At 27.8% G+C, this 124,177-nt stretch overlaps 2 protein-coding genes across 3 annotated transcripts; one reads left to right on the plus strand and one right to left on the minus strand.

Moving 5' to 3' along the window:
• Window positions 1-13,291: 13,291 nt before the first annotated feature.
• LOC112685161 lies at window positions 13,292-81,589 on the plus strand. 2 transcript variants are annotated; one of them, XM_025556950.1, is made up of 13 exons: window positions 13,292-13,460; window positions 24,933-25,063; window positions 57,298-57,338; window positions 62,425-62,473; window positions 62,547-62,645; window positions 63,897-64,105; window positions 64,589-64,726; window positions 77,206-77,313; window positions 78,988-79,150; window positions 79,240-79,404; window positions 80,234-80,335; window positions 80,724-80,828; window positions 81,387-81,589. In XM_025556950.1, exons 2-13 carry the CDS (start codon window positions 24,955-24,957, stop codon window positions 81,560-81,562), a joined length of 1,464 nt encoding a protein of 487 aa, XP_025412735.1. In that variant the 5' UTR covers window positions 13,292-13,460; window positions 24,933-24,954; the 3' UTR covers window positions 81,563-81,589. The 2 variants fall into 2 exon arrangements, with proteins under 2 accessions (XP_025412735.1, XP_025412736.1); XM_025556951.1 differs by lacking the exons at window positions 13,292-13,460; window positions 24,933-25,063 and adding an exon at window positions 56,919-56,964.
• On the minus strand, window positions 53,932-55,351 carry LOC112685162 (endocuticle structural glycoprotein SgAbd-4-like). Its single transcript, XM_025556952.1, has 3 exons — window positions 55,240-55,351; window positions 54,978-55,108; window positions 53,932-54,463 (listed from the first exon to the last, which is right to left on the minus strand). The coding sequence occupies exons 1-3, from the start codon at window positions 55,243-55,245 to the stop codon at window positions 54,196-54,198; spliced, it is 405 nt and encodes a 134-aa protein (XP_025412737.1). The 5' UTR covers window positions 55,246-55,351; the 3' UTR covers window positions 53,932-54,195.
• Window positions 81,590-124,177: the final 42,588 nt, after the last annotated feature.

The raw sequence follows: 124,177 nt of genomic DNA on the forward strand, positions 1-124,177 counted from the left end.
TGTACTATTATCATTTACTTATTATTTGTTTGTTAATTTTATTTTTTTAATCACTAAATGTAAATAATCTTTAAGCGTGTTCCTATTATAAGATCACGGCCTCTAGTTGTGCAAATAGCTGCTGCCGCTCGATGTATTAGTGTAAATAATCAATATCACAGAAATATGTACAGTAAGCATAAATATAGTGCAGTATATAATAAACCTACATACTTCTATATACGATTTTTAATATTATTGTCATTACTATTATAACTATATCGATGTAACAATATTATATTATTATTACTATGAACGTCATGAAATTGTGTATTAACAAAAGTTATCTACAACTACTATTCCACCGATATATACATTTTTTATTATATAGGAGGTAATCTTATGCACTTTCAGATCAGATATTATAACTATTATTAATATCATTATAATTATTATTACTATTATTATATTGTATACTGATATGATACATGCCCTTCATATTATGCATTTCTTTTTCGATATCGATACTTAAAATGCTTTTGAATTTGTATAAGAACATTTATTATTTTTTTTTACGTAACACAAACTCCCTCATAAATTACATTGTATTTATTTTATTTCTGAAAAATTATAGAACAGTTGTTTTACATATATTTATAAATTTTAATTATTATTATTTTTTTTTCAATTCATTTTACAAAAAAAAAAAAAAAATAGTATTGCAACATATACATGTTACAAATTTAACAAACTGAACAATTTCAAATAAAATCATCAGTGATAATAGTGCTCGACAATCATTATATATTTTTATAATACGTTTCGTTATCATAAATATGTATTTATATTTTTTGATTTTTTACAGAAATAATAAAATGTTTGTTTGTATGAATTATTATTGTTATTTTATGTTCAAACTATTAATTTCCTTTCTTCAAAACTTTTATGGATATAGTCATGTAAAAGGTACTTTTGTTTTGAAGGTTTTCAAAATTTAAACACCGACGGAAGAATCCACCAAAACATTTTATTTTAAGGAGTAATGCTTAGATAACAACCTACGCTTTGACGCGTTTAATTCCATATTTTATAATTCGTTTTAGGAGTGGTGTGGAAAAAAAAGAACGAATTCCACAGCGTTTAGTTATTTTATAAGTTTCTACATTAATGTGGAAAACATTTTCGCGTCACGAATGATTTTATTTCGTGTCCTATAAGATTTCTACGCGTGGAGGAAAAAAAACAGTGACATAGCTAAGTGTGTGAGATGAAAGATATACTCTCCTTAGTATACATATTCATTCGAGTTGAAAAAAAAAATGTTGCCACCATTCTAAAAATTTGACTCGACCAAGACTACGTGTACCTTAGACTAACGAAAACAGCTTAAAATGTGATTTTTATTCGATAGAGGGGAAAAAACCGCGTTACGAAATTCGGAGCCGATCAGCTCAAAAGGAGGGGAAACAACGTGAAATTACCGGTTGTTGTCGAGTAAACCATACGCGTAAGCCGTCGGTCACTCGGGTCCGATAAGGCATTTGCTACGCGTTCACGTGACGCGATAGTGAAATATTCTTAATGATACGACGTCAACGGTTATCGTCCGCACGTTATTTGTTATTGTTTAAACGTGTGCAACCAGTCACCGGTTCGGTACGCAGGTACGTGCACGATTCACTGCGATCGATTAGAATTATTCTTTGAAATTTAAGGAGATCAATTCAGCCCCTCATCAGAGCGCCCCAAGGCAAAGTTAGGCAAGGTCTGCGAAGTGTAAGAAGTTTGAAGTAAGGTGTGAGAACGTGTCCGGGGGCGATGATCCGACCGCAGTGCACCAACGAGGAATGCAATCGATTTCCCGAACCGAGAACACATGTTTCGCGATCAGGACGGATTACTCAGAAGATTGTAATACGCTTGTAATTGCGGTACGCTACGTTGCGACGATTCAATCGTAATCGCTTTCCGACGTATTTATGTTCGTCAACGATTCGTTGGCGCACGTGTGTTGCAACAATAACGCTGAGCCGAGTTGTGCAACAGAGATACGACAACCTGTGTGCGCAAAATAAGTGATAAAACCATAGCGACCGTTAGAACTCATTTCAATTATTATTTTATTTCGTTGCTTGATACATTAACGTAGAATGTTCGCAGTAAAAATTGTGTATCGTCCGCGGAAAGAACGACGTCAAATTATGGACGCATATGATCATCGGATATGCTCCTTATCAGTGTTGTTGCTCGAATGAAAAAAAAATATCTAGATAAAGATAAGATAAATAAAAGTAGTTTTTATCTAAATAAAAATCAGATAGATTTCTGAATTTTTATGTATAATAACAAAGAATTTAAACTGAACATTTATAAACATTATTCCTTTAAGAAGTCTATAATAAGTACTAAGGAGTAATTCAATTTTATTAGCACCTTAGATAAATATAAAATAATATAACTGATATATATTATTATTTCGTACTCTAAATACTATAAATATTTTTAAGGCTGAAGGAAGTACAACATATTTTGAAAGGATTGATTATTTATTTATTTATTTCATGTTTTATTTACAAAATTCTAAAATTGATCAAATTTTGAAGTCAAATGGTTTAATAACATGGAACAAATTATTTGTAACGGACTGTAACGTTTATTTATTTCTTAATCATAGAATCATATTTAAATTATTAATCTTCAATTTTTATTATCTATAAATTTAATTATTATACAACACTGCTCCATATATATTGTTTCATCGGTACGTACAAGAGCTCTTTTTGCACGTGTCACATGAAATACGTGTTTATCAAAAATATATACAAGTTTTTAAAATGATAAAATGTAGTTATTTTGTGTTTAATTACATGTAGTTTTAATATAATATTATTTGTACAAAATTAAGATAATGTATACGTTTTTATTCTGTATGAACACGTATTTCACGTGACACGTGAAATGAGAGCACCACTACATATCGTTTTATGACATACGCACGTGCCGTTTGCGCCCGGGCATCCCCCAAAATATTGTAAATGCGGCCCTACAATTTAAGTTATAAGAGTTATATAAGTTATAAGCTATCAAGGGTAAGTGGCCTGTGTTTTAACTGATATTGCTCAAATTAAATGTAATTTATTTTAAAATATGTAAAAGAGTAATAGATAAAAATAAATGATGTTTCGTAATAGAAAAAAATTAATTACATTTTCTAAATTTCCGTGCAAAAGCTTATTATGACCTATATGAGAATACTATTGGAGATCAAGGAAAGCATATTAATTGATACTAATATATCACAATTTACAGCAAATAAAGTGATATTTATTTAATTATTTATTTATTTATTTTAATTTGTTAAATATACCTACACGTTTTGTTAAGATAAAGCCCAAAAGTATTGTAGGCACCCTCTGAAATACAAATCTTCGCACGCCTATATTCTATAATATTATCTATTCCAAGACGAATTACTAAATTACTGAATACATAGTATTTTAAATTAATGTATAATATATAATATATTAATATATATATATACTATGTAAATATAAAAATGTTTTTATTATTTAGTTATATTGATAAATGTTCAACAATTTTTTTTTTTGATCTTAAAAAGCTCTATTTTTACTAATTTTTAAAACATTTATTTCGTTAATAAGTTTATAAAAATTGATTTGTATTTTCATAATTAAAACGTGAGTAAATATGAATATATTGGAATGAGATTTTGTGAATTTAGGATTTAATTTACAGTGAAATGATTCATAACTATAGGTGGTGCGCTCTGGTGTAACTATTCGTGAAATCCATAAATGAGAATTCAATTTTGCTTCAAAATTGATTCAATTTTTAACTAAATAATCGCAGAACTTTAATATTCTTTCTTCATTAGAAAGACAAAACTGACATAAGACTTCATTCGGATTCAGTTATGGTAAACCAAATACCCATTTTAACCACTTATTAATTTCGCGTAATTTATCTTGATATTCTTTAGACAAACCTAGTGAAATAAAGTATAAATTAACATATGTATTTAAAAATACTATTCACAAAGGCGATGAAACGTTTACAAAATGTGTATAATATTAGTTATTAATTTATTCTATTTATTTAATCATTAATATGAATTTAACAATCAAAAATTCGATGGCCATCGTCATGAATATGAATATATAATTAAAATATTATTTATAAGATTTTTTTTACGATGACTTTGAATGTATCTGTACCAGCTTTGGGTCAAATGATATCTGCATCCTACGATCTATATATCTGGCCATAATTTTTTAGCGTCAATATTTAAGCATATTTAAAAATTAATTTAACTAACTTGATACGAAATTGACTTATCTAATTTTTACCCCATTATAAATTACATTTTTTTTTATTTCTGTGAAAAATGAATTGTATTATTTTCATAAAATTAAGTATTTGAAGTAACTCGCGTTGGGTCATTAATATTTTAATTTCCATATAGGTTTGATTTTTAAGAAAAGTAATCGGCGGAGTCGATGGGTGGTTTTTATTGAAGTCAGCGTAATCAATAAATTCCCAAGAGTAGGATACCGTTCCTAAATTCTGCGAATTTTGAGTCCGTGAAAGCGTTTCAATAGAACTCATACGGCGGGTCATTAATCGAAAGACCGATGTCATTACTCGGTTTTTAATTGAAATTAATCGCACTCAACATTACTGCTTGTGCCGCCACCGTACCGTCCATCGAATACGTGAATAATTGTCGCGTAAAAAAACCTATTTGGATAAAAGCGTTATTTTAATATAATAATATGTCGTACTGGTACGCGGCTACTGGTGTATAATAAATAGTTTAAAAAAAAATATGACCTACAAAATTCTATTTGTATTATCCTGTTCGTTATTTCACCTAAGACGAAACTGGTTCACGTAATTTTTTTCTCTTCACGATGTTGGCGCAGATTAACGCGAGTATGCGTCCGCATTTTGAACGAACGCATCACAAACGAATATGTATAAAAAAAAAAAAAAAAATCACATATGTGTGTAAACAATTTACGCTAATCTTTTAACTAATGGGTATTTTTAAATTATTGATTTTAATTTGTCAATCGAAACCCCCTCCCCCCCGTACCATACTTAGTAAAAATGTCGATTAAAAATTATTATATCTGTTCCAACCCGTAAATAAGATACTATTATAAAGGCGTTATTAAGATACGATTAAACGAATCCAATTGAAATTATTCTTACGGTTTATTTTCCACCAACTTTCCAACGATTTTGTTATTACGTTATATTATTTGGTATTTTGGCAACGGTGAAAAATATAACACATGATGGCAACGCGCTGTTTGAGATAAACAACTTCTGACGATCTATTTTACTCCGAAAAAAAACGAATTAAACGCATACGCGTAAAACCGTATTGGTGCGCCGGGGAAAATAATAAAACGAATCCAACTGCGATCGATTTGCTAAATAAAGGCTTATGACAAATCGAATATGAGTTGGTGGTTTCATCGTGATTTATGACCACTGGGATGATCTTGTTTAGTTTATATTTTGACGTTGAGCGCGTTCTTAGTTTTTTTTATTGATATTAAGTTCGTTTAGAAATGCGATATACACTCAAATACGATATATATTCTCAAACTTATAAACGTTGTTTAATCTCTGTAAAAATGTTTAAAATTGTTTTAGAAAACGGTAAGCGCTGACATTTCTATTGTGTTCGTTAAAATAGGTAAATAAATAAATAAACAAATAAAAGCTTACCTCAAAGTATTAATATATTTGTAAAGTACGACAAAATATGCTACGAATTGATAAAAAATCGATTAGATTTTTTAAAAATGTTATAACTAATTTAATATTATTATTTTCATTCCCAAAGCCGGCAATAATAATACTACGTGATTAACTGATCAAAATTTGCTGATTTCGATTTTGCATTGTTCACTTATGATTCATACAAATTGTACAATTAGAATTTAAATTATTTTTTTTTGTATTATTATATTTATTATATTTATTTGTATTAACAATGACAGTATAAAAAAAAAAAAAATAAATAAATAAATAAATAATATGATAACACGAAATTTATCGCATTAGATTGGTTTTACGAGTAAATAATTATGTCAAAAACCGTAGCTGTACATTTTGCTGTATTTTTATAACTTTTCGACAGATTTTCGAAATTATTAAAAAAACTATTGGAGAATTTGTGAAATGATTCCTGTTAATGTACTTATTTATATAACTAATCAATTTTTTAACTTATTTTTTATTTGGTGATAATCGGAGAACTTCTTTTAACAAAATTGTAAATAAAATATTGTATAAAATAAATACTCTCACATGGTGTAACTAAAACATTCTATGTTTCACATAGAATCTAAAAGAAAATTCCAATTTATTAGTATCAATTATAACTTTAATATAATATTGATTATATCTCATGACTTAATAATACTAAATAAACTAGTTTAACCTAAAATCATGAAATTTAAAAACCTAGGCTAACCTAGCCTAACCTAGGCCATCGTTTTGATTTACTGTTTCAGGTATATATATATTTACATACAGTAGAACTTCAATTACCCAAACGTCAATTATCGAGAAATCCAATTAACTGGGCTAGAAAAAAAAGTTTGTTCTTTAATAACTTGTAAATCGCACCAATGTTTCATGTTAGTTAAATCATGGATAAGCGTACAAAATTTGACTTTAAAAAAGTCATGGAATAAGTTACTGAAGTAATCTGAAGATACCCATAACGTGGAATTAAATATTGAAATATGTGAAATACAGGAGTATATAGCTAAATTCACGTACTTGATGATTGTGATGAATAGAATATAAATGAGTGGTTAATTATGGATATTAATTATCTTAGTTATCAAATACCTTCAGATGATGAAATAGTTCCAAGATTATTTGAAGTTGATATTGTAGGAGAGGAAAATAAAACTGACTATTTGACTAACGGTGAAAATGAGCCGCCTCATTCTGAAGCTTTTGGTGCGTTAGATTTAGCGTTTAAAGGTTTGAGAGGAAAGAAGAATCAAACACAACTCAATCATTGCAGTTAAGTTGATCGAGAGACAAAGCTACTCTAAAAAGAAAGTCCACTATGAAGTAAACTAAGATATCGTAATTTTTCAAAATGAAATAAAGAACGCTCCAAATTAGCTTTTTGTTTTAAAATATGTTATTGTATTTAAAGCTTATTATTTTTCAATTAAATATTAGGTATAATAAAATTATTTGTTTACCATTCAAAATTTCAAATTATACAAATAAATAATAATTACATCCATATAATTATGTGACTTTTGATGTGTCTAATAATCTGGATATTTGCTTATCCGGACCACCCTTGACATTAATTAGTCCAAATAATCGGAGTTCTACTGTATATATTTCAAGCTAACTCAATAGCAGATGTAAGTTCTTTGCGCATTTGGCATATTTTTTACTTGGTTAGTATCTGTTACCGACTAGTTTAATTTAAACACAAAAGTCTTACTGTATAAAATAGCTATGACATTTTGTTTAAATGATTATTGAATGAAATAAATTGACATTGCACTATCATTAAATAATCAGTAAAACGGCATTCAACAATATAATCATTATTGAATCTATATATTAAATTTAAGTAGTACTCACTGACTGACTGAACAGCGTACAACTAAACTACCATAAAGATAAATTTGAAATTATGAAGGAATGACATTTTACTTTATATAGGTGCATTTTGAAATAAATATTTGGTAATCGCATTTTTAAGAGCCAAAACCGTTTTGGGTTTTAGTCAGGATATTTAAATGTTTTTACTTTTTTATATGCTAATATTAATAATAATCGTGTTCTTTTTCAACTAACAATTTTTTTTACGTCGAAATAGTAAAAATACCAATCAAATAAATATGCGATACGAATACTTATATGTTTCTATGTGTTGAATGTAAAAACACATGATTAGTTTACGTTTTAACTAATATCTCAATTTCATAAAATATGTGACTCGTGATTTTCTGCAATCATCGATTCAAATATACACTTAAATAAAAAAGCTGGAGGAATTGATGAAATTAATAATTGTATTAATGGATTAATGTTATAATTAAAATAATACAAAAAAAATTAAAATTAAAGTCCTTTAATTGTAATTCAAAGCACAAGTAAACTATAGGCAGTTTTAGACATAGTATGTGTGCATTATAATAGAAGGGAACAAGCATTAGAAATAATTAGTAGAGGCTAAATACGGGTTCCTTTTATCTAAATTGATTTTTGAAAGTTATAAGGATCGAGAGATTTTAGTTTGTCATTAAAACTTATACAACTTTAGGGGTTCATAGATTTGAGCGACAATATTATAGCAGAATGCAACGTTTATTTAAGAGCACAAACGCGCTATCAAGCAAATGTCATCAATAAACCATTGCGGAAACTGACATATGAAATATTATAACAAACGAGCATTAGTTTAAACATATTTTTATCACTCAATTAAATAAATCAGTCACACTATTTTGTAAAATATGTAGTCCTCTTTGGCAGCTCTTCCTTCAACATAAAAAGAACGACTGCTGAGTTAAATATAACTCATAGAAACCATATTTTTTAGGAATCAAGTGAAAATATAATACACAAGTAGAATGCGAATATAATATAGTTACTTGTTTCTACTGATTCTGTGGAAATTTAATGGATTTATTTTCAAAAAGTAATTTTAATACGTTTGATTTAAAATTAAAAATAATACCAATGGACGGTAAGTTAATGACGAAAATGTCACTAAAACTAAGCTGGAATTATTTAACCACAAATGTGAATTTCACAGAAAATATATAGATATTAAATAATTAATTAAACTTTTTTAATTTAGGTTTTTTAGGTTTATTTAGGTGAAAAAAATTTTTTTTTTTAGTTTTTTGTTGAAACAAGCAACTAGATAACATAACATATAGTTACGTCATTTTTAATGTTTAAATAATTATTAATCATTTTATGATTATCCAATGATCAAAATGATGTGCACTATTTAGTTTTAATTTATACTTCATACAAAATACATTTTTAATATTTACGTGATTATGATTATTTTAAAATATACAAAAAAAAAAAACCTAATTATTAAGTCATCTAGTAAATTATTTTGCTAATCAAGATAAAAAGTTATAAATGAAACCCCAGTATTATTTACTTGACTATAGATCATTTCCATTTTTGGATAATATTATTTGTATATAGATGCATAACAATATGTGTGCATTTTTAAATATCCTTCGTCATTCATTAATAGAAAGCAAATAAAAACTTCACATTTTATGAAATTGAGATATTAGCTAAAACAAAAACTATTCGTATGTTTCTATTTGTTGAGTGTAAAAAGACATGACTAGTTTGTTTTAACTAATATCTCAATTTCATAAAATATATGACTAGTGACGTTTTTGCAATTATCAATTAGTTTATATTTGTTATATAAAAGAAAATCTACTTAAAAAAATAATATGTATGTTTAATTTGATTGCATTGCTTCGATAAAGGCAAAATAAAAAAAAAAACATTATTTGGTTGTGTTAGTAATTATATTGATAACTTTTCAGATTATTTTTTTCAGATATTTTTGAAATTTTTATTGATAACATATAAATGAATATTTTTTAATTTTTTTATTCACAATTGTCGGTAATTATCTCAATTCGCTTATGCTAAATAACATGTATTTTTATTTATTTACTTCATCCATGATGCAATTTTATATATTGTTTTAATGTATATAGATAGCAAAAAATTGATAATTTGATAAATAACTCAATTGATAATAATAAATTTTTATATTTTTCTAATATTTGTATTCTCATTATTGTATTGCGTTTGGCTTATTTATAAGTATTACCCAAAACAAGTAAATTTGTTATTTAGGAGTACTCGCACTGTATATTGATCGATAGGCCTAAAAAAAATTATTCTTAAAGTTAAATAGTAAATAATAAAACATAAAGTTAATTAATAATTTGTTTTTCGTTTACTACTGAAAATCATCAAAGGATTTGGTTACGATGATTTGATTAAACCCAGCGGTAGCACGTTTGAAATTCAATTCATACCATTCGTGCATTTTATTAAAATTGCGCATAATCTAGCCACGAGCTATACCAGAACTATCTGGTATCCCGATATGTATTTAATATATACATATAATGCTTATACGAAATTGATTAATCGCAATTCATTCGAAAGAAGAAAATGTAATATATTTTTATTTTTATTATGTTATCGAGTTTAATATAAGTAGTTTGTGAGTAATGCACGTGTCATACGAGTGCTTTTCAGTTGTTTTTATCATCTTAATATAGGTACCCGTTATGACCGTTATAGGGGCGATAGAATAATAATTACAGAAGTCACTGTACTGCGAACACGCGGGTGTTAGTTTTTTTTTTATAATTATCTTCAAGCGTATTCAATTACATTTATTTTATAAATGTAAAATTAATGTGCATTTAGATTATCTGTTGTATCCAATGGTTTTAGCCTTGGGTCATCATCATCCGGTTACAAATAATATCTTTAACACAGAAAATCAACTATAAAATAAATAATAATAACCTATAGTCTGTGATAATATATCGTTCACAATTTATAGTTTTTATTCAACAATCTTGTGTTTATTTTTATAATTTATAATATAATACTATAATACTTATAGTTTTGAGATGAATATTTGCTTACAAATGTTATGGCTTTATTTGTTGTGTGCACCAACACGAAATTCTGATATTTTTTTAATTTTTTTGAGTAAAAATGTAAAACGATTTATAAACATTTTAATTTATTAGTGTTAACTATAAATGTATATTTTCTTGATTTTCTCGGTTTTGTCAATAATATGTTTTGACGTGCAAAGTACAGTAAACAAACGATATTGGTAATACTTATAATAAACAATATATCCACATTACGTTCTCCGTATAATATATTATGTTTTAATTTTTAAACGTGTGCATCTCAAAATGTTTAAATATTTATAACGAAAATTATGATGGTAAAAAATAATAATTTGTGTAAGGAACAATGAATCAAAATCGAAATTATGAATCATTGAAACTGTTATCTAAATAGATATAATATTCGAAAATATATTAATCTAGTAATACTAATTTGGCTGTATGACATAAGCGCCAAAATTAATATTTTATAGAAGTAGGTAATTATTTAAAAATTGCTATATCTTATATGAATTGTATTAATATTATTATGTCGATAATAAATTATAATATAAAATTATATAATATTATAATATATAAATTGGTTGCTTTTTTAATCCCACTCTTTTCATGTATTCTGTACGATTTATTTCACTATCTTGGTATTTTTTCCATTAAACAATTATTTCTTCGTGAGATATCCTTAATTTATTAATACGAGGAGAGTTCATAAATAAATATGTTTCGATTTGTAATTTTAATAATACATCAATTACTATATGAACGGAACAATGAGCCATATAAAACTGATCTTTTAAATGTCGATGATATGATTCGACTGCATTTGTAGTTAATATAACCTCATTATCCGGAATTTCAGCTCAAATTAATATCTGTTACGATTTTGGCGCTTTCGAACTTAACGACTTTTTTTTTCTTATCTCATTTTGGCGCTTATGTCTTTCACTGACTAATTTTAATCAAAATCGATAGCCAAAATTCTGTTTTTATTAGTACCTACATCAAAAACACCATCGATACAATTAAAAAAAAACATTATATTCATTATACTTTTTTGGAATGGATTGAAATTTTATTTTTTAAGATAATACATAACCTTTATTGAATTACATATAATATGTAATTTTTTCATAACACTTAATAAATAATATTATGAAAATACATCAATATATTATAGATGTATGTAAATATGTATATTATTCTTTGTTTTTGTTTTGGTCTTGTATAGTTCTAGAATGTCAACAAATAAGCTGCCCTAAAACACCCAAATATGCATTTGTAAGCAAATAAAATAGTTAATATTAGTATTTGACTAGTTATAATTTGCATATCATTTATATAAATGTTGAAGATATATAGTATATTATACAATCGTATTTGGAGTGTAATCAATGATCTCTATCAATTAAACTTATGAAAAATATTTTTAATTTTAAATCAAATAAAGAATACTTGAAACACATAAATCAAAATAGGTATAGAATCGAAAAAAATTTCGTTTTAATATGGTGCTATTAAGTCACTAGTAAGACCCACGTCGTAAAAAGTTATACAAACCGAAAACTATAAGACATTTTTTCTTCTAGTTAGTCAACATGTGTTAGACGACGATAGATAAATAGTTTGTTTCACGGAACATAGATTTACGATTAACTCGATAAAAAGAGGCATATAAATATTGGTTATTCAGATACCATATTGTAGCGGACTATAACTGCAAGACATCTGCGGTTAACGTAACGAAAGGATAACCACCTATAAACATTGTCTTTCTTTATTTATTAGATATGAACTTGACTCATCAAATATGTGATTAAAATTATCGTTGGACACACACTAACTCTAAAATATCCTGTCGACAATACAATAAAAGGAAAATGTGAACATCATGACTGGTTACATTATGTCGTGGGTATGACTAAGACATGGGCAGTAAAATACAGTTAATGATTAAGACCCGGTAGGAGAACGGATAATACATTGTTTTGAGTACCTATGATTATTAATTTTCTAAACGAAATCGAACTGTGTAAACACATGGTTTTTCAGGTATTTCGTAGTCGTTAAAGTTTAAATAGTGCAGTCGTATTACGAGTATTGTACACGAATTCCGATAAAAAAAAAAAAAAACTTGATTTCCGTCGCTGTAAAAAACATTAGCCGCCGGCTGCCCTTCCGTCATCGATACGATGTGTACGTACTTCCGGTAGTGTATGTTGTGACGACGATGATCAATCATAATAATTATTAATCGTAATAACAATGATGACGATAAACATGCGGTCCACGTAGATCCGTGTAGGTAACCCCAACGGTCGGACGTGTGTGCCACAGCGCCATGACCTTTGGTCCGCGGTTCGGCGGCGGCGGCTACGGCGGCGGCGGCTACGGCGGCGGCGGTCCTCCTGCCGAGTATCGATTCCCGCGCAACTGGTAACACTGTGGGCCGTTGACGTCATGGCGGCGCGGGCCGGCGTGCCAGGCCGGGTCGGCGGGTGGTGGGTGGTCGGGCAGCGCGCGCCATAGGGATGATGGAAATGTACACGGGGTTTTCCACCCACGGCGGTGGGCCGCTTTTCCATTTATCATTCATTCAACAGCCCACCACGACTCGGGTTCGCGCGCGTATTACGTCTCCGTCGCGCGTACCGTCAACACTCTCGTCGCAACCGCCGGAACCGTCGCCGCCATTGTCCGTTGGAGGAAAAAAAAATACGAAACGGGAAACCACGAACCGTCGCCGTTGCGGTAAGTGCAAACGTTTGTTACGATAAAACCGTTATAGTATTGCACCGCCGTTCGTGTGGTCGCAGAAGACGTGTTTACCCCCGACGCTAAGCGGGGCCTACGATTTGCAATTTTAGGCACACTCTACATTTTTAATGAACGTTTGAAGTCCATCGTGTAGATACTCTGAAGTTACGAATGTTTATCCATTTGGTTAAGGACTTTCTGAAAATCGATTTGAATTCATCGTACAAGCAATGCAATTTTTCCCGCGTTCAGTATAAAAAGATTCAAAATTCGTACCTTATTATTTATTTTACCAAACAAAATATGTCGTAGAACCAATGTTTGACGTTAGGGGGGCAGGGGGGCAGAGTACCTCAACTAATTTCCAGGAATATTAGTGACTCCCTACTATTATAACGTTATAATTAGCTTAACAAGTTTTGGGGCGTTCTTTTTTTTTAAGTAAATAGAGTCCCCTTCTTTAATTTTGCCGACTCGAGTACTGCGTAGAATTCATAGTTTTTGCCATAAAATTTCGCAGCTCCAACAAAATACTTGAATTGCTAATTTAAAATAATAAATCCAATAATGCAACAGTCGATTGCGGTGTATGAAATGATGTAATTTTAATAAATATTTTCTTAATAGGTCGTGGTTAATTATATATAATAGCAAATTCCAAATTGAACATGTTGTTATATTGTTTCTCGTAGTATGATTATGTAACTCGTAAAACTAAATTTTGTGAGGTAAATTACAAGAACATTTTTGTCTTTTAAAAATGTTTATTGAAACTCAGAAACGTATTTCTGCGACTAACAACCAACGATTGTTTTGAAATCAAACCTTTAAAAAAAACTTTGTAATTTAAAAGTATAGTATTGTTAAATAAATTCCTATTTATGTATATTGAAGCTAAATATGTAATACAATTTATATTATATTTTATTTATTAATGTGACACAAGAATTGCCTATATAAAATCCCTTAAACTATTTACTAAAATATGTTATTCAAAATTATAAAATTTAAAAGTGACATTATAATTAATACACTTAAAAAAAAAAACATGGATTTTGTTATTTTATTGAGTATTAAATGTTTATTACATTTCAGAAAAGTACATGCATAATTAGATATGTCTCTTCATAGGTGGTTTAAATTTAAGATGCTTAAATTAATAACGAGATTTTTAGTAAAAGTAGACGAAAAAACGAAGAAAAATTCCTTAATGTCTTTAAATAAAATAAGTGGATCTGATATAATACAATTTTGAGTATAATACTGTGATCTAATTTATTACAGGAGATAAATATTAGACAAATAATAATTTTAATATTGTCATCTTGGTATCAAATACAATGTATTTTTCATTATTTATTCTAATAGAACATTATTGTAATAATTCTATTAATTTTATAAATAAAAATTATGTTGTGTTAGAATAAGAAAAACCCATCATATGTGATACATAGATGATAATATAAAAATTATTATTTGGTTTTTATTAACACTTAAGTTATTTTACTATGCCTATTTTGTACGATTTTCTGGTATTAAATACTTACCAACTAATATTAATGGATTGTAGAATAATCTTCAAACTTCATGAATTGCTTGTGTATATAACCATGATTTGAATGGTTTTCTTTTGTTCCATAGTATTTGTCTGCTATGGGTTATTAGCAATTGTCATTAGTACTCATACTGAAGATGTATTAATAAAATTCCTTTTATTATGCATATTGTTACTCGTCACGTGTACCATTGGTAGCTATGAATGTTTCCGAAATAAAAGGGCATCAATGTGAGTGTTAACATAGGTTGCTGAATAAACAATAATTATTTATTTATTTATTTATTTATTTGTATGGTCGAAATCAATAATAACAATATACAACAATAAAAACACTAATAACAACACGAGAAAACGATTTTTGTCATCTCAACAATCTCATATGCATTTGTAGTATTCATGTTCTTTTAAGACATTTCTAATGACCATATTTTTACTACCTATAATATATAGGATATAGGTATATGTAAAGATATGTTGTTTATAAAATACAATTAGGAAATACAAAAAGGGATTGTGAGTGTGTTAACCTATTTTTTTTTACATTCCGTTTTATAGTTATATTAGAAAACAACGAGTAAAATACATTTTTAAGCCTTAAATATGTGTGTATGTTGATCGATATCAAAGATTTCTTTTTTTGCATTTTATCATCTAAATTTTTAATGACTCGAAGAAACAGGTTTCCCTTAATTTAAAAACAAATGAGATATTTAAAGAATATATTATGGCCACAATTTTATCAGTGTTTTAATTTTGAAATACAAAATTAAAAGTTAAATAAATTGATTATGTAAGCTTCCAACAATCTCATAACATCAATACATTTGCGAAATATTTATAAACCACAGAATAGTTTAAAAACAAATTTGATACTTGATTTATTTGTATATTCTATTATAAAAATGAGGCAAATATTAAATTAGTTTATAATGAATTAAATATAATACATTTAATATATATATTTATTTCAATGACATTCGTAACAACTAATACCTACATACAATAGTTTATTAATATATATATGTGTGTGTGTGTGTGTGTGTGTGTGTGTATGATAGTGTATAACACTATTGATTTGATTGATGATGGTTCTATATAAATTAAAAGTGTAATACATTACATCGTCATCGATGTTTTCTGGTACATGCAAGCCTACCGCTGTATTTCAATTGACCAAACCGAACGAGATGATGATTGATTATTCGAATACCACAGTTTATAAACCCTCGTTGGTTGATCAATATATATAATTGTACGTAAGAAACTCTTCATATGTCTGTGAAGTTGTACACATATGTAATGGTGAACGAAGAGTTTATTCAAATGGTTTTATCTCGTTTAATAGCAAATTATAAAAGTTATAAAGTTAAGCCAAATACAACTATTTTAATTATTAATAATTATAATTATATGAAGTCCATCAGTATTTGCGTTATTTACTTAATTTTTTAAAACGAATATTTTCAACAATATCTCAATTTCAGGCTAATCTTAGTTGTTTTTTCGAGTTACGGCTAGTGGCTGAATGGATTGTTTTTAATAAAACGTTTTCACTAGAATTTTTTTGCCCGGTGAAATAAGAGATATTTTATAATACAAATCAATATTTGTTTTTTAATGCAATAATTTTAAAATTAAAATATATTATTATTATTTTATTTTATAGGTTCATAAAAAATCCGCAAATATATGTAAAAAAAATGTATTAAAACAAGCCGAATAAAATAAATGAATAACGTTTTTATTGAAATCGATTGTGTTTTGTAAAAAAAAAAATGTTTTTCTAACTAATACTCATATTTTAGTTATATTCGGACTAATTTTACTTAACTTTTTGACTTGCTAATATGTAAAAGCAATGAAAATTTTAAATAATTAATATAGTTAAAAAATCAAATAATTTTAATTATATTTATAGAAAAATAAAGCTGGTAGAATTAACGAAAAATTTCACTACGGTGAATCACTACTCCATCTCTCAAAACTCATGTAAACACGTTAATGATTATGTAATCAATAAACAGCGTTTGTTTTTGTTTTAAGATGTGCGTATTTCAAATAAGAAATACCATTTTTTTTGTATTCAAAAGATACACAGTAGCAAAAAAAAAAAAAAAATTGGAAATTTATTATAATGCCAACTCAAGAAATAATGGCTACTTTTATTATTTATTTTTTTAACTTACGGGCGCTTAACACTCGGTAAAAAGTAAAATAAATACCAGTTAATAACCAGCCGTTTCTATAAGTTATATTACAATATAATTTAATGTAATATATTTTATGCCAACGAAACCGCCATCGATTATAACACGTATGTACTTTTATATTGTTTTTATAATTTTTTGTATATGGATGTACCAGTTGCGCTTGATCCATACACGCATTGGAATTAAAATATATTTGGATCACGTCACAGTCTTTAATCACAAAAATGATGGGGCACGTACCACGCGTGGGTTGACGGGTGAAATGTTATACACATTTAAATATACGTATAACACGCGAGTGCGTGCCGGAGTATGAAAACTTACTTTAAAATAACAAACACGCTTCGAGAAAGTTGTTAAAGTGGATACTAACGCTACTTTGAGAAATAATACTTTGTACGTTTCATATACAACTGTTTAGTATTATTTGGATCCATAAAATTATAAATAATCGTTTTATTTTGACTGCCATTATTAGGATGTCATAATATCATGATAGAAGATAGAAGAGTTAGAATAGAAGGGTTGTTGAAAGTGCAGATGTATCACTGCATAAAATGTGTAGACAAAAAAAATAAAATAACCATTTGACAGAAAATTTGTTAGTTATAATTGTTTTTTTTGCAAAAACCATGTAAATTTTAGGTGAGTAGAAATCTTTTTTGTCAAAAATGGTTTATCCTGCACCTCCGACCTTATCATGACCACATTGATCTGATGACTACTTTAAATATTTAGGGTGTGTAATATAGACGAATGTTGTTCACCAATATTAGCTTGTTTCATAACTTATTTGGTAAATGTAGTTTATGTTCTTTTTTTACCATATGAATGTAAAATAAATTTATCGCAACGATAAGATACGTGTTTTATATAAATTTGACAATTGCTTCTATGGTATACCTTTTATTGGGTAATGTAACATTAAAATAAAACGGAAAAATTTAGAGCTACGTTTCATTCATCTTTAAATAATTCAGTTCAATTACAGTTATAGTAAATACACTGTATATTATATGCCATTACCTTTTTTTTGAGTAATTTACTTCAATCACTAAATAATCCACTAAAGGAATACTGGCCGCTGTGATTTATTGTCTCCCACAGTACTTTGATTCGGAAAAGGTCGATGTATACCTGCTTGTGTAAGGGTTTCGATTAATTTCGTCGTTGTACATGTGTTTGATAAAAATGTAAGTGCAAATTCTATATTTATAAGGAGCTATTGTAAACTCAGCCCGTGTTTTTTTCAGGTAAAAATAATTTAGGTGTAATCTCAGCCCGGATAAAAATATACACATAATTTTCTTATAATATTTTTGAGAACCATTTAGCCATTACCCCGAGGAAACCACAAGGAAGCGATTCTCATTATCCTCCAAAAATTATTTTCATTGTCATATTATTATTCATAGTATGAAATTCGTTATATAATTAATGTAAAATGTATTTATATAAATTTCTAAGTGTAAAAAATCTAAAACTACAAGTAAAACTGTTGAGTAAAAATATAAGTGAAAAATTGTATCATAATAATATATAAATCTATTTTTTAAGTAAAAAGCCATGTGTTTAACGTATTCACTCACTGATATTTCCTAATTTTTATATTTTGTAAGTGTGTTTTCTAAGAGTTCTCTTTTTTTTTTTTTTAGTTTTTGTATTTTGAAATTGAAATGGTACATCTAGGCTATTGATTTTAATGTACGTTTCTGTTAGTACTTCTTTTAATTTTGCAATGACAACAAATATATTGGAGTGAGTGGAATTTATATTTGAATTAAAATGCGCATGAAATGATTCACATGCATTAGTTGTTAAACACGTATCAACTGCAACTGATGCACAGTTGACAACAGGCCCCCATATCATGTGGAAACATATGTATATATTGATTAAATAATCTGCAAATATTATCGGGTTGAGATTACAACCAACCTTTTTTATTACCTGAAATTTCCAGGCCAACTTTACAACAAAAAAGGTAATCGCGACCCAGTTTAAATTTGCACCTTGTAAATACACCAACCGCTGCATATTATTATAAAATTGTTTGTACTAGTTGTTACATGGGTATAATATTCAAAAATGCATGTACATTTCAAACCAAATTTCTTGCTTGAATGTCGTTTTCATGTTCTTGTGAATTTTTCTTTTTTTCGTATTATTATTATTATAAAAGTTCAGCCGTACCTATACTTTAAAGCAATAGTTTATATGATGTCGCGGTACTATTACAAGCGCATCGTGCCACCGACCACTTCTGGATTAAAAATAAGCTATATTAAACAATGATTATAATTTTGTCATATAGATAAAAAAAGGATGATCAGTTTTATCAATGGTGCTATAAGATAACCAAAATTCCTAATTGGAGGCGTTGTTCGAAATATTTTGGGAACTACTGCTTTAGGGTATACTTAAAAAAATTATTATTTGGGGTCACCGAGATATAATCCTTGTTGGTGTATTTGTTGCAGCACTACTATGAGTTTATTTTTTTAATCCGGATTTTGTACACTCGTTTTTACGCATAGTATACTCATACGTGTTATGCGACTAATCTTGAGCGTCATAATACTATACATGAAAATAGAACTGTTGGGATTGCATTACGCTCGATTTTATAACTATATGTAATGTATGTGTTATGTATTTCTATTGGTAAAAATATTAGTTGGCAATTATTAATTAAACCGTTTTACATTGAACAAAACTGTTAGGTAAGACAAAAATGTAGAGTGTAATATGAGTCTGAATTGGAATGAAAATCCTAAGGAATGGAAAAATTAAGTATAATAAAATTTTTTTTTTTTAATTCTACTGTGACGTGAAAAGGTTAAAACAGGAAATAATATTGTGTTTGTGTTTCACCACATTTTAAAAAAAGTTTTTGATCAAAATCCAGTCTAATATTATATTTTATACATTGCATAACTAATAACTTACTTTCATCATACTTATTTTTATAAATATTTTAAATTTAAATTTAGTTAGAGTATGATACAAATAATTTAGTAGTATATTGTTTCAAGTTGTAGAAATTAAGATTAAAAATTTAACTTTATCAAAAGTGACAAACCTAGTCGAAGTTTAATTGTATTAAATACTTTATATTTTTTTATGTTTGCTTACGTTTTGATAAAATTTTAAGGAAATTTAAAAGTCTTCCAAGTATTATATATATAATAATTTATCTTAAAATGTGTTACGCACAAGGCCGTATCTGGGGTGTCTGGACCCTCCTCCCCCCGAGATATCTTCAATATTCTAAGAATATTTAAAATACTCATTTATTTTAATACCAACATAAATATTTTCAGTCAAAAATGACTTAAGCTCCAACCAATCATTGACTGCTTTTAATTTTCTACCATAATATCATATAAAAATATGATATTAATTGTAATAAAAGAAGATTACATTTTTTTCTGTCTTATTTTTAACTAAATATCAAATGTTAAAATATAAATGAAATAAAATTACAATATACAGGTTTTGGGCTCCTTCCGAAAAAAATTTCTAGATATGGCCTTGGTTACGTACATTTAAGGTTAGCTTAGAGTGTTATTATATTTGTAAAGTATGACTGGTTTCGAATTAAAAATTCATTATCAGGTATATATAAAGATAATAAAATTACGACTGAATATGAAAAAAGTTGCTATTTTATTTTAAATAGGCAAAAAAATAATTCTGCATGAAAAAATAATAATCAGAGCAGGGTTCAAATTTTGACCTCGGTTGAAAATGTTTAAACATTTTTCTACGTTTTCTCAATCATTCGGAAAAAACTGTGGAGGGATTTAAAAAATGACAACAAGACCCATCTTTCTTTTTTGATTTTGATGATAGGAGCACTTTTTCTGATTGAAATCGTTTACACAAACAAAAAAAAAAACATACATCATGGTGAAACCAAAATATTGCTCGTTTTACATAAAATTTAAAAAATAAGAAAATAACTAAATTGTCTTGTTAAAAATAATAATACATAAGAATTTATACTTATTATAACGTGACCTGTGTTAAGCATTATCTAGATAAATTATCTAAATAAATTATCTAACTAAATAATTAATTATCTTTTATCTTATCTAGATAATCAACAAAATTAGTTATCTGATGAATCTACCGTAATTCATCTAGATAAAAAAAAATACAAATATATTTACTATAGCAATTTAAAAAATTGAACTTGAAAGTTAAAAACTAATACAAATTTAAAATTAATGATTAATGTATTATAATTATTAATTTATTAACTTTATAATGAATCATTATTATTTTAAAAGTTGTGTTACTGCAATATTTGTTTTTGTTATATTATTTAAATTGTGCCTATAAGTATTATTTTTAAAAATTGTTTACACATTAAATAAAGAATATTCAATTTATACTTTTTAATGACTCTTATAATATTTGATTCCTGAGAAAAATAATTAAATAATACATATTTTAATGGTTGAATCAATTTTTTAATATTTTAATCATAAATATTACTCCATAATAAGTATTATATAAATTGTAATGAATTGTTTTATAAAATTATAATATACCTACAAAAAACATATTTTGTTTAAAAATAAGTACCTATTATTTATTACTTATTTCTCATGTATAAATGTAAATAATATAAATATTTGTTGTTTATTATTTATATTGGATCTTTGTATTATAATTTAAAATATACAGGTGTATATTGTTGTGAATTAATGCATGTTTTGACACACCTAATGTTTTAATATCTGTTGAAATTATTTAAATTAGTAGTAACTTATTCAAAAAAGTAAGATAATCTTAAATTTAATTAAATTAGATGATAATAAATATAATTTAAATGCATTTTAGGACAGTGCCTTGATTAAAATATCACCCATAATAAATATTTAAAATTCCATTTTAAATTTCAAATAGTTTTTTTCAATAACGTGTACACATTGACATTATTCAGTCGAGAAAAAGCATTTCTGATTGAAAAGCGATACTTATTGTATGTTAAAATATTTGAAAACCTTATCAAGGAACAAAGTATAAACCTTTACCTTTACATCGTAATTCTATAACACATATTAATCAGTTTTCAGGGGACTTCTATTTTTCTTTATTAGTATTTTTTATAGGAGTTAGACAATTTTACATGAACGTCACTATATAGTACGTCTGTTTCGTTAGTTTTTATAACGGCCCATTATTTCGTAAATTCAACATTGGTACCTACATGTATTTTAAGTGGAAGTGACGGGTGGACCTATATATAATTATGATTACTAAATTAAAAATTGATAACTTTTGTAGGTGTAATTTTAAATACAAGATTATTTGATTCTACCAAAACCCTAATATTAGAGTAGCAAAAACTTGGTTGATGTCTATTTATTTATTTATTTTTACTTGGTGGATTACATTACTTTTCTTATTCGTTTACTGTATAGATTGTAGAACGGTGAATAAATATATCTAAATAGGTTAAACTGAGTTGATTCGTATTACTGATGGCATATTCGTATGACATATATTTTACATTTATTTACATTTTCCTATCTAAAAAGTAAATAACGTAAATCAGAAATGGAGAGAGAGGAGTAGTTCAAACATTATCGGTTTCGAGGAATAGTTGGATAATTTCGTTTACCTAGTAATTAAATAAATAAAATATCTCATCAACAAAAAGTCGTAGCATGTTAATTTACCCCGTTCGATTCGTTGGGTTGTAAATACTTAAAAAAAAAACTTTTAGTCTTTTCTAGTCTAGTAGTATCTAATCAAGAGATTAGGTTGATTATATTTTCGAAAAATTGGGCCTCCACACGAGTTTTCCTCAGTGAGGCCTAGTAATCTCTCGATATTAATTTAAATAAAAAAAAAATAAAAATATTGTCGAAAGAAATGTGGATTATGTTGTTTTATCGGAATTACGTTTGAAACATTTATTCTACTTATTTTACAATACAATACAAAACTCTACAATACAAAATAGATTTAAAGAAAATTATCATTTTAGAAACTTATAAGCCTTATGTGAGCGTTTGTATTATTTTATAAAAACATGTATTATTATACATAATGAACCTCATAATATTTGGAAGTATCTATTGGCAATATACATAGATAAAAATGTTTTTTATATGATTAAATTGTATTTTTTCTGACACATAATTGTTTTTACTATTGTATTGAAGCTATTAACTTATTTAAAGTTTCAACTGGTCGCGAGTTGAACGCAGTTTTAATTAAGCATTCCTACGTATACTAAATAAATCTAGCTTAAAATTCATTTTGAAACCATTAAAAATTAAATACTTGTAATTAGTCTATCGATCGTCCATCCAAATGGACGTGTTTATATAACTCTGAAGTTTTATTTTTTTGTACGACGGAGGACCTTGTAATAGGCAAAATGAGTACTGAAGCACGACACATTAAGTCAACAACTTATGTGATTTGATGCAATATACGAGAAATTGTTTGTTATCGCGTTTTACCATATACACCAGAGTAAATGTTAACAGTATTTATGGATGAGTCAGTATGACTAACAGTTCATCACTGTGGGAGTTGATGGATTTTCCTTAGTCTCATTGTAGTGAATTTAAAAAGGTGATCAGCTTATAAATGTTTTCTTTAATAAGCTTGATTGGATTAAGGCACATAAAAAATTGAGGAAATGGAAGATTTTTGATGCTTATATTGTAAACTTTTGAAACAGTGAAAATAATTTCTGTTTGAATAGCTTCAATATCCTTGATTGGAGTAGAGTGATGTAAATTACTAATCATTACTTGAATTGGTTGATGACAGGGTAATAATCTATGAAAAGATAAATTATCTTAATTCAAAATTTGAGGCATGAATTTAATATTATTTTAATGGTAGGATGGCTATGATTATTTAAAGTATATTTTAAAACGGTAAAAATAAATCCATTGGGACCAGGTCAAACGATAAGATCAGTTTTTAAGTCTAAGAAATAAGTAAATCTTTTTTTCTCGTAAATATGGGGTGACCTATTATTAGAATTGTCATTATTTTTAGGCAGGGATATCTCGTGTTAGACTTGCAATGATTCCAAGGGATGAAATTGCTTATTTGGTATCCTCAAATTGAGAAGTATATGGGTTGGACGAAATTGACATTTCTCGTTAATGGCTTTAGATGTTGATGACTATAGTTTTCGTTTTAGTATGTTATTTGAAGAAGTGGCTGGATTATTTAAATTCCAATGTTATATAATCATTGTAAAGTTGACTGTTATAGTGAATGACTCCGATGATAACATCAATAAGTATTTTAAGATACGGTGGTTGACTCAGTTCTGATATCAAAATATTATAGATGAATTTATGTGTGGTAATTCAAAACCAACTGCTACGTAGAAATTATGTTATATAAATGTAGTATAAAATAGCCATTTAAACCTTTGGTATTATGAACATTTAAAAATATGTAATTCGAAAAAGTATTTTTCATAAATAGTCATCATATAGCCTTCATTATTATAATATATTCATAATAATATTATAACATTTATAACTCATTGAAATCAAAAGTAATGGGAGGTTCTGAAATTATTCCCCAAGTACAAATACTCAGTTATTCCTTAAGTGTAACTTTAAGGTTATTGCTTTTTTATTTATTTATTTATTTTTTTTTTGTAAACCATTACAATAATACGTTTTATGTTTCATATATTTACAGCTACAACGATTTCTGAGGAAACATGAAGTGTCGTTACACTTTATTACTGTTCGTGAGTGTTTTGGTGATCCTGTTAGCCAACCGGGGTGAAAAATGTTTTGCCGAGGGCGTACCGATATCGGAGACTTACAGTGAGTAATTTAGAGATCTCAGTTATTTTATAATTTTTTTCTGTTGAAACATTTTTGTCAACCATTTCCGACGTCTTCTGAGTAATGAAAATATAAATTATATTAAATTAAATTATTCGCATTCAACCGTCATAATTTTGAGATGAGTTTTACAAAAATTATACTCCAGAAAGACGCGCAATACAGACAGATATATATACATGTATGACGCGTGAATACACACACTTATTTATAATAAATAAATATAGTAAATATATTTATCAGTACAATTAGGATTTACAATAGAGTACAATTTTTATTGACAAATAGTTTTAAATTTATTCTATATTATTTTAAATAGCAAAATATTCGTTTTTCGTTTAATGTTAATACGTCGTTGTGTATTTTATATGTATTAAATCAGTGGTTCTCAAACCGTGGTACGCGAAAGAGTACTATGATTGTAAGCGAAAGGCCGGATGGTGGTAGAACGGAAATTAAAAATTCAATATTTAACTCATATATTAATTTAAAAACACTAATAATTTTGTATCAATAAATAAATAATAATTTTATTTTAGTATTTTATTGTTTTTTTTATTTAAAATAAATGTATTTAACTATGTGAAATTTGTATGGTTCTATTTTTAATCACTAATGTACGTGACTGATTGATAATATACTCAAGTGGTACGCGAAAAAAAAAGTTTGAGAACCGCTATATTAACTACTAAAAACGGTTGTTTGGTTAAATATTTCACATTAAACGAGTTATTAAATAGATTTTTTATTTCCCCATAAGTGAAATTAATCTTTTTCACGATAATTTATTATAAATACATTGTTATTTTTTGCATAACCAAAGGTTTACAGATTTGTGGCGTTTTTTTGATGGTAAATATCATACCCAACGTTGTTCATGTTATTATGTGCGATTGGGTTTCTGAATAGATAAATAAAATTTTATAGTTAAGTTTTTTTTATTAAATCACGATTCGCAGACTAGAATCAAAAGTCTTCTTATGATAATTCTACTTGTAAAATTATTGGGTCTTATTAATGTCAATAAAATACATTTGTTAAGTTATTTTTGAATAAATCTTTTACTCATGAAATTTTATACATTTAAATAATTTATTTATTAGTTCAAAATGAATAATTACACAATAGAATATATTATATAAGCACATAAAAATGAATTATCATTATATTATACAGTCGGGTAATTTCATTATTATCTAAGAATGTTATAATTTAAATGTACCTAATTTAAAAAGTAGGTGAATATTTGAATTAAAAAAAAAATATGATTTCATAAATTATAAAAATATAAGATAAATCTATAAAAGTATTTTTGTGGGAAAAAGAGAAAGGAAAAATTTATTAAACATCAGATTAATATTTGTTAAAAACGAATATTTCATAATTGAAAAAAAGTTCATTCAAATTTTCCAATTTGAGTGTGATCGTATAATCAACGTTTTGGTGTATATTATATAATATATAGTATAAATTATTTTTCGTTATTTGAATTTATTTGAATTTGAAATTGTATCTAATACTAAATGAAATTCATTTCTTTATTAATTTGTTTTTTTCTTTTTATATTTACAAACAATTTGAAACATTTTATAATAAATAGTTTTATACGTCTTCCTATTTTATGTAATATTGTTCTTTTTTGAAGTAATATAAATTTGAAACTGCTTTTTTTTGTGTGAAATATTCATTGAATATCATAGATAGTGATATCTTTATTTTTCGAAAAAATCCGACGGGTTTATCTATTGTTCAACAATAAAAACATACATTAAATATTTATTACTCTTCAACTAGGTAATTCGAAGATTTAATTTGGAAATTAATAATTATTTTATTATTTAATTATATGATGAAGGAAATCAATACATAAATTATTTTATTGATGAATTCAGTTAGTTCGCTTGTGACTATGTTCATCGATTGTGACTGTTATTTTTTACAAATAGTTTAAAAACAGTATAATTTATTTCTACTGGTACTTTATAATGAGATTATTTTAACAAAATATAATTTATAAATATTTAAACTTTTTAATACCAAAGTTACATAAAAAAATGAGTTTACAATAAAAAAATACAACATTAATATTATCTTGAGTGTAAACCAGTGGCCAGGTCGGCGAAACAGTGAGAAGACTTTCTTCGAATGAGTTTCCTTAAATATTATATGTTTTTCTCCAATATTTCAGAGCTTTTTTTTATAATTATAGATCAAAGAAAATAATATGAATAATAATAGTAAAAGTCTGAATTGACTGATGAGGTCATGTCAACTGTACAAGTACTATCAACTGAATTGATGATGATGAGAGCATATTATATAAAAATCATACAATGACCGATGTTCCTAAATATTCACCGAAATTTAATGAATATATAAATTCAACATTTTGAAAATGTATACAATGTATCATGGAATTATTATATTAGTATAACATCAATAAAGCTGAATTCACTAATATATCCTTGGTATATATTAATGTATATTAACTATTTCATGCACACAAGTATATTGTGAAAGATCGTTTTCCAAACTAAAAATAATAAAAAACACATTCATTAACAGAATTGAAAAAATTGTTTCTAAATTATTTTTAAATATTTATAATTTGTGTGTTTAATTAAACTATATATTGAGTGTTTAAATTTCATAAATGTATTTTAATTATTTAACTTGTTATACTATTGTCAAGTAAGGAAGCCTTAAAAAAATTGATGAAAAAATATACTCAAAGCTACATGTGGCACATCAGTGTCATTTCTTGCTCATAATTGGGCCTCTGGTAAAAAATTTACAATGAGACCCTAAACAACATAATTTTGAAATGAGATTCAATAACTGCCTACTAAAATATGTTTTTCTCGCTACACTTGAACTCTATTAAAAATTGTAACTTATTTTTGTTTTTATATTTTTACATAGCTAATATTATCAAATTATTATTGTGATAGTATATGTATATGTGTATAGTATATGTAATCGTTAACAACACTTGTCTTAATTTTTTAAATTACGAATATTTATATTTATATGCACTCGCTTTTTACAACACAACACGATAGGAGTTATACCTATTTCTATTATATAACGACAACAATAATTCAAGATTGAGATAAGAATAACATTTTAAATTTAATTCAAGAAAATAATTACTAGAATTTTTTATATTAGTATGCTTGTATAGGCTCCTATAAAAATAAACCACAGGGCTCCGGTGAATCCTAGATATCCGAGTGGGTTAGACCAACACTGGTATAGATATTATTTTTAATAATATTATCATTAAATCGTTTTAGTTCATTGGTATAAAGATACTCTAAAATCCATTTTGAATATTAATTTTTACTGTTTATTCATTCACACTTCTATATGTAAATTGTCTAACCAAAAGTAGAATACATTCTAAGTTATCATTAATAAAAATAAATTAATAATACGTCATGACATCGATGATACAAAAAGTTAAAATAATCACGCAATATTGCGCTTCATCGTTTTATTTGATTCATAGGTACATTCCATTTTTGGTTTGTATGTTGACTAAATATCGCAAAACATATAGAGAAATTGGAAACTATTGCTCAGTTAAGTTATAAAAGTTGGTGTTAATGATAGTGTGGAATTGCAACGTAATTGTTTGACTCATCTAGATAATATAGCGTGAACTAAAAACGTTAATAATAGGAACTCTTATTAGAAACTTTTGTAATGACGTATTCATTTTTTCTTCATATAGGCAGTATCACAAATTACTTAAATACTTTGAATTGACTAAATAACTTAACCATCAGCATTGTATTTTAAAATAATATAGAATAGCATTTTCTCATTAAAACATTATTATTGAACATATAAAATATAAAATGTTTCTTATATTTATACGTATTATATCAAGGATATATCTAAAATTTACAATTTAATTAAAATATTTATAAATTTTCAGAAGTGAAAAAAATAAAATAAAAGTGTAATTCTTATTTAAATATCACCCAAAATAATGCCAGGAATGCATGCATGCAAATAGTACGAGTATAACCGATGAGTTATTAAAAAACATATAAATTACTTATTGGAACATAATCAAATCCATTTAGTACTCATTTATATTTAAATAGATTTTGTATAATCATTGATTTTCTTACACTTAATATAAAATTCCTTCAAGTCGTTTTCAATTCTATATTTTTATAATTTGGATTTTATTTATATATAAATATATATATAGAAATCAGTTAGTTGTTAATTTATATAGATGAATAATTTAATTTTAATTTAAATATAATATAGGTTTTAAATTTTTAAATGGTTGTATAACGAGTAGAAAACAAATAGAGGTTAGAAATTTAAAAAAATGGAAAACGTGTTTTTGTTTAATATTAAAAATATTCATCAACATTCTGAAATAAGGTCGCGAATGTATATTTTACATTGTATGTTTCTATAGTTTCGAGAACATTTTCATCCGAACCCTAGTTTGAGATATTGAATAAAATCAATAAGTGGGCCATACACGTTTTGGTTTTCACGCCTCACAATAAATCAATGTAAATATGTTTTCTATTAATTCTTCCTTGGAGTGTACTTCGTTAATTTTTTATATCATTAGTATCACCATGTTTAGGTCCAAGACATTTAAATCAAATCCTCGTATCAGTTAATTATAATATTTGTAAGATGCATTATAGTATAATACTCATGATTTTTGTCACACAGTTGCGGTTAAGCAAATTGTAGGTAATACCTGAGTTGTGGTCACCGCGGAACCGATATTATAGGATTCATTTTAGAAATATAGGTAAAGGAAGGATTCGAGACCGCTGTCACTGTGGGCTGAATTTTCTTCTGTTACACAAGTAACCAATGCATGTGAAAGTTCCAATTCGAAGCTCAATAGCATGTTTTATCAGTCTCATCATCTTAATACTTATACATTTTTTGAAACCATTAATGAAATTTAAACTACTATTTATTTGAAAATTAATAGTTCAAAAACGATTTGTGCTTATAAAATATCAACTGAGAAAGACTTTCCAGTGTTACAAATACGGTATTATGAAAAGGATGAAATTAATTGGCTTGAATATTTTAAGTCGAGTTCTTTCAAATATGTATCTACGAAACTTTAAAAATATAAATTATTATTAAACAGTACTATACAACATTATATTATAATTATATATTTATTTAATTATATATATTTATATATTAAAAAATATTAATTGAAACAAGACTAGTTACAAAACTTTTAGTTTTGTATTTAATCAATTCACTACATTCAAATATAAGCAAAGTATCAACATTTGTAACCGTATCTACGCAGTAAATAAAAGCATAGAATATGAGTTTGTTGTATTTTTGATAAAAATAAGAAAGAAAATGTATATAAGTGTATATTTTTGCAAATAAAATAGCACAACATAGAATAATTGTATTAAAACCTTTTTTGTTGAGTGAATGCAACTAGTATGTTATATTTTTGGGAGTGACCACTACTAGTGGTCACTCCCAAAAATATACACCCATTACACGGGTATATAACCGTCATGAAGGGTGATTGCAACCAGTACGTAAATTTTTATGTTTGACCATAACTAGTAAACATCGATATTTTGTGATATCATAAAGTAATGGACTACATTTTTTTTTTAAATGCTTTACGATTATAAATATTAATTTAGGTAATTAAATTAAATGACTTAAATCCTAAGTCTATTTCGTCAGTGTTTTAAATTTTATTATTTGTCTAGCTATATTATTCGATATCATCAAATATATTTGTTGGATTACTGCTTAAAATATCTCTTAATATTTTACGATTTTTGGATAGCACTATCTGTAGATATTTGTATTATTATGTCAAGCCATTCATCTGAATGGAATTTAAAACGAAGATGTGATACAAGTCTATTATACGAGGAACCGGCTTATTTTTTAAAGTATCTATTATGGAGGTTAGAATAAATTTAGTTGAATTGGTTTTTTAAATCATAATTTATTTTCTTGTCATATTGCGCAAAAGTCGTTGGAAAATCCCGCGAGACAGAGATTATATAAAATATGATAACGAAAAAAGTACATACGGAAACAGTCATGCATTGCCCACATATTATGTTATAATATTGAAAGAATAACGTTACTATGGTTTCTCGAACCTCGAATGAAAACTCATTAAAAAAAATGTTTAAATGTTTTATTATTTTTCGAAATAATATGCACTCCATGTAAGTTTTTCGCTATAAAACTAACACTTTTTACTTCTATTGGATATTTTATCTTTCTGTAAATTCTTTATGCTAAATTACTTCGAAATTCGTGTTTTGTGTGTAGCTTCTATAAAAAGAAATTTTTTATTTTTCTTGTTTGTTTGATCAAAACTAAAAAAAGAAAGCTCGTCAGTCATATTTAAATGTTCTATGGTTTTTCTTTAATGGTAAATATCGTATTCAAGTAAAACAGTTTTATTATATAAGTTACACAATTTTGCGTTGACAAGGTCCGTGACTTGAAGGAGAAATAATTGTTAAAATAGGTACTATATTATGCTTATTGAATGTGTATTATTAAACAATTTAATTGCTGAGGATTTTGAATGGATAATATTACGGGTTTTTTTAATTTTAGTGTTTTATTATTTAATCTTTTGACAATGAATCGCCTCGAGTTATAATTTATTTTTACTGTTTATTTAATTATGTTTACCACATGAATATAATAGTAATTTTGTATAACACACTCGTCGTATCAAATAGTTTCAAGTTGTTGGATAATTATTTATTTCATTCATTCTAATTCATAATTTAAACTTTTATGTGAGTTGCAAAATATTTATGAATATTATATTTTTACTTCATTTTATTGTATGATTGAACCTAATAATTCTAAAGGTTAATTATCTGTACGAATTTGAATCTGTTATCCACACAATGTATAGTGGGTCAATAAATATCATTGAGGTTAAGTATTTTTATCGAAAAATAGGTTTCTCTAAAATTCCATTAAATATTTTGTTTTGATAAACTGTAAATAAGGGTTGAAAATTAAATTAAATTATTATTATTATTATATATATATATATATTATATTATATGAGTGCAAAATTTAATTAAATTAGGTTTTGTGTTTATTTTTTTTAATCTAGTTTTTATTCTAATTTTATCAATTTACTTAAGATACATTTGTATAATTATATAAAATTCTTATAAATGGAAAATTAATTATTAATAAACAGACAAATATTAAATGGTTAAATTGAAGTATGACTAAAAATATTATTTTTATCAATAAAATAAGTAAGTATGTATTTTGGACATTTGTGTTTGCTTATTCACTGTTGGGTCTTCATAATAAATAATTTAACAGTTGATTCATAGTTGATGCAATGCTTTTATCAAATTAAGTAATTCGTTAATTTAAGTTAAGTAAGGATCGACCCCGATTCGGCTATTTTAAAAATCTACAATGAATTTTGGTTTTAATATGTTGTTTGTATAATTCAAGTAATACGAGGAGAAGATCGATTGGTAAATAGCTTATAATATATTATTTTTTATATTGGAATTATATCCTTAGGCGAAACGGAACCCAGATATTTATACACGATTTGTGATATTTCTGTAAAGGTCGCTTCGGACAACACATGTAACAACAACACCACATATGGTAGAATAATATTTTGTTTTCTTACATTTCCGGTCTGGATGTATACTGTTGTTTTGTCCATGTGTTCGATTCCAAATTTTTCTCATGTTATGATGTTGTCGATCGAGACACTGTATTCATATCATGTTACGTTTTCTGTCAGTTGATGCTGAATAATTTTATTTTTGTTCTAATCAAAGGAAAATTCGGCCACAGGTGGCATATATTAGCATAAATTAGATTAAACATTAACTATAAAATCCATAATTCGCTGTAGTCAAAATAACAAAAATTATGAATCAAACTTCTTGATTAAAATGTTTATATTATATTATTCAAAAATGTTTACTTAGGTACGTGTAAGTGTTTACATGGACTTTAATTTTTATTAAATTATTGTATATTGAATATTAATTACAAAATAATTAAAAGTGTTAAAATTTTCTTTATGACTTTTTATTAACCTTTTATAATATTTATCACTTAATTTTTATCAATCAAAATACTGTCGTAATTATAATAATACATTTTAAATAAAAAATGTGAGTTATATTTGTTTCAAATATTCATAAGATTTTTTCTAGCGTTTTTTTTTTTATTTAGGTAGCGATTTTGTAAAGAATGAGTTTCTTTAACCAACTACTTATAATATTAAAATGAAAAAAAAACCTTATGGAACTCTTTATAAAATCGGTTTGATATATTTACAAATAATTAATATAAATACTTTTAGACTGTAATTTTAAGAAAATATATTTTCAAGAAAATCTAAAACTATCTGTTTTACGTTTTTGGAATTATAATTTATTGTAAAAGTGTTTCATAAGAAAAGATAAATTTCAAAATAATTTTTTTGAGTCTAATCATAATCAATAATCTATTAATAACTATCATATACCATTTAGGTATATTTAATTTATATAAATTAATATGTATATATATTTAAATATTAAATTTCCGCTCAGTAAATTATAGTTAATAATATTTCACAAATTTGAAAAAATTAAATGATATTGAAATAAATGTAATTATTTAATTTTCTTGCTTTATAAATTATGCATTCCAATTAATTATTTTTGTACCTTTTAAAAATTATCAGTTGATTATTTAAAAATTAAAACTTATATCATATTACATTGAGTATATATTATAATAAAAATTATCATAAATATGTATACAAATTAACTACAGATTTTCTGAAATAAAAGTAGTTTATATGATATCCTTTTTTATTTGTTTTTTTATTTTACTTAACATTAATATATTATGTTACGTCTAAAGTCCGAAACATAGTTAAAGTACACCATCCAGATAATTTGTACGTTATCCGTACTAGTTGAATGAAGTAAACACTAATAATTTAAAATCATATATTCATACATCAACCGGTTATTATTTATATATTTCAATAATAACAATAAATATAGGTTAACAAATAAATATTAAAATATGCCATATGCAATTTGAAATTTATTACGTACAAAATCAATTTCATTTGATATTTGTAATTATATTTATTAGATAACATTTTGTTATTATTTATTTAAACTAGAAAAACTTTGATAACATATAGAATTGTATAAAATACCGGATACTTTGCATTTGAATTTATTTGTTTTGCTATTAAATTTACATGAACGACGTTGATAGCTCTTAACACATAACAATGAAATATTTTTAGAGATTTATCTTAACAATTCTTTTATATTTGATCACTTTTATACTAATACAGTGTTATTTCTTTATTAAAATATTAATTTTTGTAAATTTCATCAGTAGAAAGTCTATTCAGAAAAATCGGTACACAAAATATACATTCTATTTAATTTGACCGTCGATATTGAATTCATCGGGCTGATGCACAGACAAAATTGGACCGAGGCCTTGAAGGCCTGGGCTAGGTTTTGCAAACTAGCAAATAACCGATTCATGTTCTAATGTTTTGTTTTTGTAAAATATATTGTTTTTATTAGTTTTTAGCTATCGGTAACGATTACTTACGATGTGGTATTGAAAAAACGTTAAAAATAACAAATATAGCTTGAGGCCAAAAAATAATATTTCTGAAGGATTTGAATTTATTATATGGGTATGGCCATCTACCAATCCTACCAGTCCATTCCCGGAGAGGGAAAAGAAAATAATAATAATTTTATAATAAACGTGATGTGAAAGTTTTTGAATTCAATATTATTTTTTACTGCGTATAATATAGTGTAGTCTGGTTACAGGATCTGGCTGCGTAGGTTTTAAAGACGACGACAGGATTTTAAATTTTGCGTAGGAAGGATGTTACGGTGGTTGTCAACGTGGTACTACCTTTGATCCGGTCAAGATTAAAATATTCTCTATGGGCTCGTCTTAGAAAAATGTTTACTGGTACAATACACGGACATGGTACATAATAATAAAAAAGTATACGTCCAACCGAAAATCCAAATATTTTGCGTAGGAGGCTCCCTATAAAAATTGTAGCATATTCAATCAAATATGTATTAACATTTTCTACGATGCACTCAATATTTATATTTATGTATATTTTGTATAACTAATAGTTATACAAAATTAATAATATAATTAATAAATTAATAAATTAATTATTAATTATACTTGTATAAATAAGTTACCAATTACTATTTACGAGTTTATTTACAAATATTCTTTCAATCTAAGGACTAAAATTACCATTAAATTTTAATCAAACTTGAAAAGTATTGAAAAACGCTGATTAGTAAAATTTATAATAACAATCTTACATTGTTTTGCTTTTTAATTTACTAAGTGTCTATCCATATTATTTGACTCATAATAATAAGTAGTTTATTTTAATTTTAATCTAAGTAAATTATTTTGTATTGTGAATATAATTTTTAATGTTTTTTAATATTAATTATTTTCACCCCAGGCCAGTCAGTGATTTTAATACATTCGGCCATCTTTCACCGAAAATTAATAAATATAATAAAGTAAATTTTTTTTATCAAAATATTATTATATTTTCCTACTAGTTACCACAGTAAATATTGTATATTATTAATGGTTTAAACTTTATTTATATATATTAAAAGATAATGTTTAAGGACCACCCCTCTCAGAAAAAAATCAAAAAATCGCCACTGATTGCTATACGGTATTATATAAAGTAATTACTACTAAACTACCACTAGGTATCACCATTGATATTCTGTAATCATATTTAAACTAAATATAAATTTGAGTGCTTTCAAACCAATCTTATTCAAACTTCAATCCCGACGATACAACGTAGTATTGTACAAATTGTATGCAAGGTGTGTTCATTTAGTGGCGAATCGAAATCATAAGAATTTGTAGTATTAAGTATTTAACCCTTCACTGCATGATTTTCTATTAATAAATAAAAAAAAAATGTTTTTTAATAGATTAAGACCTGTAAAATCCAATAAAATTATTAAAAAAATTTAATCATGAAATCTAAGTTCTCAATTTGACTAAATTTCAAACAATGCATGCATGCACTTTCATGCACCATCGGTATACAATAATTATTACGTCTCAAATTTTAAAATGCATGTAGGCTTATGCACTTCCATGCGTCATTGATATATTATGAAAAAAAGCAGTTATAGAATAAAATGTTAAATACATGATTATTATTTAAACACAAATTAGATTCCAAAAATTTTTTCTGAAAGTAAAAATTCAATTAAGTTTAATGTAATAAGTTGAAGCAATTTCTTTCTGTATTAGAACATAAAAAACCATCGTACTTAGTGCACTTAGCGAATTGTTGAAATTTACATTTTGATAGTTTAAATACGCGTCCAAATGTATTTTGGTGTCGAAGTACTGAAATTTATTATATTATCTTCAGAAAAATACACAGGATATTTTAGAATATTATCAGCATCATCTACAGCTTCATTTAAAATGTGGTAGTCATTTGCTAATAATTCCTAATTATAAATTAATAAATCTTAAGTATAGTAAAATACTAACATTTTATGAAAATAAAAATAAGCAACTTATGGGCAATCGAAATTTTTGTCATCACTTGACCAATATCAGCAAACTCATCGTCGCTTTCAATTGGTATACTTAAAATTCGTTGAATTTCTGATTCGTTATTTACTAAATAACTCATTTTAAATTTATAATTTTGTAATAATAGCTAATCGAAAAACAACTACAAAGCAACAATTGACTGAGTCGAGAGTAGTATTTATTTTTCTTTGACTAATTTATAATTTTTCAATGATGGAACTGTACAACCGAAAACAGGTTGTATTTGCTTATTTAATTTACAAAAACTATTTGTCGAAAAAAAAAGGCGTTAGTCCTTTCATGGAATCAAGGCTTTTAAGACAATTTTTTTTCAACAATTAATTAACATTTAATAAATAACCCAAATTTCAAGGTGAATTTTTACATCTGAAATAAAATATTCGGTGTCTATAATTTTGCATAGTTATGATGGAGTTATAACTACAATAAAATCATGAACGTGTATATCGTTCAATAAATCGCTATGTAATGAGACACCTCATATATGATATTTTGGTATTGCGGTGATGGAGAAGTGTGTGTATTGGTCAATTAGTTTATGAGTATAAATAACCATAATTACAATAACGCTATTATATATTACAATAGATTACTATTAAAAAAAAAAAAAAATTAAGTTGTATTTAAAATTGTATTTTTCGCAAAAACCATAATTCATAGTTTATGTGCCTATGCTACTTATATATGTTAAACTGGTTTATAATTTTTACCCACATTTTATTGGCGTTACTTAAAGGTACTTAAGCTATTTATTAACCAACTGAATCATCATATCCTTAATATTAATTTATTTTTTCTGCTTTTTCTTTTTTGAACATTTGAAAATAATTTCGATTTTATACCGTTTTGATAGGATTGTAGTTGTTATGAATGTTTGAAGCAAGAAAAATTAATTAATTTTCAGGTTTAATATTATGGAAAGAATTATTTTTATTTTTATAACTAGAATTTATTTACCTCATACCAGATGAATGCAGAGATCTACTATTCATCCACGTTCAAATAATTTTTTTTTTTAACAAAAAAAATAAAAATTATAATTCACCGTTATTTTTATTTATCATTGATATAATAATTAAACTTAAAATTTAAATAAAATAAAATAATATTTTTTATGTAAGTGTACATAAGAAACATTTGATTAAATAATTGTTTAATATTTTTTAGAGACAATATTTGTGTATACCAAAACATAATATAATAATGTTTAAGGTAAAATTAACATGAATTTTTCTTGAGATAATAATACTAAAAAATATTCTTGTTAACTATAAGAATAATATTTAATACAATTTTTTTACTTGGTAAACGAAAAATAATTTACTGCTACCACAATATCAGTTTATGCATCGGTGCCCTGTGCTGAATTTAAGTATAGTTTAAAAAAAATAATTTGCTTAATTTTAAAATATGTTTTCATCCTCTTAAAACTATATCCTTTAAAAATAGTCATATTAGTAATTGTTCATTATTTAATAGTAGTGAGTCATATATTGTTGTTCATTATAAATTAAAAAAAATAATTTTAAATCTTTTTCATTAGATTAATAATTGATGAAAATAAAATGTATATTCATATCGTATTTAATACATCCGATATATTTTAAAATGAATTTTATGTTTTGTAAATTATATGTACTTCATATAACCGGATAAATAATTAAATCAAGATTAGTTCATAAGAATAGACAGAATAAGATACATTATGTAAGAAAAAATTATTAAATTGTTGTGTATAACTAAATTTAATAATGATGACAAAAATATAAATTAAAAATTTTTCTCATTTTTTAGTAATGTTTATTAAAATTCAATGTAAGTGGTATAATAACCAGTGTTGGGAATAAATAAAGCAAAATTTATCTAGATATAGATGAAAGATAATCTGTCATCTAATAATTCATCTAGATAAAGATAAAAGATAATTTAATTTTTATGTAAATAAAAAAAAAAGATATTTCCAAAAAATTTAATTTTTTGGTCAATATTTATTATTCTAATAATATCTATGAAGACTCAATTATAATCATTATTATCAATAAGTAACTAGGTGTTTAATATTTATTGTAGTAATGTAGTAAACCATTAAGCAGGATTTATATATAATGTTTAATGATCGTTAATCACTAAAATGTTACAAAAAAAAAAAAATAAAAATTGCTCTGTACGTATCAGGATGAATACAGAATACATAAAAAATTATTTTAAGTTAACAATATTGTGTTCCATATAATATTAATTTGATGATTTTCATTATTCTATAAGTAGTTACGACTTTACGGGTTCTAAGAGTGAAGTAATGACTATTCAGCGTATGAATTTGTTTATACTAAAATCAAATACCTAATATATTTGGAACTTCTATGGAAAAATAAGAAATTAAGTTAAAAATTCCAAAAATATTTTCCCGACATGAAAATACAAACAAAATGTCATACTAAGAAATAATAATTACCTATTAATAATACACGAATTATGATTATAAATACACAATCTATATATATATATATAAAAGAAAGTCAGGTTATTTACAGAATTTATAATTCAAGAACAGCTGGACCTATTTTGATGGTCACCAATTTATTGGATTCGTCTCCGTACAAGAATAAAAATAACTCTAATCTTGACAAGAATACAGAAAATTATCTAGATAAGATAAAAGATGACAAAAAATCTATCTAGATAATTCCCAACACTGATAATAACTAAACAATTAAATGATATCTAATACATTTTATTATAATAAGTAGCACAACCAACTGCATTGTAACCTCTGAAATATTATTTAGAGTATAAACGTATGTTTTTCATTCAAAAGTTTGTACAATAGAAATCCATTATAATTAGTCATTATAAAAAAAATAGTGATAAAGAAAGAAAAAGCCAGAGTTTGTGTCAAGTCTCAAGTTATATTGTTATGAAAAAAAAACATTTTATTCGAAGAAAAAGAGAGGGAAAAAAGGGTCTTTTATTTCAATACTGTACCTTTCAACTGTATGTATTTATTTTCATAAAAGAAAATATTTTGTTTCATTTCTTTTTTATACTAAGAATTAAATACAGTATAAAGCAATAGAAACAATAAAATTATAACTACTACTCATATATAATTAACTTATAGAAACAGTACCTTTTTCAGTTGACTTTTAATACTAAATTAAGTAAAATGCATACAGCAATTTTTATTTTATAATATTAGTAACACTATGAAATTAAATTTGTTGTTTAATTGTAATTAAATTAATCGTAATTTACAATACTATAATTTTATAGTGAATAAATTACAAAAAACTTTTTTCTACATTTTCATTAACAGTGCATTTTAATGTTTTTTCATTTTATATTATACATCTTTAAAAGTTTATATTCTCTTTTAAAGTAATTTATTAATTTAACACTATGTATGCGAACATGTAATTTAACTTTTAATTAATTAATTAATACATTTTTATTATTATCACTAACCGCATAGTAATTAATAGTTTATCAATTATGTTTATATTTATACCATTTATAATTATATTGACCGAAGTTAAAATTATGGTTTAAATATATACAAGTAATATAATACTACAGTTAGTATAATATATTTAAGCTTAATATTACTTGTGATAATTTGAAAAAGTATCAATTTATATTCATTTAGTTTTATGTATTCACTTTATAGATTGTATTGTATTAAATTTAGAAAGTGTTAAACTATTAAATAAGTATATTTTTCTTTGTTTAAGATCAGTCTTATCCATTTAAATGTTGAGTTTTATATGATGTGTATACAATTTAAAAATACAACTATTTTCAATGATATAATAATAATTATATATGAAGACGGCACAATGTATAGGCAATTTTGAATCATTGGTGCACTTATCAAGGGGCTGTTGTATTTGAGTATTATTATATAAACAGTATCCCTGAAAACCCGGAGTAAAATGTGGTTCAGAGGATGTGATACAGAAGCAGTTTAAGCGCGTAAAAATACGTTTTACGTGGGACAAAAACTCATAGTGAAGAGTTTACACTCTAAATAAATAGTAAATGCTTAATTTTTTTTTTTTTTTTAAAGCATGGTTGAATATAAAATAAAAATTCTTAAGTGATTTTTTTGTCTAAGGATCGGTAGTTCCACACGCACAGTTTTATACGAAAGTAATGATTTTTATAAAAATAATTGTTTAACTGAAAATATTATTTACGGTATGTCCATCCAAAATAATAATAATCACAACAACAACGAAGAGTTTAAAGTTCGAAGAGGTTTGTAACATAAAACAAACCACTCAACCATTATAATATGATTTAGTTAAGACTCTCTGTTGGACCTCATTAATTACATTTCATTACATTATAATATTAAGACTTAAGTGCATAGTATGTATATCGTGAGTAATGTTTATAGATGTGTATACTAAATAACCCATGTATAGCTCCTGTACATGAAACAAAGAACACGAGATAACATGTTATGTATAATTCTACAACGTCAAACAATCAATCCTTAATCAATATGTATGTATAAACATTGATCGATTAAAACTATTTAGTAAGCTTACTTAACGACAAAATCTCAAAAAATATTAAAAATGGTTAAAAATCAATAATAAAGCTATAAAATCACTTTTTTTTTTCTATGAGTACATAATATTTTTTCTATATGTCTAGTTGAAAGTCATTTATACATATTTTGTATCACAATAATATATTTTGTTTGAAAAGCACATGTAATTGATATTATAATCATATGGAATGTAATTTTTATTATGAAGTGATACTTGAATGATGGTTATATTATAACCTTAGATCAGCTCCATAAATCAATGACGATAGGGGTTACGATACGCCGCATAGAATACAGGCACATGTATGTGAGTGTGTAACACCTGATCTTGATCTTGTTTGTGAATCTATAGATAAAATAAAATACTATTTACAATTTTTTGGTGGATAACCAATGGTTATGGTTATTAACCATAACCAATATTATTAATATTATTAATATTATTAACATAATAATATTATTATACAATATTATTAATATTATTAACTATATTGGGCAAGAGAAAATCGTTAGGGGTAAATCTACGGTAGAGAAAGTTGCTTTTTTAATATAAGTTATAATCTCCATATCTTATGGAGATTTTACGATTTTACGAGAGTTTTACGAGATTTTATAAGTATAAGTAATGGTTTTGTTGAAATAATAATCGTTCTTTGAGGGGCTCGTTCGTGTAAAAGTATGTGTAGCAATAAAAATAAACCTAATTTTTCTTTGGAAAATTATAGAATATAATACACAAAATAAAATAATTACTCGGGTAACATCTGAATTCTACATAAAAATATGGAACTAACCTTGGATCGATGACGGAATAATAATATTATTACGTTTTGTTTATTATATAACTAATAATATTATAAAATATATCGGTGTATAGCCAAAACTGTTTCGATTATGGAAAAACTGAATGCTATTAAGTGTCCATTAGGACGTAAGTAATAATTAACATTTAATATTTCGTTGGGAAAATCGCGTTTTGTTAAAAACCTTTTTTTGTTCTACCCATGCAACACGATTTCGCAGCGTGTGCGTCAAATCCATTATACCACCATACGTATAAGCTTTTAATATTTTAAATTCTAACGTCGTTGTTGTAAGCACTTCGTACGATATGAGGCGTACATAAATTATATTCATTACCACACAATTTTGTTGTTTGATACTGTATTTAATAATATTGTAACATATACGAGTACTATCATACACAATGAAATAATTGGATTCCACTCGAGATGTGATAAAATTAGGTTAGTCATCGTATTGAAATACCACTTACCGAATTTTTAATGCTAATTATAAAATACGTACACACGTTTTCAATCAGTGATTTTATAAAAATATATATTATGATTACTATGTGTCGTTAAAAAGTTTAAATTCTGAGTGAAACGAGAAAACTAATGGTTTTACCATGATGTGTGTTTTGTTGTGTCCGTGTATACGATTTCTACCAGAAAGATTGCTCCAATTCTTACCATCATGGAACATTTTTGATATGAATTTTTGGTTAATTATGCTTAATTAGAACATTAGAATGGGGTTATTAAAAAAAAGACCCTTTAGTTTTCTAAATAATTGCAAAAACAGACGAAAATTATGAAAAAAAAAAAAGTTATAATATTCTATGCATACCGGACGGTCTTTGACGAAATGGATTTTTTTTTTTATCGAAGCCGAAAAATTATGATCGTAAATATTTATATTTAACTATCACTAAATGCTTAATCACCGTTTAAATAAATGGTTTAATATTTAAAATATTCGACTTTTTTTGAGCTCTTAATAGATATTTATAAATTATACGTTTTCATTAAATGTTGATACAATTATTTTAATTTGACAAAAGATCTAAAAAATCTAACATAAATTCCCCGTATATATGTTAATATTTTACTGGTCAGTGATAAAAAAAAATTGAATTTTCTGTATTTATTGAATATAATTTTGATAAAATCACGAAAATCTGCAATATTTTTTTAATTAAGAATTTATAAAATTTTCAATATTTACACCTATCACTTGAATAATGGATACAAGATTATTCAATAAATTTTCTTAGTAGTTAATACAAATATATATATATATATAAAAAAAATAAGGGATAAGAAATAAAATGTTGATGAATTCAAGTATTTCGATGAATTAAGATTATACAATTTAGTTAATTTTAATTATAGTAACTCAGCATATTTGTTGAGTATTTATACAACCATCTTACAGACATTTCATGGTTTTCAAAAAAATGTAAAGACATTTTTTTTGTTTACACGAACTTAAAATATTTCTCAACCTCTTTCAATCGGGATACTCTTTTTCAAAAGCAATGATATAATTGGTTTTAAATTGAAAAAACTAATACAGCAATACCAATCATCCATTCTGATATTTCACTCGTTTTTTTATTATTGTTCAAATTCTATTTTTATCATACTATAAATATATAATTACTCGTATATATTACTAAGCGACGCTAACGAGTTTGGTGAATTCCCGATCAAGTGAATGAAATCGATTTTACGAATCATTACATTTTATTTATAAAATGTAAAATGACACGGAATAGTGTATAATAGATATTTATTTTTATTTAAACTAATTCAAGCGCTCATTATTGATTTCGCTATGCTCACCCTTTCATGTGAGTTCACATTCGACGTGGTCATTAAAACTAATCACACGTAGTAGCAAAATTTAAATTTTCAGCCCATTAAAAGGTTTTATTTTAAACTTTAATTAATAGTAACTTATCGATTAAAATATTTAAAGTAATTTAATTATTTTGTTGAGTCTAGGCACGAACATTAAACCGGTAATATTTCACATAGAAGGTCTTAACTACAATACCTTAATAATGTTTGTAATTTTAAGTCAGTATTTTTATACATTGTAAAATTGGTTATTTACTGTTTAAAATAAAATGCAAATAACATTGTTTGTAAGAAGTTAAAATTAGTGTTTGAAAAAGTTTTCGGTATAAGTGCCCATACTCAATATTTTTAATCAAATCCATCTTTGAAGATATTCGCTGTGAAATTCTATTTTTAAGTTAAAACTATATCTTACATCTTATTAATTTTATTTTTTTACTATTCAATCTGATCGATTAATTTACAATTATACTAACTAAAATACTTTAAAAATGAATAAATAGTTTGCAAATTTTACAATTTCCACTCAAACGTTTTAAAATTGTTCGTTTTAATACGAAATCTAAAATATAACTAAAAGACAAATATTTATGTTATTTATTATGTTGTAGTTTGTACAAATCATAAATTATTTCCTTATTCGCACAATATTTACCGTAAAAACTATAAGACATAATCCAATAATTGTTATTACAGTAATCAAAGTTAAATAGATATTCAAATTAAGGTACATATAGATAGAGTCAATTAGGTTATTCATTTTTTTTTTTTTTTTTTTTAATGTAATTATCATTGAAAAAAATGACGTGCCTATTTTATTTCTAATTATGAAACGTGATAAAATATAACAATTTACAACGTTTTCCTACAGTTTTAAAATTCTATAGACTAACAATTTTAATAAAATATTCTTATCGGTAATTTAATTTAAATTATTCAAATTGAACTTGCATTGTTTTTGATAAATTTATTGAAATTACCTTTTTTAAATTCCGTTTTCCATTTTCAACTAAATCCGTAGTACATATATATATATATATATATTTGTTGGAGTATTGTCTACGAAATAACCACTGTTTATGGCTGATTTGTAAGCTGATATTTACAATGTTAATTATTGCACAAATTAGAAAACTGATATGTTAATATAAGCAGGAAGAAGTTGTAAATATTATAAATCTCTTTGGCCTACTATGTTTGATGAATATAAAAAATATGTACAATTTATACGATGTTTTATTTAGATAAATAAACGGGGCTGGGCTGTGGTGAAGCGTTACGCAAACATTATCCATTGCTTGATAGATGTTAATGTAAAAGAGAACTATTATATCTTGCTTATAAATTTGTGAATATTTTACTACAAAAAAAATGCAGTCGAATACCTACATTTATGTAGTTAATAATATACGAGTAAACTATATCGGTAAGTACATGGATTATTTAGTGGTTATATATTTATGGGAGAGTAAAAATATATTAAATAAATAATTTATATATAGAAGTAAATAAACAAGTAAGTAAATAAATACATTTTTAGTCTGGGTTGTTATTATATTTTTAAATTACGACCGATTTTGAATTAAAAATTCATCGTTAGGTTTGTACAGTCAGGGCTGGGTAGTGTCTTAGATACTGGCATTAAAGATACGTATCTTTTTAAGATTAATGGTACTAGATAAAATCTAATGTTATGTAATAATAATTATTAATAATTTAGATTAAAGTTTTTCACGTCGAAGGCATTCATTTGATAAATTAATAATGTATACAATATTTGCTCATAATAAAGATTATATTTAATATAATCTTTATTATGAGCAAATTTTGTAATCAGTAAGTTATATAAATCCAGTTTATTGGCAGAATGTTTCCTTAATTTTATGGCGCTAAACATTTATTTTGGACTGTATGACTGTATGATGATCGGTTATTCTTATTATAATACTACATATCATTTTTTTTAAATTTAAACAGATAAAAGTTAATAAATAAAAGTTGTTATTTATAAAATATATTTATATTATTTTTTATTGTACCTAATGTAAATGAATAAACAAATAAATAAACACATAGAGTACTGATTTTATTGACTTATTGTATGTATATTTGGTGATGAATATTTAATTGAAACTGGTCGTACTTTACAAATATAATAATATGCCTGGATAACCATAAGCAAATATATATATATATATATATATATATTCTTTTTTTTTTATTTATCAATAAATTTACGAGTATTAAAAATGTTCTAATATTTAATTTAAATTCAATTTTTTATTATTTTATTAATTATTATTTTATTAAACTGGCTGTTTAATATTAGAAAATGTTTATTGATTTTATGACATGACTTACTACATACTCGATAGATGCGATTAGTTAAACTTTGGTGAAGACGATCTTTTAAAAAGATTAACGAAATTATTGCCTTTTTCTGATGAATGAAAATGGTTGACTGGAGCATCAAAGTACCAATCATGTACTATACTATGAATCTATCAAATCAAGTACAATTCTACTATCCGAAGACAGACAATTTAAGATCATTGTGTATTACTATGTATATATATATATCCGTAAAGAGATATTTCTAAAGACATGAAGGTGTTTCATTGAGTTTTATTTATTTTAGTATAATTTTATTATTCTTTTGATTGTAAAAACGTTTTAAAAATACGATTCGCTACGTCTTTTGTACAATACTCAACCGACCGAATAAAATAAACGTATGAGAAATAATATGATAATATTTTACAATACAAAGGATTATACTTGTTAAAAACTTATTATAATCAGAGTTATTGTGTACACGAATAAATGTAGTCGGCGTTAGTGTATTTGCGGCAGCGTATTGGATGTTTTTTTAACTATTTTATTGTTCGAGAGTTATCATTATCTTACCTGACTTTTCGAAAAAAAATTGTTTGGAGAGCGAAAGGAATATCATAATTCTCGTGCTTGTCAAGGAAATCAAATGAATTTGTTAAGGAACACGTTAGGCAATAAGTATGTGAGTAAAATATATATGTGTCAAAGCTCTATGTAAGATGCCTGGATACCTGTACCATATCGAGAGATAAAAAATACATGTGATTTACATAAATAAAAATATGTACGAATTACCGAATGATGGTTTGTATATTATTTACGTGCTCAATATTCCTAACATTTCTAAATCCTTTGAGTAGACTATAATTAATATATTTCTCCGTAATTACAGTCTGTTGTCGCCATCATTACGTCAAATAAAAACATGTTATATACAGTGAATATACCATGTTTTTTTTTAGAAATAATGCCTCCATGAAAATAATTTTTTTTGGCTTTATTAAAACATGTTTCTTGGATTTTATAAATTATAAATATATGGCTACAACATGTTTTTATTTAGATACATATATAAATAATTTTAATAATATAAAATGGCGAATTCTTAGTTTATTAAAAGTATTGATACAAAGAGGTAAAAAAAAAGTACAATACACAATAGCGTAAAGATAATTAGAACTAAAAATTAAATATATATTGTAAATATTATAAATATACTGTACAAAATATAAAAATAAATGTTATTATCATCAATACACGGAGAAAATATTTTGTTTTATTTTCAAATATAATATTATGAAAAAAAGAAAGCATGTACCATCGTCCGATTAAAAAATAATTTTTTTCAGGGTATTCTAATAGCGTAAAAGAGTAAAAAATAAAAATGAATCACGTGTTGATTTACGAATTAATAAGTATTTATCAATAATAATATTCTCATGATTAAATCTGATGCTTTTCGTTCAATGGACCGCCAATTAATTTCTTTTTCAATAATTTTCTTTCGCTGATCAACGGTAGTAGTTTTTTTTTTTTTTTTAAAAAAATCGGAAGTACTATAAATAATATACCATTTATATGAATCGTAAATCCATTGAAAGACGCATTTCTTAAAATGAATAATGTCTTCATAGCAAACAGTTAGGTTGGTTTTATGTTAAATTGAAGATTGGAGTGTCTCTGCCATTTATAAATGTATTATTCGATACACTAAAACGTTAGATCAAGTTGTATAAAATCATACATATTATCATATAATAAATTTGTTAGACCAAAATATGTGATGAAAAAAATTAAAATAATTGATTTCTTTTGACATACAGTGGATTCACCGTTTTTTAGAATGCTTATATATGATGAATCTTAACATTGCAGATTTTTATTCTTCCAAAGTTGAGTGAATTGCGTTTGTTCTAAAGTTTTATACTAGAAAGATTATTTCGCGAATAACAAACAGTAATAGTTTGTTACGCTTTTATATAATGGAATTAAATCACGTTCGTATACCAGATGCGTCCACATTTGGTTTATTTCTTTCAAGGAGACAAATTTGTTGTAAGGATAACCTTTTCTTGACATAACCATCTTCAACTCAACAACTCTTCGCTGAAAAAAAAAAAATTGATATTTTAAATACTTTGTTAATTGAGTTAATAAAATAATATTTTCTATTGCAATAGTCGTATTAAAGACATGTTTACAAAAAAAATTGTTAAATAAAACACAATTTCAAGTTTAGCTCTCAAATTAAGAATTAGATAACCAAATTGGAATGCAAGTATAATTTTATATTTAATTATGTGTTATAATTTCAAATAGTTAATGATCTATTATTTGTTAAGTATAATATTTTAGCTACAAATTACATATTATCAAGTTATTTTAACTGCAAATTATAACACAAATTATACTAGTTTTGGTATTTATAGGTAAAAAAAAATGAAAGAAAACTATTTCAGCACACAATCATAACTAAAATAGATGATTATAAATTTATGAGTGAGATCATGTACATAACATTTCATTAAAAGGTTTCAATAATTTGAATGGTATAAAATAAGAAATGCTATCAATTAATTGCATTGATTACTGATCATTTTTACAATAATAAATGCATAGCATAATATTATTGATTATTATTTATGAAACTATAAAAAATATACCTTAACTGATGGAAATGGATAAAAATATTTGTTACAAAATAATTTTAAATCATTAAAATATATTTTATATGACGTGTTTCATAGAATTACGTATTATAATAAGTATGATAAAAATATAATGCATTAAAGTATAAAAATGTGTGTATCTTTTTAAGTTTATTTCCTACATTTTCCGTAAATATGCATTTCCTATACCTACTACATTTAATATTTTTAATTAAAAACCAAAATTCTTTACAATTCACTATTTGATACATGGGTGGACGCTTCGTTTTACAAACTATTTCAATCAGTTTCAAACGCTATTCAGAGGAGTGGTTGATTCTGTGCATTTATACCCGGTCATTGACAAAGTATATTTAATTTCAACTATTTACACTTAGTTTTCGTCAATTTATGGTATACATTTTCAAATATTCTACGTGATATATCGTTTTAATTTAATTTAAAATCCTCTTATGTATATACTCTTGAACGAGTTGGTAGTAATTCAATAATTGAAAAATCTTAGTGGAGAATAGAAAATAATTTATTTTTCCTATCGTGACCATGAATTTTATATAATGGTATACCATTATAAAATAAATAATATATGATATATATATATATATATATATATATATTATATGCATTATATCTATAAAGTTAGTATACTGTGAATTTGACAGGTTTGTTTAATTTTTATAACATTTACATACCGTTTACAACACACATTTCTTGTGAATGACAGGTAGTTCATTTTAGATCATAATGAGACTTACAATGGACAGTCATGTAGATTCAGTGGTATTTATAAATTCTACCTTTGTTTTTCATTTTTTCATTCAGTAAATGGAACTTCCTTTCTACTCGTATTCGTGAAGATGTAAAAAAAAACATTTTCCAAATGGCACAGTGTGTGCAATTTCCATATCAATTTGATTTTCCCAGCGTTTTCACCAAATCCACTTCCTTTATATACTACAAAAAGAGCTTTGTACTCTAATCTGATCATGTCATTAAATACAATCATATATACTACAATATAGCTAGTCTAAATGCGATAGCGAATATTTTTGATGCAGCCTACATTTATGCGTTTAATCCTTCCAAACGGTAAAGTTTTATTTTCATTATTATTGTTAACATAAATGTTAAATTGTTAACGAATAAATCAATTTCATATAAAATAGATCAGTACACATTTTTTTAGGACTATATTTTAAACACTATTGTATTAAAAAAATAAAACGCATTTTAAAATATAGTTAGATATAAGTCTAATTTTGATATTTATAAAATAGTAAATATATTCGTATTATCACCAAGATTGTGAAAAAAATGTTATTTATAATATTTTATGTATTTATATAAAATGTTACAGTACATCGTTGGTTTATTAATTTTTTTTTTTGATGTTATAAATAACAAAAAAAAATAAAAAAAATTTTTTCAACATGATTTTGAAATTATATACGTTTCTCTATAATTTATTGGGTATAACTACAGTGTTCTAATACACATGTTTTAAGTACCTTGGTTTAGAAATTTGGTCAGCATTTTTTTTTAAATTTAAAAAAATTATGATAAAGAATAGAGGTAAATCTAATTTTTTTTCATCTTAATTTGACCCTTTCATAACCTATTCTATCATAAAATTTAATTTCTTAAAATATTTCATGAAAAATGTATGCATTTAGTTTTTCCTTTCATAAATTAGATACTGTTATAATTTATTGTAGAGGTAGTTTATTTTTCGATTATTTTAGGGTCTACTATGTATTTATTTTTTTTTTTTCATATATTTTGAAATGCAAATTTTAATAATTTCACTATGTTAGTGTTACAATGCATTTTAAATTCTGTTGACAATTGTATTAAGATTTAATAGTTTTAGATTTAATGCATAATGGAATTTTTTTTTTTTTTTTGTTACAAATATGTCATTTATATATTTCGAGTAATGAAAGAATACAACAATCTTGAAGTTGAAAAATAGTCACGGAAAGTATTCTATTAATGTAATTTTGCGGCGATAAGCCTTAAAAGCCTGTAAAAGCCTAGAAGAAGAAGAAGAAGATTTTAAAATTTTCTTTGTTGTTTTTCATGACTGAAAATATCATTGAATATCGTACATGACTCCTACTTGTACGGTTGGTCACAATCACTAATGGCAGCAATATACTTAAAATGTTCAATCAAATGACTAATGTGATACAAAATTAAAATAATAACATGGATATTAATTAATACTCATGGTGTGTAGGAGCACCGCCTTACCTTTATTCAAATAAACAGTACTGATAAAAAAGTAATTACATGTTATACAAATAAGAAGACGTCCTGATAAAATAATGAAATAATATTGAATAGTAATAATAAAATATAACTAATACTTTAAAAAGTAGATGATTATAATTACAAAACAAAATAAAATATGATAAAAGAATAAAATAATACAAATATCTGTCCTTAAGTGACAATAACTGTGATCAATTGGACCCGCTTCAAGGCATATTCAATTTCAAACCACGTGCTCACGTGTATAAAAGATGGCGAAAAAAGTTATCGAGCGCAAAATAGATGGACCCCCCCCCCAAAAAAAAAAGAAAAAGAAGAAAAAACACCTCAGACACGGGGACTTCTCGTGTCATCTCTCCGTATTAAAACACAACAGCCCACGTTTCAGCGCACACTCGCCGTGTAGACTTTATTATTAACAAGTCTAAAAACCCATTTCCGGACCGATGTGTGCAGGGAGGGATATTGCAAACGATAAGATGGAACAATCTAGATTTCTAAATTGTTCTCGCACGGGTTTCTTTGTATATTAAAGAATCTTTAAAAATACTGAGTTTCTTTTAAAACAAATGAGTAATTTTTTGAGAGTTGAAGTTTAATAAATCATTATTTTGATGTTCTGTAAGTATTTATATATTTACCTAAAATATATCTAATAATTATTTGAATTTCTTTAACATTTTTAATATAATTATAAAATGTATCCAAAATAAAAAACTCTTTTACCAATTTGACTTTCTAACTTATAAAATGCACTTGCCACAGTAGTTCATCCGATTTCTATTTGTAAATAGATTTTTTCCCCCATCGAAGCCAGTTAAATTATTCTTATCTAAGAATATATATTTCGGATTGATATGGGATATACAATTTAGTCTAACAGTAATCTACGATTTTAGCTTAGACTGAATTGCACTTTCTATAATTATGTGAATATTCAGTGTATCTACTGTAAATGTTCGTCAAAGTGAGAATATCGTCGTTATTGAAGGATTCATCGGGTCACGTAAGATGCTAGGACATATGGCCGAGATCTATTTTCGTATTAAGCTATTATAGTTATACCGACGAGTTGTATTATATATTTTAAATTACTGTGTGGGTGTATTTATTGAACGATTCGAACAAGAATCGTTTTACGTTTGTTTCTACATTTTATAAACATATACAGTCTGTTATTTTTCATGAAAAGTAAATCTTATACTTTCAAACATTCAAATTTGTTTTTAAACAATAAAAAGACAAATAAACACACGTGCGCACGCGCGCGTGCACATGAAATCGGAATGTGTATGGAGATGAATCGATTCGGGATGACGCGCATCGGCATAAAAGAGCTTTTGTTTGTTTGAAATTTTTTATTTTAAATCCGTGATTTCGAATCCTGTTGACCAAGAGCTTAGAACATGTCAAATATATCGTTATTGACATTATGTACAGAACCCACGCACGAATGAATTTGAATCGAAGCGTAAAAAGATTAGTATTTCGGCCGACTGACGTCACACTTCTGTGGTAAGGTACAGGAGCGTATGTAATTTGCGCCACATCTAAAAATTAATTTTGGTAATTTGTGCTTTTTTTTAAAGTTGTAATTTGCGCTACATAAAATTAAATAAAAGGGCATTAAGTAATCTGCGCCATCGAGTACCTATAAAAATGTAATTTGCGCCACTTTAAAATTACTAAATAATTTTTTTTAAACAAATTAAAATATTGTATTGTTAACCATTCCATTGGCCAATCAAGTTCATTTTAATAGAAAATTGCTTATAGCCTTTTGAAATTCTTCAATTGTTTTTGGTAATATTTGGTAATATATTATTTTTTATTTTAATACATATTTCGTTAAATGTATGTGTTATTGAAAATATTATATATTACGTAATTCAATTGGCTTACTTTATTATAGCATACAATTAGGTTTCACGTTCATCACAAAATTAAAATGGGGCCGTTCATATGACTTTTTAAAGGCTGTATACGAACTGGGTCCCAGTATAATTTTTGTATGACGAATTGAGTCCTGGGTTGTTTTAAGGTTTATAACAATTAAGTCCCGTGAAATTAAGATAAAAAAACATTTTCTTTCCCATTTTTATATATAATTTCTACAGGTACGGTTAAAATACTTATTTTTAATGACATTTAATGAAATAAAATTATTTATATTACATTTATGATAAAAATCGGTTATTTGGTATATTATATTGGTATAGAATATGAATAATCAATATGGATTTTAAAAATAAAAATAATCTAGTATACAATTTAAACTATCTGTGAAAATGCAATCATTGAAGTATGTATCATAAACTCATTTTGGAATAAATTGAAATTAAATTTGAGTCACATGTGTCTGTATTTATGAAGAGTTGATATACAGTTGTCTATAATACCTAATTATGAATAATTTAAAACATCAACTTAGGAATAATGCAATGTAAAAGAAAAAATATTTATATTATATAATTTAGTTATAGCTTTACATATTACGTAACGAACTCCACCGCCAATACTACTTAAACTGCCTCAATGAGCAAATTTAATAACCAATTTTAATAAGTATTCGAGATTATATTATTAGCGTTTTAAAAATCAATGTTCATATGCATTGCGAAAAAGTGACGGGTTGTTGTTGAAGATTTCGTAGAAGAAAAAAAGTGAAATAAAAAACACATATTTGGTTTTATTTTGTGTACAATTTTATTACTAATTGACAGTATATATTGTGGTGCAGAAAAGAATACACAATAATTATACAGTTAAAAAGTACAAGTTCAAATATCGGCACATATAGTCGCTCGTTTCCGAACATACAAACGGCAAGAAGGAGGATGGCAAAAATCACTACGATACTGATATAAATGTTGCGGTACGTAAAGTCGGAAGTGAAGAGTAAAAATGACAACAGTTAGACGGAAGGGATGAAAGCGGTTATTGCGATCACTGGTATTGAGGTTCGGGTGTGCTGGGCAGAGATGCCAAAAGTCTGAGGGAATCTTGAATTGCGACTGGGATTGGTGGTGGAGTCGGCAGATGGGATCCGTACGGCTGGTAACCGTTTTCGTCGGCGATGTATCCGGTTTGGATTGTCTGTCCGTCCGGAGATACGTAAGCCACACCACCTTGGATCACGGAAACGGGCTCACCGAGTGGTCCTGCCTTGAAGGAACCGACCTGTTCCTGTCTGATTCCGTTTTCGGTCTGGAAACTATAAACATAGGAAAAACATTAGACCCAATTACAGAATGATCGGACCGTTTACGCAAGTCGTATCGCACATACGTGGGAAATTTCAACGATAGATACGACTTTTGTGAGTTTAATTATTATTATTTATCGGCTTACTACGAGGGATACGATACATAACTAGCTACTTTGCTCGAACACGGTATTCGATTGAATTCTTAACCAACGCCTTCGCGACAGTCATGCCTGTGGCGGTTCACCGAATAAGAAACCAGTATATGCAAAACGAGCGGCGTCGTTACGTGAACGATTGGCCGGACAAATTTCTAACGATGACTGCTTTTACAAATTACCATATTTGACCGAATGTCAAGTGACAAGTTCGACGATCACGAAAACGTAACAGAATCTCTCATTCGTACAACGCGAGTCGGAGCTCATCCCGGCCGGTACGATTCGATGCAGCGAAGTCGAACGAGTATACTCAGATATGATACGTTTTGGACTGGGTTTTATTTCGAAAAATTATCACTTACTTGTTCTTGAAGGTTCCGTCGGGGTTCAGCACTGAATCTTGGGAAACGATGGCGGCTTTGGACTCCGGGCTCTGCGGGTATGCGCTGACTGCGGCGGTTGCCAACAGCAACGATGATAGGACTAATGTGACCTGTGTGTAAGACAACAAATGAATATGTAGTGCGACCACGGACGATTTTATTAGTGGCAGTGTTGGTGGTGGTAGTGGTGTTGGTGATGGTGGAAAAAGGTTTCGTTACGAACACAGATCAAAGCTCTTACCTGCATTTCGACGGAGATTGACGGCGTACGGTGACAAGATCGAGAGTTACTGTGATCCCCGTTGAGTGCACCGCGATGTGTAGTGAAGATGGTCTCAGACGCGGTCCTATATATATGCGCACGTGCGCTTAGATGAATCTGCTGATCGCGACAACCGTCCCTTGGGTGGGGGAGGGGGCGTACCAGTTTATTCGAGTGCAACAATAGGCGTCGGCGTGATCAAAGATGTAAAAGGTTACTATATAAATGTGTATATGTGTGTATGTGTGTGTGTGTGTAATGTTAAAACGTAACTCGAAAGCTGTCCGACGACATTTATGGCACCCCGTGGAGGTTACGACACACGTGTTTCGAAAAAAAAAACCGTTTACAGCATCACGTCGAAATGGCGATAATTATTCGATGGAATAAAAACGACTTCGTTTTTTTGTTAACACCGCCCGTTCGATTGTGTAATGTAAAAATATAGTAGATTCTCGATAATCCGACAGATATAAGACCAGAGAATTGTTGGATTAAAAAAAAAAAAAACGTAGAATCAATAGAATTTCACATAAACTTATTGAAAACATTTAATTAATTTTATTGAAATTTATAAATAATAGGTACATACATACATACAAATTTACGGCACACTATGAATTAATTAATTTATGGTACAAGTTCAAAGAAAAACGTTATTATTTGATTTTTGTTTTTAATTCCTAAATAGCCTAACTAACTGCATTTCGTAGCCCGTTAAAAATCCTACCTCTTATATGTCTCAAACTGTGTTGCATTCGTTACCTGTGATTATGCTAGCAGATTCAGATATAATAATTTATTTCGCACTAATTATTATTATTATTGAAACTAATAGCAACATTATAAATAAAACATTTTCATCATAAATATCAAAATGTTTGTTTGAGCACCTCCCGTGTTTGGGCCTGTCAGTTTTTAACTCAGCCTATCTTCTGCCTATAGGTCTAATATATCTCTGTACCAAATTTCATCGCAATCGGTCCAGCCGTTTAGGAATACATAAAGGACAAACAGTCAAAAATCCTTTTTTTAAGACAACATTTTAATATAAAATACTACAAGATTACTGGACATATCGGGTTATCGAACGGCCGGATTACCGAGTATATGTAGTAATGTGCAGGAATACGATGCTGCAGAAGTTCAATAGTTGCATAATAATTATATGGGTTGCATATTTTATTTGCAAACAATATTGTCCATAGGAATTATTTAACAATTTTTGTCACGTCGGTCACCCGTTTATAATGTATGGAAAACCTTTTTTTTTTCCTTAAAACTTTTTATAACATGTATTACATTTATTATAATTTCCTAAAAAGTGGTTTCCATAAAAACACGGACAAGGATACGGGGACTGAATGTTGAGCAATCGTCTACCTTCGCTCATCTTGGCACGTGCTAGTTGTTCTGTTATTCATTTAAATTTGATAACCATGATAAATAATAGCATTCGAAGAATCTGGACGTCGTAGTTAATTTATCAACTAACCGTGCAACGTTTAAATTCCAACTGTCATTATTTAATTAGAGTGCTGTTATGTATTATAAAACTATAATTCGAATTTGCATTTCATACATACAAATAAATACTTACAAAACTATAACAAAATATTTTTTATCTAACTACGTTTTTTTTGTTATTATTATTATACTTATTATTTTATACGATGAAGCTAATATTGGTATAATCTATCACTGGTAAGTGATTAAATTAAAATAAACACGCTATTGAAATGAACAAATGAGACCATCAATTTAAATCGATTGACAGTCCCAAACTATAAATAATTTATAATTCGCCTAATTGCTGTAAAATGTTGTATTACATTTTATTTTGCTCTTGATTCTTATTAAACAATATTCATGGTGAAAGAGAATACTTTTGTTAAAGTATAGACCAAATATTTATTTCTATGTGTATCCCATTTTTTTTTTTTTTTTTTGCTGGAGATGAATGTCTTTTCTATTTATTTAATCATATTTTTAATCATATAAGAATGTACAATTTAATGTTTTCTTTTTAATTTTCAGATATTCCACAAGATGTGAACTTTAAAAATGGCATTGCACGGGTAAGTGTTAAAAACAGATTTTTTAAATATTTGATTATGTTTAGTTTTTTTACAAAAAAAAAGTAAAAAGATATATTTTTGTACGAATACGGGATACAAATGAGCGAATATCAATTAAAATCCAAGTTAACGATCTCGGATCACATATTTAAATCAAACTGTTATATCATTTCCAAGATATACATATTACACAACCTTAAAATTCAAGGTCACCATGGTGGTTGGGAGCGTAACATATCCAATAATTTATAATACTATATTCCGGTTTTAGTCGGTGATGAAAATACAGGTTAATTTTCATCAAATACATCTGGGAATTCAATAATTCAAAAGACTGCTGCAATTCGAGCGTTATTATATTTTACTTTTTGCTCCCTAAATTACGAACTATATCATCAATAAAAACAGTAATATAACAGTTTCTGAGGTAAATTGTACCGATAATTTAAGTGCTCATTGTAATTGTTTATTTTAATTTAAATCGAAATCAAATAAGGAGATATTCAAGCTAGCACACTTTATAGAATTTTTGACCTCCTCCTCTTATCTTACGTTGAAGTTTTTTATAGACTCTCGCCACTCCCCCCCCAAATAATATTTTTCTTAATGGTGAAATTATTTTCTTCAGTTATCAAAATAAATATAGTACTTAATACGATTAAATACGATGACACATCTTCGATGCTGTCGATAATTCATGGTCTTCTGTTTTTTTCACGCTTTACATTAAATCTTGATAGACAAAATACTGACATCAAATTTGAGATTTAGTTCTCTTTTCTCATGTAAGATAATGTCAGTTTTCTCAAACCCCTCCCCTCTACTTTTCTGACATAATACTTTAATAGCCCACAATGTAGTGAATTTATGTTTGAATTTTAACTGTTAAATTAACAAAAAATAAAACTATCAAGGACAACAGTTAAATAAATTTGTTTTAATAACAAATTATAAGCATATGGAAACATTACAAGCAGTGATTACTTTGTACATTGTTTGTTAAATGCTTGTCACAAATTTTTTCAAAATAATTATTTTAAAATAATAATAAGTCAATATTATATAAATGTTTATTGGACTAACTTTATATTTTTGTATTTATAAGATCTATGTTTATATTGATATTACCGGGCACGGAGGTTTTGGCGCCACTGTCGGCTGCTGTTTTGACGCTGAACCGGTTTGAGGCTGATCTTTTTGGCGCCACCAGTTTGGCGCTGCTATTTTAAAAAAGTGTGCATTTGACAAATATATATGAGAAAGCCTCTATAAAATATAAATCATGAATTATAAAAATTAAAACAATTTATTTATTTTATACGAATATAACTTATTAAATAATATATACTTTTATTTAATAGACTAAAAAATCATAAGAAAAAAGAATAATACTCCCTCATATTTATAAAAAAAATTATATTTTGTATTATCCTAATAAAGCTTTGGTCTAAAGTTCAATTACAATTTTATTTTCGTATCATTTTTCTGAGACAAATTATAAACGACTGGTTTGACATTGTGGGTACGATGTAGGAATGTACGAATAAATCGAATTAATCTTAATCAGTTATTAGGACAAACAAGATAGCTATACAATAATTAACAACATAAAATAATAAACTTTAACACTACTATTGTTATTAGGACACTACATTTAATGCCTTTTCACAATTCAACTTGTTACATCGTTTATTATATTCGCATGTTTCATCTATATTTTTCTAATGAATAAATTTTTAAAATTGTGGCGACAATCTAACGGGGTCAAAAAGATCAGCATTAATACGGCAGCGCCAAAACGTCCAAGATAGTGATATAACATATAGTAACCAGTGGCGTACGTAGGGGGGGGTCCAGGTTCAACCCCCCCCCCCAGGTCATTGATAACGTGTAATATATTCGTAGTTTCATTATTACGCTTTGAATTTAAAATATTAAGATAATACAATAATTATATTGATAGGTGTTTGAAAAGTTTTGTTAACTATATTGTTCTTATATTCCAATAGCTATTAATTTACTGTAAAGTAAAAGTAAACTGTAAATTGTTAAAAAAGTTGTATAAAATAATATCGGTTTGTAGCAGTTATTTATCTTATTTATCTGTGTAACGAAAAAAAAAAGATAACGATTATTTTTGTTAAACCCCCTTCAGAGCAAGATCGAATGTACGACACTGACAGTAACTATAGTTTAATGTCATACTGTTCTAATACATCTTCAAAGAAACTTCAAGTAACTTTTAACTGTATAGGAGTTTTATTATTAGATTTTATTATTTCATTCTTAAATCAAAATATAGTGTCCAGAAAAATCCATTATTTTTAATAAAGCGATCAATGTACGAAAAAATATTATATGGTTAAGTTATAAACAGGGGTAGGGAGAGGGTAAGAAGTGATAATTTATAACACTATATATTATTGATGGTACGTCAAAAACTTATCAGAAACAAATTAGATGCAGCAAAAAATAACAAGAAAATTAATTCACTGGTGTATATTGTATCCAGTTTACATTATTTTGCGCTCTAACAGTGCGTATTTTAACTAATACTGGGCGACATCAAATGTCGCCTAGTAATTAATTGTTGTTGCCTATAAGATGATATGTTTAATTACTGGGTATATACTGTTTTGGTAGCAATTAAGATGTTTGTATTTATTTTAATATGTTATTTATTAGTAGTTCATAACGCTTGATTTTGTCATTTGTTCATCATTTCCTTTGATGGTACGAAATTGAAACATAAATTATATTGATTATCAGAATATCTTCAATGGAAAACCCATGCGATAAAAACCATATGATATTGTATTATAATGTATTCTATGAAACGCTTTTTGAATGTTCATGTGTTCACATTTATACTTCGTAAACGACACGCGAACGTCTTTCGCTTTTTCCGGTTGAACGTGAACATGAACAGTGTTTATATTTTCAATGAATTTGAACGATTTTTGGGACGTTCAAATTTATTTCATCATCATCCTCATATGGCTCTATGATTCTATAAGAGTTGTCGCCGCCTCTGTCAATGCTGTTCAATTTACAAGATCTTTGATCAACTCTTCCCAGTTTGTAATTTCTAGTCTCTCTAGGTTTTGTGTTATACGATGGTATAACACATCCAGCGTTTTTTGACATCCCCATGGTCTTTTCCCTTCTGGCTGCCAATCCATGGTTGGTCTAGCTTTGTTTGTCGCTTATTTCCGTTTAACATGACCGATCCATTTTAGACTTTACCTTTTTGTGTAATTTGTTATTGCGGGTATTTTTGTTCTTTTCCTTATTTCTCTAATTTTCCTTCTAAGCCAGCAGTTGGCTACTTTATCATATACGGGTCCGCATATTGCTTTTAATGCTTTGTTTTCAAAGGTCTATTGAAAAACTTGAACGTGATCGTATGCGCTTTAAAAAAATTAACATGAACGTGAACGAGTACAATTTTTATTTTAACACTGGTTATATATACATTACAAGTTTGCATCGTACTATTAAAGTTTCTAAGGTTTGAATATTAAACAGTGCATTTTTTTTTTTTTTTTTTTTGTCACCCAGTGAAAATTCCATAAAATATTCACTGCCCTCTAGTGTTTAATTTATAAAGGTAAAATAGAAATTTGCAAAATCAAATCAATGAAAACATCGTAATTTATATTAATTTTATATTTTCGATTATATATTAATTATAAATGTTTTAAATTAATGGAGTGTAATGTTATTTTTGGCATTAACTTGAGGATTATCAGTCAACCCATATTGTTATAAAATTGACCGCTTGAATTTAACTTGTTGATGGATATTTTTGTTTCCATTTTAATCGCATATTTTTAGGGTAGATAGTTTGGTCTACATTAGTATTAACAGCTCAAGCTTTTCAAGTTTGTGATTTTCCATATTTTACTGTTGACAAGACTATTTTATCGGGTCTATTGAAGTTGCGTAAAACGTTATACGAAGGCATAATTTATTCTGGGTTGGTGTTAGCGTCTGCGTAACTTCTATAGATTTTTTATTCACAACTATTCGTTTCCTTTTACACAGGAACTCGTACAGAAGATATTCGATTTTGCGATAATTTAATTCGTTGATACGGTATATCATCGCTACGGTAATAGGTTAAGATATTGTTACGTTGTATTTTGTATTCTCTTATCAGAATATATATGGAGTTGGACATTATTAAACCTTTCCGATCGCCTATATAATGAATATTTCGCATGTCCTTGAGAATTGCTAAGGCTTCTACCATAAATATACTACAGATATTATAAGTTTTATAATTGAATATTCTTATCCATCAATATCACAGCCAATCCGCCTGAATTTTTTTCAATTTCCAACGTATAATTGTATACACATGTGGTCGCCATTTGAATACAAGTGTAGTATTTCACGGATATATTGTAATTGTGATATTTTTACTGTAGTTTTTTCTGTTATTAGTTATTAGGTTTTCATTAAATCGCCATGAAGGAAATTTCATTTGGATTATATTTGAAATTGCCAATTTGTTGTTTATAATGAAAAGGTTGACTCACATATTATAGTGGTGTAAAATTAGATAAACTCATGATCCTTTCATGAGTAAATGTTTTTTTTTTATGATTTTCAATAAAACCGGATTGTCTTGATTACTTTATATTATATATGATTGCAAATATGGATTTTTTTTTAATGAGATGGTTGGTTTGCTAATACAACAAAACAATTACTTATTTCTTGACTGTGATATATATAAGAGGTGTACAAAGTGACATTTCACCATAAACTGAAATTTTTTTTTTAAATATAAAATAAATTTTAATTTTGTTTTTTCAAGTCATAAGATTTCCAGGAAGTTTATTTTTTTAATTTGTTTAAATGCTTTTTAAATTATTTTATGGTTTGCTCACGTCAGAAGTTTTGATAAGTTAACAAATTGACAAATATAATATCATGTACTTTTATTTGTGTATCATTCTAGTTGATACAACAAAATGATAGAAATTTAAATATGATATTGTAATTGTACAAAGAGAAAAATGGGTGGATAGTTTACATTTATAATTAGTAAATTAATTGTATATATTTTTTTTTATAGGTGATTGATCAAGATGTCCAAGAACTGGAGAAATTAAAAGCACCAACTGGTGATTGTTTTTCTTAAATGACTTGATTATTAAATTTTTTTTTAATTTATATTGATTTATTTTATTGATAAAGGAGGCCAATCCGAGTCAATTTCAATGACAAATATGCATGAATCGTCATACACAAATGATAATGGAAAAGAGAAATCTGTGGCTAAAATCAAACAACAATGTTAGTACAGGAAAAACTAGATTTAGAAAAATTATTTTTATTGATATTTATTTCTTTTTCTGTTTGAATACAAATAGAAAGAAATACGGAAAAAGTGAAGGTACCAAGGGGGAAGGGTAAAATCTTAAAATTGAGGTATTATTTGCATCTTATTCGTTCGATATCTCATATATCGAATTTGATTATAATATTCATATACATTATAACTAGACACCTGAGATAAGAATCGATAGGAATAAAATACTGACAAAACAATGTATAAAATACGATTCAAAAATAAATCAATAAATATTTTCTTTGAGCAATGATTATTTGTGCGAAAAACACACATATAAATGCAAGTAAATAAATGTTTATAACTCCTAAGGGGATATATATACGGTTTTCGAATGGCGAACGTTAAATTAGCTAGATAAAAATGTTAAGCCTGCACACGTTTTATTAGAGGTTAATATTTTATTGTTTGCATATTGGTATATTGCATATATTTATCTATGACGCATTCTTTAATTTTTTTCAACAGTTCTATGAGCACTGATAATCGTAATTCGCTTACATGTCAGAAATAAGAATCACCTGTGTCTTGATAAATCTTCTCTCAACGAAGACTGCGTTGCAACGAAATGACACATGTATACAAAAATAAAAATTATATTTATTAAACAATATTTCAATTCAAAATAAATTAGTATTTATAACTACACATTATTTTAATGTATTCTGTACTAACAATAATGAACAATAATAACAGCATCAGAAACAATATTGATCTTTAATAATAATAATTTAATAAAAAATGACTACAGAAATAACCACAATATTTATTATTATTTAATAATAGTCAATTCAACGATAAATAAGTACAGAAATAGTAACGAATAATGTATAAATACATATTTTAATAAATTATTTTATATTATCAACAGTTTATTTTTATGAATAAATATAAGTTGATTTATATTTTCGGGTGACTATGTTATCAGCTGTTGATATGCAAAATGAAAATTCGTCTAATTTAACTACCTAGTTAAATTGCTGATTTATTTCGTTCAAAAAAGTTAACTTTTGATAATCTAAAATTAAATAATTTTGCTAGAATTTAGAAAAAAATATTCAAAATATCAAATGATCTATCTATAATAAATAATAGCGACCGATCAATATGTAACATAAATATTTCCACTTAAATTAGTTGTGAAATATGATGAAAAATATTGATGCATTGTTCTTCAAATCTATATGTTGATTTAGTAAACAAAAATGGTGAAATGTTGGCCAAACTGGAACAAAAAGTACTTTCGAAAAATGACCGTAACGCCGGTGGTCAGCCAGACACAAGAGTCCAACTGTCCATGGACATACCAAGTAAAGGTATACACAAACAGACATCGTACGCATCCGATGATGAGTCACCGAGAAAACGGGATGGCAAATACAGGGAATATGACAAAAAAAGCTATGTAAGAGTTTGTTTCGAAATAGATATATCAATGTTTAGAATTGAATTTAGAGTTGTGGGAAACTCCGGGGTGCAGGTCAAAACATTTATGATCGAAGACTATTTTCTCGTGGCTTATTTTGTCCTTAAAAATAATTAAATCCATGTTGACTGCATTTTAAATATTTTGTTTTAATTAATCAAAACGTTAACATAATATAAATATGTTATTGAAATATAATAAGGAAAATAAAATCAAAGTTATTATTTTTCAACAAATATTTACATTTAATTTGTTAAACACCATTATGCTCAGAATAACGATGAAACTTATTGCTAAATAGTGAACGTAACACAGTAATTTTGTAGGAACTCTCATTTATTTAATTTTGCGAGGGCCCCGGGCATCGTAAATCCGACACTGCCAATGTTAATATTACTAAATGCTTGACTTGAAGGACCGTTGTCTTTCTACCTTATTATATGATTTTGTGTACATTCGCAGGACGCTCTGTTTCCCCCGCCCGTGTCATCGTACTTCAACGTAGAAGCATCTCCTGAGGACATGGCTGAATATATTTTTTTCACCAAGGACGACAAATCGGTGACGCAGGCCATTGAGAAGCTCATCCAGGAAGGGAGAGTTAGTACAATTTTATATACTATAACATATTACACATTGTGCAATGGTTTTAATCCACACTGTCTTAGAGAGTAGTTTTAAGTTAAATTTATTAGTTTTTTTTTTTTTTTTTATAAATATATAAAACCCGGCTGCACTATCATCTTAGTGGTCACGGAGTGGGGTCATAAAGAACATTAAAAATATTTACGTATGGCAACTAAACTCTACTAACAATAATATATGATAAAGGTTTTTATGTTTCAAATAGCCTTAACAAAATACACGAGTGTATTTTACAACATATACTTATGATGATAAATTATAGTTCATTTGTGAATCATATTTATAAAAAATTACTGCACACTTGAATAATTTAACGTTTTGTTTGACTTTTTACTTTAGCGGCAGCGTTTTGATTTTTTTAGAAAAAAAAGTTGCAATTTTTATATTTTATTATTTAATTAAGTATATCTATTTTACATTTATTAAATGTAAACTATTTCTTACTAACCCCACAGATATTTCTTCCACATAAAAATTGCGTAATTGATGTATGCCACTGACCGTACTCATGTATGACTAGTGTAAACCAAATGCATTAAATCCGATTGATAATAGATGAAAAAGTTCTCGTAGCTTTTTATTATGGAATGATTTAAATTTAATACATTTCCTGGTCTATATTAAATATTATTTTTATATACTATTACAAACATAATTGTCAAAAGTATTTTTTTTAAATAACTTAACCAAAAATACATATCGGCTTATATTGCTAAATATTTTTTTTAAATAACAAAAGTATTTTTTTTTATTATTATTTAGATAAAATGTCTTTATTAACTAATATATCTCTTTAAATTTAAATTTTCTCATCTTCAATTCAATTCTGGACAATTGATATTGTCAGAACAGTATATTATTGAGATCTTACAATATATAATACTTCACAATAATATTATTAATCAATTTGACCAATGAACAAGTTAACTACTTTATATAACAACACAATTTCGTCTGAACATATTAAGTTAACAAAAAACTTTGAGGTTTAATATCTAACGACCTGACACTAATTTTCCAATATCACAGTGTAATAGAGAAAAAAAAAATATATTAAATCGTACGTTATTCTTCCTGATATAATATGATAAATCTAACGAAATAGCTCAGTACAAATAATTTGTACAGTTATGTACTAACACAACTCGAGACGAATCACATAGCCATAAAATAAATCATCTAGGTATATTTTCTATACAACGATATCTAATTTATCTTCAGAATTTTTAAGATGGTATCAGCCAGTTTAAATTAAAAACATATAAAAGTAACAGTCACATGAATTGTTTTTAAATATGTGTTTTAAACTCTTACTATTATACTATTCTAAAGACCATAGAAATATTGCCAGTGTAACTAAACTAAAAATAAATACATGGATATTTAATATTAAAAAAGTTAAAATCTAAAGTAATTTCTTTAATAAAATTGAAATAATGAAATCATAATTCGGTTAGCATGAAGTCATTATTTTATTATCAAACACTCCTTATTCCTAAAATATTTTGATAATTATAATTAAGTATTAATAAGACTCTTTGAAATTCATCAATGGAATTAAAATAATTAAAACTGAAAAATAATTCATATTCATTTCGAAATAATATTAGTTATTTTGCCAACAGTTAGCTAAAATAAGTAACTCGAACTTTTATCTTATCGAAATTAACGTAATCAAACATTTTCAGTTTGTCGATGACTGGTTTAAATCTGACAGATACATTATATTATTATTGTAGCATTCGAAGAATAAAATCAAGACTTCATTTTTATCATTAATCAATCGACATAAATTTTAAAATATCAAAACTTAGCTGAATTTTTTTATTTTGTAGTGCTCGATTATTTTAATTTGCATAAATGTTGAAGTAGCTATTAGCAATTTATTTAATTAGTGGACTAATGCTAAGACTAAAACTTGTTCAAATTTGCTAACACCGCGTTACTTATTACATCAATATAAAATATGTATTATCTTTATCAGAATTTAATATAAGTCATGACTTTACGGAAAAATATTTTTTATCCGTTCTTCCATTAAGGTTGGTTTAATCAATTATTATTAAAAGATAAAAAAAAATGCACTTGAAATATTTTCTCATTGTTAACCATTGAAAAAACTTAAAATGTTCGCTGAAGATTCGCGAAACTTCTAAAACATAAAAACGTTCATATAGAGCTCAATACGTACATCGCTAGAATTTTAATCGATAGGGCTTTCGGTCCTTTTGAACCACCAAACCGAAGACTGTAATTTATACTGAGTGCTACAAAAGTTATAGTTAAACGCATCAAAATTCAGTGCACATTGTATATATAATTATTATTGTTATTTGGTTGGCGCCCATCTTGAAACGTTTAGCGATCCCTCAGTTAGTCGTTAACAGGACAACGATAACAATATTACTGTCATTCATTATCATAGATAACCGCCTAAATTATTGTTAGTTTAATTTAATTATTTGCACCAAATTGTATTAGTATAATCAACAAGTATACTCGTCTATCGACGGTCTAACTTTTTTTTGGTAAAATGTATTCAGTAAACATAACACTATTATTATGTATTCGCATACTGTATACCCATAAACTTATATATTTATTTATTTTTCGATAATAGAGCCCGTAAAAAATATTACACAGAAGCGAAAACTTTAATAATAACGCTTTTGTGCGGATAAAAGTTATATGAATGCACCATACCCGTTTATCCACCAGAATAGGAGAGAATTGGCTATTTATTCCATTATACAGGATGTTTACATAATATGTTGTTTCTTTTAAATATCAATTTTAGTTTATTTTTAATTTTAGCGGAAAACATTTTTCGGTTGCGATCCGTAATAATTTATTTTATTTCCCTCGAGATACGTAGCATTAAATGTTTTTTTAACGCTAAACATACATGTCAAAGTAAATTTATTGCAGTTTAAATAATAATTATAATGCTTATTTACTTGTGTATGCGTACTTTGTGTCTATGTACGTTATTGTATAAAAAACAGTCATGTGCTTAATAAAACTACTACGTAGTTTTTTCGTTGTTTATAAATAAATTGCTCTGTTCCGTGCTCGTGTTCTTTTTTTGTCAAATAGAGCACTGACCCAAACATTTTACATTAAATTCTGAGCGTCTGAGTACAATAACCGGGACTCTGGCTATCATCGAGGTACCACACAAGTTTCAATTTCAAATGTAGCGAATTAGTGCTAGTGCAGAAAGAATCGCTGAGCAATCTCAAAACTTTCACGAATCAATTTTGTTGTAATATAGCAGTTACGAATGTTTGCTATGAACCTATTACATCATAAAATGTATCCAATTTTATAACGATTCAATTTTAAAATCATCATCTTAAAATGTTATTGATATAATACTTTTTGAGTGTTTTTTATGTGTATTTTGTAAAATTATAAAATAGTGAATTTCACATTTTCCCCGAATAAAACAGAGGTTGAAGGGTTAATATTTTTTTTTATTTTTTCTTCCGTCCCAAATAAAGTTTTAAGTACGTGCGTTTTGTTATTTTTTCGAAACGTATTGAATTTAACATATAACGTGGGGGAAATATTACACGCTATTTCCTAATAAAAGTCAACTGGGTCGAGTGAAGGAGTTTCCCGGGGGAAACAATTTCAATGACGACTTACACAATTGAAAACAGGATCTAAAACCAAATAATGCGTGGGAGTTCGCGACTCGCCTACACGTATACAAACTCGTACATATTATTACATTTACCCTTGTATATATAACTGCGTAAAAAAAACGATTTTTATCCAGTGGTTGCGTAGGTGGTAGCGTCGATACTCAAGAATCACTCAACCCTCTCCGTCAGTCACTGTTAATTCTTTCCCAATTCACATCCATTTACGATTTTTTGGTCCGTCTTAATGCCGTCTTCCTGGTATCGCAGCAACTGATTTCTCGCCGACATTTTGTTCAATGTCACTTTTGTCCGTTGATGTCCATCATCGATTCAAATGGTGGACGAATCGCTCATGCAAAAAGAGTGGTTAAAATAGTCATAAATAAGGTGTGGCTTATGAAAAGGAACTTAGCTCTTCCAGATTAATTCTAAGCTGCCCAAATTATACTGATATAAAAATATTATTTTCACCTGGGTGTTGAAAATGTGTTAATATTGACACGCTACCAGTATTAAGCAACAGGGGCAATTTAAACAAAACAATCGACTTTATAATGTATTTATTAATAAATAAAAAAATTTTATAACATATCAATATTATATACAAATCATCTGTCAATAATTGTAATTATTTAATTAAATGTGAGGGTAGGAGAGCGAGAATTAAAAGAATAAAAAGAATTGAGCCACAGTCTATGAAATTTACTATTTGCGCCTATGACGTCTCTAAGATCTGAGCATAAAATTGTCACCAAAAGTTTGAACGCTAAACATTTTCGACAGGTGTGTATTATGTAAATAATCAGTTACACATACACATACACACACACACACACATATAAATACACAATGTCTAAATATATACATATATTTAGACATTTAATTGATTGCAGTAGGGAAATATTAAATTATAGAAGCGGTGCCGGATGTTCGGGTATAAAACTTTCGCATCCCACGCGTTGTAAAATATTCATGGACGCCTACGCTTTTGACAACGGGTTATATTATATAACATGATAGTAAACACCTTCACAATAGCACATAATAGTGATAATTTATTGTGATGATTTGTTTTAATTGCAATCTGCGTTGTTTTCCGTGTAAGCGTTTTCTCGGTTAATAATTTTTTCGTGCGGGGTAAAAAAAAAACGTAACTGCGTGGCCTTGTTATATTTAATTATTTTTTTTTTTTTTTTATGCAGAGCACCCTACTATTATCTCTCTCTAGCTTTTATTATCCCTACCGTTTCACATTTTACACATATATAAGTATATTATAAACAATATCTGTTTTTGTATGATGCACAATCGGTATACTTCTAACATACTACTTCGTTTTTATAATTTATAAAGTATAATATTTCCATGTTGATCGATCAAACAAATGTTATTTCCGGGTCGTTGACTATTCATTTTCTGTAACAGATACCCAAGAAAAAATAATTAACTCTATACTGCTGAATTTATTTTTCGTAATATACATTGCTGAGCTGAAATAAAATTGTGTTTTTAATATTATATTTTGTATCGCGTATTGTTATATTGACAATTTTTTTTTTTTTTTTAGTCATTATTTGAGCAAGTATTAGCTATTTATATCAATGATTGATCCCAAAAATATGCGATCGCTTTATAATAAAAAGAAAATATGCTATATTAACAATAAATAGAATTCATGAATATTTATTTGGTTCGCACACACGTACGGTTGTTGTCACTCGCTTATCTAAATTTTGTTTCAGTTTTATACTATTTAAAGTTTTAATTATTGTCGGTTTTTATTTATTATTGTCTGGAACTCCGTATTATCGGATGACCTTAACAGTCTCCTGTTCCGGTATGCCGTCTTCGCCGGGCCGCAATAGGTTCTCCCCCTTTATCTCTTTGGATGGTATCAATGACAAAGAAAATTAAGGCCACGTCTCCCATCTCATCGTATGCACCATCGAAAATACATACATCTTCCACTGATAAGTCACCCCCACTATAACTTTTAGAACACACACTATCAACGGTTTCAGATAATATTATGGAATGTACTTCAGGGGCTCTGGATAGTCTAGTTATTCACAGCTGAACACTAATTTGCCTAATTCGAAGTCCATCTCTAACTTAGGCGCGAGGCAGTCTGATGCTCATGAAAATCTTTTCTGACCACTACACCTTCATATAATCATCTCTTCTACCGAAAACAAAAATGTTGGTAATCTGCATCCTGGCAAACTTTTAATTAATAACTATATAAGGAGTAATCAATATTTCATCAATCGGCTTTCACAGAATAAAAATTACGTTTGATTCTTTACATAACGTCAATATTTATCTAAGTTTTCCATGGCTTTCTGAAAACGACTTCATGGCATTCTAAGTTCTTTAATCTATAACCTCGGGGTCTTATACTTTGATCCGACTGTTTCCGAAAACGACTTCTGGGAAGGTTATGAGTGCCGCTACAAAGCTATTGAATTTCTCCGCTTCAATATCAAAGGTTACGATATTTTAATACTCATAAAATTTGTATAAATAAAATTTCATTCACCTAAACTCCCTAAAATTATTTATTTTTCAAAATTATACGTGTCGTTTCACCCAGCATTCATTCACCAGTCCAGTGTACGTGATGCCTCTGGTTTGGCCATACTCAAAAGTTCTGTTGTACCGAACAACGTTGGAATCGTGGTGAATTTACCATTGCAACCCAATGTTTTTATTGTAAATTAAATCATATTGCCTCCAATCGATTCTGTTCGGAATAGTTAACACAAAGGGATATCATAAGGATTATACCTATAGAAAACAAATCTTTTGCTGAAGCCACCCAAATCAAACGTTCGGGTACAGTCTAAAAGGATCATAATTTTTTCGAAGTCACCGACTTTCATAAATATATTTTTAACAATTCTAGCTCTGTACAAGAAGTCAACTCTTACTCTCCTCAATCTTCTTTTTCTTCTCTTTTAAACTCCCAACCTAAACGGAAAAAAAGAAATAATTTTACTACAGGTTCATCACAACTTTTTTCAGTTCTCCTCTCACATCCAGTCACATAGCATTCCATCAGTCTCATCTAATGGTTGTTTTTTAATTTCGTGGACTAACAAATTTTAAATTATTCTCATTCAAATTTTATTGCTTCTTTTTCTGATGAAATTATCCTTGTACTATTATAATCATACGATACTCAAACAAATTTTCCATCTCAAAAAATTCCAACTTCTGACCTCTTCCCTATTAACTGCAAACTCTTTTATAAGGCTTGGCAAGTTAAATTATCTTCTCTACTACCTAACTTTGCCTTATGGCACAGACACATAGTTATTTCTCAACAACCATGGTTCATGAATCTCAATATCTCGAGGAGCCTGATTGTTGCATTTACCTGTCTTCAAATTGAACATAGCTAGTGATGGGAATTTTACCGTAAAAATATTTTCAGTTAATTTAGCGGTAAATTTTATGTAAATGTACGGAAATTTACGTACATTTTTATAACAGTATATACTTTTTTTTACTAATTAATTACAACCGCAATAACATGTAAAAAAACAAAAAACAAACAAATAGACAATTGATAAAACAAAAATTAATGCATGAAAACTAAATATAAATACGATTTTGTAAACAAATATAATTTTATCAAATAATGATACTTTAGTAACTCTAAAAAACAAATATTTTACTTTTACTTTTAACTGTTTTGATATATATGTTTTTTATAAGTTTGTATTATCACATTAATTGTAACACCTGTAGTTGATTTTTAATATTTTAGGGAGCATATATGTATCTATAGGACTTCAGATTCGCTTACAGTCGACGCATTATGCATTTATAGCATTGAAAAGGTTAATTTACGTTTCTAACGTAGAAATTGGTTATGACGTTCATGTATAAAATAATCTTGGTAGTTTTAGAAGATAAATATACGTTTGGGTGCTAGTGCCTTATTTTATTTCTTTATAAAAAATCAGTTTGAGTAAATTGAATGAAAGTTAAGAAAAAAAATATCGACAGATAATTTACAATAGAATTTTTTAATATAATTTCGATCTTAAATGGACAAAAAAAATGAATGCTAATGCGGTATTCCTTGCACGTCTCCGTTAGGTGCACCGCCAGAATAATTTCATCAGATCGTTTATCGAATAGTATTTGTATATTAATAGTGTTCATCGATGACGTTATTTCCAAACGGTCTTATTGAATATTATATAATGTATGTATGTATAATGCTCGAAGGATTCCCGCGAGTATTTAATTATGTACAAGTACGGATATTAAATGGTTTAATATTGTTCTGGTATATGCTACATTGCTACATATAATAGCGACGGTCATATTGTTTCTGCATGGTCGAACGGTGTGCCTTAATAGATGTAAATATCGAATGGGTTATGCTAAGCAATTTATCATGCACAATTAGTCTCTCTACCCCTCTTTCTTCCTTCTTAACGTATCGTACCCTTTTCCCTTCTCTGTGTTTATATATTTTATATATATATATGTATGTATTTGTACGAGGGTGCTCGCAGAGAGTAGTCAAAATTCTTCTATGAGCAGATCAATCGTATCTCTATATTTTAATGGCCTTTTTTATAATCATTGACATCCTACAGCTATAATATATTAGTTAGTTATCTTATAGGATTTGTGTAAGGATATCATTTGTTTTTCATTTTTTCACATAATTTTCTGCTGAGTTTGCACACATCTATATCAGTGTTTGTGACGTATTTTCACGATAAATTACCCGGAAAAACGATAATTTATCAAAATAATAACTTTGTCACGCGCTTTTCAACATTTAAAATATTAATTTGGCAAAACGTAATCATAAAACGAATTCAATAAGATTATATCTCAATTAAAACTAAACAAATTTCCAAACAAAAACTAACTTAGTGCGTTCTTAGTCTGAAATCAATTTTAATTTGAACTTTAACGGGCAACTCTTGTACTCCCCAACCTTTTGGAGTAAAAGTGTTTGTCATGCGTATAGTTATTGTCATGTACATTATATGAATACTAACTTTAAAATATTATTGAATATTATTTACAATAATTATTTATTACAAATATTTTATTATGTTCGTTTTTCACATTAGTTATCATACCATTATGAGTCTAGTTTCTACACTTATATTGCATACATTTACACAAAAGTGTCATAGAAATATATATTTCCAATATCCATTAGCATGCACTTACTATTTATGTTACTGTATTGTATACCATTTTTCATTAATATACACATTATTTTGTATGTGTATATATATAAAGAAATAAGGGTCAAAGAGTTTGTTTGCGAATGGCCGAATTGTATAGGAATATAAATATTTCGACGTACCTACCCCAGGAGCGAATTTATGGGGAGGGGTAAGTGACGATCAACCTTCCCTTATTCTTTTTTTTTTTTATCCCAGATTTATATAATAATTTTAATATAGTCATACCGATATATATAATAAAGATTCATAAATATTTACTATTGAATTCTATGTATATATTTGCATAAGTTACATTTTTCATGATAATAAATAATGCATTTTAGTTTTAGTTCCTACTGTTTGGTGACCGGTATTCTGAAATATTTGTGTATATTACGATACGACTCGTCTTATATGTTAATTGTTGGTACCTATAGATAATTATAAGCATTGTTTTCATTATTTTTTATTAAGTTGATCAAATTACAGTCCAGTCTTCATTATACTTTATATAGCACTTATAAATATTCTTATTCTCTACCCTCCCTTAAAGCAAGCTTTAGATCCACCTTTGCGTACCGCGTACTTTCAGTATTGTATTACGTTAATGACAAACCATGCATTTTGAATAAACAAAGCTACTTTTGAATGTTATACATTTAGTTTGTTGCACGTAATAATTGATCGGACGGCGGTCACTATTTAAAGAAAGCGTAGGCCCGAATTTTACTCACTGAAAAGCCAACAATATCTTCTCGTTTTCGGGACAAAAGATCGTCAAGATTAATATTTTAATTTATACAAAAAAATATACACCGTGATTTTGTAGCTGCGAAAAGTAATATACTTTGATACGTGTACATATCAGGATAATCATAACAAAATCTTGAAGTTAAATTTTCTATTCCAAATTGTTTATTAAAGAATATTGTACATCCTAGCGTTTGCGCCAAAATGGTATTTTTGTTCATTCGTGGTTTACATACTCACACTTATTATATCAACACTAAAAAAAAAAAACACAAATAGAGAGAATTAACGCTGAATTCAATATAATATACGTTTTGCTAAAGTAAATTAATTTTATAAGAAAGCCCAACATTTTGTTTGAGCAAAAAATCAAATTATTATTATTGCAATGTCTATATACTTAAATTAAATTAATATAGAAAATGGGTTTGTCGAAATCACACAAATAAATAACGAGGAAATGTAATTTAATTTCCGGAGGAATTAATGAAATCGTTTGAGAAAAAAATGTTGGCCACAAACAGAACCTTCTGGGATTATCTAACCCTTAATTTTTACAATTCAAAACTTACATTAAACTGTGGGTCACCATCATTTATGAAAAAAAAGAAATATGTTTATCCTAAACCTGTGTTTCGTTTTATAGTTAAGGTAAAATATATAAGTGGAAAATAAATGTTGGTTAATTTATCAAAAACGTAAGGTTTTATTACTTTTTCTCAAAAACTAACAATGATCATCAACTAAAAAAAAAAAAAAAAATATTACGTTGTTTGACTAAATAACAATTAAATAATTTTAGAAAAGTGTTAAAAAAAACTTAAAAAAAAAGTTTAAACAAAATTCAGGTCAACAGATAAAACAAGTACACGTTACAGTTGTAAGATTACAAACGATAAAAGTTAATGTGAGGGCCGGAAGGAATTAAAAATTCCTGTATTAATAAAATATACTACGTGGTGTACTACTAACTTTTGTAATGATTTTGAAATGTTTCATTGCTGTTTGCAAAAAAAAAAAAAAAATAAATAAATAAAAAAAAATAAAAATAAATATTGTTTGAAAACTTAGGATAAAACCCAATATGTTTCCTTATTATGGATGCGAATAAAAAATTATCAGCCGGGTAATCTTTAAAATGTCTTTACGTATTAATCGAATGTACTATTACTTTCGTCTAATCTTCCTTTTTACGACATTATTTGTTTGGAAACTTCTAAGACACCGAGTTATCCATCATCGATTTTCTATTAGTTTTACATTGAAAGAGCATATATCCAGTGTTTTTATCGAAAAAAAAACAAAGGTATACTATAAAATGTTTTGGTATAGGGTAAATATAGTAACACATAAAAATATTGTGAGTAAATTAAAATAGAGAAAAATCACAAATTTGTATCAATGTTATTTATTATTTATTAATAAATTTATTTACTATCATTTTTACATTAAAACAATTATTTTATTTATGTTATGTTATAGTTGTTGTTAAGTAATATATGTATTTTATTGAAAAGTTTTCCAAAAGTGTTTTTTATTAAATTATCTGTTGATAAAAGGTGGTATTCACTATGATTATGTACATAGGTAATGTTGCGTGACATGGGATCTTTATTAACTAATTAAATGCGGCCTTATACTCCTCTAATATCATTAGACAAGTATACATGGATTATTCAGAAAATAGTGATCGTTTTTCATTAACTAATCAGTAATATACCTTCTTATGATACAGATTACGAGATAAATATATAATAAATAAATTAATAATATAATTTAATTTTACATGTAACAATTTGTTTTATTATTATTCCTAGTTTTCTTAATTTAACTAAAAAATATAAGAATATTATACGAGTACATAACATTTTTTTTTTAATTTTTAACGAAAAAAAATATGTACAAACTAAGTCAAAAGATATATTGTGTTTTATCGAAATGATCAAAAAGCATACGGTGTTTACTCTTCACTACAGTCTCGACTATATTTATAACTCTGATATTATTTCAAAATACTTCTCGTGTTCTACGGTTTAATATTGCAGCAATTGTATTTTATTCAAGACTTAAAATCCGGTACACCGAGTTTCTTGCTGAGGTATATACGTTAGATAAAACTACTCAACATCACCCACGATGGCCTTCATCCCAGATAACAGGAGTTAACAATTTTTTCAGCTATTTTGATATCGTGTTTTTAAATCGGTATGGCGTGATTACCATAAAACCTTTTTCGAACGTTAGCGAATTAATGATCAAAATCCACGCGTCAAATTAAATCGATTTTCTCCTTTCCACTTAATTTAGTTTTCAAAACACACTATATATATTACAGGTTATGTTTCATTTAAAATCAACTATATATTATACTTTTTTTTTTTTTGAACCGACGACAATGGGGAAAAGGTTAACCCGATACTTCTCCATGCTATATATTTTACTCAATCAAAGTTACAATAACCATGTTTAGTTTGTATGTATATATTGAGCTACAACGAAAAGTTCGAAAACGATTTATCAAATCGGATAAACGTTTCGTGAAACCATTTTGAGCGTCACGAAATTTTCCACGACAAATATTGACCACGAAAGCTTGCCGAACTGTGAAGTTCATTTCTCGTTCCTTTCGTTAGTTTTTTACCTACGTGTCGAATTCATCAAATCATCGATCGTTTTGCGTGTGTAATTTACATAATATTTTCCACTGGTACAATTGTAAAAACAAGATAAATACAATCAACGAAATCGTATTAAAACAATAAAACTTTATTTACTATAGGAATAATAATTAATATTAGCCTCTGTGCCCATTTGTTTGTGTTTTTAGTTGGATCGAGAATCGGCATTGGCCTACTTGAGCATGATCGACAGAGAGCTGTATCGGCTGGACGCTCGCTACTCCGACCCTGCTCCGGGCGTAATGAACAAAGATATAGTGAGTACAATTTATTATGAACAATATCATACAATGTTTCTATTATACTGGGTGTATGAATACATGTGTGTATTACGAGTATAAAGGGTTTACGGTTGTGTAATATTATTGTTATTGATAATATTATCATCATTAATCATCGTTATCGTTATATTGCATTTCGTTCTGCGCACACCACATCTACTTGTACAATTGAACATATATACCATCTAATATTTTGTCTTGTGATAAAACTTTCTTTGCGTTCAAGCCCTGGTAGCAGTGTGAATAAGTCCCTTCTAACGTCTTCCATTCAATAAACTCGCATATGGTTTGTGTTGAATTTCCGTCGATATTTGATTGCTCTGAAGGTGTTAACAAAACTAAAAAGGGTTCATATTCTCATAGAATCTATTTTTATTTGTTTTGATCGGTTCATGAGGTACTTATGTTATTTTATATTTAATTGTGACATAAAGTGGTTTACTCTCCTACTGATAATAATAAAAACAATAATCTTTACAGATATTCGATATTAACGCACATATTATACAGTTATAAACAAATATTTAGTTTTGAAAATCATCAAATAGAGACGACAATTTTAAAGACTGTGTGTACAAATATTGAAGATTAAAATGTAACTATAGCGGTTTTTTTTGTAGAAAACTGAGGTTATCTGAAGTAAAAACTTCAACCAATGATAAAATAATAATCGTCCTAAATAAACAAAATAAAATTTTCCACGAGATCGTTATTAAATATCATTTTCGAAAACGTTCCTTAGTATTCTTCGTAATTATGATTTTGGAATTTATATAGTACAATATGGTATTCCTGGTACTCTGTCTTACCGACATGAGCTTTTTGAAATTTCTGTACCTATAAACATAATGCACTCTCGGCTACTAAGCCGATATCGTAGTGCCACATACTACTACCATAAAGTATGGCTTAACCTATCCGTAAAAAGACGTAAACATTAGGTATACTTATAAGTATAACCTACATGACCGTTATAGTACAAATGCATATAGTTAAAACGTTGCCAATTGATTTGCAGTTAAAAAAAATTCTCATTCAAACACACTATTTTAAAATAAAACGAAGTACCAAAATGTTACTGGTCAATATTAATTAAACGCTGCATTAGAATTGTAAATTATTATGATGAAAGTTTGTAATTTTCTATAATTAGTTGTTTACACGTGATTTCGTATTTAAATTCACATCATATATTTTAATTCAAACATTTAAAATAACGGAAGTACGTGAAATATGTTTATAATTTATGAAAACAGAATTTTTTTTCTATTAGGTGCGACGTCCTAGATGTGAGTGTCGTAGAAGGACATATATATATAGGAATATATAAGGGTTGTCATCCATTATAATTATTTTTTAAAATTAAAGTGAATTAGGGAATTATTAGAATGATATGGGATAAATAAATATTATATAATTAAAATCATTAAAACAGAAAAATATTACTTCATGCGAGGTTCCATCGAGGTAGAGCATGGAGCTTCACATGCATGTTTATTATGCGTGCCATGTTTTCTTGCATTACATAGGTTAATATAAATTATGATACATTTTCAAACATACACCAATTAATATAGCTCTACGGAGTTTCGACGAAAACGAAATCTGTTTTTTCAACAAAAATCGTTTACATATATTACAATTCCGCAGGATAATTCAATCAAGTTTCAAAAGAATTACGAACCATCCGATTTCAGTGACATTGATGGATCGCTGACCGAACTAAAAGAAATGCAACAGATACTCAGGGACAAGTTCACTAAGAAGAGCAATAACTTGGACGATGAAGATTACAATTCTAAACACATTGATCGTAAAATCGTTTGATAATTATTATTGCTCATTTGATTAATAAATCCGAATTAGTATTTGTTGTCTTACCAAAGTGCAATTTCCCTTTAGGAATTAAAAATATCTTGGAAGCCAAATTGCGGCTGTCTGACTCACAGTATAATCGACTTTTGGACACGCTAATGACTCCGTCAGATTATGCGTATGCCCAGACGATGATGGATGAAATAATTTATCAGCTGGCAAAACTCATGTTCAATCAAGGACTCTTCATTGGTAAGTTTTGATTAAATATTGTTAAATTACTACGGTTTTAAATATATGTAATAAATAATACTATTATCATCGTAAAAACGAATTATTACTGTACATTTTATTACGGATAAAGTCACATTATTATAATATTATTAATCGTTAATTTCTGGACAATTTAGAACTTAAAATAGTTTTTACAATAGAATTATATACAAAATGGATCATTTTTGAGGTATCATAATATTTAATATTGTATATATTACAAAATTAAACAAAGTTTGGATGAAAAATAAAATATATACATATATATTTATAAAGTCAAATACCTAACACTGTATCTACACACATTCAAAACTTATAAGCCTTTGACTACACAGAGCAATATTGCAACACAATAGGATTATTCGACGAATTAAATTGTATATTGACTTTTCCGTAATAAACAACATAAACTTAAAGTTATTAGTAATGACATTGTATAAATAATATAATTTATGTACAATAAACATGATTATGCGGGGTAATACAAAAGTTTAACATCGTTATAATTATATATATAATAAGATTATGCTGGTGATGGAAATACTGTTTCCTATCCTAATGGATTTTTGGTAAATTGTAATATCCATTCATAAGGAAGGTTGTTATACGTGGCATCCTCGCGGTTGTAATATAGAAAGATCAAAATCTTGATTGCAATTAACGCCCTTTAATAATGTGATAGCATCAACTTTGAAACCACTTATTAACAAAAACGACAATTTTAGTTAATTATTATCTCACGTAATAATATTATCGATTAAAAATGCCCATTAATTCGTATGCTAATCATGATGCTCCATTGTTTCAGGTGGGTCGGAGGCCCAAGAATCTCTGCAAAAGTTTACCGACTTTTTGGAAAACGAAGCCAGCCAAGGAAGGATTTCCAGGGCCCTGGAAAAGAAGATATTGGGTAAGACAAAATCAGTGTGTGTTTAAGTAATGATCAAACAATATTTCGTTACTAGAAAATACATATGTTGTTAAATAATCATACCAAATATTTTTTATTGACACACACAGTGATTGTGGACATTTTTTTCTTTTTTTCCCTTTTTATTTTGTTTAGTATAGTACATATATACATATATATATATATATATATATAGTACACCGTTGTACTCGACCAAAAACCTTAACAAGTAAATCAGAATAAAAATAATAATAGGTAGTAACTATTGTGATAAAATCAAATACTATGTCAGCAAAACATTTTATAAATTGACTGATGTGCATTTTACCGCTAGCAAATGTAATGTTCACACTTTGTGTATTAATTGTGTTATTCTCATACGTTTCAGATTTACTGATAACGTCACTTTCGGATACACTCACCGAACATCCGGAACTGATGTCTGCTGCCAAGGAGAGCTTTAGCAAATATTTAGACGGCTATCCGAGTTTAGGTATATAAAATAATGGCATGAATATTTTGTATAACATGATTTTTCAACGTTAAAAGCTTGTAAAAACCGTTATACCGAAATGGTAATCGATTATTAATAAATATTCAAAGTTGCGATAAGCGCAGTTGTATGCACTAACATTTGGTATTTTGGTGGTGTATATATAACTAGTTAAGTATGAAATAGACGCATTGTATGTATATAGTAAATTATCTGGATAACATGATCACTAGCAGTCCATTGATAATATCAATACATATTAGCATATTATTGTACTTATAATGGATAATGCAAAAATGTTATTTTTGTTAAGTTTATTTCAAAAATGACTTAAATAATATACAGATAATCTAGAGCCGAGTGGGTACTGAGTAGTTTGATCTAGTACCCTCCAAACTTGTCGCTATTCTTTACAATCTCAGACCTTCTCTTTCCACCCTTAATAAATGAAAAATATGCGTCTAGTTTGTCTTAAATAACATATTAATATTGATATCCTCATATAAACGTAAAATAATCGATTTCTGAGTTGATAATGTTGATTTTCGTCTTGTATAGATTCAAATAGCATCCATCAGAAAAAGAACGACAACCTGAAGACGAGGAGAGACGTGACTCCGGTGAAGAAGCAGCAGCTGAAAGCTGACCGTGAGAACAAGGCCGCGGTGACGAAACGGAGCGTAAAAACGTCCGGAATCGAAGATAACAATGCAGTGGAAAAAGTGGAAAATTAATTTGAATAAAAAAAAAAAAAAAAAAAATAATAATAATAAATAACAAAAAATATTATATTATAATTATTATATTATACGCGTTGTCGGCCCCGAGAAGCCCTCGCGTGTCGTAGACTATATTCGTTCAAAATAAGGTCTCTAGATCTCCCCGAATCCTTTATCCTATAACAACGAAAATAAAATAATTCTAATACTATATTAAAATTATGGTAAATATTATTTATATTATGTATATTCCACGTGAATTCCATTACCATCCACGCCCGTCCTCAGGCTGTACTCCCCTACGAAATCTTCATCATTTCGCATTTTTTTCTCGTATATGTTTAGAAAAAAAAAATATATATATATATATATATGTAAATTTCTATTTTTTACGTGTAATGTGCGATGAAATTCGTGTTGGATGTGTGCTCTATATATTTGTGATTTGTGATAATTGATCTATATCGTTTTAATATTATATATTATAGTGTTTACTGAACTTATTATTATTATAATAATATAATATACTTAAAGTCATATTCGGGTTACATAAATACATAACATATGCATAGTATCATACAAATTATATCAAATAGATTCTAAATCAGCTCGAAAATGTTTTTTTTTTTTTTTTTGTGAAATCCGTTGATTATTCATAATTAATTTATGTTTATGTTTTCATTTAAGTTTATTACTATGTAGTATTGTTCAGGAATATAGTCGTCGTGTGGATTGTTTTTTCATCCTAGTGAACATGTTTTGTATTATAATATCATTGTAATAAAATATAATCTGCCTCTGTCGTCATATTCATCTACCCGACCGTAGACGAATCAACGGACACGATATCAAAAATTAGCGAATCCTTTTGATACCAAAATGCTTGTTGTTTTTTTCTTGGGTAGTACACAATACAACACCGCGTTAAGCACATTATGCATGTTATAGTACATTGATACGTGTGAAAAACCAATCGACATTATATTATAAAATTTACTATGTAATTATTTTATTATTATTATCATTAGAATAAATTATTATAATTATCTTTATCATCTCTTTACTAAAACGAAATGGTCCAATTTTATTCTTATAATATATTCACGTATAATAATATTAATATGTCTTCATATTTACGCGTTCAATAATGCACCTATTGGTTTTCAAACCCGAAATGAATCGATACTATAGGTATACCTGTATTACAGTCAAATGTACTTGTATTATGTAAAATTTTATTTATTATAATATTATTATTATGCTAATATTCAAATTACAGAAGTGTTTCAGTAGAATAGTGTATTTATTATGTTATGCCTATCAGGAACATGTGGATCTGAACTTCTAAATAAAAATAATAACAAATAATAACAATAAATGTTAGGCAGTTGAAACGCAGAGAAAATTTGTTTCATGACGCACGAAATTTGACTTACGAGTATTTGTTACAAACACGTGTTTTTGAATGGATCGATTCATATTATGATGGTATTTCCAAAATGTTACCTAAAATTTATTTTGTTTACAATTCTTATGGAGTAATAAGTCTCGTTTCACATGTTATTGTTTCGTCATATTACAATCGACTCAAATGCAATTCATAACAAAAAATATCGAAATAATGATCATTAATAGTGTATTTTGGAACATTATATTGAACTATAATTTATAAGATTGGAATAGACTCTCTAAGATAAGGTAGAAATTTCAATGAACTTCATACAATATGATTTTTGATAAAAAATTTTATTTGCATAAATTTTATGTGGTGTTTCAATCAATACAGACGATATAGTGCAATATAATAATAAATTTTCTTTGATTTAATCATTATATAAAAAAAATGTCGTCATCGGACGACATCTTAACGATAGTGTAACTACAATGAGTTGAACGAATCGTCTGGTAGGTAGGTGAAAAAAATATTGATGAATTTTTTATATTCTTCGTTTGGAAAATTATACAATGTATACATAATAATAAAAAAAAAAAAAAAAAAATTAAGAGAAATAGTAGTTTTTTAACATAAGGGTTGTTGTGATTTTGAAGTAGATTTCTGAATTTAGAGTAATATAATTTAATTGTTTCAATGACTTTAGAAATGTTGAGATATATGTGAAGGGTTAGGTTAGAAATATAAGAAGAAGCTTAAGTTATGAGTCTGAGGGTTTTTGATTAGTATACTATTTATTGTGTATTCGATTTTTTGGCAGTACGCCATAATTGTTCATATAATTGTAATACAAAATATCCCATGGATAAAACTAATTTTAATAACTTAGCACACTCCTCAAAAGACAATTTACAAAGCAATGTTCTGATAACTTCATCAAATAAACAAGTCTCTTTTCCGAAAAATATGGTTCACTGAAGAAAACCACTAAACAAATACTAAAAATTAAAGCAATATATTTTTCAATTAAAATGTTGGACGGCAGTTTTGTAATAAACGATAATGAAAAATCTGAAAAGCACCGACAAACACTCTTTGAAGTTTTCAATCTAAATCTATCTAAATGATTTCACAATTCCTCCTTTAGAAATTATAAATAAATTATTTTCTAGATAACCTACTCCCTATGACTCCTCTGCCCAAAAATATTCACCCAATACGGAAAAAAAACACTCACATGAAAATTTCCATTAGATAAATTACCTGGACACGATTTGATAACAGCCAAAACAGTCTGAAAATTTCCAGATAAAGTACTTCATAATATAACTCACTCGTATGTTTAATGCCATTTTCCAAATTTCTTGTTTATGAAATACATTCATAAAAATTAGTAAACTTTTGTAAAATTCGAATTATACAAAACAAATAATCCCTGTGCGTTCACCTGCCACGTACAATGTATGTGCAACGATCGATAGATATATAAATCATAGGCCAAATATGTTTTAATCTGAAGGATACATCCTTATCATCGTGGCATCGTCCAATATAGACTGAATTGTAAACGATGTGAAACAAGCGAGCGCATACAAATATGAGTAATATTGACTATCATAATAGTAACTGTTATGCCCCGTTTGCCGAATGTCAATATTGATTTGTTTTATATAATTTTTTTTTTTTTTTTTTATAAACACCCTAATTAGGGCAAAACTGCAGAGTCATACATGTCAATTATACAGCAGAAATGTGCAGAAAATGACAAAAATGTATTGGTTTTCATTACGTCGAAAGATTTCGATATGCAGCGCATAATCACTGTTATCATATTGACCCAAATCAAAATTTCTAACTAATTCGCATGACTCTAACAAATGATTCGTATTAAGGATCCGAGAAATCGCAAGATAATAATATATATACTCTGAACCTTTTTGCAGCCATCGAAAATCGATCCCTTAATTACATATACGCATGCATACAACGTGTATAGGACAGTGCTGGCCGATTGAAATATGGTTCTCGATGAACTAACCACAACGTGAACAATTATCGGAAACATCACGACACCGTTCGACACTTATTTACGAGACGGTACCAACAATTATTCAAAAAACAATAATATAAGTATATTACAACTATGAGAAACGCTGACAGTATTAATATGTTTCGAAAAACATCAAAAAAATTTTTTATATAACTGGAGAATGTATCATTAACCCTAACTATAATATAAACTCATTTTAGTAAAAAAATTAACTGTCATCATATAGTTAATCGGCTACTTGGTCTATCAGATGTACAAAAGAAATAAGATATATTTATGTTTAAACTTGCAAGGGAATGTGATATAATATAATATTGGCTATTGATAATTTGTAATTAATTTGTAAAGAACTATAAATATTCAGCTTATTCAAAATCATTTCTCAACTAAGTTTTTAATTTTAAAACAAATTATTTCTTATCTGATCTTTTAAATAAAAATTTACATCACCGGTGAAATGAATCCAACTAACAACGTAAGTGTTATTATCATTTCGGATCGGATCCAAAAATTAAATTTCTCAACACTTATACTCGCATTTTTTTCAATAGATTTTCTCCGAAGAGATGAAAAACAATACCAAACAACTTATATTTTATGGTAATCAATACTTGAAACAGTTAAAATTTGAACTTCTATGTAGTGATACGTTAAGTAATTCAGAATACCAAACAGACTACGCACTTTTAGAGTGGAAAAACGAAAAAGAAAACTGCTACAAGAGAATTAACGACGAATATTCAAGGATCAATGGCTCGCAAACGAAGAAGATTAACCAATTTTCCACTCCGTATGACACATTGCTAGCTGAGAACAATGAACTCTGTCGTGCACTAGTAAATACTGAGAATGCTAAGAGAAATCTCCAAAACGAATTATGCGTACTAAAAGATGAAAAAGTAAGTGATGCAATTTTTACGTTATGAAAACTTTTAAAAAAAGTATGTTTTAGATTTTCAATCATATGCTCGTATAACGTAAGAAAGATTATTTCATTAAATTACTAAATTAATATAGTTTAAATATTGTACGAAAATGCTATCGTATTCTCTTTGTGAACAGCTGAAAATTTAATGAAATTAGTAAATTAATATTATCCTGCAATGGTGATAATTTTTTCAGTCACAATTGGAAAACGTATTTCTCTTTCGAGAAAAGTTACTGCAAGGTGATCTGAATCAAATGCGTAATGGAAAGAAAATACTTACACACAATTACAATCGACTGGAGGCAGACATGAATTGCAAAACGACGGAGATAAACATGAAAAGATTGTTTGTCAAAAGTTTGCAAAACATCTCGGAGAAAGAACGAGAACCGAAGTACACAAACGAGTCAAAACGCTGCGCGCCGAAACGAACGGACATGCTCAAGATGAACCATTTTTGCGCGAACGAACTTCAACATCCGACGTTGTGGTGGAAAAACGAAGATGAACCACGTTACCTGCGTGAAACATTCAAAGAATTGATAATGCAAAACGAAAGCGAGGAAATTATGGTAAACGCGTACAGAAGTGAACTCTTCTGTTAGAAACCATAAAGTAAATTGGTCCTCAGAGTCACTCATATTTTGTGATATGCGCGACTACACTTCACTAAAGATTGACTAATGACATCTAATTACAAAACGAAAAGTTATCGGTCTCCGAAAAAGCGGAGAAATATGAGATCCGATATCGGTATCCAGTACAGGTAGTTCCCTTGACTACGTATGTCTGACAAAATACGTTTCCAGCGGGCTTACCCATGTGCTTTTCGACCACCGATCCGTGCAAGAACCGGATGTCTCCGCTTGGCAATGACGCCGATAGCCATTTACCGATTAGTACCAATGTTTACTTGTAGGGTAGTAGTATTACTTTACGCGTCGTTTATCAATGGTGTGTGTATAATGAACTATCGATTCGACGTTAAAGTTGCGTAAAGTAGTGTGGACGCACTAACGTAATAAAACGACGAACACGTGTTCGCGAAGATTTGTGTGTAACAAATGAGCGAACTTGTAACACTCTATCGAACAAATCGGTGATCCGTCAGTTGTTGGTATTTCGATGTAACCTCAAAGGATCAATTGATTATTGTTTTTTTTTATGCACTTATACGGACTGTTTCTGAAATGGTTGAGGAAAATAGTACACCCGTACTCTCTGAGGTAGCCGAATGAAGAATTTTTGAAATTTTTTTTTCCACCGTCAAAATCTGGGTTTCATCTAATTATATTTGGAGCATTGTTTTGAATTAAAAAATTAATACTTGTAAGAGATTTCTTGCAAATTGCTTATGTGCATTCATATATAACATCGATTTTGCACGCGTTTTTCACGTTTGTACGAGAACTCAAACAAATGAGATATTTATGTTTTATTGTAAAATAATCATAATTGAACAACATTTATTTGTAATTCAATGAAAACCATGTTAACTAATCAGATATGTGAAATAACATTAAATACATTTCGCCTGTGTTCATCTTGAAGAGTTCTCATACAAATCGATATGTCATACCACATCTTGGCAACTCAAAAAGCGTGAAAACACGCGAAAAGCCCAAAATCGGTGTCATATCGATTTACACGACAATCTGAAAGACAATTTCTATAAGTATTGATTTTGAAATTCAAAATAATTTTCTGAATATAGTTAGATTAAACCCAGGTTTTGAAGAAACAAAAAAAATATTCAAAAGATTCTTTATTTGGCTACTCCAGAGTGTACGCGTATACTAGTTTCCTCATCTATTTCAGAAACACTCTGTATTTTTAATTAAAAATTGAATTAGACAGAAAAATTTTTTTTTATGATATACAAAAACAAACATATTTTAACAGCATCTGTTATATATATCATAAATGGTAATAAAGTGAGAAAGAAATTTGTATTTGTTATAATTTTTATTCGTGTACGAGCTTACGTACCAGTGTATTTTTATTCGTGTCAGAATTTATGTAACAGACACTTGTAAATTTTTTTTCATTTCGGAACTTATGAGTGTTGTTTACCCACTATATCTCGTGTAGGAACTTTCTATTACTCTCCAGAAAATAGACAACCATACGCTGACCACAACATAATTTAAACGATTTGTTTTCTGTTGAAAACGATTTTGTTGAGATACGTCATTTAAAATATATTAAGACTTTTTAAACGTGTATTCAAATAAACACAATATTTTTTTGAAATTATCATTTACCGTTTATGTAAAACTATTGAAAATATAAACTACCAAAATATTGAAAGTGTCTTATGTGTATTTATAATACGGGTTTATTATACGGGTTATTTATAATAATTTTTGTTACGTAAAAATGCGATCAAAGTATTTTTGATACTGATTTTCAACGTGCTTTCCATGCTAACCTTACCTAACCGTATTTTAAATTTGTATTCGTTTATATAAGTGCCACCTATATTTGAGTTTCAGAATATTAATATAGCAATATTGTAATAAGATTTTCAGATATTATGCATGCAATTGAGAATTTTTGTGCTATAATATCTCACTGACGGTATGAGCACCACCACCGATAAAATGCAGAACGCAACGCCATCTCCCGAACATACTTTACATTTTCGTTTCACTAGGACACTCATAGATCTTACATAATTATTCACGAATACTTTTTTAACGGTTAAACCTTTATCAGTTTGAACAACGAAAGAGAGTGGAGTTTATAAAGCATATAGTGAAATATGAAGTAACGGTTAAGAAGAAGATTTGAAGACGAAGTGAGATATCCTTGGAAAGTTAAACAATGCTTGTCTTGGGTGGAACATGGGGGGATAAAGCTCCTCAGCAAATTTTTTTGAATATACTAGAGTAGTGCTTCAAAAAGTTTTTTTCATGCCCCCCTCCTAAATGTATTGTAAAACTGTTATAAGTTCTCCCTTAATTAAAATTATTAATTTTTTTTTTTCAACTATATATTATATTATATTATAATATTTTATTGAGATTTATATTTACATAAAAAAAAAACAACATATCTATTCATTACTTTTCATTCAACGTGTTTGGTTCCCCATTAATAATTCAGCGTTTAATCCAGCTAACTACGTAAAGTCATGGATCCTTAATGAATGAAAAGATACAAATTAAGTATTCTGTCAAAAAGGCAAGTAAAAAATAGTGATAGTTATTTTCAGTTACGGAATCTTTTAAACTAGTAGGTATGTACAAATTTAGAAATAACAAATACATATCATAAATAATAAGTAAATATATAAGTAATTGTTTTGTTGTTTTGTATATTTTTAGTTGATTTTGAAAAAATACCCAAGTTTTACATAAAAATTATGATTTAATTTTAAATATTATAATTTATTGATACGTGTTTAAAAAATATTTTATTATACTTCTTAAGAGACCATAAAGGGGAATGAGGGTAGACCTCCTAGGGTTATGAGAGTTATATTGAAATACTTGAGGGAAAAAAAAACGCTTTTTTTACCTATATTAATTTTTTTCAAAGTCAAAAACTGAAGATAAAAATGAAAATAAAAGTAATCGGATAGGGAGAAGGAAAGGTTAATTGAAAAAAAAAAAATTTTAATCGCAAATGCTAGGTACATAATTTTTATCGATTTATCTTCATTATTTGATAATGTTATACGTGACGTATTTATGAATTTTTTTTTTTCAACTTCGTCGATTATTTTCATTGTATTAGTAATAAACAACAGAATTATAATTAATTGTTGTCTATAAAATATACGTTACTGTATCAAATTTTAGCTTTTACCTGGACTCATCTATGTTAAAAGCGATAATTATGATAATTATCTGGTTAAAAACATTATCTTTAAATCCAATATTCCTTCGCTCTCAAATATTTTAAATCCGCACATAATATATTATTTTGCACACACCGACATTATATAATTTTTGAACAATTCTTACTCGTTAGCGGCTTTTTCATTGTAAATATTACATTTGGTTCGCGATAATCGGAAAATAATTAATTTTGATGAGATAATAACATCGCGGGAATTCAACCGCAAACGCTGTAAATGAATAACATAAATAATTAATCAAAGGTATTTTTGAGCATATCTATAATATACTCGTAATCTAAAAGCTAGTGTGATCCGATTTCAATGTAATTAATATTATATTATACATTCTGATATTAATAGTACATTAATATATGGTTGTTATTAATTCGCCACGTGATTGTCCTTCATTTATTTATTTGTACGTGCGCTCGTTTTTGGCAACGGGCATTATAGGGACCGTACTTATTACACAAAATCCGTTCTCTGGGGGTTGGGTGAAAGTCGTTGGATTCGTATATTATTATTAAATTAAATCATAATGTGTACCTAATAGGAGTATGCATACTATACAAATAAACTTAATGTATTCGTAAATGTTGTTCAATTATAAAACATATTTAAGTTTATACCTTTTAACTCGGTAACTAATAGTGTTTTCTTACCATTCGCTCTTCATGTTTTTAATGCCGAATAATTGTTGAATAGAATAGAGTTATGCATAACATAAAAATATTATAAAAATATATAATCACGGCAAAACGTTTGAAATCCAAAACATTAATAATACTATACAAATATTATATAATAATCGATATGGCTATCAGCAGGATAGTTTTTTTTTTTTTTGTAAATTTTATGAAACTCTTTCGTTTATTCGTTAAGGTTAACAAAATTATCGATAACGTAAAAATCATTTTTGTAATGAAAAATTAGCAATTACTGATATTACAGAATCGCAATTTCGCTATGGAAATCTGATATATAAAGTGAAACGCGATTAGTATACGTTAATGACTTTAATCGATTATAGCTTATCGAGTTACAGAATACTGGCGCTGGAGAGTGAAGCGTGACGCATTATAGTTTTAATACATTATGTGCATGGAATACCGACGATCACAGAAATTGATAATGCAGTCATTTACAAGGGTTAATAGAAAGGGTCGTTTGTTACTAAGCCATGTATATTTTATTTAAATTATTTAAGCTATAATCAAATATTATTCTTGTTAATTGTTGTAATGATGACTTGTTATATAGGCTTCCGCTTTACTTAGAAATATCCAAAATCAAAATTCGGGTCATAAGATTGTGCTTTTTTATCTTTTTACCTTCCTTCTCATTTTCTCGTATTCTTGTTAAAATGTGAACTTAACCTATAGTAGTGAGTAGTGATAAATGTTGTCTGTATGTAAATTAGTAGATTTGGGTATGGGAGCGTAGCTCCTACGGGTCTGTGTTATCTCGTTACTTATAGCCATTGTTTATTTTAGGAAGGCGACCAGGGACGGAGGTATGACCCCCAAAGAAAAATGTATACCATCCCGAAAAAGTTTATTTAATTATTAATTATTTACTCCTATGGAATACCACATACCACATATACCCCTCCAGAAAACATTCGATACCCCCCCAACTACGGATAGAAGATCTGAAAAAACACTGCTTATAGCCCCACCCCCTAAAATATAAGCTCTAGTTGCGCTTATAATGTTAACTCTAATTATGTCTCGAAAACTCTATACGTATTATACGTATTACATTGCAGCATCAACCATCATCTTCGTGTAATGTTTTTAATGAAATTTTAAGACCGAGTTGTGTACACAGTTATGGATTATTTCAACGGAAAGTTATTCGCTAACCGAAAACGTCGGATATAGAAGATCTGTCTGGAAAGATAGAAAAAAGCTCTTGACAATAATTATTCACGTGTACTCGCACTTCGTAATGGTATGTCGTTTTTAATGTAAACAGTACGAACAGTACAATGCACGTATACGTCTTAAATATTAAAATTATTTTTTAATCAACCAAATGTTATGGCGTACACATCGGAAAAATAATATATCATGAGACTGAGGACGGTTTAAAGATGAACTATTTATTTGTATAGTTGTTGTAACCGTGGCCGGGGTATATAGGTATATAAATAAACTTACATGAATGCACATTATCTTGCGCCATACTGTGGTACTTATATACCTATCACGAGTAAGTATTATAATCCATTATAGTACGGTATATTATAATCATTATTTTCTTAATTTTCAAATAAAATAATAATATAAAACACAATCTATTATATTTTCATTAAATCAATAAATAATAGACTTGTGGTATATATTTTGAAACTATCCTACGGACCGGAATACTTCATGTACTATAATATTGATATGGTTCAAATTTTGATATAATTTTGATCTATTGAGCATATACAATGTCTACACCGGTATGCATGCCGTTTGTATAATATATTTTCTGAAATAATTTTAATATTCGAAACTAAAACATTACAGTTATTATAGTTTATATAGAAAAAATATATAATTTTTATACTATACCTTGAGTAATATAATACCATGAAGTATTAAGCATGTAATGGGAGGATATATGGAAAATGTTAAAACAATCTCGGCCCAAATCTTTGAACGGTAACCGGTGATTTTTATTTTTATTTTTCCAAGGCATAGGTCTATTTTAAAATATATATATAAAATATGGAAGTAAATTTTAAAGATATTTTGATAGTTAAATACTCTTCTTTTAAAATCTCCCACCAGTAACTATATTAATATTAAACTCTATAAATACAGAGCTAAAAGTGCTATTAGTAATAACCAAAATCATGATATTTTTAACTTTTGTAGATTTAAATATAAGACAGTTTTCAATTAATAAGTATTCCATAAATGTTCTAATAAACTACTAAAATAAACGAAATCGTTTTGCTGTATCATTTTATTTTTCTGGGTAAGGATTTACTATTTATCATATATATCAGCCATTTATAGAATTTTAAGAGCGACGATATTATTTATTCTGGTGAAAATAATTGTTTTGAAACCAAATTGAATAACTCTGTTGTTCTGAAACAAATGAATACGATTTCGCATATTGCCATTACGTTTTTGGTTTCTTCAATTACTTCGTTTACGTTGACAGCTAAACATTTAAATTCATTTTTAATTGATCAGCATTATTACATTACATAAAGTAAGGTCTGAACACAAACAATACTTCGTAAATGGGTATTTAAAAACTACATAAATTATAACATCAATTAAATTGTCTGAAACAGCACTGTATAAAATATAAATTATCATCGTGGTAGTAAATTAATGTTAAAAAAAATGTCTTTGAAATGGCCAACACGTACTAAAACTTTATTTTTAATAATACATTTAGAACTTTAATTTTATATATTTATATATAATTTATTAATTATATTTGAGTTTTTAACGGGTTAATTTTTATTAGTTGAAGCTTTTAATTTGGTTTTTTCTCATGATTTACGTATACTTCTAGTATACGAATTTTTCAATGCATTTATTCGAGATAAACGAATTATTCGTTTATAGTTTCTTGTTTCATGAACAAAAATACATAATTTTCAGCTTTTGATTGTGGAGAATATAACAATGAAAATACTTAGAGTACATCAAATGAATGACAAAAAGTTTTATTATCAAAACAATTGAACTCATTTTACCCACTTCTAGCATAACACTATTGCATGACTTTGTATTCTTACACATACATAGGCATAACATTTTATTGAAAAAAATCAGTTGAATGGAGTGGTATGACAATGTGATTAGGTACTTAATAGTCAATGAGTGTAGTAGTAATACGATTTTTTTTCAACCCCTTTCCTTTCTGTATTGGAGAACTCAAGAGATGCATACTATATTTTTGTTCTTACACATATTGGTTTAAATTATACATTTTTTATTCTGTTCAGAAAAAAAACATATTTTTTAAGATTTAATAGGAAAATAAACTTTTCTTCTAACTTCAATTATTTTTTTCAAGAAAATTATATCAGAGATAATATTTAATAATACTTTCGCAATCATTAAGAGAATCGACCAGTTAATAAAACATTTTGTTTAGTGATAAAAGCGGTCAAATATTTATAGTGGTAACAAAAATAGAATGAAGTTATACATATTTGTCCGTAAGAGTTTAATAATGAACAATTAGTTTTCAACTTCATTACGTTTTAAAGTCCTTGTCAAAAAATAGATGTATAACAAATGTCTGTTGAATGCAAATACCGATATTGTAAGTAAAAATGTTGGTCTAGACTTAACATAAGAACAAGTTTCTGTCGAATTTTATTACATGTTTTATTTTTATGTGTTATGAGTCTATAAATCAACGACATTATTAACAAAACAAATTATATCATTATCAGTTATAACATTTAAAAAAAAACACTCACTCAATAACCGAACGATTTATGTAATTTACTTTCAGAATGAGACATAATCTCATTTGAAGCGTGTAATAGAGTTTCAATGAAAGTTGAGTTTTTATGATAAATCGAGTGTTTATAAATCGGAATATATTTTATAATATAGAGTTATTATAATAGTCCGTTTGTGTGTACATAAAATACTTTTTGAATCTATTAACCTCGTATTTCCCATAAATTAAACTCTACAAATGACACAATTTTTAATTGGGATTAAGCATTTTCCAATGTAAAAAGTGGTACTGTATATCATTATATTATTTTACTTTTATACAAAATAAATATTACTATATTGATTTACTATCAAAAAAAAACACGTATAAAACAAATTACTTGATCGATAACGGATATTACGATTGGAATAAAAATAGGTATAACTATTCCAGCCTAATATTTTCCCTTTTATTGTGGAATGAATGTATATTTATTGAATATCAATGTTGAACAAGTATTTAGTTGTTGTATAAACGTTAAAATAGTATATTTTGAAGAAATATACAAATTATAAGTTATAATTTATTACCATCATCATTATTAACGGTTAAATTAACAGGTTTTCATTGATTTGGTTTTAAGGTTAAATTATAATTTATGTGTCTAAAATAAATATTTATTATTAAATAATCCTATTACGTATTGTTTCAATAAATAACACGAATACACTTCATAAATAATTTTTATGGGGGCGCAGCAATTGTTTGATCTTTATACAAATAAAATATAAAGCGGTTATTGGTACCCAATTGTGTGAGATACGCTAATATTTGGGTGTGGTGAATTTGACGAAAAAGGTTACAGTCGGGGTGAGAGGAATAATTTTAATAAATTTTCTATATATATATTATAATAAATACAGATAATTTATTATTTTCAAATTAAATTAAACATACATACATTTTAAGCTTGTAATAAAACGTATACTAATAATAGATAAAATTATTATTTTAGACATATTCGTAGATTTTTGATTTTATTACGGTATGTATACGTGTAAAATATAAATTTTTAATATATATATTTTTTTATTTCTAAAAGAAAAACTAGAACGGTTGGATCGGATTGTCAGTTTATCGTTTATGAACTATTTGATAAAAAAATGTTACTCTCCAAATATCAGTGATAAGACAATTATAATAAAAATGTTTTTATGTTATATACATATAGATTGAATAGAACCTAAGTCATACTTTTTACTTGAATAAGCGGTATTTTAGTTATATAAATACTAATACCACACATTCACACTGAATCATCAGCGTACAAATAAATACCATAACTGCCATATCGAAAGTTTGGGGAATGAACATTTGGACGTACTCGTATTTGTTATATTTGTGTTTCATAACAACGTTTCGGCCGCACTCGAAAGATGCGCTGATACATAATTCGGATCTATAAACAGAATGCAGTTGGAAAATATGCATAAACAATCATCGGCATATTACAGACGTTCTTTTCCTACTTCTTTGCATCTTCAGTCGTTTGACTGGTTTGCTGCTGTTCTCCATACTTTTCTATTGTAACTTAATTCCTTCAGTTTCTTGTAGTTATCCTTTCTCATGTCAATCATGATTTGTTTCATATATTCCATCCTTGGTTTTCCTCTTCCAACGCCACCTTCTATAACATTCCTCGTTAACTTTTTTATAGACACAGTTAAATAGTTCTTTATTTTTTAGATGTATTGTATATTTACTGTGAATTTTATAAGTATACACTCGTATAACTACTATATATATATATATAATAAGAATATAACGAGAATAAGTGTATAAGTATCCATTGTGAATAAACCTATAGTAAAACATGTGTAAGACGTACTTAGCGGATAATACAAAAACCTCTCCGAGGTAGACTTTATATTTGGTCAAATCTTGAATTATAGTTTTGATATTGTTAACCGATAAACTAGAATCATTCTAAAATCAAATATAAATACGAGGCAATGATAGGTTTTTTAACATTGTAATAATTTTAACAACAAATACGTATCTATTATTAATAAGACGAAAAATGTTTTCATTGATGAGGAGATGCCAATATCAACTTGGTAGAACTTTACACTATCAGAACAAATACGAATAATAATGAGCCACAACATAATTTAGGGGATGACTAGTATTCACCAGAGGATTTATTAAGTTATAAATTAATTTAACTTTAAAAATATTATTTTCTTGACGATTAAGCTCAAGTATTGAAATATCAGCTTAGTTTTATAATTGATAGTTTATTACACTTGGTAAAAAGTTTGAAGTATCGAAGGAACGATAGTGACATTTTATAACAATTAAAATAGAATCACTTAGTAAATAATTCTAAATAACTAACATATACTTCAAAATACCTGTATTTAGTCGTTGTTATGAACTTGAAATCAATAAACCCAAATAATTGATATATAAAAATATGAAATGCTATAACAATTATGTTATTAATTAATAATATAAATATTTGCATAAAACTATTTCCAAGTCTTCAAATAGCATAATCCACTTAATATTGAATCGTTGATTATATAATTAACTGATTGAAGGGAGAATACGAGAAAAAGAACAATATGTCATTTATTGACGTATAAAAAAAAGAGTGAGAGAGACATCAAGGTAGGTTTAGCTATTTTTAGAGTTACTCAAAGTCATAATTGACTTATAGAACTTCAAGTCATTAACAGACAGATTAATATTATTATTTGCCTTATACAGGACTTAACGTCATTAATAAATATCGAAAAATAAAAATGGTGAAATATTAAACTTTTTCGAGCGATTTCAGACGCAGCATAAACGGCCTTAAATATAATAAATTCGTATATTTTGACTTATCGATCGAAGACAACCTGTGAGTTAAGTTGACAGCATTTAAATTAACCTTAACGCTTTACTGTATTTATGGCATTTTGAACATCCGCGCATGAACCGAATCGGCTTTTTTGGCGTTCTCTATTGAATCAAGAAACAAACATTTATGAATAATGTACAATCAGCAGTCATTCGATAGTGATAAATACGTTTGAGGGGATTTCATTCACATATGATATTTTTCATATATACGAATACAATACACGTGTGTACACACAAAAAAAAAAAAAAAACACACACAAACTTACACTCTCACCCTCACTCACTCACATCGCCCAATAGCCGTCGCCATTTTTGCCGCGAACACATTGTCAATGACGATTTATGATTGCCGAGTACTTATATACGCCATACGTTCGTGTTTGTATTTTTCCGTCATAAACAACGTGCACTTGACGGTATTTCGTGTTTACACGTTCTGCTTCCTTGTTTGCGAACAATCCGGAATGATTTTGTGTGCGAAATAAAAACCTACAACGTATTGTTCGGAACACCTTAAAAAAATATACGTTTATCATTATGCATCAGTTGATACAGTGAAAATATCTATGTTCACATTTTCTCCGCGCAGTTGTATTGGATTTTGACGCAGCCGAGCACGTTAAAAACGGCCGAATCGAACAAAAAACATAAAACGGTGCGGCGCTATTAATATTACAACACAGCGCTCAACTTGACAAAATTAAAGAAAGGGGACTTTATTTACTTTTAAAAAAAAAAAGAGCGTCCCCAAAAATTGTTTAGCGTTATAATTAAAATGTAATAATTGTAAGGAGACGCTAAAATTTCTGAAAATTAGTTGAAGTACTCCGCCCCCTTTCGTCACCCCCCCAAAAGTCGAGCACTATGTTACAATGCATTGATTAACACGCACGACGTTTATATTATATTTTCGACTTTCGTCTACTTGGCTGGTATGCCGTTATCTGATTATCGTCGTGATTTTCGGCCGCACACGTGTTGTCGTTTTGATTTCGATGTCAAAAGTGTCAAAAGAACCCTGTAACATTGCAACGCAGAAGGAATTAGCGGAATCATTTATGCAACGCAACTGCGCCCAACACTTCACTGCTGTAGCTCGGTGCACGGTTAGGTTAGGTTAGGTCATTAGGAATGATTCGATATTTGGCTGTTGCGTTACGCGCGTATTTTCTTTCGTAAAACGTACGCGACGATTAATATTTTCCAATGCGACTTAATTCTTTTGGACGGCTTTACAACGGTGCTTAAGTAAAATAGATGACACGATTACGTTGAGTAGACTTTTATTATCATAAATGCGTAATATGCGGCCATAGATCGATATATATATATATACTTTTCGGTCGCGATCGACATTTCGCAACGTCCGTGAAATGACACGGATCGCAGATAATTGCCAAAAAAAATCTGTTCGTGCAACACGTGCGTTTCGCTTACATATTTTCGTTTCCCTGTCTCGCGTCCTCGCAAGAATCTCAGTTACCCACCACGCGTGAAAACGTTGCGTATCGATCGCGTCCCTATGGCAATAAACTATTTTTCTCTTGATTCGTCGATTAAGTCGAATGTAAAGTGACCAGTGCCCAAGAGTGATGAACACCGGAAATGGGATAAGCCGCTGTGGTTTTCACTGGTTAAATTATTTTCTCCTTTACGAACTAAATATCACTTGGGAACCGAGTATCGATTATTGATTGTACACACACTACAGTACGTGAGTACATTTATTTTATTTTTTTCGAGTGCAATAGGAAAATAAATAAAGTATAATCGTAAATAATCAATGACTAAAGTTATGCTAGGCTGACTATTATTACTATTATAATTATCATCATTATACATACGTGTAAATTATTTTATTTTTTTTTTTTCCCAATCCTTGGTTTATTCCTCCATTCGATTTCGGAACCATGTAGAAATCATGTATTACATGTTTGAACGCTGACGGAAAGTTTTATTGGGCATTTTATACGTGCGCGCGGTGAAGTTTTTAAAAAATAAACACCTCCCCACCACCAAAACAAGACGGGAGATTTCAGAGGAATGAAGATGTAACCAATAGAAACTGATCAAAATGTTTGTCAATAAGTTTTGACCAACCTTTACACGGCTCATTTAAATTACTCATACAGCCTTCTTGACCGCTCACTCCACGTGCAATCTTCTCTTTTACATAACTTTGTTGTTGTTTTTAATAGTTGTGCATATACTTACACGGTACAGATTCTCTTGTACCATCTAAAAAAAAAAAACCAAGAGTCTATAGATGAACAACGGTTTTTGATTAGATTTATTTAAAAAAAAAAAAAATGTTCAACATAAAATACATATTTAAATAATTATAAACAAATAAACTAAATGAAACTAAAGTTTGTATAATATAAACATTGTTAATAAAATATTTTCTTTTCTTAAAAACATGATAAACATTGTAAGTGCTCATACATAAAATTTATTGTAAATATGTAAATATTAACTTTAAAACAGTCACCAAAATACACGTTTCGTAACAACGCGATGTTATTATACCAACATAATATAAAAATAGTATTAATGTTTGATTAAAAACCATTATATTGTAAACCTACCTACTCAATAATGTTATGATATATTAGAATATATTTTTGTTATAGTAATGAACGTTTTTAAATTTATTCTGTAACTACTAATACGGTAACATTAGTACGAACTAATTAATAAATTATATAAATAATAATTACAATATTATTATTTTTTTTTTTTTTGTTTAGAGTTAAACGAGGAATTTATTGGTTTTATCATGTGTGTTTTTTTTATTTCTACCTATGAAAATTATTTCGACCTGTAGAATCAAAATTGTAAGACATTTACGATAGAAATATTGTCTAGTTGGTACATTGAAAAGAATCATTCTACAAATTTAAAAACCGTTTTCTGAATAATTGCGAAAAACTATGAAAGGTTATAAAAATACTGTGACATATCGGTTTTATTTTGTAATTGTTATTTTTATTATTTAATGTCATAACGAATCGTTTATTTTTTTTTAATTGTAAATTACTTAAATAGTTATTTCTTATATTCTGTGCTTAATAAAGGTCCCATAACCTGTTTATTATAAATTAATTAATTAATTAAATTTTAAAAAGAACGATAAAAATTGTATTAACACTCTTTATTAAATGATATTAACTAATTATTTTATAGTTAATAGTTTAGTTGTTATCCTATAAACATTAATTGAAATTATAAGAATCATTTACTGAATACTTATATTAGCATTTATAAGATTTTTCCAAGTTTTGAAATACTTTAATACAGTTTGAGCTGTTTATAGAGCACTTACAATTTTCGATTTTTCAAAATATTTGCTTGCCTTTCTTTGTACTCAAAAGTGATTGCATTAAAAGCTCAACCAACCTTATTAAAAATTTGATTCCAATACTATATCAATATTTAGAATTATAAACTGATACGATCGAACTCTTTCACTCAGACCCGTTTTTTCGAGAGCAATTGCACATTAGTTTAGAGTTTATACATCTGATACACTATTAATATTTAAACATACCTGTACCTCACTCAAATTAAAAGTTTTCCCCTTTTTTTATATTGGATTAGATTTACTAAAAAATATTTTTTATTCGCTTAGTTAGTCGTAGAAACATAAACGTTTTAGTCATGACTTATCGATATTAAAACGACCAGTCTTTTTTCACACCACTTTCTTCATTGCGTAGCCGAATCGTATGTATCGTAGAGATGATAAATAAGTAAATATGTTGTTTAAATTTATCTTGGATATTTAATCGTTAATCTGTTCAATTCTCCGAAAAAAAATTAAAATAAATAAGTACACCCTTGTTAAAAACGTTTATCTTGTACACACCATAAACATAATTTGTTTACATGTAGGTATGAATTTTTTGTTTATTCATACTGTGTATATTCGAAGTAAATTAATTGAATCTGTTCGGGCCTTGTGTGTTTTAATGAAAAATAATTATAGAACCGGTCAAGTACAATATTTTAAGGATGGATGAGTTACCTCTGTTGTAAAATATATTGACTCCATTGTATCTCGTGTACCAATATAAGAGAAAATTGCTATAAAATAATATATTAGTTTGATTCATGTAGCACGTTTAATTGTTGACGAAAAACCCCTAATGAAGAAAAGTGATGATTAAAAATGTTTACTGTTTCAATTTATTTTTTAGTTGTCCGTAAATTTTTTTAAATAATTACTCTGTATTCAGTGATTTGAATAAATAACTTTGTTTTTTTCTTTTAAAAATACATACATGGGTAATAGCGATGAACATCATCCCCGAGATAAACATTCAAACCTATTATGATGTTATCTAGACATAAAACTTAAACATTAAATTTAAACCTTGAATATAGTTGATTGCAGCAGCTAATAATCATTTATAATAATAAATATAAATATGATTATAATAATTAATTATTGTATAGAACACAATTAATATATTATTCACAACTGTCAACGCACTGAGGAGGGGTTAAGCTTACTTCGTAATGATAAATCACTTGGTTCTGATAGTGTCCAAAGCTGTCTCTTTTCCAACCAAGCAACATTAATGCTCAGTTTATTTTTCTTATGCAGAAAAAATCTCTTCAAACTAGATAATGTTCTTCGCCGTATTCACTAAAATTAAATCTTATTACCTCCTAACTAAAAACAGGTGATCCTCTTAATACATAATTAATTATCACCTTATAAATATCTTGTCCTATTTATCAAGTCTGCTTGAATCTTTTGTCCTAAATTCGCACTTCTCTAAATCACATTCTCATAGATTAATATGGCTTTCGATTAGGTTGCTCAACTACCACATGCCATTTTGTTTTCTTTTCGTTTATCAATTATCCCTTTTATCTACATTACATTAGAAGTAATTTATAGTGATTTTTCAAATTTATTTGATAAAATCAATCCCTCGCATTTAATTAAAAATGGTTAGTTTCGGAATTGGCGATCCTCTTTTATTACTTATCTGAATGGATTAAATATGTCTCCTTTCGTTGGTGTATACCTTTCAGTATTTCGCTATCGTCTGGCATTCCTCAAGGAATAATTCTTTCTCCGCTTCTATTTGCTTTATTTGTTAATTATACCTCTTCTGTTATCATTATTGTCAATCTATTTATTTATGTTTATAACGTAAATCTATTTATAAAATTTACAAGGGCTAATAAAAATATTGGTGCTATTAATAATAATAGTAATGTTTACCGATAAAAACTATTTATTTTTCTTCAATCATGTCTTATTTTAATCAAATGTTATATGCATTATATTGTTATCGTTATATCACTTTAATGTATTATATATTTAACTGTTACCTATATTCTGTCTAAATTATTGATGTGCCATTATGTTATATAGATAAAGACACTTAAATCGATAATAATAAAAAAAAAAACCCATACCGAGGGCCGACCCTATTATAATTCTATAATAGCTTTCAATATTTTAAAGATTACTGTCTAAAATATCAAATTTGCTCTTTGCAATGAGTACATTCAAAAATCACAATCCCAGATTAAGTAATTTGTTTTGGCGATACAACGTAATATTCCACTACATCGTATTCTTCAATAACATGCACGTTAACTGAATTTCGACCCAATCGTTTGAATTAGTTTATGTAACTTAAGTTGCGCTAATCACTCTGTAAACAAAAAATTATTGAGCTGAGTTCATACTTATAATGTATACTTACCCCGTAAAATTTGTCGAAAAACGTTTAGTTCAATGATGAATTTAGTATTCCGTTGAGCCTGCGTACTTGTACAACACGATAGAAGTCTAATTATCAAACCGATCATAATACTACCATTTGAACCACCAAATGAGATTACTTTCTACAATATTTCAGATTTATTTGATTTTTTTAATTTTTATTTATCTTCAATTGTATTCTATGATATAACACAACGTGTTATTCTTAAAATGAATTCATAAATTGAATACGTGGTTTTACGTAGCTATTACTACATATTATATCATTATATTATACATATTATACATACTATACATTTTATCGTTTTAATGTTGATTTTAACCATTATAACCTCTTTATGTTGTATCTATAACCGTTTTATAATAATATTAGAGTTAATATTTAACATACTTTTTATAAAAAAAATAAAATAATAAAAAAACGGAAAATAGTTTCAATCGTTAATAAAAATAACATGTTAATAATATGTTTGTATAACATATTTTATTTGTTTAAATTATTTTTAAAACTTGTTTTTCATGTTATTTTTTCAAAATATTTTAAATATGTTATAAACATTATTTTTCGCGACCATTTGATTGAAAATCATTACTCCAATTTACTTATAAAAGTATAATATATGTCTTAAAAGTTAAAATGTTGGTATTAAATTAAATTCTTAATTAATTATTAAATAAAAAGAAAAATCAAATAAATAATTAACTATTACACAATACTTGTGGATGGCAGATGTTATTAATAGGCTAAAATTGATCTTTTTTATATTTTGAACAACTGTTATTATCATATTGTTTATATCAAATATTTTAAGCAATTCTAAAAAAACTACATTTGATTGATTGAAATGATTAAAACATGTTTAAAACATCTAAACTCTAAATAAAATACTAGCGTAATGTACGATATGCAAATACAAGTTTTATACGATTTTTCCTCCTCTGTATATTTTATGCGCGACTTTTTATTCTAAATTAAAATTTGACGTATTTATGCAGTGATCAAATATTTTATATCATTATATTACGTTGCAGCTGTTCGAACACACACAACGTTTGAACTCAGGCGGAGAATTTAATCTATATGTATACAGACGGTACTCGAAGAATACAGTGTACCTACGACTATACACGTATTCGCGTAAACAGTGCGTTATACTACGATATTATAATATTAATATGAATTCTGTTTGTAAATTTCAATACATTTTTTGTTGTTGTTTCCACAGAACCTCACAAACGTACACTGCGTTCTCGGTCGCGAGTTATTTATGTACGTTACGTACGATGCGTATTACATACATTTACATATTATGTTATATCAAATAAATAATATGTATAATAGATATACGTTGTTTGGTGTACAGAGTGTTACAAAGAGTTTTGCCGCGATAAGCGAGAAATTGTATTACAATAGTATTTATAACATTTATAATGGGCACATTAATCGTTTGCAATAGTTCCAATCCGTTCGTTTTTCGTTTGAAAATATTGACTTTCGGGGATTCGGTTCTACACATTTTTAAGGAGATCTAACCGTGGACATAAACGCGCATTGTTTCCAATTCCGAGATACGGCGCGCGCAATTTATAACATTGTTTGTAACCGATTTCCGAACGACAGCACTGCAACGAAATCTAACAGCGCGCGTACCTATGTGAAGTTGTATGGTCTGTTGTCGACCTCTCCTTTGATCGCACACACCTGTAAACATCCTGTATAAAATTATTTGCAGCAGTGGTTCCCAAATTGTTTTCATTCGAGTCTCCTTGAGAATAATGATCTTGTGTACCCACAAACGAATGAAATAAAATAAGACACATGTTACAACATTATCGTTTGACCCTTTTGCTGTTTTAATGTTTGAATTCGTACGACAAAGTGGTTTGAAAACGAATGTACGTAATTTTCACTCCACGTCACCCCACGTCTAGAACGCCGCACGGTAATCGCAGCGATATTTTTGCGTTTACACATTACCATACCATATACCATTGCGGTAACTGCTATTTTTCACGCGATAGTATCATCAAATTCGCCCCGACTTTCACATTCGCTCGTGTACGTTGATCGCGTGTAAGTCAGTTCACACGCGGTGTGGCTTTAAGAAGATTTCGCACAAAAGTTCAGACGGACGAACGCGTCGATTAAACCGAATTCAAGTCTACGCGACCATTTCGTCTTTATACCTTCACATACCACCGTATACCCTACCTCTCCCTCGTCTTGATTTTCGGACCGATGGTTCTGCGTTTTCGACCGCTATAATTTCTCCGTAAGGAAATCGTTATAAACATCTCTCGTACGACCCGGATTATTCGAAACTATAGCAATGTTAGGATTCGCTCGATCACGTATTTCGAATTGATCGAATCTAGTCAAAGCTTTCGCGGACCGGTAACAATAATATTCTACTCGTATTTCGAACGTATCCTCGTCTCCGGTAACGTGTATCGATTATAACGTTCCGGGTCCGTTGCAGATTCCGTCTTCGGGTTGTAAGCTCACGGCGCCCGTCGATCGCTTCACCAGTTGTTCCTGATCTGCATATGTCGCATTGTATTGGCAGCATTTGACTTGGTAATTGCGTTTTCCAACCGTTTTCTATTCCGATTGGTTGTGGCCCGTCTAGATAATCGATATCATGTCAAGCACTGTAACGATTGGTTATTGAATCGCACTTGGTTTTTGCGTCACGATTAGTGCGAGTCGACAAGCATTATGTACCAGGAGTCCTCGATGTTTGTAATAGCCCTCGGACCCTGGTTTTAGAGTTTTAAATATAATTGTTGTGTACAATCACGGTGATTTCAAAGGACGGCTAGATTTCTCGCGCGTATCACACTGATAACTATCTGAACACCGTTACTCGTCGCCAGTTCGCTAATCTTGCGATAATGATTGATGGATTACTACTTTTACCACACGTAACGATTAACATTTACCTCGGCCGCGAATACTGATAATAATTTTCTTAACTTTCTTTTTTATAGTAGTAGTAGTAGTTCGTAGACGTCGTAACTTTAAATCGATCTCGAGGTTAATGCTTAACTTGCTTTTACGTCCTTTACACTGAGTCAATGGGATGTTTTTATGTGTTAAATGTTACAGCGCACGATGGTGAAAATGCGCTCCTGTTATTAAGTGGTTTGTTTATTAAATTGTTATTTGCTAAACAATATAAAAATGTAACCCCGTGGTACTTTATAATACATTTATCCTGTTAATAGTCCAAATAAATGTTCTTTTACAATATGCATTATGCACAAAATCATATTTAATTTTATGTTATAAGTTACAGAAGCTTAATTGCCCTTTCCCCGGTATTAAATGTATAACTAAATATGTAATACGTACTGCTAGAGTTTTACTTTGAATCTACTAGGATTAGCAAACTATCTATTGAAATATTAGAATGTAGTGAATTGAGCACTTATATTTTGACTGGTTCATTGAACATAAAGAAAAGTATATATCAACATACAGTGTATTTTTTACAGAAATATTCGTACGTTTTAAAATGTTGGTTGTTACCTCAAAAAAATATTAAATAAACAACTGATTCATTAGATATTTTCGATATTCTTCATCTGATAATGGCTGATTATGTTATGATACTTTTATTGTTGAATGTCTAACACACGTGTTTTATATTAGCAAAATTAAACGATAACGTAGATTGTACAATTCAACAGTAATTTAAATATTTTACTATTTTATTTGATTTTTTTTGATTTACATCCGTAATTTTTTATTTGACCATTGAAGTGTTGTGTTAGAGAGAAGATTTTTTCTGAAGTACAGTTATGGTTTTTCGTTCCCTTCTGCTGTTTAATATTATTTTATCAACATTTGACACTTTTATAAGTGTTTCGTATGTTTCACAATGACCGCCGCAAGTAATTAAACGCACTATATTAATTATTTTCAGTTGATGAAAAAAAACTTTTATGGGCTTAAGCCATTGAAAATCATCCAAAAACTACGTAACACGCAAAAGAGATATTATACGCAATAAGTAACATAAACACAATACGGATTTATGTATAATAAATACACATCCGTATTGTTATATACTCGTATCATTTATAAATGTTTCAAAATAATGTGGTTATTTTTTATTTCATCCGATTAAATTTAAATAATTTTTATAATTCCGACCCAAAGATGCATTCAGGAGCGATAAGCGTTTTAAACTACATAAAACTGATTAATAACGATTCACTTGAAAACGAAGCGTATTCTTATTTATCTTAAGGTGTAAGTAACGTTTCATACCTAAAGTATTTAGTACAATATGTATTAAAACGCATTCGTGTGAAAAACTAAACTCAACGATATTTCGGTCAATAATCCTGCAGCATCTCAACTCATGTAATGTCGATGGGATTCTATGTACTTTTACATCTTACCCTAGAAATATAATAAAAGTTAACAGTCATTAGGAGACCAGTGTATACCAGTGTAAGTCCAGTGTAACTATATATTTGTTTCGTTGCAGAGTAAATTTGGGAATTTTGATGGTACGCTTATTTTTTATTTTATTTTTCTTATTACTTCTACCCCATTCCATTCTGTTTATATCAAGAAAACTTTTATAGGATCCACGTAGATTTTACAATTTTTTTTTTTTCTTTAAACAACTCTGTGCATAACCCAATAAGAAAATATATTAAAATACTTTCCCTGTTAATGGAGCAAACAATTATTAATTGAACCTTACGAATTGTGGAAAAGTTAAATAAATAACGATGTCTACATAGTCGAGTATTGTTACTGCCGAAAAATCAGCATATTAAATTGTATTTCGTATATTATACATATTCATAATGAAAACTAATCGTAAAGGCAATACTATAATGCTTTTGAATTTTTGTGCCCTAATTTAAATCTCTCTTTAATTACAAATGGAATCACGACCTCTGTTGTTGTATAGATGTTAAAATATGCACGATTTTTAGATGGAAAAAAAGAACGACGAAACGTTCAATTTATTTTGGTTAACATAAAATAAGATCATAATTAAGAAACGGAACAGTTACAGCTGTTGTTGACAATAATAATTTCTGTTTATTCGTTATATCGATTTTCGAAAATCGTATGGAAATGTGTTTTCGAGAAACCGTAAACTGGGTACTTGTTTTTCGAACACTATCTACTCAACTCATATCCATTGAATATGTGACGACCTATGTTTAAACGACAAAAAGTGAGATACGACGTCTTTCGTCGAGGATGTTGTTATTACATATTTTAACACGAAAGTATAATATCGTATCCTCGGTTAGTTACATAGTATTAGTATAGTTTTTTTGCGCTATTACTGCTTCGAAGCGGACGACAAGATTGGTAGACGCGCGGATTGCATCAACGGTGGCGGTGAGTGGTTGTATGCACAGCGATTACGAAGACGCACATACCACAATCAATAAATATATATAATCAATGTGTAATCGGTACTATGACAACTCAAGCAGGAGAAAACGTGGGCGTCACTGCTAACGAGCAGGAGAAAAGTTTATCACAGTACCATGGAGACCTGTGCGATAAAAAAAAAAAAACTAAGAAACAACAGACAATTGAAACGAAATGCATTCTCTACCGTTCGTTACATTATGGGTAAATAAAAAATAATTTTTCATCTATCTTATTTAGGAAATTAATTATCGATTAATCGTTTATGTTATGTGATGGTTAATGCGAGATTTTAGTTTTTCAAATTAAACGTGTACTTTAATTAAAAGGTAAAGAAGGAAAACAATTGAAAATGCGTTTTCTGCACAACCTATATAAATGGCTTAAAATTTCATGATATTACTAAGAAATAAAATTTGATCTCAGAATGTGAGTTGATATTCTATCACTAAATAGTCTAAAAACATGAATAAACTATTTAATAGTTATCTTCTTTTAACACGTACATGGCGACAAGGTATCAACATATAGGTATTAACATTGGCATTTCCATTTAAATCCGTTTTTGGTCTATTTAGACACACGCATTTTGGCATGATTGTGGGGTCGAAAACTCGATTCGAGGTATAAACATTGGCCGAGGTGACTGCCAACTATGTACGTTCGAACCTCGTAAAACATTTAAAATAAGTGATCAGAGAAATGTATTTCCTACCAGTGAATAATGAGCAGAACTGAGCACTTCGACGACAACGCGATTAAAATCCTCGTCACCTAGACCCCCAGCAAAACGTAGTAAAATTGTTAAGTACCGCGACCCGTTGTCTTGGAAACGTTTGTTTCTAATAGGTTTACTTTAAAATGCATACCATAGGTGAGTATGTGTGAACAGTTATTCGAGTGAAGTTCAACTGGAGTGTTAATTTCCCACTATCACCGGTATTGGGAGGGTATCAACAGTTTTCAAGGGGTATATAAAAAAATAAAATAAATAATAATTCTCTGAATCAGAAAAAATGTCGGTAAAGTGTTTATTTTTTTCCGGCAGTATAATTAATCCTCTACCCACCACTAATACCATTACTGGGTTCAAAATTAGTATTTTCCTAACAACAGTTTTTTACCAATGCCGTCATTGTTATTTTATACATTTTAAAAACGTTAGAATTTCATAACAAATCATTTACCTAATATAGGCAATAAGTACGAAATATAAACATTTAAAATTAATATATATGACAATGAATGATAATTATTATACGGAATTTTTTGTGAGATACACAATTAAAATAATAATTATGTGCTATCAGCGGTTGCGTTTAGTCCAAGATCAATAAATATGGAAATAATTTAATGTACAATACAACATTTAATAACAAATGACCTAGATACAATTGTACAACCACGTATGATAGCCTGAGCAACTTTTATGGAGCAGGAATGATAAAATGAGAAAATTTATTAAGTTGAAGTGTTAGAACAAATAGTAGATTAATTATTATTCATTTAAGATCTTCAAATAATATAGATATAATATAAATAGATTAATCGGGTGGTGGATTATCGACTGTAACGTTGGAAATATACACCTTTGGGTGTCATTTAAAGTTGGAGGCGTTGTTTTGAGGAATGGGTGGTTTGGCGAATATAGAGGAGCATTGGTTTTTATCGTTATTATTGGATTTATGTTTACCCCGATTTAACATAATAATTTTATAGTATAGACATCCTTTGTTATATGCTGTAAGTTCCCCTGAGCATAACACGCACTTATGATCTAATGTTCTTACATATAATTTCTTACAGTCACTAAGAATGTGTCCCTCATTATAATTTACATAGCCTGCGTTATAGTAACAGTAGTTTTCTGTATGGTAGTAGTTTTGATCCTGTTTGTAATGAGGCGGAAAGAACTTTTCTTTCGAAGCTCAATTCTTTTTTTAAGGGTATTAAAAAAAAACCGATAACGTGTCCCGTACACTCTCGACACTCGCATTACAATTACACATATTATTGTAGTTATTTTTTTATTAATTTTCTTTATATTTATTAATTTCTTTCGTGTTAATATTATTGTTTTTCTAATGCGCTCCAAATCCGAAGCGACTTAATATTATTTTCTAAGTTTTGACTGTAAAACGTGTGAGTATTCAAGAGAATTGTATAATTTTCAAGTGTTCACAAACTTTGTGATGTAAACCAGTACAGCCTGTGCACTATACGCTCTAAAACAATTCGATATTGTTCCGGGCGGTGTCAGCTTGAACAATAATAAAAAACTTGTCTGTTAAAGTTATATAGTTGCATATATTTTATGTTATTGAACTAATGAATCAAATGATTAGTTTAACGTGGTCTTCTTATCGTTAAAAATTACTTCTGTTGTTATTATTATTTTAAATGGCCATATAAATATCTATTAATATCACCCTCGAGAAAATATAACGCCAACATTTCCTAACATTAAAACACTACGAGAGTTATATAGTTTCTGAACACGTGTGTAAAAACATCAATTTTTTTTTATACAGTTTTTACATTTAGCATTTATTTACAACGTAATAAGTACATCATAAGGAAGTATAATTCAATTGTCACGATGCTCTGATACACGTTTAATAATCGTATACTTAGGCTTGTGGTTAGCTGCGGTCATATATCATACAATGGATTCGTGTTATTCGGACGTGGTTAAAAGTTTAAATGTACAGTTTGTCCATGGCCGCCATGACACTAATACGTATTTCAATCGTCTTTAATACTTTAATAATTAAAGTTCATTATTAATCTAACTACTGACTTATCGTGCGTTCTTCGATCGCATATTACGTTAATCGTGCTACACAGATACTGTACACGAAATAATTATGAAACATGTTACCGGCATCACACTGCCTACGTAATCTTCAAAACATTATCTCTAAAGCTCAAGTCTTTCTTCCAAAATGGTTAAGAAGAAAATCAAACAATACACTTCACCAATTAAATATAATGTTTTATCGCTGGAGTTAAATGAATGAATCTTTATTTTGCCAGTTCGCTAATCTATAACTGTCGACCACCCAAAATTACCGTCTTCCAGTCAGGTATTAACTTTAGATAAAACTCGCTTCATTGCACCAACCCGTTTATTTAAGTAGCGGATATGATTATGATACTTTGACCGTGGCAACATCAAAACTCATCAGTCAATCATGTTATCAATTTAAAATTACTTTAAAATATTTGATTATTTTCATGTATAATGCAGATAATTATAACATAGTCTATCATTATCTAGTTGATAGTAAGAGTATCGAATTCCATAAATTTATGTCTGACTCAAAAAAATTATTTTGTGTTTTATATTAGTTTAGTAGGCGAAGGTTATAACGTGATTTGTATCGCTAGCATTATCAAATGCACTATGAAATCCAATTTGCTACTATTTCAAATCGACTTAAAAGTCACCGACAACAACAGAAATATTTTTAAACTATACCATTTACTGTATTAACGAAGGAAATTTTACGAAGAGACAAGTGGCTAATGGAGTGTAACATAACGTATTTGTAACGTGATTCTTCATATTATAACATGTTTTTCCGAACTTCATACATATATTTACACTCTAACATATATCACATGCATACAATGCATGATAATTATGAAGTATCCCAAATACATAATTCAAGTGTATAGTATTGTATACGGCGTGTATACCATACAAGAGACTACGTTTATTTTGGCTTAAACCATGTAGCGCCACTTTGGGATCCCGAAAATCTGCGATACCGTTCTTACCTTGGTACCGTATATTATTACAGGAATTGGTTAAGCAAAAACTATACTCGGCTCGTACTTAAGTCACTTGGATCATCGTCGTAGACATTATAAAATCATTTAGCCTTTTATTATTTTCCCATTTATTTATTTAGCGCATGGTATGTGGTTACACGCATTAGACTAATTATATTAAATTATAAATTAAATTTAAATTATATAATTCAATAATATACAATAAATTGAATAATTGGTGGGTAAAAACCAAAATAAAACAATTGAAACATACCAAAATATTTATTAGCACGGATAGTAATGGGTAATATTAATAAGGTAATAAATCGATATTTTTGTTATTAGATTTCAAGTTTTTATTCCTCCAGGCATTGAATTAATGTAGGAGGGGTTGTGATACAATTGATTCTGGGTCCTCGATAAGCGTGGATAGGACATTCAAAAGCTATGTGGTGGGGATATTCTGCTTCTCTGTTCCGCATTCTGGTGAATTTCTCAAGCTCCATTCGTGCAATGAATCTGCCATGTAAAGTCCTTATTCTACAAGTATTAAGTGTGCACCATTGAATTGTACGTATTATATATGATCAAATTACGATGTATAATATTATTTATACTTTCCGAAAAATAAATTCATAAGAATAACGTTCCCGAGCTTACACGAAAAATTACCTATGATCAATTTACGAGTTCTGGAAATGTGGATGTTCATACAAGACACGTTAAGTGGAATTGATTTGCAATATTCAAATATGTGTTAAATTATTACTATTGAGATAATATCTTTGTGAAACTTTAAGTTGATTATTTTATGTGTGCTTGCTTAAGCTTCGCCAGAGCAAACAAACCATCAAACGTCGAAACATGTTTAAGCTACATTCAAGTAAAGATTCCATGTGCAAGGGGCGTTTGCTCATTAAATGATCCGAAGATTATCTAAAACACAAAAATATTTTAATTCACTTAAACGATTAGTTTGTTCTATCGAAATTGACATAATGTGGAAAATAACTCTGTGATTTGAAGATCACTTTTAGAGGAGGTTATTATGATATTATATGGTAGCGTTTCATCGTGGACCGCTCAAACCGAGGGATCGAAACGGACTAAAACCATAATATGGTATAGTATATTATAATAAAGGTTTTAATGGCTGGTATTAACTTTTTAACACTAAATACCTAGTTTCATAAAAGTATTATTGAATTTTTAATCTCAAAGAATGCAATAGATAACAATATCATACTGTTGAATCATTACTTTGCTCACGCACGTCCAGTCACTAGAATTCCAAACACCGAAATCACTACGTATTATGAAATTATTAATCCAAAATTGGATATCTGGTGTTTTCTCGGTAAACCGGTTTCGCAGACCGTCTACTACAGCGATTCCCAATTTTTTCAGCGACGGAGTAAGCAGTATATTTTCGTCCAGCCCTAATAAACATTTAATAAATGTTTTATTTGCCTGTTATTTGCCTGTGTTGTATGAAGTGTATCACACCTAATTCGTATAATATAAAATATATTATATTATATATATATAGGAGAAAAATAAAACGAGATAATTTATATTTAATATCATATTTATACAAACCATGGCCTAAACAAGTTAAAAAGTTAAAGTTAAGTTAATTTTAACTTTTTAACTTAACATTTTTATTTAAATTTTCATTAACTTAATTTTTAACTTATCTTAAATACGAGTATAATATATAAATTTATATTATAAACTTAATAAATAATGAGTTACTTTTAATCAAATTCAAGTTAAGTTTAATCATAAATAATTAAATAAAAAATATAGTAAAATTATTATTGATGATGCATATTACGTAAATAATTATTAGAATAGGAAATTAGACAGTTCGTTAAATTTAACCACAACTCTTCAAGAAAAATAACTTAATTAAATACACATAGCAATAGCCATATATTATCGTATATAGTTATATCATGTATATAAAGCGCTTTATAGCTTTAGCTAGCTATTCCATACCGTACTGCGGTGTACGGACATATTGTAATAATAACAATAATAATTATTAAATAACTTACTTATAATTAATATACTTATAATTAATAAATAATATGATATTATATTATAATATATATATATATATACAAATACAAATCACAAATGTACAATTTTCAAGAACATATTATAAAATATTTTCGCCATAAATAAGTTATTTTTAAATTAAAACCAATTGGGTTATGCTTTAGACTTTTAGCATCCTAAAAAATTTAAAACTCAGTTTAAAACTAAGTACATTCTTAATTATCATGTTTTATTTATTTAATAATTTAAAACAAATATATAATACTTACCTGAATGCATTGATAAATAAAAAGATTGTATTTATTTCGGTATTTTTCTATGTTTGGTATTTACTACATTATTATATTCATCAGTACCTAATGATTAAATTATATGTATAAAAAAGCTATTGGCTATTTCCTGTGTTCAATAATGTTAGCGATTTTTATTATTTTAATAAAACAAGTCGTATAGTCGTTATTGACCTGCGGACCAGTTAAATATCTTCGACGTTTGGGTGAAATTTTACGGTTTGTGTTAATCGTTTTATGATTGTTATAAATGTTTAAACCTTTTATAACCATGAACCTTCATGGATTTGTAGTAATACTTTTGTCCATTTCTTATTTTAATTTCGAAACCCTCCCCGTTTTATTACATTAACGCTCAAGGGCTCCGTTGGTTTGCGCGTCGAGATGAGCTTTGAAGTATGTCGGTACCTATATGTAAGTTATTATGTTGTGTAAACGTATGACTGCGTTTATTAAAATATAACTACAATGTATGTACTTATCTAAATAAATTTGTGCACGTAGGTATGTGGGTGTGTTTTTGAATCGTCTAAAATGCAATTTAATACTTTTGATTCCCGACCCGGATTCATACCGTAATCAGTAATATTTTCGTTTATAAATTATTAGATACTTCATCTACGGTTGATTTATGAATTTCATAATCGAATAATAAGTAAAGCTTAATATATTTATCTTCCCCGGATAGATAATATTTTTCTCATTATTGTTTACACAGTTATTAGCTTGAGATAAATAATAAATACACGGCATATTCGTATTACACGATTTCTACGGAAACGGATTTGAACCATAATTAATGCATAAATCTAGTATATAATGTTATAAATCCGCGTCCCAACCTCCCGTTAAGAAAATTAACAAAAATTAATATATATTACATTTTTATGCACATGATTTATGAATAATCATCACCAGCGGTGTAGTGTAGGGTATACGGGGATACGTGGCATGTACCCACCTTCTTATTTTATAATATTTTAAAACCGTAACACTTCTCGTTGAGAAAACGAGGAGTGTTATAGACATCACTGTTTTTAGAAGGATTCTTAATCGATAAAAAACTGTACGTTAGCGGTTAATAGTAAGGCCGATATTTACATTTCTACGCGTTTAAAACAGGAACATAAAGATAATAATTTTTTATCTACGATTAAGTTCTATAATAATGTATATCGTAGTTCATAGTGATTTAACTTGCGTGTAAACGGACATCCGTTCGTCATATGTTTATACAATATAGTTTGACTTGAAATGTCTAGACGGTTTGGTTTTACGGACTGTTCATTTTTATTTTCATATGCCCGTATTAGATTTTACTGCAAACGACAAACTTGAATACAAGCGAACACTCGTATTGTTTTTTTATTCTATTATTATTATTTACTGTGCGCAATTATTTGTTTGAAAATCGGAAACGATAAAAATATTAAAATTGAATAAAATTGATTAAAACGTTTTCATTTATACAAAAAGTCGTTTTGCATACGAAAGTGATTTCGAAACTGTAACCCACAAGGTTTTCGTTCATCGACTTCGTGAATTTGACCTAAAAAATTAAAAGTATGTTACTGATACGTTGATTGGCGTTACCTATACGTGGTCGTCGTCAACGTTACTTAACTCGCACGATTCCCCCGGAACATTGCACACACGTCATACGCCGTGATTTTACATTTCGACTGCCTAATAATTCGATTTCAGCGGAGCTTTCGTATGGAAATCTGATTTGATTTCAAAGCAAAATATATATTTTCTCGACTGCGTAAAGTGAGACGAGTTATAATACGTACGAGCGTGTCGGATGCATAACGAATGAAAAAGAAAGAAAAAAATATATTACATAAAATTCTGAACGTTAATGCAAAGGAATCGGATATTTTGTATTATAACACATATTTTAGACCGGATTAATCTCATGAATAAATGAAATCACCTGTGATGTTAAACTAAATAACGAAAGAATAAATTCGGTAATATGTTCAAACGGATGGCTGTAGATTCTTCGAAACGTATAATTCGTATAAGTCACGACCGTTAAAAAATATGCAACGGTAACATTATTGTGCATGTCCAAGTATATATTATATATTTGCATAAAATAATACGTATCGATATTACTGTCAATTACGAGACTATTTTAATAGGGCATGGAGTAGGTTTCAAATAAATGAACGTTTTGTGGTACTGTTGTATCACAATTTGCTTCAATTGAATGCTTTCAATGTCAACTTTTTCACCGGTAGAACCATTCTTGCCTCGAGATATTATTTAACTGTTTTTTCAAGTTCTGAGTTCAATGATTTTATTCAAATTAAAAGTTATGTGTGATTGGAATTTGGATAAACATTATTTTACTGAGTACCGTCAATTAATGATATGAAGCAAACCAAAAACATTTCTCATGTTATCTTTTTCATATGAAATTATTGAAAAAGACACGGCTATTGTAAACATAAATTTAATAATAATCAGAGATTATTAACCACGATGAATGATTTACGAGAAAAAATTTCAAAACCAATATAACCTTGTATGAGTAACCGTTAATATACGCGGTAAATATATACGTATATATAATAAAAAAACCATTTGATTATATTTTCTATTTGATTTTGCGTTTCTGTTTGGAAATAAAAAATTAATTGTTTTAATTAAACGAAAAAATATCACTTACTGACACATACACACACATATATTACACAGTCCTCGTTTTAGTATATTGACGCTTGTGTGTATAATGGACATTAACAATAATTTGGCAATAATTATCGCTGTACATCCGAAACGAGTTATGGTTATATAATTCCGATCACAAATGAGTAACTATCAGATACGAACTTAAAAAAATCCCTTGGTTTGTTCGAGTATTCTTAGCCATTTCAGACACTGCATTGGATCAAATTTTATCATAAGAATAACTATCAATATAAAACTAACAATCTTTGTCAATTTTTTTATTATATTATTTCCATCATCTTGCAGCAGGGCTTGGAACTGAAATTAAAAATACCGGCATTTGATTTGTTTTTACAATTACCTTTTGAAAATATTAAAATCGGAAACTTACCGAAACCGTTTTTTGAATTTTTAAGAACCTAAACGGGAACCAGAACCGATATTTGACTGAAGATAATTTTTCGGTTTTTTTCGGTTACAACATCTGATGGTAATGTTGTGGAATGATAAATAATAAAGTAATTATTATAACGATCAAAATACGTACCCGTTTAATGTATAAATTGTTATCATGGACTAATAATATCTATAAACAGAAGTCAATTTAATTATTCGATAGTTGTTATTCGACAGTTCATACCAAAACATCCAATCAAATAATGCGATGATCAATTTATTAAGTAATTTATTACAGTTTATATATTATTATAATATTAGTCAACTAAATACAATTATAAAAATGCGCTTCGATTGATTATTCGTATATATTGTGAGAAATTAGAGTTATAATTATTATTTGTTGATAACATTTATATGTAAGCACCAAATGTAGGCGTAATAATGTAAATATAAGAGAGAATACTTCTCTTTATTTGAATCTTTTAGCATAATCGAAAATGTTGAAAGTGGTTAGTCAAACATGTTTTGACGGAGTAATACCCCAGGTCGTTATTACCACAAAATATGTCATATTATGTGACTCATATATATGCAATCGTACGATATTGGTGTTGTGTCACACGTTTTAGTTTTGGGACGTGAATTTGAAGCCGATATTCGCAATATGGTGGAATGGAACGCGAGATTGATCTGATAAAAAAAAAACCCAAGTAGAATTGGAGAGGAAAAACGAGGACGATAATAAAACGTACTGAAAATAAATATAAAAAATACATAAAAAAAAAAACCATAGTGTTCTGGTCGAGGGTACGCGACAGTCACACGTGCACGTGTATACAGTACAAGGGAAAAGTTTACGATTTATGACCGTTTTTATCGAATGAAATTATAATCATAATATAGGAACATGTTAGAGTCGGAGAGCTGTTTGGCGCCGAGATCGATTGGATTTACTCTTATTTATTTTGTTTATTTGTTTTTTTTTTTTTTTTTGTAGCACATTTGCTGTCCCCGTGTACCATAAATTCGTTTCGTCTGCTGTTAATAATTCGCGGACGTGACCGATGTATTTTTCCCAACCACACAATTTCACTTCATACACTGTAATAATCATGCATATGTGTCCACTATAGCGATTATTCGGTAAAAAATATGAGTTTACTTCGGCATTGGCGTATAATTCAGGGTACAGGCTGTTCAACAGTTTTTTTTGGATTATGGATAGTAATATGATAATTACGAGAACTGGGTGATTACTTGATAACTCAAATGGTTTGAGCATACACAAACGTTTAATCTATGTATCAAAATACTTTAATAATTCATAGAATTATGGAAAATAGTTTAGCAGTATACTCGTAGATCAGTGATAAATGTGTGTGTGTAATTGTTATAGCACTATTAGATTCGTTAATAACATATATTTATAGGCTGTGAATATTATTATTTTTTTATTATTATTAAAGCACCTCCTTATAGACTACATTAGTTGTTCTTCTATTTGGGGCATGAATGACTGAGCTTGTAGGTGAACTAACTCTGGAGCGTGCTACATAAAATTGTCCATTCAAGTCAATCCCTTCTATCTTTAAATGTATATATATATATAGTAGCTATACAAAATGTAAACAAACTTTTAAAAAACCCCTTTTACCCCCTTAGAGGTCGAATTTTGAAAAATCCTTTCTTAGTACGCCCCCATATTGCTTAAAGAACCTCTGTACAAAATTCTCTAGACCCAACAGTTTGGTCTGGGCGTCGATGAGCGATCTCCTATATGTATATAGATAACAACACTTCGGATCTATCTTTTTTTACAGCTCAGTTACATATTACGGAGCATGAACAAGTCAAACCACTAAATACTCGAATGGTCATCCAGCAGATTAACAATTTATATATAGTTAATTTGCTCTTAAACTAAGGTGAAAGTGAATGTAAAAAATAATGGGAAAATATACTCATTATTTCATGGATTAATGATACAGTCGTATAAAATTATACTTATATTTATTTATATTTGGATATTATGAAAAATCGAATAAAAAAAAAAAACTACTACAGTTAAATCGAATGGGTTGGTGAATTGATTTATCTCGTGAAAACAATTTTACATTTGAAATCAAAACTGTGAAAATAAATCCATCAACTGAAGTATATGTTAATACGGACATACGTTATTAATTTACATATTTAAAAATAATATGTAAATACTCATATACTCGTCGGCATACGTGTAACGTGTAATTCGTTAGAACACATCATACTATTGTTTGCTTTTCTCGTACGTTTTAAAATACGCAGTTTATCTCTTGATGCTTTTTCTCATTTCCTCTTTATTTATCTAATTCATTATCATTTCATATGATGTTAAGCTTCACCACAGTATAGATGCAAGTTTGCACTATTCGAGTAAGAAGAATCGTTATTCTATAGATGAATTGACTAAAAAAATATGCTTAACTTTTTTTTCTAATTCAAATATTCCAAAGCATTGTATGTTCATTGTGTAGCTTTTTCCCTTAATTTAGCAGTTCCAACTTCTAGTAATATAAAACTAATAAGACATTTTTTTTTTAAGAATCATTGAAAAATATTTATATTTTATATTATTTTAAATTTTTAATATTCCTAAACGAAATATTGTACTTCTGTCAAAGTATTTAAAATATCAGTATTTTTCTAAAAGTAAAACACTCATACGACTATGCGCAACGCGCTTGGTACAAAGGCATGACCTTAAGGCACTTGAAAGTGGTGCGTTAACATCTGGTGGCAATTTTAACTGGATAATTAGGGGCAGCATGTAAACCTTAAATAAAGTAGACAATAATAACAATTGTCAACATTTTTAAATAACAAAGTTTAACATTTTAGGGGTCATTAGATAAAATCTATATATATAATAATGGAAATTTTTTTTTAAAAATTATTGAATTATTGGCAATATATGAGTTGATCATATCAGAACATGTAAGTCGAATATAGTCAATAGTCAAAATTAACGCACATTTTTAGGGAAAAATAAACAAAATAAAATGATACATTTAGTATAATATATAGTTGAAATATACATACCTACATGTAAGAGCTTACTATTATAATTACACATGGGAATACGTAAGTACAGTTAAAAGCTTGCATTAGAGTGGCCTATATTAATATCATTATATATAGACACTATTAGCACGGTTTCATTGACTAAAAGACCGCGGGATAAACAAATACGCAAATATACATAATTCATTTTCACATGATTTTCTAACATTGTTAGAGTATGAACAAGTGTGGAAAATATCCCGCAACAGTCACTGGGCGTTAATCACTGGAACATATGATTACAAGTAAATAAAATAGAAATACACTTATCTTAAGGGATAGGTATAATTATTAAAATGTAAAAGCTATTGAAACACGAACCGGACCTGTTATTAAGCATATCGTTTTCAAGAGGGAAGGTAGGTAGAAAGACCGTTGTAACACATGAGAACAGGGTATACAACGCAGTCCCGAATAAACCAAATGCAGATGAGTTATAGTCTGATCACTATGTGCACCTTTATATCAGTTTATTTTACAAATTAATTATTTGGACTTAGAATAATTTCATTAAAAGATAATTATTACTTTGAAGTTCAGAGTACATATTTATATTTATTTATACATATTTATATCTAACTAAATCTACATTGATCAAAAAATCGCTCAACTGATTGTACAATACTTTCGTCGTGGAACCGATACACACTGACCATGCCACCCTACAGGTACTGTAAAATTTATAGTTTTTCATTTGATAATAAAGGAAGCCAAATACTTCCAGGCCGGAAGTAATGAAAACGTAGCACCCGTCCGGATCTCGGTTCAAACAGAAAAAAAAAAAGAAAAATAGTATAGTTGTATTAAACACTATAATAAGTATAATTTTGAACTATGCTTCTGGTGTTAGCCGTAATGAACAGTTGACCTTAGTAGTTCGTTTTTTGTCTAGAAACAAACGGGGCCAACATGAAGATAAATATTCCGGAGTCCAACGTCGAATTAGAAAAATTAACCCACGAGCATTTTTTATTCATTGCATCGCTCAATCATTAAAACTTGTAGTAAATGATGCATTTATTAAGACATTGTAGTCATTATCATCAAGAGATGCAATCAATCAATTTAACTTTTGACATGATTCAAAAATTGTATATATTTTTTTCAGTTTTATTTTTCGTTGGCAAACTCTCAATACGTTCAAATCTCACACTGAAACCATTGAGTGAAACAAGATAGAAAATATAATTGGCACTCTTAAGATTTTTCGACATCATATAGGTTATTTATATGACGCATTATTTGATAAAGTTGATACCAATGATTTGGACGCAATGTCCATATATGAAATAAATCTTATGTATAAATATATATAAAGCATGTAAAAATTGTAGATTCCTTGTTTCAATTGTTTTCAAATATGATCGCTTAACCACGTTAACCCAGTTAGTAAACTTATGCAAAAAATTTATTTTGACATAAGTGAAACTTTGAAATTATCGGATAAGATTATTAATCTACTTTGAATATGTAAGATCTAATGACAATGAAGATTTTGAAAAGTTCATACTTAACGCAACAGAACTCACAAGATAAATAGGTTAAGAAGCTGTTATTGAACATTCTCAAGGTAGAATTCGGGCATGACGTGTTTGAAGTAATTTCATTTATGAGAATGTGGATGAATTAATAAATGACCCAAAATTATATCTGAAAGTTAATTTTTTTAATTTTATTCTCGACGTTGCAATTTATCGTATTGATAAAATGTTTGAGCAAGTAAAAAAACATTCCTATATATTTTTATGCTTGTATGAAATTGAAAAAAATCAAAAGTTACGAACTTTATAATATTGTGCAGATGTACAACTCGTGTTAATAAATGGTCCATTTGCAAAGAGAAGAATAATGAAATGAAAAAATAAATGAATGATTAGAAAGATTATGACCAAAATAGTATTGAAAAAAGTAGACAGTTACGTTGTATTTTATAGTAAGATAATTATATATTAATAAGAATAATGTTCGATAAAGTTTTATTCCAATTCTCAGTATGCGTATATAATGCGTAAAAATAACAGCAATTTTATTCTATATATTCTGCGGTAGATCAAAATAATATTTTATACGTATTGCAAAAACGTATTTACATTTTTGCGCGCGTATATATGAGTATAAAGAAAATTCATTGTTTATCCATGAATTTAATTCACGTCTTTCAGCGAAGTGTATATTATATCTTTCTACAGGTATACACAGTGGCGTCGAGAATCATGATTTTCAGAAACAGTTGCTTCTGGGATTCAGAAGGGTTGGATGGTGGAATGTGACTTGGTCACTTACGGGTAAATGGTTAAGTATATTGGAAGGTAGCAGTCAAATTTGTATGAACCTTAAAATTTAAGGTGTAGAGTGAACGCCTACACTGAATCGATTGTTGGGGTCAGGGTGGGTCATTAATAAATTGTTCGCTTTTATATTCTTTATAATTCGCTACGACACTGGGTGTATATAAAATATAATAATATATAAATATACAATGTATAATATATATTTGTACCATATTTTATATTACATATAATTTACCACGTTTCATAAATTTTGTTTTATAAAACGTACACATCGTAGCACATATAATATTTGCGTTTACCTATAAATAAAAATTCCTCATAATTTTTCCGGTGTTAGGAAATTAAATTCTCTGTGAACCGATGCGTAAGAATATGGAAGTTCCCTCTCTCTCTATCTCTATCCTCTCTTTCTCTCTCTCTCTCTCTCTCTCTTCCTTACACTCTCTCTTTCTACCTTTCGAAATCGATATTTATATATCATCCTAAATAGTGTCAGTGTCAACAACTGGTATTAAGAAAATTCGAAAAATATGTTGATAAATTATTATGTGCTCGGTGTACAAAAATCTGATGATAGATTATCGGAAAATAGGTTAATCGTTTATTTTTTTACAGATCATCGACTACTATGAACTTGAATAATCACATTGATATCTGTGTTTATTTGGTGAACCTCGTTTGTAACATTTATATAAATTTACATAACGTTATACGTAGTAGAACCTGTTCGCGATGAACAATAATGATAACACAGCAACCTTTTTTAAACATAAATTTAAACACGGTCACTATACGATATTGTGTTAGTATTGATATAACAATATTGAAAAACTAAAATTGTGCTATGGGTGGAGTATATTTAGAGTTCCTCACGGGTGTTTACAAAATTTATCTTGATCAAATATTTTCGACGAGTATATCAGAATTTCAAAACGTACACATTCCTTTTTTACGAAACCTCAAATGACTTGGTCACTATTATGTATGGTAGGTCCTAGAATACCAAGTACCAAAATTATTGTGTAGTTTCGTGTACATTTTTATCACTTTATCTACTCCTAACTAATAGCTATGTGAATTTAGGTACTATGTGTATTTCCATATAACGGTTTTATTGTTTGGCAATTGGCGCCAACCTCGGGGCTGCAAAGTTTTCATGATAAGTTGTTTTTTCTTTCCGTTTTGGATAATAAATCTGCGTTCTTCGACGACGGTGTCTACTTTGGGCGTCCTTTAGTCCCTTTAAGACCTTCCACGTCACGAATCATCACGACTATTATAGTATATATATATATATATATATATATATATATATATATATATATATA

Source organism: Sipha flava, unplaced genomic scaffold (genome assembly GCF_003268045.1).
Source record: "Sipha flava isolate LNK unplaced genomic scaffold, YSA_version1 268_pilon_pilon, whole genome shotgun sequence".
NCBI lineage: Eukaryota > Metazoa > Arthropoda > Insecta > Hemiptera > Aphididae > Sipha > Sipha flava.

Bases quoted from the DNA above. Each gene is read 5' to 3' on its own strand.
- LOC112685162 (XM_025556952.1), bottom strand. The intron at 54,464-54,977 runs GTAAGTGATAAT...CTATGTTTATAG, and splicing joins GACGGAACCTTCAAGAACAA to TTTCCAGACCGAAAACGGAA.
- LOC112685161 (XM_025556950.1), top strand. From the start codon at position 24,955: ATGAAGTGTCGTTACACTTTATTACTGTTCGTGAGTGTTTTGGTGATC. The intron at 79,405-80,233 runs GTAAGTTTTGAT...CCATTGTTTCAG, and splicing joins CAATCAAGGACTCTTCATTG to GTGGGTCGGAGGCCCAAGAA. The intron at 80,336-80,723 runs GTAAGACAAAAT...CATACGTTTCAG, and splicing joins CCTGGAAAAGAAGATATTGG to ATTTACTGATAACGTCACTT.